This window comes from Staurois parvus, unplaced genomic scaffold, assembly GCF_062004578.1.
Source record: "Staurois parvus isolate SC_StPar_1 unplaced genomic scaffold, SC_StPar_1.0 ptg001135l, whole genome shotgun sequence".
Lineage (NCBI taxonomy): Eukaryota > Metazoa > Chordata > Amphibia > Anura > Ranidae > Staurois > Staurois parvus.
In genome coordinates this window covers 85,997-230,175 of record NW_028318931.1, presented here as the reverse complement: position 1 = coordinate 230,175, position 144,179 = coordinate 85,997, and the positions used below count along the sequence as shown (strand labels likewise).

Below are 144,179 nucleotides of genomic sequence, written 5' to 3'. Positions count from 1 at the left end.
GGCTTTATGGCGACTTAAACTTTTAATATTTTTAACAAGCGCATGGAAAACAGCCAAATCAAGCTCCAGTGTCCACTCCATTAAAGGATAAGTTCAGCTTTTAAGATATAATAAAATGCACATTTTTTTGCAGGTAAAAATGTGCATTTGCTATTTTTTTTTGTTTTTGTTTTTTAGGAGCCTGGAAAGCATTGCATCAGGAATCAGCAGATCACAGGTGTAATGCAGGGCTCCCGCAAACTGTCAGTGTAAGCTGTCTGGATGTACATTGTACAGGCAGTTTCCAGTGACAATTTTTATTAAAGTGGGGGATTTTATGTGCTTGGGTGTACCTTTAATATTTCACAATGAAAAAAAAAAAAATGTTTTCCAGCACATAGGGGACAAAATGTCCCCTTATGTGATTTTTCGGTGACATGTTCTCCTTAATGAGACATCCATGGTCAGCATGTCTCCTCTGTGCTCCACTGCATTACATTCTTTCCCGGCCTCTATGGCTGGGAACACTAACAAAGGGGACCCGCAAGTTATGTCATGCACGCCACTGTGGGGCCAGGAACACGACTCTCCTCCCTCCCCTCTGCCAGTGGCCACTATGCAGGTACCGAGTCTGCAGATGGGCAAGCAGAGCCCAGGATACATAGCGGGAAGGTGGAGTGGGCACTTTACCAGTGTGTGTGAAAGCAAATCGGGCGGCAGCAGAGCCGCCTGAATGCTTCCCCCCCCCGACAAGCTCTGCTGCTTGCCCGCAGCAGCGCTAATATGTAAGAAAAAACTACCTGCCCTGTAATGCATATCACAGGAATCGGGCAATACAAATTGAGCATTCCTGCACAAGATTTTGTGATATGATCGTAAGAATTCATACCGATTGTGACGTCACGTACTGATAATGAAAGAGAAGCCCTGGGTCACAATCAGTGCTCAAACACAAAGTGTCCAGATGGGCCGAGGTCAGCGCTCCACATCAAACTGGTCAAACGATGTGTTTGTTTAGCTGGCTTTGTGCACAGAGGCTCAGTTGTACTTATTTGTTTTCTTATTTAACCACATTCCCGCCGCCCTACAGCAGATAAGGGCGGCAGGGGGGCGCAAAATCACATATATATATATAAATACACACACACACACACACATTTTGATGATTTTGTATCTCCAGGTAGGGAAAGTGGGCAAGACGCGCGTCGCCATTCGCGGCCATGGTTGTCAATCACCAGGTCCCAGCCAGTGATTACCCACCGACGCCCCATGATTACCGAGGATCTCCAATGGGGAGGAGGGCTGCTTTGTTTACTAACAGTCATCCTCCCTGTTGACTTGGGTACACTGCTCTGGATGGCTGTGCACAGCCATCCAGAGCAGTGTGCTTACAGCGAAGAACCAACATACACCCCCCCCCCCAGTAAAACACTCCCAGCACACAATTAACTCTTTTAACGCCCCTCATGTTAACCCACTCTTGCCAGTGCCATTAGTACAGTGTCAGTGCTTTTTTCTTTTTTTTTAGCACTGATCACTGTATTGGTGTCACTGGAGATGTCAGTGACACCAAGTCAGTTCCCCCCAGTGTCAGAATGCCTGCCGCAGTCTCGCTATAAGTTGCTCATCCCCGCCATTATTAGTTTAAAAAAAAACAAAATTTCAGTATCTATACCTCCATTTGTAAATGCTATAACTTTCATGTAAACCAATTAATTTACATGAAAACATTTTGGCAGAAAACATTTTGGCCTAAATTTATGATGAAATTTGATTTAATTTTTTTTTACTGGACATATTTAATAGCAAAAAGGCAAAAATATTGTTTTTTTCTCAAAATTGTTGTTTTTTTTTTTTCTTTAAACACAAAAAAAAACGCACAGGCGATCAAATACCACCAAAAGAAAGCTTAATTTGTGGGGAAAAGAAAAGGAAGAAAATTTAATTTGTGTGCAGCGTTTAATGACCGCGCAATTGTCAGTAAAAGTAATGCAGCGCCGTAACGCAAAAAATGGCCTGGTCCGGAAGGGGGCGTAAATCCTCAGGAGGGCAAGTGGTTGATATAATTTATTTTTGATCAGTTATTATGGTCTTCATGTATTAGAAAGTTCAAACCAATAATTACCCAGATTTTGTAATGTTTCATCTTAATCATTGCAAGGTCAACACTATATGCATTTTCTGGTTTGGAAGATATCACCCTCCTCTGATGCTTTCCTTTTGATGAGCGCCTACAGAGCTCTCTCAGTTCTATTAACCGTTTCCATACCGTGCAATTTTCCCCCTTCCTGCCCAGGCCATTTTTCAGGTTTCAGCGCTCTCACACTTTGAATGACAATTGCGCGGTCATACAACACTGTACCCAAACTAAAATTTTATCATTTTCTTCACACAACTAGAGCTTTCTTTTGGTGGTATTTAATCAACGCTGGGGTTTTTATTTTTTGCTAAATTAACAAAAAAAGTCCAAAAATTTTGAAAAAAAAAAAAAACACATTTTTCTTTGTTTCTGTTATAAAAGTTTACAAATAAATAATTGTTCTTCATAAATTTAGGCCGAGATGTATTCTGCTCCATGTCTTTGGTGAAAATAACCCAAATTAGGATGTATTATTTAGTTTGTAGGAAAGTTATAGAGTTCACAAACTATGGTATAGATCTGAATATTGATCAGTCCTGAAGTACTGACGGCCAATCTAATTTCTAGAGGTCCAAGAATGTCAGAATAGTACAGATATCCCCCAAATGTCAGGACAGTACAGATATCCCCCAAATGACCCCTTTTTGCAGAGTAGACAGTCCGACGTACTTCATAAGAGGAATGGCGAGTTTTTTGAAGTTGTATTTTTTTGTCATAATTTTTCCGAAAATGAAAAAATGAAAACAATTATTTTCACTATTTTTTTTTTTACATATTGTCACCAGTGCAGTACAGCGTCATCATATAACTGGCATGGCGGTGAACAGGGACACTGACTGGTGACAGTATGAAAAAAAAAAAAAAAAATTTTTAATTTTTTTTTATTTTTTTATTATATTTAATTTATTACATTTTGTTTTATTTTTTTTAAGATTTTTTTTCATATTTTAATATGACCAAAATAGTACAATGTTACCATAGTAACATTGTACTACTTTGGGGAAATGATCAGTATTTTTTTTTTTTTTTTTACACAATTTGCTTATAGCAAAGAATTACTTTGCTATAAGCAAGCATTTACCTGAATGAAATCGATTCATTCAGCTTTTTTTTTTTTTTTTTTTTGTGCTTAGCTGTGATTTGGTCAAAGCTAATCACATGACATGTGCATGTGATTAGCTGTGACCATTCACAGCTAGGCACTAGTATACAATGGATGGCATCATGAATGAAGCCATCCATGTATACAACTGTCATGTGACCTGCTGTGATTGGTCACAGCAGGTCACATGGTACCAGCAACGGGAGCCGGTACTCGGATCTGTCATTGGCCGTGTCCGAGGTGCACGGCCGACGACAGATCGCACTGCTGCGCCGCTCTGCACTAGCGCAAACGGCGCATGTGCGGGAGCACGCCAAATGGCGTGCACCTGGAATGGAGGAGCACATCTGAAGCCGCCAAACGGCCATTGGCCGGGCGGCTAATGGTTAACCTCCGCCACACAAGAATATTATGACAGAAGGTGTTAACAGAACTGAGGGAACTATTACAGGTACTCATCAGGAGTGCCCGACTATGTCCGCCCTGTCCACCCAGCTACTTCATTCATTGAAGGTCATACTACATCTTCTATAAATGAAACAAGATCTATAAATATGGGCAGCACGGTGGCTAAATGGTTAGCACTTCTGCTTAGCAGTACTAGGGTAGTTGGTTCAAATCCCAACCGTGGCACCACCTGCCTGGAGTTTGCCTAGACGATCGGACCAGAAATGTGAGCGGGTATCTATCAAATTCGGGTGCCCGCTCCCTCCCCCGTCCCACAAAAGGTGCCAATCCTTAATGGGGAGCGGGGGGAGCAGTCCTTAAAGCGGAACTTCCCCTTTTGGGTGGAGCTCCGCTTTAATGAATAGAGACTAGAAAACACTACAATGTACAGACACAATTGTGGAGATTTAGTAAAACAGGGACACTCAGAACCTGGAGCAGCTGTGCATGGCAGCCAATCAGCTTGTCTTTTCAGCTTCTTCAATTAAGCTTTGACAATAAAAACTGTAAGTGGATTGGTTTCTATGCAGAGCTGCACCAAATTTTGCACACTCCAGTTTAAAGCTCCATGCACACTGGTTTAAAGAGAAACTCCAGGATAGGCAAAAGAATCACCCATTAGTACACCCCCTTACGCAAAACAGTTATTACATGACTATTGCACCAGAGATAGGCTCGTCCACTTCCCTATTACCACCATTACCGTTCCGCACCAACCCCCTTCCCCTTAACCAATTATACTAACAAAAGACATAACACCAATTTTGGAGTAAATGGCCAACATGGCCTTTTATTAACAACTCAAGTTACAATACACCAACCATTCCTTATAACAGAAACCCACATAATTGTTGTTGGTCTTCGAAGGCACCCCAAAACGATCCGAAATGCACCTGCGGACAACCATATACACTAGGCCTCCAGCCGCAACCAACCAGCTCGGAGACAACCATACCGTCCGCAGTGCAGCACCACCACCTTCCAGTTAAACCTTGGTTAACTGGGAATGTCCCCGGGCATCCCATACCACGGATGGGTCCCACACCATTGTTGTTTACCTTCCAAATAAGAACCGCCTCCAAAGACCAACAACCGCCACAGCACGCTGGGTAAGCCCTTACCCATGCGTGCCACGCCACAAACGAAAAGCCCGCTGCATGCCATCCTGCAGATCCAGGGACCATAAATCCGTCCCAACCGCATTCAAATGTACCCCATCGCACCTGAGATACCGCCAAGTATCCACCTCCAACTCCAAGCGCCAGACCACCAACCCCCCATGGTGACTAAAGAAACGCCCCACCTCTCTGTTAGCCTTAATCCGAGCCTTGTTGAGCCTCTCTACCGACCGCGCCCAACGCCAAGAGGCACGGGCGACAATGTCGGACCACACCACCACCATCCCCGGATAAGCCCGCCGCAACTGAAGAAAGTCCAGCTTGACATCTCACACCAGCTCCCGCTCAGCGTGCCTGAAAAAAAAACACCCATGCCCCACTGGACGACGGGACAAAAATTCCCGAACCGCCCGCACTGGGCACACCAGCGAAGCCGGAAGAACGAAAAAACGCACCCGACCACCACGTCCCAATTGGTCCGTCTTAGACCGACGTACCAGCACCTCCACCCATTCACCGAAGCACCTGACTTCATCCACCAATAACCCCCCCAAGAACCGATTTGGACGGGCTAACGAGCTCCCCAATACGCAACGCCCCAAAAAAGGCTACCGCAAAAGCCGCCCGAAATAAGCACACCTCAAAGTCCGAAGAACACACAGACCACCAATGCACAAACAAAGACCCCAACAACTCAAAAGACACCGGACGACGAGAATCCTTACATCGATGAGTGCTCCGGTAACCCCGGAGAGCCTGCCGAACCCAAAAAATCTTCAGTGAAATCCTGACACCCTTGCAACTTAAAGAAGAATGCCAAACCCGCCAGTCGGCGATCCACCGCAGCAGCCGACACCCCCCGCTCAAAATTCCGCGCCACAAAGTACAATACCGCCAAAAACACCTCCGGCCCCCAGGGATCAATCTCAACCCGCTGTAGCAGATCCAGCCACTCCCACCAGACCCTAGAGTATGCAGACCAAGTCGCCTCACTCACCGAATGCCGGATCCAGCCCGCAAGGACTCCAAGGCAATCTCCCACAGCCCGTCGGGACAAGGAACCCCGTGTTGCTCCGCCGCCGGCGCCACCTCTCGGAATTTGTCCCACTGAAAGCGAGACAAAGCGTCAGCCACGGTGTTATCAACCCCAGGGAGACGCACCGCATGGAGAAAAACATTCAGACGCAGACAACGCAACACTAAATGGCGAAGCAAGGCCACCACCGGTCGTGAAGAAGCTGAGACCCGATTGATGACCTGAACCACCCCCAAATTGTCACAGTGACAACGCACGTTTAGATTTCGAAAATCCTCTCCCCAAACCTCAACCGCCAACACCGGAAAAAGTTCCAACAACACCAAGTTGCGAAGAAAACCCGCCTCCCGCCAGGAAGCTGGCCACGAGGCCGTACTCCATCAACCCTGGAAAAAGCCCCATAGCCCGCCGACGCCGCCGCATCCCTGAACCATTCCAAGTCAAAATTGCTAACAGGGCCAGACATCCAGAGAGCCCGCCCATTAAACGAATCCAAAAAGGTGTGCCACAAATGCAAGTCCTCCCGATGATCCCGAGTCAACCGAATAAAATGTAAAGGGGAGGTAATCCCTGCCGTCGCCGCCGCCAACCGGCGGCAGAACACCCGACCCATGGGCAGAATCCGACAAGCGAAGTGAAGTTTTGCCCAACAACGACTGTAAGGCCCGCAGCTGAATTTTTCGCTTGCCCCAGCACCCCACGTAGTTCCCCTGGTAGAGCCACCAGCTTAACCTCAGGCAAGCGGCACTCCATCGTGCCGGAATCCAAAACAATGCCCAAGAAAGTCATCTCCATAGCCGGGCCCACAGTCTTATCCACCGCCAGAGGAACCCCGAAACGTTCAGCAAAGTGTTGCAAAGTGGCCAGCAAAACTGCACATACTCCGGAATCTGGCGGACCCACGCAAAGAAAATCATCCAAATATTGGATGACCGAATTCACCCCTGAGACATCCCGCACCACCCACTCCACGAATGAACTGAACCTCTCGAACAAAGCGCAAGATATAGAACACCCCATAGGAAGGCACTTATCAACGTAAAAATAGCCCTGCCAATGACAACCCAAAAAACGAAAACTGTCCGGATGGACTGGCAACAGCCGAAAAGCCGACTCAACGTCCGATTTCGCCATGAGCGCACCGCGCCCATACCGACGGACCCAGAAAAACAGCCACATCAAAAGACGTGTAAGACACCGAACATGACTCCGAATCAATAGCATCATTCACCGACCCCCCCTTAGGGAAGGACAGGTGGTGAATTAACCTAAACGCATTCGGCTCCTTCTTGGGCACAACCCCAAGGGAGAAACAACCAAATCCGAAAACGGAGCGCAAGCAAACGGACCCCCCCATGCGTCCCAACCCCACTTCCTTACGCAACTTAGCCGAAACCCCCTCCTCATGCCGCAAGGCCGACCGCAAATTCCGAGCCAAGGGAGGAATCAAAGTCAAAGTACACGGGATGCGAAAACCCTCCGAAAAACCCGCCGTCAGCAACACTGCAGCTGCGCGATCAGGATACCTCTTTAAGAAAAGCCCCATCCTTTCCACTCGCACCGGAGTCGTCCCTCTTACCAGCATGCTCTCCGGAAAGGCCTCGACCCCGCTGGAAACAGCGCGACAAGGGATGGGAGCCCCCGCACCCGGAACATTTGTGCCTAAAATGGCAAGACCCACCAAATCAACACGTCCCCTCTTGGAACTGCCAGAAGAACCCCTGACGCCTGGAGGCCGATTGTCCCGGGAAGAACGAACCGCCGGCCCCGCTCTGAAAAAACAAACCAGGGGCCCTCGCCGGTGTCATGAGTCGCATCCAGAGGCCAACGTCCTTATGATCCCAACGCAACGACTGGCGAACCGCCCTCCGCTGCCTAAACTGCTCAACGTACCGAAGCCACGCAGTACCCCCAGAAACCCCGTGAGCCTCACCAATGGCATCAAGGTAACAGAACAGTGCCGAGCAATGTTCAGGAGCCTCCTCCCTAATCACTAGCCATGATCGCGAACGCCTGCAACCAATTTGCAAAGGTACGCGGGATAAAACGAAAACGCCGCTGCTCCGCTTCCACCTGCCTACTCTCGTCAACCCGGGACCCTTCAAAAGGAAAACGCTCCAAAGGCAAGAGTGAGAATATATCAATGTACTCCCCACTCCAAAGCTACTCCCGTACCTCCGACTGTAAATGCGCACCCAAAGGGCCCTCAAAACACACGTACACTTCGCCCCTGGCCGAGTCCGCCAAGCCGACAGGCCCAGACACCCTCGAATCTGCACCCAACACCGCGGAGGGGGCCGCAGAACCCCGATCACCTGTCGTGGCCAGAACAACCCCTAGCCCAGACCCCGGAGGAGAAGAGACCCCCGGATGCCGCACGTCCCCGCTGTCCTGTACAAGAACCCCGAAACCTTCCCCACCATCCGGCGGGAGCCACGCAGAAGCAGGCCCAGGCGCCCCACTCAAGACGCCGCAACAGGTCCCGCAAACCGGAAATCACATCACCGAGACCCCCACCCATACCCGACGGGGGAACGCCGACAGTGCACGCCGCAGAGGCCGTGCCCACCGTAGCGGCCCTACCACCCCCCAGCAGGTCCCGTAACGCAGAAGAAAAAGAGATAGACCCCAGAACAGGTAACTCACCAGGCTGCCCAGGAGATGCCCCTTCAGCCGCGTGCTCACGATCCACCGTTGTAGAGCGGCCAGCCGTCGCCCCCGCATCGGGTTCCGACAGCTCGCCCTCCGACCTCTCGTCCTCTGCACGCTGTTCAGATGGCCTCCCGGTCCCAGGAGCCACGGGTCCTGCTGGTCTGTGCCGCTCACGACTCCGCCTCCCGGCACCAGACACGCTCACCGCCGTCCCTGGGCTCCGACCTGCAGCACTGCCAGCTGCCCTCCGCCCAGCTCCAGTCTTCCGCTGATGCTGCTGTGGAGCAAGAGCACCAGACTGTCCAGGGGGCCCGCCGGCCGCAGCAGTAGACAGCCCAGCAGCCGCAGAACTCCCTGCTGCACTCCGTCCAGTGCCGATCCCACGCTGCTGCCTCACTGGAGCCGGAGCCCCAGACTTCTCAGGGGGCCCGCCGGCCGCAACAGGAGACAGCCCGGCAGCCGCAGCTGTGCGCCTCCCACGCAGGGCTCCCTCCCTGACTGGCACCTTGTCAGTGGAGGAGCCGCAGATTCTGCTTCTGCCTCCATGCCGCGTGGGCGGGGGGGAGGGGCTTCCCCCGCACGAGGCCCCGCCCACTGAGCTCCGCCGATGGCGGGGATTCCTCCCGGCTTCCCCGCTAGCAGACGCAAGGGAGCGCCCTGCAAGCGGAGCCGGAGGGGCCCGAGCGGGGCTCCCATGGTGGTGCTGAGCTCTGGGAGGGGGGGGGGGGAGCCCGGGCTAAAGCGTTCCGGAGGCCTAGACCTCCGAGCACGTGGGCCCTCCCGCCCCCCTGCTGCAGGAGATGAGCCCGGATCCTGCAAGAGATCCGAGACACGGCTCTGCAGCCAGTCCATCCCCCTGTCCTCTGCTGCCTCCTGCAGCTGAGCCAAAAGGCTGTCCATGGCAGGGCTAAAGGTGGCCTGAAGCAAGGTGTGCTAAACAGACACCAAGCTCACACTCTTGCCGTCCAGCTAACTGACTCCCCCTCACAGAACCTCCCATCCTAAGGTGCAGCAAAACCCCACCTACACCAACCTCTACCAATCAGCTACCCCCCACTAACAATAACAAAATCCTCCTGGAGCTACCTTAACCCTTTCTGCTCTTCCTTCCCCCACTCTGGGCCTAGTCATGTATGCCCTGCGCTATTTCTTCTTTCTTTCGCTACGGGCATTTCTTTTTTGAAAATCCCTACAATTTAGTAGAAAAATCTAATTGAATTTTCACGACCTCACTCTGTAATTCAAAAGATAACAGCATTTGCTCTGCCGAAGAGGAGGTGTAACAGCCGGGATTACATCATATCCTCCCCTCTAAGCAGTAAAAGGAAACTGCAGCTCCCATCAAACACAGGGAATTGTAATGAATGTGGGTGGGTACACTAGGCCTGTAAAAGTTGAATATGTCTGAGAGTCTCAGTCTGTCCACCCCTGCAAATGGGGCTGAATTACATCACTGCTTCCTAGAGAAAGAACAACAAAAGGGATGTGCTATGACCAGTGGCTGGGGGAATAGGAAGCATAGCAGCCACTGGTCTTACAAGCAGGAAACCAAAGAGAACAGTTTAATTTGAAAATGAATAGGCTATTTCATAGCAACTGCTGAGTGAGGATGGAGGACATATTCAGTGAAGATAGGAAATCAGTAACAAGGACATGCAAAGAAGTTTTTGCCCAAAGTTCTTGTGACAAAATACAGAATACATTTTGTCCTAAATTTATGAAGACATTTTATTTTATTGGATATTTTTCAAAATTTTGTCTTTTTGCAGTTATACTGGAGAAAATAAAAAAACCAAGTAGTGATCAAATACCACCAAAAAAAAAGCTGTATTTGAAAAAATGATGCAAAATCTCATTGCATTATTGCATGAATGCGCAATTGCAAGTTAATTTAGCATAGTGAAGAATAGCAAAAAATGGCCTGGTCAAAGGGGATAAAACCTTGCTCAAGTGGTTATTACCACATTAACACTTTTCCCAAATCATAGTGCTGCTTCATCAAGATATTTAGGAAGTGTATTATTGTCAAAAGAACCATCCACCCAGTCATGCAGTGAACCAGGCCTGTGAACTGTGTAAACTAATATATGCAGTGAACGTACAAGGTATTCATACTTGGAATGTATGACGATCACGGCGTCAGACCCCAGCCCTTCTCACCAAACTCGTGACCGAAGGACTAGACAATCTAAACCCACGCTGTCACGTGCGTAACAATGCCACACCCAGCTGCACCCTGCACAAAGATTTTCCAGCTAATGGACCACAATCTGTGTACTTGTAAGCCTGGGAGCGATTGTTATTGGGTCAGGTTAATTACGCAATTAACCCTTCATACTGCCACCACCTCCTTTTTGTACAGAGAACGAGGAAACTCGTCAATATTAGCAATAACACTATGATGGTTGAATAATCGTCTGTATACCACTGTCACCGCAGGCAGGGTATACAGAAGGTTAAACACACACAGTAGTGCTCTTCAGAGACAGGGGTTCTTAGTTTGCATTAAAGAGCTCTAGAAACAGTTCAACACTTTCAGAAAGTAAGATTTATTACTAAAAGGTCAAAAGGGTGCAATAAAAATATTTACAGAAAAAGATTTAGCCTATATATATATATATATATAAAAATATACAGAGAGTAATAACACAGCAAAGAGATAACAGAAAGAAGTTTAGAGGGATAAAGTACTTGCCGTCAGCCTTGGTTTAAGCAGCTTTCAAGTGTCAGAGCAAAAGGGCCTTATCTCCCAAAGTTAGTTCCGATGTTAAAAGGGAGCGTCACATAATTATTACATAGCTGAGTGGTATAGCACTTATCTTCCATACATTATTACATAGCTGAGTGGTATAGCACCGATATCTCATACATTATTACATAGCCGAGTGGTATAGCACTTATCTTCCATACATTATTACATAGCTGAGTGGTGTAGCACCGATATCGCATACATTACTACATAGCTGAGTGGTGTAGCACCGATATCTCATACATTACTACATAGCTGAGTGGTGTAGCACCGATATCTCATACATTACTACATAGCTGAGTGGTATAGCACCGATATCTCATACATTACTACATAGCTGAGTGGTGTAGCACCGATATCTCATACATTACTACATAGCTGAGTGGTGTAGCACCGATATCTCATACATTACTACATAGCTGAGTGGTATAGCACCGATATCGCATACATTACTACATAGCTGAGTGGTATAGCACCGATATCGCATACATTACTACATAGCTGAGTGGTATAGCACCGATATCTCATACATTACTACATAGCCGAGTGGTGTAGCACCGATATCTCATACATTAGTACATAGCCGAGTGGTATAGCACCGATATCTCATACATTATTACATAGCCGAGTGGTGTAGCACCGATATCTCATACATTATTACATAGCCGAGTGGTGTAGCACCGATATCTCATACATTACATAGCCGAGTGGTGTAGCACCGATATCTCATACATTACATAGCCGAGTGGTGTAGCACCGATATCTCATACATTATTACATAGCTGAGTGGTATAGCACTTATCTTCCATACATTATTACATAGCTGAGTGGTGTAGCACCGATATCTCATACATTAGTACATGTGGTGTAGCACTGATATCCCATACATTAGTACATGGTGTAGCACTGATATCCCATACATTAGTACATGGTGTAGCACTGATATCCCATACATTAGTACATGTGGTGTAGCACTGATATCCCATACATTAGTACATGGTGTAGCACTGATATCCCATACATTAGTACATGGTGTAGCACGGATATCCCATACATTAGTACATGTGGTGTAGCACTGATATCCCATACATTAGTACATGTGGTGTAGCACTGATATCCCATACATTAGTACATGTGGTGTAGCACTGATATCCCATACATTAGTACATGTGGTGTAGCACTGATATCCCATACATTAGTACATGGTGTAGCACTGATATCCCATACATTAGTACATGGTGTAGCACGGATATCCCATACATTAGTACATGTGGTGTAGCACTGATATCCCATACATTAGTACATGTGGTGTAGCACTGATATCCCATACATTAGTACATGTGGTGTAGCACTGATATCCCATACATTAGTACATGTGGTGTAGCACTGATATCCCATACATTAGTACATGTGGTGTAGCACTGATATCCCATACATTAGTACATGGTGTAGCACTGATATCCCATACATTAGTACATGTGGTGTAGCACTGATATCCCATACATTAGTACATGTGGTGTAGCACTGATATCCCATACATTAGTACATGTGGTGTAGCACTGATATCCCATACATTAGTACATGTGGTGTAGCACTGATATCCCATACATTAGTACATGTGGTGTAGCACTGATATCCCATACATTAGTACATGTGGTGTAGCACTGATATCTCATACTCGTTGGTACATACCCAAGTGGTGTAGCCCTCCACAGTAGAACTCATCCTATGGCGTGTCCTGCTCATTCAGTAGAGTGTGTGCTGTGTGTCTAATCAGATGTCAGTGGACTGTCAGTGCACACCCAGTCTGCCTGCTGCTCTCAGCGGAGCTAGTTATAGTAGGTGAAGGGAGGGCAGCGCTCACCACCAAGACATGGAAACACATCACAGGAGACCTGGTGGAGCTAATCAGTGGTGTCATTCCCTGGGGGCACTCACTGCACACATTGCCATGTAGTCTGCTACTAATAGGGGCAGGAGGAGCTACCAGCACCACAATTCAAAGGGATCCCTTTGTGTCTCAGCTATATACAATAAACAAACACTATACACAAACTTTTTTTTTTAAAGCTGGCCATACATTACAGGGAAAAGGCACATTTTCAATCAGCATGTGGCCCTTCTTATTTGACGGAAGTTGCTCGTAAGATCGACTTATCGGACAAGATGAAAACGTTTGTTGATCAGCAGAACACATAATCCTGGTAGGGGGATTCCTCCATCCACTTTTTCTACTGTGAGCTATTGTGTTCTGCTAGCTGGTGTCTCCGGCAGGGGTGGATTTACCACAAGGCAAACAAGGCAGTTGCCTAGGGTGGCATTTTTCAGGGGGGCAGCAGCATTTTTCAGGGGGGGGGGGGGGTGCAGTGCCATCCCCTGAAAGAAGGAAAGGAAGAAGGGACACACTCAGCACGGGGACCAGGTGGAATCTGAGAGAGGCTGCTTGATGGTATATGCAGAGCCTGACTCTTGTTCCTGGGGAGCTGTGATGGTGGGTGTCTGATCTCTTTCTGGGGTGGGGGAGGTTGCCAGTGTATGGGGGGCGGTGGAAGGCTCTCTCAGGCGGGAACTGGGGTGTTGTTGGTCAAGGTCAGGCTCTCCTCCTGGGGAGGGGGGTGTTGGCTGGTGTCAGGGTCTCTCAATGGGGGGGGGAGCCAATTTTTGTGTTGCCTAGGGCAGCACAAAACTTAAATACACCACTGGTCACCGGCTGTCACAACACCACAAACGATGTCTTTATCGGATTGAATGCAGGCGCTGTTCTATCTACACTTTCCCCCCCCCTGGCAATAATGGTAAATAGGACAAATAAAGAGTGAATCTCCCCAGTGAGGTCACAGGTGGATAGAGAATAAAATACCAGATTTTCATTTCCAAAACCTTAAGAGCCAGTTCAAATGACATGCGTTGCAGTTGCTCTCTTTCTGCATCCAAAATGCACAGAAAGTAGGTAATATGGTTGTCAATGTCATAGTTCACATCAGTGCTTGCAGTTCTACTGCGTCTCGGCTGCAGAAAAAAAAAAAAAAAAAAAAAGGGTGGGGGGGGGGGGGGGAAGGAGAAGAACAGGCTGCATTTTTCATTCACAGTACTGCACTGCAACACAATAAAAACACATCAAAACACACTGGAACGCACATGTCCCTATTTAAATTGAAGGAAAAAAAAAATAACTGGAACACATCAAAAATGCACGTCCCTATTTAAATTGAAGTAAGGGGATGGAAAAAAAAAAAAAAACTGGAACACATCAAAAATGCATCCAGTATGCATCTGGACTGTTTCTATCACTGCCACTAATGTTAACTTTACAGGGGAAACCGTACTTCCTGGTATGAGTGCAATTGCCTCCTATCCCTTCCATGTAACAGCATTGGTGCTTGACAGGCATTTAGCATGGTCACATGGGGTCACCAGAGTCCTCATTCCTGTGCCTGTCTGGACATGATCTATGCCAGTGATGGCGAACCCGTGGCACGCGTGCCACAGCCGGCACGCCGAGCCTTATCTGTGGGCACGCCAGGAGAATCCAGCGGCGCGCTGTCTTCCCGGCTGTAGTGTGCATGACAGCCGGGTCCCAAGTGCGCATGCACAAGAAGCGGTGCTCTTTGTGAATGGTAAGGCGGTACCTGGGACACATGACAGATCCCAGAAGCCGCCGGACCAATCACAAAGCGCAGCGCTTCTCGCGCATGCGCACTGGGCATCCGGCTGTCCGACGAGCGCCCACACTACAGAAGCCGGGAAGACAGCGCGCGGCTGGATCGAGGAACAGGTAAGATAAAAAAAAAAAACTCTGCGGAAGTAAGAGCGGGTACCTGTCAAATTCAGGTACCCGCTCCCCCTCCCTCCCCAAAGGTCAGCAGTCATCTGTACTGTCCGCAGTCTCTGGTCATCCCTGTGCTGTCCGCAGTCTCTGGTCATCCCTGTGCTGTCCGCAGTCTCTGGTCATCCCTGTGCTGTCCGCAGTCTCTGGTCATCCCTGTGCTGTCCGCAGTCTCTGGTCATCCCTGTACTGTGTCCGCAGTCTCTGGTCATCCCTGTACTGTCCGCAGTCTCTGGTCATCCCTGTACTGTCCACAGTCTCTGGTCATCTGTACTGTGTCCCCAGTCTCTGGTCATCTCCTGTACTGTGTCCCCAGTCTCTGGTCATCCCTGTACTGTCCGCAGTCTCTGGTCATCCCTGTACTGTGTCCGCAGTCTCTGGTCATCCCTGTACTGTCCGCAGTCTCTGGTCATCCCTGTACTGTGTCCGCAGTCTCTGGTCATCTCCTGTACTGTGTCCGCAGTCTCTGGTCATCCCTGTACTGTGTCCGCAGTCTCTGGTCATCCCTGTACTGTCCGCAGTCTCTGGTCATCCCTGTACTGTGTCCGCAGTCTCTGGTCATCTCCTGTACTGTGTCCGCAGTCTCTGGTCATCCCTGTACTGTGTCCGCAGTCTCTGGTCATCCCTGTACTGTGTCCGCAGTCTCTGGTCATCTCCTGTACTGTGTCCGCAGTCTCTGGTCATCCCTGTACTGTGTCCGCAGTCTCTGGTCATCTCCTGTACTGTGTCCGCAGTCTCTGGTCATCCCTGTACTGTGTCCGCAGTCTCTGGTCATCCCTGTACTGTTAATTAGTTTGCACTACTGTACGAGTTGTTTTTTCTAAACCAAAAGCTCGATATTCAGGTTTCATTGCAGTGTTGGCACTTTGAAAGAAATAAGTTGGTTTTGGGTTGCAGTTTGGGCACTCGGGCTCAAAAAGGTTCGCCATCACTGGCCTATGCAGTAATCCAGTGTGAAACTTGCCTCTGTGCAGGAACTTCCTGTAATAAAGACCGTTCATTGCTGCTCTGTCACCTTGTGCAGGGTGACTGGTCTGGTCTCCGCCCCCTCCTGTAGTTTACCGCAGGCAGCCTGTAGTGGGTGGGGCCTGCTGGGCCCCTCCCACAACTCTGCTCAGGCTATGCAAGGTTCAGTGATATCACTGCTACTTTTAATATTAGGGTTTGCAGAGGCATTTGGTGCACACAACAGTAGATTTGTATCCTTTTGCGGCGGTTGAGGGATTTTATAAGAATTTTCATGACCGGAGTTTTTTTTGGAGTACTTTCTAACGACACTTGCCAAGCGATGGACTGTATGGATGAGAATGCTCATAGGAATGTGTCTACAAAAGGTTGGTTTGAAAATCTTCCCGTGTATGGCCAGCTTCAAGATAGGCAAAAATGTGTAACTAGTGGGACCAGTATCCTGGCATGCTAGACTACTTGCATCCCGACCCCCCCCCAAAAAAAAAAAAAAAGTTGAATATAATGAAACTACTAAATTTCTTTTAATTTGCAAAGATAAGTGCCGTAAGATGCCACCAGCACCAATATTAAAGACAAGAATGATTATCTGTGGCTGTCAGTGGCAGGGTGACAGTTGCAGTGAGTGGAGGATGATGGATCCACGCTGACAGATCCCAGGCTGGAATTCCCCAGGCAATGGTATTTGAGATAAAAAACTGACAGCAGGCTCTGAACTGAGCGATCCCACACAGTGGGACACAACACACCACCACCAACACTGACACAGATCAGCAGACCCAGCTGGCACTAGAAGAGCATGCTGTGGGATCGTGATGAGGTCATCACTTACTGATGTGATGTGACTACTCACATGTGATGAATGGCTGGCCAGCTAAGTCACACAGACATCAGAGTCAGACATTACCTTCCTCCGCAGGCACAGCTCCACCTCCGCTGATGAATGGGAAGAGTAGGGCTGGAACTCCACAGTGATCAGCAGCTGGTAGCAGGCTTGCAGTAAGGGACCGAGTCTGAGAGGAACACTGGAAGGAGCTGCAGCTCAGCTGCTACACTGAGCTAGGACACCCGGTATATTCCTCCCCTCTGCCACCCCCCATCTCAGCTGAAGGATCATTCATGATGTGGTGGCATACCGCACAGAGTACTGGCCTGTGCTGTGCCCAGGCGCCCCTAGGTGGCAGTGTGCCCTAGGCGGCCTCCTAGTTTGCCAAGTGGAAGCACTGGCCCTGCTTGCATGGCTAGATGCAATGACAGATTCATATTAGGACTAGGGCTGGAATAGACCTAAGAGGGCACCTGGCCGTGCCCAGGCCCAAGAGGATAACTGGCCATACCATAATCTGACCACACTCTACTGTACTGACGATGAAGGTACTGGCACCAGTATACAGGGTGTATAATTACTGGCAACTAGTTCAGTTCCATATATGTATATACTGGAGTAAACAAAGGCCGATACTAGTCCTGCAAGTTTATGGATATAAAGAAAAAACACCCACATACATCTAAAAAGAAGCTGTAAAACACTTGTAAAATTCCAGTACAGAACTTTTGCTCCGTTGCAAAAAATATGTATAATATGTGCGTAGGTCAGGCTCAATGCAACCCTTCAGTATGACAGACCACACCTATGTATTAAATTAAACCTGATGTAACCAGGCGCCGGCTATATCATGTCATTCAGGTACATTTACAGATAAGACTACGGTTAATCCTGTCCCCCCCTAGTGCCCAGTACTGGGACTGCTATATCTCTTCCTGTTTGCAGAGCCGATTCAGTTTTTCTGACAGCTGAGGATCTTGGGACCTGTAGTCTTATAGCCAATACATCCTGTATTCCTGAGTGCTGACTGAACTACAACTACCAGAGAGCTGGGGAATGAGGAGGATGCTGGGAGAGCAGATATATTCTACAGCAAGGAACTGGCACTCTCGGTGCTGGATTCAGAGCCGAACGCAGGGGAACTGCCATTCTCCTCCAGAGACAGATTGCTGGTCTGCTGCTGCGGGACTCTGGACATCAGTTCAGCACAGCGGTGATGCCAATCGCCACACAGATTACATCAGCTTCTCTGCATATGGACTGTCAGTGTCCGGAGTTCACACAGACATCTCTGCTTGCCGTGCTGACAGACGGCAACTCCGCACTTACCTGCAAATAGCCTGGTCAAGAACTCTGTTCCATGCTATCCATGGGGTTGGTGAGTGGGCATATACCCAACCTCTGTCATCACTCTAGAGACATCTTTACAGCACAATTACCAGGAGACCTTTGCGTTGAGCAGTATCATGACTTATCTGTTTAACGTCATTGAATTACCAGTATTCACTAATGCTTATGGGCCCCACCATTGCTAGCAGAAGACAGAAGATACCACCATATCAGGAACTTTAAACATCGCAGGACTTAAAGTTGCAATTTCTAAAAAGGACCTTTTCTCTTCTAAAAAGGTCATTGTTATGCAGTTTAGGGTATGTATATCTATTTATGCCAGGAGTATACATTTACATAATGCATTGCATGCCCCATTGTGGCGCCGGTGGCACAGAGGAAGCAGATAGGTCAACAAGCCTTTTCTTCCCCCCTTCTTGTTGCTAGTGTTGCAATTAAATAGTTGAAGATTACTACTTATAACTGTATAACCTGTTACATGTTGCGAATTGATTTTTCCCATTTTACCAGTGTTGTGCTTTTATGCGTTAACGGAGGTTGTATATCCTGAACCCGGTATTCACGTGGTCTACTCTTTAGGAACACCTCTATATTAAACGTGTTCAAAAGACTTGTGTCTCTTGCATTATTATCCTATACTGTTGAAATAATGTCTGAACCCGGAGCGTCAGAGGTGTTGGGAGGCTTGCGAGGTCAGGGCAACCACTGGGGACAAGCATTATCAAGCGGCCCCTGTGGAGGTAGCGCTACAACTACTTTGAGTCACTGACTCAGAACAAAGATCAGGTCAAGGAAAGTCAAAGTCCAGTTCAGGTCCTGTCCACCCTAATTCATGGTACGCAGTTCAAAAACAAGAGGGAAAAAAAAAAAAAAAACCCACACGAATAGGGTTTTCTTCCGTTCAAAAACACGGATGTTAACGAATGTGGACATTAAAAAAATGTAAACAGATGATCATGCATTTACAACTGCTAGTCCATAGAAATACATGGGTGTCTGTTTTTCATCCGTAAACGATCAGATGAAAAACGGACATACGTTCTGCCCGTGTGAAAGGGGCCTAAGGGAATCCTGAAGTATTGAAGCCATTGCATTTGTATTTACATAAGAGACGCAGCAATGGCAGCCGGCAGATTTCGGTCAGTGCCAGCTTCCTTTCAGCACTGAGGCTGCCTAGGGACTCTCAAATTCCTAAGTCTTGACTGCAAAGATCTATAAAATCTTGGTACATTTCTTTCACACAGTAAAGAAGGAATGCCACAGCTTGTCACACTGATTGCTAGGATTTACAGGAATCCGTTTCCCTCGGTTTCAATGTCTGGGTCTTTCATGATCTATGGAAAGAATATAGAAAAGGAAATTCCTTCCTAGCTGTAGTCATCGTGATAACAGCTACATCCCACTTTACACCACAAAGGATCCTGTACCATTCCTATATTAAGAAAAATGGGACAACCATTGGGTGGTAGGAGGTGAAGACCCAGCTTATACCAAATTGCCATGTCCCTAAAGTGTCTTGTTGACTCAGGATGTCCTCTCTAGGAAGCTTTGGAGATCCTCCTGTCCAGCAACCAGCCTGTAGGTAGGCTCTCTTCCCAGACTCCATACTCCAGCTTCTTCCTTCAGTCCATGTTCCACCCGACATCAGCAACAACTTTCCTGCTGCTCATGCTCTGCCATATTTAAGGGTTTTCCTTGGACACCATGCCTGGCCTCCTGCCTGAGGATTGGACAAGGTTCCTCAACAGATCTGGGCCTCCTTTTGGCCCCCCCCCCCCCCCTTCCTTTATCCAGAAAGTTTTCAGTTTCTGGAAGGGTGGGAAGAAGCCCTGACCTGTAGAACCACCCACCCTGTCCTGAGATTAACTCCTGCCTCACACCCAGGCTGATACTGAGCCTGATACCCAGGCTGATACTGAGCCTGATACCCAGGCTGATACTGAGCCTCTAACAAAACAAAGCCTATCACTAGACGACGCTACATCCATGATAGTTACCCATCAGTTTATAAATATGGATCTGTGCTGTACATGTTAACACAGCTCAGGTGAAGCAGCTGACCATAGATTGATTGAAATTCGGCCGAATCAGCAGTGACCAGTCAAATTTCAGTCAGTCAATCTACGGACATTCCCACTCAAGACTGTTAGAAAATGATTCTCCATCAGTGGTCTGCAGCCAATTGGATGCAGGGCTGATCAGTGTATTCTGACAGCAGAGTGGGAATTCACCCAAAACCCTAGTTCACACTAAGAAGTCACGCTACTTCAGTGCCACCGATCACTGCATCTTCGTGTGCGGCTTGCCGACATCTGGGCAACTTCATACACCGATGTCAAGTTGTACATGAAATGGCACTGACTTGAACAGTTCCAAAGCGGCAAAGAAGGTGTGACTTGTCATTCAACTTTGATCTGTCAAGTCGCATGACAAGTTGCGCCTGGCGTAAACACGTGTCAAGTGTCCCCCCCCAACTTCCATTACCAGACCAGGCTGTCCAGCAGGTTAGTGGTAAAACCAGGGGCTTGAGGTGCGGTTTAAGACTGTACAACTTGCATAGACATCTGAGCATGAATTTGCACACGACAGGCAAGCTGCACATTGAAATCACACTGCTTCAAGTGAAGTAGCACAATTTCAAAGCCAAATTCAGTGTGAACAAGGGCTACAAGTATTCCCCTTTAGCTCAACTTTGACAGTATGGTCATAATTGGTTTGTTGGTAAAGACTAGCCAAAAAAAAAAAAAAAAAAAAAGCAAAAACTGGTTAGAGACTCTGCGTTACGAACGTATCTGTTCTCTGGGACGTTCAAAGAACTGGAACAATTCTAGAAGGAAGAACCTGTATTGTAATGTAAACTCTACTCTAAAGAGCTTATGGTCGTAGAGGTGCCTCAACCTTGAGCTAAACTCTTCTTGAACCTGAGAAGCAGCTCAAGGCCATTATACAAGCCATCTTGAGGTTGCACCTTCTAACCATGGGAGTTGACAAGTGATGGGGTTTGGAGATATGTGGAACATGACTGAGGGAGAATATGGTTTGTACATTCTGCACATATGAAAGAGGCGTTTGAAACCTATACAAAGATCATGGAATAAAAAGCGCCAACAGCAAGTCACACCTTGAGGGCCGATACGGCGTGTTGCTACACCTATGAACTCCTTCCTGTTTTTGCCAAGCCAAACAAAAACAGTGGGATAGGCTTTGGTGGTGGAGACATGGAAATGCAATGCTAGTATTCTACTCCCAAGTAAAACACCAACCCCCTCTATGTAAAAGGTGATTAAATGGGCTGAAGTAGATTTAGCGGTACCCCCTGCAGGAGCTGCTGGTAATTTGGGCCTATTTCCCCCCCACTTTGGAGCACACAGTCAGGAACACAGCATTTTTAGCATTCTTCCTCTGGCTGAAAGATCAGTCTAAGAGTTTCTTTTTGGGTTTTTATTGGGACAGTAACTGATAGGGATGGGAAGCCTGGAATATCCCAGAATTTCAAACAGTACAACTTGAGGACTACTAAATTTCTGGCTGCTCTGCACAACTCTTGAAAGCCTTGAACTACTTTGGCTGTACTTGTACAACCCCTGACTGTATTCCACAACTGCTTGACTGTACTGCATAACTTCTGGCTGCACTTTCCCAGCAAATTTCCCATAGAATCTCCAGCTGCCTTTGACCTGTTCTTCATGCACAATCCCAAGTACCTCACTGTCACTCTTGCAGCATTGGGGTCTTGTACTCACTCAGCCACCAGCATAATCAGTATCCTCCTGCTGGTATCCCTCCAGGTTCTATCTAGTGATGGAGATAGAGACTCACACCACCTCTTGGTCAACTTGGGCTCTCTCCCACAGGTTCTCTCCTGGCCCTCTGGATTCTACGGCTGCTTTGCGAATAGGCCCCCCAGCTAAGCCTAGCTGGGACCTCTGTCTTCAAGCTGGCTTCCTTCTCTGCCTTCTGCCCAGAAGGGCAAGGCCCCTCAACAAGAGTCTCCTATACCAGGCTGGACTCAGGATGCTGCCCTATACCCACATACTGCAATCTGCCCATACTGCAAAGGTTTCAGACCATTTATGGACCCTTCCCCACCTTCTAGGCACACCACCCCAGGGATTGGCTGACATGGCATAAATATTCATGCTGAATTTTCTACCCACCCTCCCTCCCACTGTTCTAAAAGACAAGGGTAAGTAGAGCAGCAGCCTGTGAAACCCCGAGCAGCCCCAGTTAATCAACCCCTGCTCCACGGAATATTGGGGAGATGAAACTAAATTTGGCCCAGTAGCCTACTTTAACAAGGAGGGTGCTACGGCGAATAGTTCTTGTTGCCAACAGCAGCCAGCAAGTGACTGGCTCCCAACGACAGAATTTGCTTTTTCTACATTATGAAAGAGGTCCAATTATTGAGATCTGTAATAAGAGGAACTATTGCTTAATCAATATGCATTACGAATATCTGTTTTCTGGGACATTCACAGAACTGGAACAATTCCAGAAGGAAGAACCCGCATTGTAATGTGAACTCTAGTCTAAAGAGCTTATGGTCGTAGAGGTGCCTCAACCATGAGCTAAACTCTTCTTGAACCTGAGAAGCAGCTCAAGGCCATTATAAACCCATCTTGAGGTTGCACCTTCTAACCATGGGAGTTGGCAAGTCTATTGTATACACATACAAAATTACAATAAAACCACCTTGCTTAGTCACCTTGAAGGTACACGGATGTCATACAACTAATTGGTCAATTATTCACATGCATGGCTCTCCAATATGGCATGAGCACACAATCCAGATAATACATGCACCCACACACCTTCATACGTGAGGAATAAGGTAAATGCCATTACATACCAGCAGGTCATAGGATATTATTGAGGCCTATCACTCCCTGGAATTCAGAAAAAGTGTTGTAGATACTCTTTCTGGCAATCTGCCTCGCGGTAGTATAACAAATAGCGGACCTTGCAACAGATTAATGTATGTGTGGGTAAGTTTTACAGGCAGAGAAGCCATTTGGGGGCAATTGGCAGAGTAATGGAAACATATCAAAAACTTCAGTTCCTGAGGAACTTGAAGACAAATATTTGTTGCATAATTGCCCAAAGATGCAACACAATGATTACAAGTGCGACTTAATCAACAATTTGCTCCAACATGGAGGTCTTATTTACCACCACTTTCCTTAATCTCCAATATAGTGGTTTTATTGCTGACTCTCGCAACAATAGCGTCATAGTAAAAGTGTTGTAAATAACTGGAGTTTGTTGCACAGGTCAGCACAAACAATAAAATAAAGGTTGTAGGGTTTTCATGAATTTAGCGCAAGGCTTTCAACACCTTCCACAGCGCCTTATTGAATTGCCCACAAGGTGTTTTTTTTTTTATCATGGTTCGATCACAAACCTATTTTTAATGACCGATGTTAGCTAGGTAACCATTGATGCTACAAACGTCATCTGTAAGCCATGTACACTCATCGATACCATCTTCTAACCAGGGGCGGACTGACAACTCATGGGGCCCACAGGCAATAGGGGATCATGGGGCCCCTGTGTCCTTGCCCGAACTCAAAAAAGCCTATGAAAAAGGTACATTCTTGGACCTCAAGAAATTAGATTGGCTGTCAGTACTTCAGGATTGATCAATATTCAGATCTATCCCATAGTTTGTGAACTCTATAACTTTCCTACAAACTAAAAAATACATCCTAATTTGGGTTATTTTCACCAAAGACATGGAGCAGAATACATCTCGGCCTAAATTTATGAACAATTATTTATTTGCAAACTTTTATAACAGAAACAAAGAAAAATGTGGGGTTTTTTTTTTCAAAATTTTCGGTCTTTTTTTGTTAATTTAGCAGAAAATAAAAACCCCGGCGGTGATTAAATACCACCAAAAGAAAGCTCTAGTTGTGTGAAGAAAGTGATAAAATTTTAGTTTGGGTACAGTGTTGTATGACCGCGCAATTGTCATTCAAAGTGTGAGAGCGCTGAAACCTGAAAAATGGCCTGGGCAGGAAGGGGGTAAAAGTGCCCGGTATGGAAGAGGTTAAAGTGGTTGTATACATTTTTATTTATTTATAATTAAAAATATGGGGCCTCTGCTAAAAATTTTTATATTTACACACACAGGTATACCTCGGTTTACGAACGCCTCGGTTAACATAATTCTCGGTTTACGAATGAAAATCCATTGAAAATAATGCCTCAGTTTACAAATTTTTTTTTTTGCACTACGAAGTGTATGTTGGTGCCGATTTTTAAATGCATTTGCTGGCTTTAGTTTTTCCCTTCAACTATAGCTCACAGAATTAGCTGTCACTTTCCCAGGAGCTAAAGGATACTTTGTTTCTTTTATCTTGGGAAACAAACCAAAAGAAAACATTGTTTCTTTTAACTAAATAAACTAAAAAGGAAACTCTCTCTCTTTTAGCTGGGAAGGGGGGGGGGGGGGAAGTCACAGCTGATTCTGTGAGATATAGTGAAGAGAAAAAAAAAAAAATTTATATATATATACAGTCAGGTCCATAAATATTGGGACATGGACACAATTCTAACATTTTTGGCTCTATACACCACCACAATGGATATGAAATGAAACGAACAAGATGTGCTTTAACTGCAGACTGCCAGCTTTAATTTGAGGGTATTTACATCCAAATCAAAACATACACCTACCTCCTGGAGAGTGATCTTGATCTGGCCAACTGTTGTGAAGGGGGTTTTCTTCACCAGGGAAAGAATTCTTCGGTCATCCACCACAGTTGTTTTTTGTGGTCTTCCGGGTCTTTTGGTGTTGCTGAGCTCACCGGTGCGTTCCTTCTTTTTAATAATGTTCCAAACAGTTGTTTTGGCCACACCTAATGTTTTTGCTATCTCTCTGATGGGTTTGTTTTGTTTTTTCAGCCTAATGATGGCTTCACTGATAGTGACAGCTCTTTGGATCTCATCTTGAGAGTTGACAGCAACAGTTTCCAAATGCAAATAGCACACTTGAAATGAACTCTGGACCTTTTATCTGCTCATTGTAATTGGGATAATGAGGGAATAACACACACCTGGCCATGGAACAGCTGAGAAGCCAATTGTCCCATTACTTTTGGTCCCTTAACAAGTGGGAGGCACATATGCAAACTGTTGTAATTCCTACACCGTTCACCTGATTTGGATGTAAATACCCTCAAATTAAAGCTGACAGTCTGCAGTTAAAGCACATCTTGTTTGTTTCATTTCAAATCCATTGTGGTGGTGTATAGAGCCAAAAATGTTAGAATTGTGTCCATGTCCCAATATTTATGGACCTGACTGTATATATATAAAGCTGTAATTAAGTTTAAAAACTGTCACTGACTTATAGCGACAGCGACTTTTTTTTTCTTACTTTTTTCTGACTTCCAGAGCGGATTCATTGGTTTTCAATGCATTCCTATGGGAAATCGCGTTTCGGGTTACAATTTTTTTGCAATACGAAACGTCACGGAGAACGCATTACATGCATAAACAGGAGGTACACGTGTGTGTGCGCATATATATATAATTTTGGGTTCCAAGTAATTTTCTAGTAAAAAAATACAGGATTTTTACTTGTAAGCAAAGCGTCAGAAAAAGGCCTGGTCTTTAACCCCAGGTTCACACCTAAGCGTTTTCTGCAGCGTTTTCCAGAAACGTAGTACAGTCCATTTACCATGATTTCCTAAGGGACAGGTTCACATCTCTGCATTTTCACCCGGTGCGTTTGGAAAGGGACAGGGACTTTTTATGCAAAACATTGCGTTTTTGGTTCTATAGACGTCAATGGGAAGGCTGCAGAAAAGCATGTAGTGCATTTTTGCATTTAAAATCTTACTAGCAACAAGAAAAAAAAAAAAAAAAAAAAGAACCCTGCAAAACATATCAAAATCATGGCAAAAACGCAAGTGCAATGCAGAAACGCATTAAACGCAACCTGCATAGGTGTGAACCTAGGGTATGTGGGTATGTACAGCCCTTCTTAAGGTGCACAGTCTGAAGGCAGTAAAACTACGGCTCAGTCACCAGCTTTTACACACCTGTATGTATGAGCCCTGAATTTGTGAAGGAGGGAGAGTTCTGACAGAACCAGGAAGTGGTACGGATCAGTGCAGGTTACCATGACAACCAGGCAACTGGCATTTTCAGAGCACTCACTCCCAGCACACGTCTGTACATTGTGGGTTTGTGTGATGTCAGTCTCAGGTGTCCTGATGGCGCTCACTATACCGGGTCACAGGTGACACATTCGTGTTACCCAGGTTGCCAACTTCTGCAGCTGTGTCCCGTCTGATAGTGGCCCTCCGGGTTTGCCACTGAGCACCCCTGCCTGAGAATGAGGGACAGACAGCTAGGCCTCAGACAATTGCTGGCACCCGTCCTGCATGCAGGAGACAACTTTGCTGCGTATCTGCGTCCACCCCAAGCTGTGTGCAGGCAGCCTATGGAAGTGGACACCACCGCATGGACCCAAATACAGACGAGGTGCATTTATTTATTATTGTTTTGATTTGCAAAAAGGTGGATTAGGCCTTTAAGCTCAGGTTCACATATTTTTATTATTATACAGGATTTATCTAACGCCAAAAATTTGCGCAGCGCTTTACACATATGCAACTCGGCACATCGCATGTGATTCGCACAAGAACCGCACTCCTGTGCGAATCACATGCGAATTGTGTTCTGTGCTATACACTTTGTATGGCTCTAATCCCACCACACCAAAAAGGTGCAGGACTCTTTTTTTTTTTTTTTGTCCGCACTAGAATCGGATTGCATGGTTATTCACACCTATGCGATCCAATTCTGCACATCGTACCGCGTTTTGCGAACCGCTTTCGGGGTAATATACACCCCCCCCAGCGGTTCGCATGAATGGGGTGCGATTCTGATGCGGTGCGGAATTTGCACTGAAAATGCTGGAAATTCCACACTGCATCAGTGTGAACCCAGGCTAAACGACTGAGTGATAAATATAAATAAACAGCGCAAACATAGACCTCTATAACAAATCAATATACAAAGTGCAAACATATATAGAAAATTATATTAATAGTGAAGTCCATCATGATTAATAGACAACAAAAGTTCAGAAATCTCAAAAATATTTTGTGCAAAAAGAAATTTTCAAATTCTTCTTCTAATATAAAGAAAAAACTTCCACCTTCCACCCGTGAAAACCAACATCAAATGCACTCACCAGATTTAGGTGAGTGAAAACGCCTTTTAGGAATTTATATGGGATCCTAAACCCTCTTTCGTGTCCACTCTATAGGAATCCTCACCTTCAGTGTAGGCTCCACCATCCAACCGGGGAGAGAAAAATCTCAGATAGTGTAATATTGCAAAATACCATTTATAAGTAAAATCAAGGATTAAGGCCACTCACATTTAAATCACTTTAAAAAGGCATATTTATTAGGACAAGCTTCTTCCAGATGGACAATGAATGTAAGGCAACCTCCCACGGAATCTCACATCACAGCTCCAGGTTACAGCAGAAGCTCCACAGAGACCAAACATGCACAGATCCCAAAAGATGGCCGCTGGAACGCACCGCTCAGCGTGCGCTCCACTCACCGGAAGTGACGTCAGACGTACGGGGTAACAACCGGAAATGCGTCAACGCGTTTCGCCCCTCCCATCGGGCGTTCTCAAGACGTCCATTTCCTGTCTGAAGCTCCCTTACATACCCAACAGGGACCCACCCCTCCGTTACAATTGGTCAAAACACATCCCCAGGATTATCAAAAAAACACTCCTCCTGTTTATGTGACGTGAGAGTCCTTTACAAATGAGGCATATACCTACACAACTTAAAAACCTTTTTAAATTATTCCCAACAATATTTAATTTTCTCCCAGCAACAACATGTATATATGTCCTTAGTGGGAAAACCCAAATACAATTTAAAAATTGCCTACATATTACAAAAAACATTCTTTATTAAATGAGTAATGAATGACATCACTGCTGAATAGTGATAAAAATAAAAATTAAATATAAAAATGAAAATAATGATGGTAATAAAATTAAAATTAGAATAAAAAAATATAAAAAATAATAAATAAAAATAAAAATAAAAAATAAAAAATAATAAAAATAAAAATAAATATAAAAATAATAATAAATATAAATAAAAATAAAAATAAATAAAATGAAAATAAAATTATAATAATAAAAATAAAAATAAATAAAAATAAAAATAGAAATAAAAATAAAAATAAAATAAAAAAGAATATAAAAATGAAAATAATTTTTATTAATTACAAATAATCAAAAAAACTATATAAAAATACATATGAAATATATAAAAAAATCTATTTAGCAGTGATAAGACACACATAAAGAATTTTTATTAGAAAATAACTATGCTCTTACCAATTAGACAAAAAACAATTAATGTCTATGTCCGAGTTCAACCCCTTAGGGTACAAAGATCCTAATTGAAAGATCCATTTTGTTTCATTCTGCGAGATACTCTTCACCATATCTCCTCCCCTCCAAGGGGAAAAAATCCGATCAATCCCACAGAATTTCAAACACGATGGATCCCTATTATGACACATTCTAAAATGGTAGGAAAGACTGTGATATTTGTATCCTTTTTTAATATTTCTAATATGTTCACCTAATCTCACTGACAATTTCCTGGATGTTCTACCTACGTATTGGAGGTGACATGAGCATTCCAACAAATACGTAACAAAGGAACTGTCACAAGATATGAAATTATTTATTTTATAAGAGGAACCCGTAGAGCAAGAATGAAACGAATCATATCTCCTCTTAGTATCTCCTTTCATATTTCTACATGCCATACACCTATTACATTTATACAACCCCACAGTATCCAGAAAAGTTGCCTTTTTCTTAGGAATATCTGGAATATTTTTTGCTAACTTCATTCTCAATGTGGGCGGTTTTCTATAAATGAATGAAGGTTTCCCAGGTAATAAATCTTGGAGAACTTCATCCCTTTTCAGACTCGACCAGTGTTTCCTTATGATGCTTTCAATAACCTTATGTTGATTTGAGTAACCCGTAATAAAAGCCAGTTCACCTATTTTCTTTTTTTTCCTATTATTTGTTAGTAATTCATCTCTGTTAATCTTCCTCACTTGATCCATTGCACCTGTTAAAATATTTTCTTCATAGCCTTTTTCTCTAAACCTTTCTAACAACATATTTGCTTGCTCTTGAAATGTCTTATTATCATCACAATTCCGTTTAAGTCTTATCAATTGACTTTTAGGAATGGACCTCAACCAGTTCCTATGATGACAGCTGTGGATTGGGATGTAAGCATTCCTGTCCACTTCTTTAAAATATGTTTTTGTGTGAAGATAATCCCCCTGTCTATAGATGACTAAATCCAGAAAATCTATAGATTCCATACCGATATGGTTTGTGAAAGTGATATTATAAGGATTACACTCCATTTCACGGATGTACTCCTCTAGATCATTCCTAGTTCCCTTCCAGATTATCACGATGTCATCTATAAACCTTCTAAAGAGTAATAATTTCTCATTCATCTTTTCAAATATAGCCTTATCTTCCCACATGCTCATAAAAAGGTTGGCTACTGATGGGGCATACTTTGCTCCCATCGCAACTCCAGTACACTGCCTATAATAATTGTTAGAATGCCAAAAATAATTATTTGACATTGCTAGGTCAAGACAATCTAGCAAAAAATCAATTTGATCACCTTTTAAACCTGATTTTTTTTCTCCAATGCCCACCTCACTGCTATTAAAGCATCCTCATGTCTAATGTTGGTATATAATGCATTAACATCAACACTGGCCAAAACACAGTTCTCTTTAATCCTTATTTTTTTCAAAACTGAAATCAAATCCCCACTATCCTTCAAATAAGATGGAAAACCTGATACCAGGGGTTGTAGGAATTCATCCACATATTACCCTAGTCTCGAAAACAGTGAGTCAATCCCATTGACGATGGGTCTTCCAGGTGGTTTTAATAAACTTTTATGAATCTTGGGTAGTTGGTATATAACAGGTGTAACAGGTGCTTTTGGTACCAAATATCTCGCTTCTTTTTTATTTAAAAAACCTTCTTTTTCACCTCTTTTCACTAATTTCATTAATTTATTTTTATAGCTTTTTATAGGGTTACCCCTCAATTTCTCATAGGTATTTTCATCACCCACCAATCTATTCAGTTCTTCATAATAATCATTCCTATTCAACACCACCACCCCTCCCCCTTTATCCGCTGATCTTATTACAATATTATTATTTTTTTCTAATTGTTGGATTCCTCTGATTAAATCATGCTTCATCCTCTTATTTGGAACGGATAGTACCTCCAAATCATATTCTACCATCTTTTTGAATGTGTCTATACAGCAATTATTTCCCACTTTTGGGTTGAACACAGACTTGTTCCTCAAATTGGTGTGCTTATAAACCCCTTCATTCCCATCATTACTCATTATTCCACCCTTATGAGAATCAATAACATTTTGTTTGGAATTTTTACTCCAATAAAAGTAAAATTGGGTTTTCCCACTAAGGACATATATACATGTTGTTGCTGGGAGAAAATTAAATATTGTTGGGAATAATTTAAAAAGGTTTTTAAGTTGTGTAGGTATATGCCTCATTTGTAAAGGACTCTCACGTCACATAAACAGGAGGAGTGTTTTTTTGATAATCCTGGGGATGTGTTTTGACCAATTGTAACGGAGGGGTGGGTCCCTGTTGGGTATGTAAGGGAGCTTCAGACAGGAAATGGACGTCTTGAGAACGCCCGATGGGAGGGGCGAAACGCGTTGACGCATTTCCGGTTGTTACCCCGTACGTCTGACGTCACTTCCGGTGAGTGGAGCGCACGCTGAGCGGTGCGTTCCAGCGGCCATCTTTTGGGATCTGTGCATGTTTGGTCTCTGTGGAGCTTCTGCTGTAACCTGGAGCTGTGATGTGAGATTCCGTGGGAGGTTGTCTTACATTCATTGTCCATCTGGAAGAAGCTTGTCCTAATAAATATGCCTTTTTAAAGTGATTTAAATGTGAGTGGCCTTAATCCTTGATTTCACTTATAAATGGTATTTTGCAATATTACACTATCTGAGATTTTTCTCTCCCCGGTTGGATGGTGGAGCCTATGGTGGAGAGGAGGATTCCTATAGAGTGGACACGAAAGAGGGTTTAGGATCCCATAAAAATTCCTAAAAGGCGTTTTCACTCACCTAAATCTGGTGAGTGCATTTGATGTTGGTTTTCACGGGTGGAAGGTGGAAGTTTTTTCTTTATATTAGAAGAAGAATTTGAAAATTTCTTTTTGCACAAAGTATTTTTGAGATTTCTGAACTTTTGTTGTCTATTAATCATGATGGACTTCACTATTAATATAATTTTCTATATATGTTTGCACTTTGTATATTGATTTGATATAGAGGTCTATGTTTGCGCTGTTTATTTATATTTATCACATTTTGTGTTTGCCACATTGCACAGCAGCAGGATAGATCCTGTAGTAGGGTGTTTCACTTGGCGCAGGAAGAATTTTTAGTTTTAAACGACTGAGTGTCTGCAATTTCTTAAGGGGCTGTGTATTGCCCTCTAGCATAGCAGTAGTGGCTCAAAAATTTTGTATGGCTCTAATCGCACCGCACCCAAAAGGTAAATGACCCTTTTTTGGGTCGACACTAGAATCGGATCACATGGGTATTCACACCTATGCGATCTGATTCTGCACATGGCACTGCGTTTTGCAGACTGATTTCGGGGCCCCGCAGCAGCTCGCATGAACAGGGTGCGATTCCAATGCAGTGCGGAATTCACACAGAAACTGCTGCGAATTCCATGCCGCATCAGTGTGAACCCAGGCTAAGTCCCTGGTCACACCAGTGCAACTTGATAGTTTCAAATCGCATGACAGGTTGCATCCCGTCGTCCTCAATGGAAGCGGTCATATCAGTGCGATTTCAACTCCGTCAGAGTCGCACCGATTTTGAAATTAGTTCATGTACTACTTTTTGCAAGTTCAGGTGCGACCTGCAAAGACACCGGTGCATGAAGTCACACAGATGTCTTCCAGGTCGCTCTGACATCAAACGTTAAAATTGTGCGATTTCAAGTGAAGTCGCACGATTTCAAAGTCGGATTGGGTGTGACCAAATACCAAAGTCTGAACTCAAGGCAAATAAAAAGTAACAATTAACCACTTGCCTACCAGGCACTTATACCCCCTTATTTACCAGGCCAATTTTCAGCTTTCAGCGCTGCCGCACTTTGATTGACAATTGCGCGGTCATGCAACATTGTACCCATATGAAATTTTGATCATTTTTTTCTCACAAATAGAGCTTTCTTTTGGTGGTATTTAATCGCCACTGGGCGCTTTTTGCGCTATAAATTAAAAAAGTGCAAAAAATTTGAAAAAAAAAAAAAAGTTTCTTTGTTTCTATTATAAAATTTTTCAAACAGGTAATTTTTCTCATTCACTGATGTGCGTTGATGAGGCAGCACTGATGGGCACTGATAGGCGGCACTGATGGGCACTGATAGGCAGTACTAATGAGGTGGCACGGATAGGCGGCACTGATAGGCAGCACTAATGAGGTGTCACGGATAGGCGGCACTAATATGCAGCACTGATAGGCGGCACTGATAGGTGACACTGATGATGGGTACTGATAGACGGCACTGACTGGCATCACTGCTGGGCACTGACTGGCACAACCGCTGGGCACTGACTGGTGGCACTGACTGGCAGCACTGACTGGCAGCACTGGTGGGTGGCACAGGTGGGTGGCACTGCTGGGCACAGGTAGGTGGCACTTCTGGGCACAGGTGTGTGACACTGCAGAGTGGCACAGGTGGGTGCACTGCTGGGCACAGGTGGGTGGAGCTAGTGGGCGCACTGCTGGGCACAGGTGGGCGGAACTTGTGGGTGGCACTGCTGGGCACCGATCATCAGGGCACTGATCATCAGTGCCCTGATGATCGGTGCCGAGCCTCGCTCTGACAACTGCCGGTTCTCGGCAGTACTTTCCTCACGCGTTCTAGGGGGACGTCATATGACGTCCACCCAGAACTGGCCGGCCGCAGTGAAGCCGTCATTTGGCTATCTGCGGTCGGCAACTAGTTAAACAGCAGTTTTTTTGTACTCATCCTGAAAAAAAAAATCTCACACCATCAGCAGAAGTGACCGAATCACAATAGGAAAAACCAAGTCTGGCCATACATTATGCAATTTTCTTACTAGATTTACCTTCAGTTATGCAGTGCAAGGGCCTGCCTGATTACATACAAAAGGAAAGGGTTTAGGTGTGACCTCATATTATAGGATTTTGGTAAATCTAAAGGAAAATTGTATAGTGTATGGCCAACCTAACACTGCTGACAAGCTTTCAGCTAAAAGACACTTTCATTGTTCAATATCATGGAATCCTCACCTCTCAGGTACACAGCAAAGACTCTGGTGTCATGTATTCTGGGTCAGAACTCTGATTGCAGCACCTGTAGATGAAGGGTGGGGTCTGCTAGGCCATCATGGGATATTTATCCTATGTATGAACTAGTCAGCTCAGGTACTTTAAAGGGGCATTCATTTAAAGACATAACCTATAGGTGTCCCTAAGGTGGAGACAGCTCAGATCTTTACAAACACCTTCCTCCCCACACGTGTCCATTTACACCCACCACTCCATAGAGGAGAATGGAGGTTCCGATCGGGTCCGCCTGAAAAAACGAGTGGACCCAATCGGAAAGTCCATGTGAAAGGTCCCTTGATTGCATCAAAAATGGACTGCAGTTGTGATTTTGGTGCATTTTTTGAGCTGATGTGGGACAACTGCAATATCACATTGATGCTGCAGCACAAAAGGTAAGTTTGTGTGTCTTTTTTTTTTTTTTAACAACTGACTTTTATTATTTTCAGCAAATGCTGCAATGCTCTATCATGTGGTTTTAAAGGATAACTGCACCTTTCATAACGTGTTACACACATTATCCGGATGTAACATGTTATGAAAGGAACGCCCCCTGGAAATGAACGCCCCCTCCCCACTCCCCCACTTTGACAGCTAGCGGGGATCTTCTCCCTCTGCTAGCTGTCAAAATTATAAAAAACACGTAGCCGTGCAGGGCTCCGCCTACCTCAGCTTGTAGTTCTCAATGAACTACCACAGCGCTGTGGAGTGCCGTGGTAGTTCATTGAGTCTTCCTGTCAGTGGATCGGCTTGCTTGTATGGGTAAGAAGATATACTGACAGGTCTGCAGGAGACCTGCATGGCACCAAAGATCTGCTGATCGCTAGTGCAATGCAAAGAAAAAATAATAAATGCACATTTTTTTACCTGCAAAAAAAAGTGCATTTATTGTTATTTGTCAAAAGGTGAGCTTATCCCTTGAGTCTTGATCACATGGTCTCTGTTTATCAGTCACATTGTGGGTGTTTCCCATTATTAGGGACTGCAGAGACTCTGTCTGCCAGACTTGCAGTCAGCTGATGCTGCCCATACATGGTTAGAAAATTGTTATAAAAACACAGTTGGATTTCTAAAGTGCTATCGAACATGCATGCAATAATGCCATCGTTGTATTGATAGATGTTATAGAAGATAGATAGATAAATAGATAGATAATTATCCATTTATAACAACACAAATGGTACATTTTTCATTGATCGTATACACGATCTTTCTTTTCATTGCTTGCTGAATCGACTACCAGGGTTACATTCTAACACGCACATGCGCTGTAGATATTTCCGAACTCTTTTCAATCGATTCCAGTACTAATTATGCTGTTACACAGTTAATATTTATGTTAATGTACATGAGAATTCATATAGTTTATTCTTTGTACCATTTCCTATGTACATTTCTATAGTTAGTAATGCTGCCATCCAGTGGCCTTATTTGGTAATACACTTTGTTTTTCATGTTGCCTCCCTGAGATCTATGACACAGTTCCTTTGTATATGAAGCTCCTCCCTTCTTCTTGAGTACAGAACTTCCTGTGTCATGGAGGCAGCTAACAGACCACATGTAACAGGGACACATGTATTCTGCATAGTACGCTATGGAAAGTATCATCTTTTGACCGCATAATACTGGAAACCATTCATTCTGCTGTATCCTGTTGTCACATGTACAGAATAAAGCAACTTCTGGATGAACACAGTATTGGTGAGTTCAAGCTATCTGATAAGGATTGCCCACAGTGATTATATCTGCTTATACAGGCTAGGCAGAGAGGTCTCACATGGGATAAATCGCTATCACAACAATCTGAGTCAGAATAGTCAAAAGATGCATAGAATCCCTACAGCCTGCTGTGTATATGTGTGTGCCTAATCTGCAATCAAGCTCAGTGCCATCCGCCATCTTGCAAAGCACATGGTCGCACAAGCTTGCTGCACTTCATGTGAATGTTGAAAACTGTTTCTCTGCATTGAACTGTGTTACCCCACCTGTCTAAGCTGCTGTTCGTCTTCTTAAAGAGACAGTACCAATTTTTGCAGAACAGTAAAAAATGTCTAGACAAGGCTCTGAACACTCCTTTATGGCCGAACCAACGCAGATACATCATTCCTCTGAACCAGCAGACGTACAGGGAGCAGATTCTGCAGACATTCCCGAACAGAGCGTAAAACCCAAACGTACAATAAAACCGACACAGAAACTCAGGGAAAACTATGAAGCCACTAGAGATGAGTTCTCCAGTAATCTGTCAGACCTCTGGGACTGAACTTCACAATGCATGTCAGTTTTGTCACACTTTAATGATCAACCAGCTGAATTAAGAGACTCTATAAATCGCCTATCTGCTGCGTATGAACGTTACCAGCGGCTGTCTGTAAAATACTCCGCTTTCTTGCAGGACTCTAATATAGAGGATTCTTCAGCAGAACTGACCAGGACTGATGCACTAAACCAACAAAGGGATCTTGCAGTGCAAAATGCTAAGTTTAAAGCAGAACTCCGCATTACTCAACTGCAGGAGACCAGATCTCACAGATCCACCTCAACCAAGCGCACTGCACTTTCTTCTAGATCCTCTCGCTCCAGAAGTTCAGCGTTAAGCGATAAGCTAATAGAGGCCCGCGCTGATGCTGAATCAAAAAAGGCGCAAAGCTTTTTTACCAGAAAGGAAGCAGAGGTAGAAGCACGCAAGATAGCTCAGCAAGCAGGGATGGAAGCTAAAAGCAAAGCTCAACAAGCAGAGGCAGATTCCCAAATAAAGATTCTGCAGATGGAAGGGGAGGAAGCAGCTTCCCTAGCAAGGCTGAAAGTCCTTGAACAAGCAATGGGAAAAAGTACTAATTCAGATTGCCTTATCCCAGCAGAATTGGAAGATCCAGTTGAACGCACCAGGGAATACGTATTAAAGCATAACATTTACGAAGATACAGAGTCATCTCCTGTACCTCCTACTAACAACACTGTTCTGACTCTCAACACAGAGACCTCTCAGCTCCATATGCCTAAGCCTCTTCAAATCTACAACACAAGTACATCTATGCAGCAAACCACATCAACTCCTGCCAACAACAAAGTGACTTCCAGTGACAAGTCACAGCTCAAGCCACAGCCAGCACAAGCCTTAGAGACTACACCACAGTTAAACGCTCATGCAACATCATTTTACCCTGGTAAACCTCACCCTACATCACCAGAGAACTTTCACACCCAAGGGGTTCCACAAGTTACTTTGGCACCAAAGAGTGAGAGATCAGACTTGAATGACTTTGCCAGATGTATGATTCGCCGTGAGCTCATTAACACCAGCCTCTCAAGGTTTGACGACTGTCCAGAGAGCTACAGGGCCTGGAGATCAACTTTCAAGGCTGCTATTGCTGATCTCAACCTTACTAATAAGGAAGAACTTGATTTGCTCATAAAGTGTCTGGGACCAGAATCTGCAGATCGTGTTAAAAGACTGAGAACAGTACATGTTGACCACCCAGATGCAGGTCTTGTTGCTGCATGGGCAAGACTTGAGCAAGCCTATGGTAGCTCTGAAGCCATAGAGAGCGCTCTATTCAAGAGACTGCAAAACTTCCCAAAAATAGGAAACAGAGACTATCGCAAGCTCCAAGATCTAAGTGACCTCCTGATGGAGCTAGAGTTTGCAAAGACAGACCCACGTCTATCTGGACTAAGCTTCCTGGACACCGCTCATGGTGTCAACCCAGTGGTGTCTAAACTGCCATACGGCCTGCAAGAGAAATGGGCACAACAGGGCTCAAGGTACAAAAGAGACTATAACGTATCCTTTCCTCCATTCTCATACTTTTGCAGGTTCATTAGTGATCAAGCCTGGACGAGAAACGATCCCAGCTTCAGCTTCAGTGAACCAAACTTGCTTGCTTCATCCTCATCATCATCAAGGTATGATAACTCAGCAGCTAAACGTAGAGACTGTACTAGAGCAATATCTGTTAAAAGGACAGACATCTCACCCTCCACAACCTCGCCTACTGACCAAGGCATTGTGGATGTCAGAGATAAAGACCCTAATCGTCAGTGTCCTATTCACAAGAAGTCTCACCCTCTTAAGAAATGTCGTGGGCTTAGGGCAAAGACTTTACAAGAGCGCAGGGAGATTCTCCAGAAACTTGGAATATGCTACAAGTGCTGTGCTTCTTATAACCACTTTGCTAAAGACTGTAAAGTTGTCATCAAGTGCACAGAATGCGGTAGCGACAGACATGTTACAGCCATGCATCCTACTCCACTTCCAGACAACCCGCAGCAGCTACCTACCTCAACCCCTGTCTCAAATTATGGCGGGGAGCAACAAAGTCATGCTCTAGCCAAAAGTAATGTTTCTTCTTCATGCACAGAAGTCTGTGGAGAGGGACTGGATCACAAATGCTGTGCCAAGATATGCCTAGTCAAGATATACCCCAAGGATGATCCTGAGGAAGCTGCTAGGATGTATGCCATAATAGATGAACAGAGCAACAGATCCCTGGTTAAGCCTAAATTCTTTGAGATCTTTGGCTTAGAAGGTCACGCCACACCGTATACTCTCAGAACCTGTTCTGGTCGTGTAGAGACCTTTGGCAGAAGGGTCGATGGATTCATGGTCTCTCATATCAAGGATGGAGAAGGTATACCCCCCCCCCAACATTAGTTGAGTGTGATCAGATACCAGACGAAAGAGGAGAGATTCCTACTCCAGAAGCTGCATATCATCATCCTCACTTAAGGCACCTTGCTGGTGAGATTCCTGCGATGGACAAGAGTGCTGAAATCTTGGTCCTGCTAGGAAGAGACATTCTCAGAGTACATAAAGTACGCGACCAATGCGATGGACCTAACGATGCCCCTTATGCACAAAGACTTGACCTAGGCTGGGTAATAGTGGGCGATGTACAGTATGCCTGGACAGAACGTCATCTGAGATCCACTCCTTAAAAACTTACATGTTGGGAAATGGACGTGCATCCCACTTCAAACAGTGCCCTCACCATTATGAAGTAAAGGAGAAGCCTCTTGACATCATCCAAGTACCTGATGTTACTCCTGTTCTTTGTGATCACAACCTAGGTACCACAGTGTTTTGTACTACAAGTGATGACAACAAAATATCCTTGTCAGTGGAAGATAGAGAGTTCATCAAAATAATGGACAAAGAACTCTTCCAGGATGAGTCTAACAGCTGGATCGCACCATTACCTCTTCGTGCTGCAAGGGCCACACTCCCAACCAATTGTGAACAGGCTCTATCCAGATTCAACTCATTTCAACGAACACTAAAGAACAGGCCTGAAATGAAGGAACATTTCATTGCTTTTATGAAAAGGATCTTTGACAATGATCACGCCGTACCAGCGCCACCACTTCAAAGACACGATGAGTGCTGGTACCTGCCTTTCTTTGGAGTGTATCATCCACGTAAGCCAAAACAAATCAGGGTAGTTTTTGACTCCAGTGCCAAGCATCAAGGCATATCCCTGAACGATGTTCTTCTCACTGGCCCGAATCTAACCAACAACCTTGTAGGTATACTTATGAGATTTAGAAGAGAACCAGTTGCCATAACTGCTGATATTGAGCAAATGTTTCATTGTACGTGAAGACCATAGGAACCTCCTAAGGTTTCTGTGGCACCGTAACAACAACATGGACAATGAGATAATTGAATACCGCATGAAGGTACATGTTTTTGGAAATAGTCCCTCACCCGCTGTTGCAACATATGGTTTACGAAGGACTGCCCTTGATGGAGAAAAGGAGTATGGTGCGGATGCTCGACACTTCGTTGAGAGAGACTTTTATGTTGACGATGGACTTAAGTCTTTACCTACAGACGAAGAAGCCATAGACCTGCTCCAAAGGACACAAGGTATGCTTTCCGAGGCTAACCTCAGACTACACAAGATTGCCTCGAATAGTGTCGCTGTTATGAAAGCCTTTCAACCTGGCGATCATGCCACTGGGTTTAAAGATTTAAATCTTGGGATGGACATGCCACCTGTACAGAGAAGTCTGGGCCTACGGTGGGACTTATTAAAAGATACCTTCGGCTTTCAAGTCGGCTCTGCAGACAAACCATTTACCAAGCGTGGTGTTCTGTCAGTGGTGAACAGTTTATACGATCCATTGGGATTTGTGGCTCCCATCACCATACAAGGTAAAGCCTTACTTAGACAGTTCTCAGAGTCTATTAAAGGTTGGGATGCGCCGCTGCCTACAGACAAGCTTCCAAAGTGGGAGTCCTGGAAACAATCTCTACATGCCTTAGATGGAATCGGTATACCATGCCGTTACACCTCAGCTTCCCTTGCTGCAATTCCAGAGACCCCAACTATCCTTACCCCAGCTACTCTACTTACCCAGAAGCTTGGGTCCGTTCCTGTTCCACCTGGAAACTTTAAAGCAGGAAATCTGTTCTATGACCAGTGGAAACGAGTACAACACCTCTCCAACCGCTTCTGGAATCGTTGGAGAATGGAGTATATTTCTACTCTGCAAGGACGCAGAAAATGGCAACGCCTGAACCCTAACATTAAAGTTGGAGATCTCGTTCTGCTGAAGGACCAGCAAGCTGAAAGAATCGAGTGGCCTATGGGACTCATTGTAAAGAGCATTCCTAGCGATGACAGCAAGGTACGCAAGGTGGAGGTGAAAGTTGCAAGACAAGGGACTGTAAAGACTTTCAGCAGACCTATCACGGAACTTGTTCTGCTCTTACCCTTTGGAGAATGAACTTGCTTGCGTACGCTGCTGGATCCAACCTGTGACTTCAAGAAGGAAGTGTCTTGAACTTTAATTGATACAACTTGAAGCCTTACGTTATAATTGTTGCACTATATGCATGTTCCCTTTTTTATGTCTTTCAGGTCTTCAAGACATCAAGCAAATTGCACTGTTGTTTATTTGCAATTGTATAACTACCGTTATGGTTTAAATAGTGACATTTACAATGCCAGACGGGGAGTATGCTGTTACACAGTTAATATTTATGTTAATGTACATGAGAATTCATATAGTTTATTCTTTGTACCATTTCCTATGGATATTTCTACAGTTAGTTATATGCTGCCATCCAGTGGCCTTATTTGTTTTTATATTATCTCCCTGAGATCTATGACACAATTCCTTTGTATATGAAGCTCCTCCCTTCTTCTTGAGTACAGTACTTCCTGTGTCATGGAGGCAGCTAACAGACCACATGTAACAGGGACACATGTATTCTGCATAGTACGCTACGGAAAGTATCATCTTTTGACCGCATAATACTGTAAACCATTCATTCTGCTGTATCCTGTTTCACATGTACAGAATAAAGCAACTTCTGGATGAACACAGTATTGGTGAGTTCAAGCTATCTGATAAGGATTGTTCACAGTGATTATATCTGCTTATACAGGCTAGGCAGAGAGGTCTCACAAGGGATAAATCGCTATCACAACAATCTGAGTCAGAATACACACCAACCTCCAGAACAGGTCAGCATCAGCCAGGTATTCATCTCCCAATTCACCCATTGCTCCCTTGTCCAACCATTTGTCCCACCGCTGCTCCCCTGTTCTCCCCTCTGCCCCCCCCCGACCCCCCAGGTCTCCCCTGTTCTCCACTCTGTCCCCCTGTCCACTACTTTGTCCCCCTGTCCACTGCTCCCCTGTTCTCCCCTCTGTCCTCCTGTCCACTACTCTGTCCCCCCCGTCCACTACTCTGTCCCTCCTGTCCACTACTCTGTCCCCCCACTGTCCCCCTGTTCACCCCTCTGTCCTCCACTGCTCTTCTCTCTGCCCCCCTGTTCACTACTCTGTTCCCCCACTGCTCCCCTCTCTGCCCCCCTGTTCACTACTCTGTCCTCCACTGCTCCCCTCTCTGCCCCCTGTCCACTACTCTGTCCCCCTGTTCACTCCTCTGTCCTCCACTGCTCTTCTCTCTGCCCCCCTGTTCACTACTCTGTCCCCCCACTGCTCCCCTGTCCCCCCCATCCAGCTCTCTTTCCCCCTGTTCACTACTCCCCTCTGTTCCCCTGTCTAGTACTCTGTCCTCCCACTGTCCCCCTGTTCACTACTCAGGGGCGGACTGACCATTTGGAAACTCGGGCACTGCCCGAGGGCCCAGGGTCAGTAGAGGGCCCCATGAGATGCCCCTGGTACCTTTTTCATAGGCTTTTTTGAATTTGGGCAAGGACACAGGGGCCCCATGATCCCCTATTGCCCGGGGGCCCCATGAGTTGTCAGTCCGCCCCTGCCACTACTCTGACCCTCCACTGCTCCCCGTCCACCTCTCTGTCCCCCCACTGCTCCCCTGTCCACTTCTCTGTCCCCCCACTGCTCCCCTGTCCACTACTCTGTCCCTCCACTGCTCCCCTGTCCACTACTCTGTCCCTCCACTGCTCCCCTGTCCACTACTCTGTCCCTCCACTGCTCCCCTGTCCATTACTCTGTCCCTCCACTGCTCCCCTGTCCCCTACTCTGTCCCTCCACTGCTCCCCTGTCCACTTCTCTGTCCCCCCACTGCTCCCCTGTCCACTACTCTGTCCCTCCACTGCTCCCTTGTTTACCCCTCTGTACCATTACTACTCCCCAGTCCATCCCAATGTGCCCCCACTGCCTCCTCTGTCTGCCTCTCTGTCCCCCCCACCCCATACTGCTTCCCTGTTCTACCACTGAGCACCAGTGCCTCCTGTCTCTCTATTGAGCACCCGGCCACCCCCTGGTCCTCACTGAGCACCTACTGTATGTTCCCCCTTTTTCTACAAAGCACTAACACCTAACATTTCCCCCCAATGAACACCATTTTTTTAATCAACAGATAATAGCACCCCCCCCCCACTGACCACAGATAATGGGCAATTTTTCCCTCCTACTTACCACTCACTGCCCACTTGTCCCCCCCACTTCCCCATCTACTTCCCCCTCCCCAACTGCCTGCCTACCCCCCCCCCCCCATTTCCCCCATCTGTCCCCCTGTTGTGTGTCCGGTGTGGGGGTGGGCATGGGGAGTGGGTAGAGGGGGTAGAAGGATTCCAGCTCATAGGGTAGCGCGAGGAATCCCATCAGTGGGTGACAATTCCTAGACTGCTCCCCAACCGTTATGCTGGCCACACATTATACAATTTTCGTGTTCAATTTCCTTTAGATTTACCTTCACCTATGTAGTGCGAGGGGCCCGCCTGATTGCTGCAAACTGAAAGCGTTTGACCAAAACCGTATGACACCAGGTCAAGCTCAAAGTAAAAGAAAGTTGTACAAGAAAATTGTAAAATATGTGGCCAGCCTTAGAGTGCACCAGATTGGCAGATTTGTATCGGCCCGTGTGTGTGGCCAGCCAACTAGATATGGGCGGAGTCTCCCTCTAGTGGTGGCTAGAGGTATTGTAGACTGTACCAGGTGTATCACAGCTGGCTTTACTGCAGGGGTCTCCAAACGTTTAAAACAAAGGGCCAGTTTATTGTCCTTCAGACCTTAGAGGGGCTGCAATGTGGCCACCAGGAGTAGAAAATGTCCCGGCATCAGTTGGAGTAAACAGTGCCCCATCCTTGGTGTCAGTGGGAGGAATAGTGCCCCATCATTGGTATCAGTGGGAGGAATAGTGCCCCATCATTGGTGTCAGTGGGAGGAATAGTGCCCCATCATTGGTGTCATTGGGGGGAATTGTGCCCCATCATTGGTGTCAGTGGGAGGAATAGTGCCCCATCATTAATGTCAGTGGGGGGAATAGTGCCCCATCATTGGTATCAGTGGGAGGAATAGTGTCCCATCATTGGTGTCAGTGGGAGGAATAGTGCCCCATTATTGGTATCAGTGGGAGGAATAGTGCCCCATTATTGGTATCAGTGGCAGGAATAGTGCCCCATCATTGGTGTCAGTGGGAGGAATAGCGCCCCATCATTGGTGTCAGTGGGGGGAATAGTGCCCCATCATTGGTATCAGTGGGAGGAATAGTGCCCCATCATTGGTGTCAGTGGGAGGAATAGCGCCCCATCATTGGTGTCAGTGGGGGGAATAGTGCCCCATCATTGGTGTCATCTGTAGGAATAGTGACCCATCATTGGTAGGAATAGTGTCCCATCACTGGTGTGATTGGTAGGAATTGTGCCCCATTGTTGATGTCATGGGGAGGAATTGTGCCCCATTATAAGGGTCATTGGGCCTCATTGTTGGTGTCATGGGGAGGAATTGTGCCCCATTATAGGGGTCATCGGTAGGAATAGTAGCCCATCATTGATGGGAATAGCGTCCCATCACTGGTGTGATTGGCAGGAATTGTGCCCCATTGTTGATGTCATTGGCAGGAATTGTGCCCCATTATAGGGGAATCGAGCCTCATTGTTGGTGTCATGGGGAAGGAATTGTATCCCATTGTTATTATCATTAGGAGGAATTCTTCCCCATTATAAGGGTCATTGGGCCTCATTGTTGGTGTCATGGGGAAGAATTGTGCCCCATCGTTGGTGTCATCGGTAGGAATAGTGTCCCATCATTGGTAGCAATAGTGTCCCATCACCGGTGAGATTGGGAGGAATTGTGCCCCATTATAAGGGTCATTGGGCCTCATTGTTGGTGTCATGGGGAGGAATTGTGCCCCATTATAGGGGTCATCGGTAGGAATAGTAGCCCATCATTGATGGGAATAGCGTCCCATCACTGGTGTGATTGGCAGGAATTGTGCCCCATTGTTGATGTCATTGGCAGGAATTGTGCCCCATTATAGGGGAATCGAGCCTCATTGTTGGTGTCATGGGGAAGGAATTGTATCCCATTGTTATTATCATTAGGAGGAATTCTTCCCCATTATAAGGGTCATTGGGCCTCATTGTTGGTGTCATGGGGAAGAATTGTGCCCCATCGTTGGTGTCATCGGTAGGAATAGTGTCCCATCATTGGTAGCAATAGTGTCCCATCACCGGTGAGATTGGGAGGAATTGTGCCCAATTATAAGGGTCATTGGGCCTCATTGTTGGTGTCATGGGGAGGAATTGTGCCCCATTATAGGGGTCATCGGTAGGAATAGTGGCCCATCATTGATGGGAATAGCGTCCCATCACTGGTGTGATTGGCAGGAATTGTGCCCCATTGTTGATGTCATTGGCAGGAATTGTGCCCCATTATAGGGGAATCGAGCCTCATTGTTGGTCATGGGGAAGGAATTGTATCCCATTGTTATTATCATTAGGAGGAATTCTTCCCCATTATAAGGGTCATTGGGCCTCATTGTTGGTGTCATGGGGAAGAATTGTGCCCCATCGTTGGTGTCATCGGTAGGAATAGTGTCCCATCATTGGTAGGAATAGTGTCCCATCACCGGTGAGATTGGGAGGAATTGTGCCCAATTATAAGGGTCATTGGGCCTCATTGTTGGTGTCATGGGGAGGAATTGTACCCCATTGTTGATGTCATCGGGAGGAATTGTGCCCCATCATAAGGGTCATTGGGTCTCATTGTTGGTGTCATGGGGAGGAATTGTGCCCCATTATAAGGGCCATTGAGCCACATTGTTGGTGTCATGGGGAGGAATTGTGCCCCATTGTTGGTGTAATTGGCAGGAACTGTGCAACATCATAAGGGTCATTGAGCCTCATTGTTTGTGTCATGGGGAGGAATTGTGCCCCATCATAAGGGTCATTGGGCCTCATTGTTGGTGTCATGCTGAGAAATTGTGCCCCATTGTTGGTGTAATTGGCAGGATCTGTGCAACATAGTTGGTGCTGGTGAATGAAATAGTGCCCCAAGGTCAGGATAAAGGCAAGCAAAGGGCCGCATCTGGCCCCCGGGCCGCAGTTTGGAGACCACTGCTTTACTGGCTAACAAGAAGCTTCCTCTCGTTCCCTGTGACACCAAACAAGGTCCTCCCCTCGTTTAGTTACCCTGGGCCTGCATCCTTGACATGTTTGTGACAGTGGTGAGATAATGGAGGGTACTCCTCCCTCCCTTGGCTATGGCTGAACATTGTTTTCATCCTACTGACCACAGACTCAAAGCATTCGTTATTGTGTTGTACATTATATAGTGCTGACCTCCCAACTCTGTATATTGTGTTGTACATTATATAGTGCTGACCTCCCAACTCTATACATTGTGTTGTACATTACAATAGTGCAAATATAATCAAAGAAGTGATCGTGAGCTGTGACCTGGAAACAAAAAAAAATTAACGCCCTCATGCTAGCAACATGAGGTGAAAGTGAAGGCATGGTTGGTCGAATTCCAGAATCAATGGTGGCATCATTGGATTACAAAACACACAAAATGTCTAAAGAACATTTGTTCAGAATTTGACCCTAGAATGGCCAGCATTAGTCTGTATCTGACTGGCGATGTCATGCTTCGCCTTGGATTGTATCTTTCTTCTTTTTTGTGGATTGTACAAATAACAAATTTAAAATAATAAAAAGATGGTCAGCATAAGTGCAATTGTGTTCAGAAATGATAGCAAATGTTAGATGGGTTTCCGCATTTGTATCGGAGAGGTGGGAATAGCTGGCATCATGTGACTGCACTGCAGGTTCATGGCATCACCCAATCATGTTGCTTAAAGGAATTCAGCATTTTTAATGCCCTAATAAATCAACTCACCGCTGAATGGTATTATTTAACTTTTTTTTCTGTTTTGTTTTTTGCATTGATACATGTCCTACCTGACCAAGCCCAGCTCTCTGTGCTTTTTTGTTTGACAATCCCTTGCCTATTAAAAATTCAAAATACTAACATCTTACAAAGCCATCCACAACTCTGCCCCCAGCTACATCACCAACCTGGTCTCAAAATATCAACCACACCTTACCGATAAATCACCAACCTGGTCCCAAAATATCAATCACACCTTACCAACTGTTCAGTGTCTGCTACCCCTCTCTGCCAATCCCTCCACTGGCTTCCACTCACCCAACAAATAAAATTCAAAATACTAACAGCTTACACCAATGATGGGGTACTATTCCTCCCACTGACACCAATGATGGGGCACTATTCCTCCCACTGACACCAATGATGGGACACTATTCCTCCCACTGACACCAATGATGGGGCACTATTCCCACTGACACCAATGATGGGGCACTATTCCTCCCACTGACACCAATGATGGGACACTATTCCCCCCACTGACACCAATGATGGGGCACTATTCCCCCCACTGACACCAATGATGGGACACTATTCCTCCCACTGACACCAATGATGGGACACTATTCCTCCCACTGACACCAATGATGGGGCACTATTCCTCCCACTGATACCAATGATGGGGCACTATTCCTCCCACTGACACCAATGATGGGGCACTATTCCTCCCACTGACACCAATGATGGGGCACTATTCCTCCCACGGACACCAATGATGGGGCACTATTCCTCCCGCTGATACCAATGATGGGGCACTATTCCTCCCGCTGACACCAATGATGGGGCAATATTCCTCCCGCTGACACCAATGATGGGGCAATATTCCTCCCGCTGACACCAATGATGGGGCACTATTCCTCCTACTGACACCAATGATGGGGCACTATTCCTCCCACTGACACCAGTGATGGGGCACTATTCCTCCCACTGATACCAATGATGGGGCACTATTCCTCCCCCCACTGACACCAATGATGGGGCACTATTCCTCCCACTGATACCAATGATGGGGCACTATTCCTCCCACTGACACCAATGATGGGGACTATTCCTCCCACTGCTGACACCAATGATGGGGGACTATTCCTCTTGCTGATTCCAATGATGGGGCACTATTCCTCCCGCTGACACCAATGATGGGGCACTATTCCTCCCACTGATACCAATGATGGGGCGCTATTCCTCCCACTGATACCAATGATGGGGCGCTATTCCTCCCACTGACACCAATGATGGGGCACTATTCCTCCCACTGATACCAATGATGGGGCACTATTCCTCCCACTGACACCAATCCTCCCACTGACACATAACTTGCTGACCCCTGTTCCAGAATACCTGGTTGCAGCAGCACCATCAGCACGGCACACTTACCTGTCAGCTGTCCTTCACTCCGGCCTCTCCCTCACTTGGCTCCGCCTCCTCACAGGTGATTGGCCGCCTGTGTGCCTTTCCTGAGCTACAGTTCTGGCGCCCAATCACCGGTGAGGAGGTGGAGCCGAGCGGCAGGAGTGAAGGAGTGGCTGGAGTTAATGAAGGAGCAGCGCTTCCTGGACTGGATCGTCGTGGGACTGGGACCGGAGCCAGGTAAGGTACAGCAGCCCCCTGCCCACCCCTGTACTTAGTGTCCCTTCCTGTCCTGCCCCTGCAGGAGGGCCGGATAAATCGCCTCGGCGGGCCGCATGTGGCCCGCGGGCCGTAGTTTGAGGACCCCTGATCTCTCTCTCCGGAGATATGAGCCCGTGCTTAAGTACACAGAAGTCACTAATTAATTTTAAGATTTAATATCCCGAAAGTGGGCGGTGCATAAAATATGTACAAAGTATAAAAAGTTACAGAAATACAAAAAATACAAGAAGACACACATAGACTATTCACTATAAAATAAAAGGGAATAAAACAGAATCAAACTTTTACCAAGATTTACCCTCCTGACTGAGTAAACATAGGTGGCGCCAGACAACAATGTTATAAATGATAGTATAGATCCTAATTAATAGACCAGCTGCAAAGTCTACCCTCAGTGAAGGTGCAAATATATAGAAATAAGACTGCGCTAGTAACAAATACAAAACACAATATATACCGGGACATAAACAGACAAAGAATATAACAAACTCAAAAAAAATATATCATATTTTTAAAAGTCCCAAAATATATCATAAAAGTCCCTAAAAATACATGTGATAATGAAGAAAAAAAATGATGATGAAAAAATTATTATTTGAAATAAAATCCACCAAGTGAATCCACCACCAAATTAAGTGAATAAACTCACCAGAGCAGGGGCGGACTGACCATTTGGAAACTCGGGCAGTCAGTAGGGGGCCCCATGAGATGCCCCTGGTACATTTTTCATAGGCTTTTTTGAGTTTGGGCAAGGTCACAGGGGCCCCATGATCCCCTATTGCCCGGGGGCCCCATGATCCCCTATTGCCCGGGGGCCCCATGAGTTGTCAGTCCGCCCCTGCACCAGAGCAATATGCTGATTATATTATAAACCAGCGTAAACGCTTTTTTGCTCCGGGAGCAACGATCTGCAGACAGTTAAAACACAGCTTAGGCTTGGAAGAAACAATTTCCTGGAGCAATACTCTGCAGGAGACTCTGAAGATCCACTTTATTCACATCCCATCTTGTTTTAAGAGGTATTGGAAAGGCCGCTCGGAATATAAAAAAAGAAGCTCGTGGTGCAGTACTTCTTAAAAACACCGCTTTAATAATGACAAAAACACACTTACAAGAAACGGTGTCCAACCGACAGCAGCATAAAACAGATGCCAAGAAATAGACCCAGCCACAATACATATGTGCTCTTGCGATGCTAGGAGCGCGCTGACGCCACAACACTCAAACCACGCCTTACTCCGTGATGATGTCGAATGACGAAACACGTAGGGCGTGGTTTGAGTGTTGTGACGTCATCTGTTTGAATTTGTGTGTATGCGCATGGGGGGGATTTTTAACAATTTTTTTTCTTTTAACAATATTTATTAATTTTTTTAATGTATTTTTCGAACTTTTTTTTTTCCATCTAACTTTATTGTTATTACGAGGAGGTAAAAATGCTGAATTTGGATAAATTACAGGAAAATGCTTAACTTTTTACTAAGTATTCTCGTTACAAAAAATGCACAGAACTGAGATATTGCCATAAATACAAACGTTCTGGGACCAGGGATGTCTTAATTTATGGGCAATGCCCAGGGGCCCCATGATAATCTTGTATTACAACATACTTGCCAGCTGTCCCAGACAGTCACAATTTTTACTAAGCTGTCCTGGGGCTATCCCCTCCTGATCCCTGTATTGTGCCCTCCTGACTCCCCCCTCTATTGTGCCCTTCTGCCCCTGATTTACGGAATGTTTTCCTATTGTTTCCATTTTATTGAAAATTATTATTATTATTATTATTATTATTATACAGTATTTATAAAGCGCCAATAGTTCGCTCAGCGCTGTACATTACAAAGGGGGAAAGAACATGTGACAGAACAATACCAATACAATGCAAAACATGAGGGGATTGAGGGCCCTGCTCTTTCGAACTTACAATCTAGGAGGGAGGGGATAGTGGTACAGGAGGAGATAGCTGTGGGGGATGGAGTGGTAGGGAGACTGGAGGAGGTTGGCAAATTAGCAGGGGGCAGGGTAGGCTTCCCTGAAGAGATGGGTTTTCAGGGTGCGCCTAAAGGAGAGGAGAGTAGGTGATAATCTGATGGGTTGGGGCAGGGAGTTCCAGAGGATGGGTGACACCCTGGAGAAGTCCTGGAGGCGGGCATGGGAGGAGGAGACCAGGGAACTAGAGAGAAGGAGGTCTTGTGAGGAGCGGAGTGTGCGTGTTGGGTGGTACTTGGATATTAGGTCAGTGATGTAGTTCGGGGCAGTATGGTGGACGGCTTTGTATGTCAGCGTTAGGATTTTGAATTTGATCCGTTGCGCAATCAGAAGCCAGTGGAGGGATTGGCAGAGGGGGGTGGCAGAAACGGAGCGGTTGGAAAGGTGAATGAGTCTGGCAGCCGTATTCAGGATGGACTGAAGCGGGGATAGCCAGCGGCGAGGCAGGCCAGTGAGGAGGGAGTTGCAGAAAATACTAACAAATACAAATATAGGTTTAATTTTATCAACGAATTAAGCTTTAATTATTCAGAGTAGGTGTGTAAATTGGGACAGACTGGTGTGGGTCCCGATGTATTACTTTGCCCAGGAGCCCATTATGCTATTAAGATGGCCCTGTCTGGTATATAGAGAGGGAAAGGCCCGGGGATTAAAGTGGTTAATGACAGATTACAGCATTCATGTAATTATTGATTTTTCCCATAGTTACGCTTTATGGTGTATTGTTTCCAGGGTCAACAAAATGTTCTTTTTTTTTTGGTTAAACTTTAGAACTTTAAAAATGAGATCTGTCCACTCAGAGCCATAAAGGGAACCCCAATCAGAGGAATTTCAGTCCTGCAGAAGAAGTTGTAGGAATATGACTGCACACTTAGCAGTTTGTAAGTTCAGATCTCTTGCAGTTGTACTTTGTGATCAGTCTATGGAGAGGAGGAATAGATGAACAGAGAAGCAAGATAATGAGGACATCCAATCTTCACCTGATGAAATCCCTTAGACTTGTGGCAGAACCAAATGAAACAAGTGACCATCTGGGCTTAAGTGGTCCCATTGAACACATCCCATAAAACAGCTGCAACTCTCTGTTGGAAGGCCTACGCCGGCTTAGGAAGCTGCTTTCTCCGAGGCTTCTCCCTGGCCAGTGTCCCATCCTCAGACCTGCCTACAAACCTGCAAAATGGAAGTATCCTCCTGCGCTTAATATAGGTAAGGTCCCTAAAAATAACAGCTGCTATCACTCTGCCTTAAACCATTAAGTAACCAAATATATAACCTTGAATTAGTGAAGCGCTAAAATAATAAATCTATGCATATATTAAAGTGCCATCAGTGAATAATAGTGCTTAATAATAATAATTAGACTTTTCTACAGATCATTGTAACACTATAAGTGATATATACCAAATTAATAGCTCACAATGGTATATATAAATTAAACTGATCCATAATATATCAACGATAAATAATATAATCCGTGAAAAAAATTATATATATCTACAATTAATTCATACTTCAAATCTAAAAAGTGATCAATATTTTAAGTGAAAAGTATATATATCCAATTGATTCAAAAACAATCATTAGATATACTGCTCTTTGTGATTAATACACATAAACCTTTCAGTGTGCATATGCAAAAAAATAAAACAAAAAGGTCCGTGCAGGTGTAACTTGTGACAAGGCGAACAGTGATCTTCACTTCTAGTGCTCAAAAAGAATCCTCAAATGGCAGCAATGCCTGCTCACCTCCCCACACTGACCCACAAGGGGCCAAAGGGCTACTGATCTCCTCTATGGCCAATCTTTTTTTACAGGTAGCTCAGCAGGGGATCACAGGATTTCCACTCCACCTCCTCTCACATGTCATATAGGACACAAACAGAACTTCCCATAGTGTAATATTGTTTAATACAAACACTTCTAAAACATATTGGTTACACTCACATTTGTTTCCTGGTTACAGATAGCTTTCCACCTCATCCCATAGGTGTATCACATGAAACAAGGGAAACCAATATGGCCGCTGCGCCCGGACATGCGTCCCCACGTGACCGGCAGTGACGTAACTCCAATCCAGATATGGCGTACCGACGCGTTGCGTCACGTGCGTCGTGACTTCATCAGGGTTAACGCCCACCAGTGTCAGAATGCATTTAAATAGGATCCAGCCTAATCGCTATTCCCAATTAGAGGGCGGGCTCCCGGCGGCCATTTTCCCGAAGCCCGCTAACCTCACTATCTAAACGGAGGAGTATTATTACAATGTCCCCTTTGGGAATGTACCTCAACCTGTACCACTATTTAGTACCGCGATTCCAGTATCCTATTAATATACAGTAATCTTATGGAGTACAACAGTTTAATTTAAACCCATATTCATTTAATTAAAACCTATATTAAAAACCACTTTATTTGTTTAAAACCCATCTATTTAATGTACATATATAAACAAAATATATATGCAAAATGAAAATAAAATTAAAAAAGAGGAAAAATTAAGAAATAGAAAAATCGGAATGATCATATAGAAAAATTTATATAAATGAACCCCAAAAAAAATATATACATATAAAAAATAGAACAAAATATATATATTTCTTATTTTATAAAAACGACCATATCTTATTAATTAATATCCTTCAATAAAGATCAACTACTATCATTCTAACCTCCTTTTACATGAATCTTTTTCTATATAAATTATCCTAAATTTTAATTCATCGTATATTAAAATCATTTATCATACGAAGATTTTTTCCATATATATTAGGACTATAAAAACTATTGTTAATAAGCCCCTAATTAGTAGTTATATAATAATTAAAATATCTACTATATAAAGATTTTCATCCGTATATATTAAAACTATAAAAATCATATTAATGCGCCTATGGCTTGAGTTTACAATATTTTCCATATTATATATGTGAACCTTATATTCATCCCTAAAGTTATATCCATATATAATAAAAATTGTACGGCAGTAAAAACTATAAAAATCATGTTAATACACTCATAATTAATAAATATGTACTCAATACAGATATCCATTATATAAAGATTTTTTTGCCCATATATAATATGTTAATACACCCATACTTTGTATTCACAATAGTTTCCATACAAAAATACGTATATATGTCCATAGCCAGACTACCACCACTAGGGGCTTCCTTAAAAAATAAATACATTTTAATTTATCTCACTAATTAAAAGTCACTGATAAAACAGTTTAAATCGAATTCCACATTGAGTCCATAAGGTGCCTGCGTATGCATAATATAAATCCATCGAGATTCTGCCTGGCTCAAGGATTTAATCTTACTACTTCCTCTCCAGTGTTTAGTATATTTTTGGATCCCCCAGAATCTCAAACCCGAAGGATCTTTATTATGTTTTTTTAGGAAGTGTTTAGAAACACTGTGTTTCGGGAAACCATTTTTTATATTTTGAACATGTTCCCTAATACGCTTCCAGAGCGGTCTTTTTGTCCTTCCTATATATTGGTAGCCAATATATACAACTCTTGCAGTTGTACTTTGTGATCAGTCTATGGAGAGGAGGAGTAGATGAACAGAGAAGCAAGATAATGAGGACATCCAATCTTCACCTGATGAAATCCCTTAGACTTGTGGCAGAAGCAAATGAAACAAGTGACCATGTGGGCTTAAGTGGTCCCATTGAACACATCCCATAAAACAGCTGCAACTCTCTGTTGGAAGGTCTACGCCGGCTTAGGAAGTTGCTTTCTCCGAGGCTTCTCCATGGCCAGTGTCCCATCCTCAGACCTGCCTACAAACCTGTCATCCATAAGAGGAGGAGGAACATTGGAAATGAGGCATGGATCGTGGGAACCGAGGTGGAACATATATCGGGAGGTGGGCTTAGCTGGAGTCCTCAAACTTGGCTGCAATAACAACAGTCAGCAGAACCTGGAAAGGGCTCTCCTCTCTGAGGTTTCAGAGGCTCGGCAAGATGCTTCTTGATTGCAACCCAGTCTCTGGTACTGAGGCAGTGTTAATCAAGTATTAACTCAGGATCCGTCAATGAAGAAAACACTTGGGAACAGATCAGTTAGATGCTTTTGTGAATGTAGGTTTTTGAATTTTGTAATAAAAATACATATTTTTATTGATGAATAGACCGTTCCTTAGTACCAGTAAAGTCCGGCCTTTTTTTGTACTTTCTCTTTTTTTTCTCTCCTGTTGTCCGCAGAGGTTTGATCAATGTTGAAGAGGATCCAAAACATTTAGAACACCGATAGGTCTTCTGTCCTGTGTGAATCCCTCAGTGAACTGCTGTAAAGACTTTCAGCCACTTAAAACACCCATATGGTTCATTTGCTGTTTATGAAGACAAACGTGACGGAAAACCTGGTTCATCAATCCACCTGTATAGAAAAGAAAAAAATAATAAAAGCCAGAATTTTATATAAAATAACTAAAGTTGCTTTCTATTTTTAACGTTCATTATTAAATATAATAATGTACAGGATTTACCCATATGGAAGAGAATTATATTTTCAATATATTTAGAAAAAAATATTATAAATGTGACATATATTTACAATACATTGGCCTACGCAAATATTTTTTAACATGTTTTCCAAAAATGGCAATTAAAATATATTTTCCAAAAGGCATATATTTAAAAATATATTTTCCAGATATTTTTTGAACATCTAAAAAAATGCATTTAAACATAGATTTTTAAATATACTTGTAAATGCATTCCAAATGACACCTTGATATATATCGCAGCGTGCGTTCTGAATATATTTTTAATAATATATTCACAAATGTATTGAAATATATTGAATATGGCCAAAATTGTAGTATTTGAAATTATGTCGATATATTTGGGAAGAATATATTAAGAATGTATTTTTAAAATATATTTAAAATATATTTGTCTTCCATGTGGGTATATGGCTCCAACAGTTTGCTCATATAAAAAGGGAGACAATACAGCAACGGTACAAGTCAATACAAGAGGGGTTTGGAAGGCCTGGCTCCTGGGAGCTTACAATCTAATAGAGAGGAGCTGGTGGGACAAAAGGTAATAATTGTGAGGAATAAACTGATGGGAGAAATAGAAGATTTGGTTATTAGCTGAAGGCAGGAGATAAATGGGCCGTTATTTAGCTCCTGGAATCAGAAGTCCTAATCTGGTCCTTTCTGCACGGCAAAAAGATTTTTTTAATACATTAGATACATTCCTATCTCAGCTCTCACTACAAGGTGGGACAAGTAACCTTTTGTTCTAAATTTTTGTACAGAGGCAGGGTGGGGTTAAGGCCTCAGATTTTTTTTTTTTTTTTAAAGGTGGCTGCCAGCAGCGTCGGACTGACCATTTGGAAACTCGGGCACTGCCTGAGGGCCCAGGGTCAGTAGGGGGCCCCATGAGATGCTCCTGGTACCTTTTTCATAGGCTTTTTTGAGTTTGGGCAAGGACACAGGGGCCCCATGATCCCCTATTGCCGGGGCCCCATGAGTTGTCAGTCTGCCCCTGGCTGCCAGATTGCATGCCCATGTTTGCTTCTGAGGAGGGATGGCGTGACTATAAAAAGAAAGACAATTTTTAACCCCTCGCCTACAGGGCACTTCTACCCCCTTCCTGCCTACAGGGCACTTCTACCCCCTTCCTGCCTACAGGGCACTTATAACCCCTTCCTGTCCAGGCCAATTTCCAGCTTTCAGCGCTGTTGCACTTTGAATGACAATTGCGCTGTCATGCAACACTGTACCCATATCACATTTTTATCATTTTTTTGTGACAGATAAACCTTTATTTTGGTGGTATTTAATCACCTCGGGGTTTTTTATTTTTTCTTAAACAAACCAAAAACCACTGAAAAGTTTGTAAAGAAGTGATTTTTCTCCTTCACTGATCTTCGCTAATGAGGCGGCAGTGATGAGCACTGATAGGTGGCACTGATGAGGAGGCACTGGTAGGTGGCACTGATGGGCATTGACAGGCATCACTGATGGGCACTGAAAGGCAGAACTCATATATGGCACTGATAGCCAGCACTGACTGGCACTGATAGGCGGCACTGACAGACGGCACTGATAGGCAGCACTGACGGGCACTGATAGGCGGCACTGATCGGCAGCACTGATAGGTGGAACTGACTGGCATTGATAGGCGGCACTGACTGGCACTGATGGGTGACACTGAAAGGCAGCTCAGATGGCACTGATATGTGGCATTGATGTGGTACTGATGTGGCACTGGCAGGTGGCATGGATGAGCAATGTGAGCTGGCACTGATGGACACTGACAGGTGGCGCTGCTGGGGCTACACAGATCATCAGGGCACACTGATCATCAGTGCTCTGTGCACTCCGAGGAATGCCGATTACCGGCTCTCCTCTCCTCTGTCAGCGTGACGGCTCGTGGGGAGAGAAATGCCGATAACCGGCATTTCCCTGTTTACATGCGATCACCTGTGATTGGACACAGCTGATCACATGACCGAGCCGATATCTTCGGCTCTTTCTGTGGATCGGTGATCCGCTGTGTCCTAGGGAGACAGCGCACCGCCGATCGCCGCACTGCGCGCTCCAGGAGCCGCACATGCGTGGTTAGAATGGGAGGGTGTCATATGACATCCTCCCAGAGCAAGAGAACCACCTTGCGTCTGTCATTATTATTATACAGTATTTATATAGCGCCAAAAAGGTTTGCTCAGAGCTGTACATTATAGTGGGGGACAGAACATGAGACAATATAGTAACAAAACAATACACAAGGGGGTCGAGGGCCCTGCTCTTTCGAGCTTACAATCTAGGAGACATTACTATATGGCGGGCGGGAGGTGGTTAAACATATGTTGCACCCCTCTAGATAGGAAGGTGGAGCTAGTTTTTATTGCAGAAAGAAAGACTGAGTAGCAACCTGGGCATGAGTCAGCCAGGACAATTTAGGTCAGGGCTGATGGCTCTACAGATCTGTTCCCTGAGACCTCCCCCTGCTCTAGAGACTTGAGAGGTTTCTAGAAGGCAATGGGTGGGGATGAGGAGGGGCTGATGCTCATACTTAAGAGATCCTGACCCAGGCAGGAGACTTGGCATGGGGTCAGGTCAGCCCTTAAGTATGACTGAGCCTGCTCAGCAGCAGGAGAGTTTGGGTGGGAGATAAAGTGAGAGGCTGGGATGCAGGAGCCTGGGAGGGGGCCCAGTGAGAAGAGGGCCTACCTCCAGGCTGAAACTAAAAGGAGGATCTCTCAATCTCAGCAGTCCCCTGAGAGAAGACAACCTGTGCAGCAGGGAAGGAGCCAGCCCAGTGGAAGGCCTGAAGGCAGCTACCAATGCAACAAGCTCATGGGAGAGGAAGAGTGAGTAGTCCTACATCCTCTGGGCCAATTAAGGGGAAAAGGCATTCGGGTGGGAAACCTGAATAGTCCCCATCTGGGACTGTTGATTTGCAGAGACAAATTCTGGGTACCTATGCCCAGAGATTGATCCAGTACAGCTGGATGAGGAGAGGATTCATCTGGGGTGGTACATCAGGAGAGGCTGGAGAGCTCTCCAGGAAGAAACCCTGTTTGCTGTAGAGACTTGTACATAGTTGCCAAGGAGTTGTCCTCGGTTGCGGTTCCCTTGGGCATCCCATACACCCCCCCAACCCCATCCAAGTTCAATGCCCCTAATATAACTAAAGTATGTAGATCCAGCACAGGGTTCATTCTCTAGCTGCCAACATCCCAAAGGCAATGTACCCAAAGATATGTCCCCCGACAAGGCCTGTTGAGGCAACAGTCAGCCACCTGGGGGATAAAGCAGTGCTTCCTGCACCCCATCTGAAGGGCTCTGGAGCCAGCACCCCAGGGATTTTATATTCTACAGCCCCTGTGCCTGTCGGCCTCCCCATACAGTCTAAGGCCTATATTTGGGCCCTTGGCCTTCATTGAGACCATATACTACAAGTTTATAATTACTGGGGGGGAGTGACTTGATCCCGGAGAAGATGGCAGCTTAGTTCCCGGAGCCCTGACACACGGAGGTGGAAACACGTGACCACAGCAGAGAGAGACACCGCTGACATGGGGAAAGCAGATAGGAGACCCTCCGCCCCACGATCACGGTCTCCCCGCCAGACGACCTGACATGCCAGCCGCAGCATTCCGGATTTATTCCGGTCCCAGACCCCAGAACACATTGAAGCCCCCTCCTCTGTTGCCTCCTCCCATTTGCTTCACAGAGAGTCCCGCTCGCAGATCAGGAGCCCAGCCGCAGCACCCTCAGCCTGCCGCTCTGCAGCCTCCCCTCTCACTATAGGGGATCTGAAAGCAGTAGCATCAGATATTAAAGAGACCCTCACTGCAGCAATTGCAGAGTTACATATCGATATGCAGGCAGTGGCCCAGAGGCTTGAAGCAGGAGGATAAAGTTATCACACAAGACCTTGCCATCCAGGATACACGCAAGCTAGTAGATACGCACACTATGCACCTAAGAGAGCTTGATCGTCATATCGAGGACCTGGACAACAGGGGAAGACGACACATTTTAAGGGTACGTGGCGTCCCTGAAACAACTGAATCGGACCAACTCACCGCAACGATCGTAACCATTTTTAATGATCTTTTGAAAAGGCCACAGGAGTCTCCGATTGAGATCGAACACCTCCATAGAGCTCTATGTCCTAAAGGTAGGGACTCTGATCCCCGGAGAGATATAATTTGCTGCTTAGTCGACTTCTGACTCAAGGAATAAATATTACGCAGAGCGCGAGAACGAAACCGCGTGACATATAATGGAGCAGAAATGAAATTATTTCAAGATCTCTTCCATCTCACCCTACAACGCAGAAAGGATTTACTCCCTCTACTGGATCTATTACGTTCCAGGGGTATAGCATATCGCTGGAGATTCCCGTTTGGCCTCTCAGCAACACACATGGGGCGATCAGCTATCCTGAGATTCCCGGAAGATATCGCACCATTCTGCAAGGTCCTAGATCTCTCAATAGTGGACCTACCCAACAGGTCCGGTGAATCCCACCTCCCACCTCAGACAGATGAAAATCTAATGGAGGCCCAATCTGCTGGACACCCTGGAGGAGCAAGGCGACGCAGACCATCCCACCGCACCTCGTCCTCTCCGGTACGATGAAGGCTCATCATTGGGGACAGTCTACCAGCTTCACCAGCTCATTGCAAGGCACGTCACGAATGACACTTCTCCTTTCCCCCTCACCCACCCACCCAAGCGTCACCCTTCCCCCATCCTATGGCTACTTCCACACCTGACCCAATATATTATTATTATTATTATACAGTTTTTATATAGCACCAACGGTTTGCTCAGCGCTGTACATTACAATGGGAGACAGTACACGAGACAGTACAGTAACAATACAATTCGATACACGAGGGGCTCGAGGGCCCTGCTCCTCGGAGCTTACAATCTAAAAAGGGAGGGGATAGTGATACAGGAGGAAGTGGCTGTGGGGGATGGAGTGGTAGGAAGAGTGCAGGAGATTGGCAATTAGCTGAAGGCGGGGTAGGCTTCCCTGAAGAGATGGGTCTTCAGGGTGTGTCTAAAGGAGAGGAGGGTAGGTGACAGTCTGATGGATTGGGGTAGGGAGTTCCAGAGGATGGGGGAAGCCCTGGAGAAGTCTTGGAGACGGGCATGGAAGGAGGAGACCAGGGAACTAGAGAGAAGGAGATCTTGTGAGGAGCGGAGAGTACGTTTAGGGTGGTATTTGGATATCACGTCGGTGATGTAGTTTGGGGCAGTGTTATGAACAGCTTTGTACGTCAATGTTAGTAGCTTGAATTTTATCCATTGGGCAATCGGAAGCCAGTGGAGGGATTGGCAGAGGAGGGTGGAGGACACTGAATGGAGGCCAGTGGAGGGATTGGCAGAGGAGGGTGGAGGTTACGGAGCGGTTAGGAGTCTCTCCTAAACCCTGGTTCCATTTCACCCTCAATTGAAAACCTTCCGTCCGACATTGGCTAAGATACTAGGGTATGTGTATCGCATTCGATTGTTCTATCTCTCATGTATACTAACTGTTCATTCTCTGTTTATGTCGATTCGAAAGTATATACTCAGATTATATCAGCTCCTGCTCTCTGCGGGCTGCATGGTGGCGGTGCTAACAGAACCACGGTTCTTAATTTTACTGGTTCTGGATCTTGTTTGTCTGGACAGTTATGACCTGCTACATTGTACTGGTGGCCTCGGTGGAGACCGGAGTTTTTCTTTGTTCAGGATCCAGAGATGCAGACTGCTCAGTTGCCTTGACGTGGGCCTACATAACTGAATCTCACTGTATTCTGCAGGTAATTTTTTGTGATTTTGAGTCTGAACTGCTACAGTTTATTAAGCCGTTCTCGCATTGCTCTTTAGGAACATATTTTGCGGTCCATGAGCAATTCCAGAACGAGCCTTCTCACTCTTATTCAATGTTGATATTGTGGTTCTGTTACTATGTGACCATGACATACCTTCATACACATCCTACCCATAGTGTCTCGTCATGAGCTTCTTAACTACATATGAGCTCATAGGACCTCTATTATTATTATTATACAGTATTTATAAAGCGCCGATAGTTCGCTCAGCGCTGTACATTACGGAGGGGAACAGAACATGTGACAGAACAATACCAATACAATGCAAAACATGAGGGGGTCGAGGGCCCTGCTCCTTGGAGCTTACAATCTAGGAGGGAGGGGATGGTGGCACAGGAGGAGATAGCTGTGGGGGATGGAGTGGTAGGAAGAGTGGAGGAGGTCGGCAAGTTAGCAGAGGGTGGGGTAAGCTTCCCTGAAGAGATGGGTTTTCAGGGTGCGCCTAAAGGAGAGGAGAGTAGGTAATAATCTGATGGGTTGGGGCAGGGAGTTCCAGAGGATGGGTGACACCCTGGAGAAGTCCTGGAGGCGGGCATGGGAGGAGGAGACCAGGGAACTAGAGAGAAGGAGGTCTTGTGAGGAGCGGAGTGTGTGTGTTGGGTGGTACTTGGATATTAGGTCGGTGATGTAGTTCGGGGCAGTATGGTGGACAGCTTTGTACGTCAGTGTTAGGATTTTGAATTTGATCCGTTGCGCAATCGGAAGCCAGTGGAGGGATTGGCAGAGGGGGGTGGCGGAGATGGAGCGGTTGGTGAGGTGGATGAGTCTGGCAGCCGTATTCAGGATCGACTGAAGCGGGGATAGCCAGCGGCGAGGCAGGCCAGTGAGGAGGGAGTTGCAGTAGTCGAGTCGTGATACGATGAGGGAGTGGATGAGCTGTTTAGTGGTTTCTGGGGTTAGGAACGTGCGGATTTTGGCGATGTTGCGGAGGTGGAGTCTGCACAAGTTTGTTAAAGATTGGACTTGGGGCTGGAAGGATAGGTTGGAGTCCAGAATGAAACCAAGTACTCTGGCCTGCGGGGCGGGTTTGATGGTGGCATTGTTGGACATGATGGAGAAGTCAATGGGGGGTGGGGTCCGGGCTGGGGGGAAGACAAGAAACTCGGTTTTGGAGAGGTTCAGTTTAAGGAAGTGGAGTGACATCCAGTCTGATATGTCGCTCAGTAGGTGTGTAAGACTGAGGGGGTGAGGTGGGGGGTTGAGAGATATATTTGTGTGTCGTCGGCATAGAGGTGGTAGTTGAAGCCGTGAGAGTGTATGAGTTGGCCAAGGGAGGAGGTGTAGATGAAGAAGAGAAGGGGCCTGAGGACGGAGCCTTGAGGGACCCCAACAGAGAGGGGGAGTGAGGGGGAGGTGGTAGCATTATAGGTAACGCTGAAAGAGCGTTGTGATAGGTAGGATGAGAGCCAGGAGAGAGCAGAATCTCTGAGGCCGAGGGAGTGTAGTTTTTTGAGGAGGAGGGGGTGGTCGACTGTATCGAAGGCCGCAGAGAGGTCAAGGAGTAGGAACACTGAATAGTGGCCATTAGCTTTGGTGGTTAGCAGGTCGTTGGAGAGTTGAGTAAGGCAGTTTCGGTGGAGTGTAGGGGACGGAAGCCGGACTGTAGGGGATCAGGGAGGTGGTTGTCGTTGAGGTGAGAGCATAGGCGGGTGTAGACTAGGCGCTCGAGGAGTTTAGATGTAAATGGGAGCAGGGAGATGGGTCAGAGGTTGTTCGGGTCATTGGGGTCCAGGGAGGGCTTTTTAAGTATGAGGGTGATGTGTGCATGTTTCAGAGGGGAGGGGAAAGTGCCAGAGGAGAGGGAGAGATTGAAGATGTGGGTGAGGGAGCGTAGGATGGAGGGGGAGGGAGATCGTAGGAGTTGTGAGGGGACAGGGTCGAGGGGGCAGGTGGTGAGGCGGGCATCAGAGAGGATCTTGGAGACTTCCTCGATGGTAGTAAGGTCAAAGGTGCGGAGTGTTGGGGGGGCTTCAGTATGAGGAATGTAGGGTGGGGTGGAAGTGGAGGTCAGAGCAGTGGTGGGGCCGTGGGAGAATACCATACTTTCCTACACGTGATCATTCCCAGATTAATACACGAACACCTGAGATACTATATGCAATACACTCATACACTTTTCCTTTCCTCCCGCCTCCATACATTGTCTCCCCCCCCCCCATATTTTGGCGGCCTTTTCTTCCCAATTCTTCCCAATATATGGTGTGATTACCCTCGAAACCCAGGTTCCAAGTCATGGTACTCAAGATGGTGACCGGAGCAGCTGCATGACTCTCAGCTCCGCAGCCCTGGAGCTCCGGCCGCCTCCGCTCCCACCCGCCATCCACCGGGAGCCCAACCCAGCACCACCACCACCACTCACCTGCGGGAGCCGGAGAGACCCCCAGACCGGCCACACCATCCACGGTTGAACGATCCAGACGGCATCCCCGGCATCCATCCCCACGTGGCAGCATCCCTGGCATCCCTGCCCAGCACCACCATGGACTCCAAGACCGGCCCACACCATCCACGGCTGAATGATCCAGTCGGCATCCCCGGCATCCATCCCCACGTGGCGGCATCCCAGCCCAGCCCAGCACCACTGCTCACCTGCGGAAGCCGGAGAGACCCCTAGACCGGCCGCACCACCCACGGCTGAACGATCTGGACGACATCCCCGGCACCCGTCCCCACATGGCTGAATCCCCAGCATCCATTCCCCTCTGCAGCGCCCAGGTACATCAGGCACGCTGGGGAAGCGGCCAGCCGAAACTCCCCGCCGCTCCACCCCTGCCTCCACTACAGCGGCGCCCATCCCTGCAGGGCCCAGCCACAGCCACTGCCCAACCACTACACCACCAGGGATACCAATAACAGGGCGCACACACACCACTACCCACCAGGGACTCAAGAATACAGGGGCAACTACATAAGCCCCCAGCCCTCAACCCTGCTGTCTCCCACCGCCTGCTGCAGCCCGTACCCAGGTCGCACATCTCACCCAGGCTGCTCCACACCACAACTGGGCCCTAAGCCACACTGACCACCAGGCCAACCGCACCGCCCAGCCCCACCTCACAACTCTACCACCTGGGTAGTCTGAGGGCAGGGAGAGAGCACCGGCGGTCCCTCCGACCCTGCCGCGAAGCACCAAAGGACTCGCACCGTCTAGGCCGAGACCTACCTAAGCACCTGGCCTGGCAAGGCCTACCACAACATGCCCCCTCACCGGACAACCCAAAGTGAGCCTGTACCTGGCCTAAAAGAACTGCACCCGCACACCCCCATCCTCACCCATAGGAGTGACCTGAATCGAGCGTTTCCCACACCACTGAGCCCAGCAGATGATCTCTGCCTGGCGAGGCCCACCACGGCTTCCCACGACGCAACCCTGCCGAGACCGCTGAGCTCAATGGACAACCTCGCCCTGGTGAAGCCTACCATCGCCCACCTCAACACAACCCTGCCCGGACCCAAAACCCATCTGCTGACCCCCGAGAATACATTGCGGGAGAAGGCCCGACTGCTGGTCCTGCGATCCCCCAGCCCTACTACGCCCACCACCTACATCTGACGCCCACCTCTCACAACCCTCTCTTCACCCCATCTCCACTACCTGGAAAACACCTCTGCTGCTGATCACCACCCTTCATCTCCGCAAACCAAACCACACCCCTCAAACCGAGACTTTCATAAACTGATACTCGCAGCCTGATTACCCCCGACTACAACCTATCGACCTGAATTCTACCCATCCTGTTCCTAGGCAGGAGAATTCTAGCTACCAGAAGACACAGCGACAAGATACGCCACTGCACGCTAGACTATCTGCAACCAAGCCTCCCACCACACCTGCCCCCCCCCCCCCCACTCTGTGAACCTCCCTACAATGCCTCCTCCACTCCTCCTATTCCTCTCCTCCGTTCCCAAAATCCCTTCCCTATACCCCTCTGCTCCTCCCAAACAACTGTACATTGTGCCCTCACTGCTTCCTTCTCCCCTCTACGGCACCCACAAACTCCTCCTAATACTCCACTCTCCCACTGACCCGAACACCTCCACTGGTAGACTTACACACCCCTGCTCATCCCACTCCCATGCCACCTTTCTCACCCTTCTCCTCCTAACCGCGGGGGACATCTCCCCGAACCCTGGCCCTCCACCACCTCGCCCACTCGCAAGGCACCCTCCCACCTCCACCTCCTGCCGCAACCCCCCTCAACCTAGTACCTGTCCCCCTGCTCTCCAAAACCACCCCCCCTGTTTTCGTGTGCACTCCTGAACGCCCGACCGGTGTGCGACAAGCTCACCGCCATCCATGACCTCTTTGTTTCTCGCTCCCTCAACCTCCTAGCGATCACGGAAACTTGGTTCCAAACCACTGACTCTACCTCCCCTGCTGCACTCTCCTACGGAGGTCTCATCTGGACCCACTCACCCAGACCCAACAGTCGTAAAGGTGGTGGGGTTGGTCTGCTCCTGTCACCATTGAGCACCTTCCGAGTCCTCCCAAACCCCCCCTCTCTATCCTTCTCCTCCTTTGAGGCCCATTGCATCCGACTATTCTCCCCAACCCCCCTGAAGATTGCTGTGATAAACCGGCCTCCTGGATCCATACCCCGCTTCCTGGATGACTTTTCTGCCTGGCTTCCCTTCTTCCTCTCTTCTGAGCTACCCACCATCATCCTTGGAGAGTTCAACATCCCTGTCAACATCAACAACCCGGACACATCCCATCTCCTCCACTTAACCTCCTCTTTTGCACTTGCACAGTGCATACAATCCACCACCCACTCCAACGGGAACACCCTAGACCTTGTCTTCTCCCATCGCTGCGCTCCCCACAACCTCACAAACACCCCCTTCCCTCTCTCTGACAACAACCTGATTACCTTCTCTATCTCCTCGTCCTCCAACGCCTACCCCTCCAAATGTCACACTACCACCAGCTGAAACCTATGCAACCTGAACCCCACCCCCCTCGACTCTGCAGCCGATCAACTTTATGACAGTATCCTTCCCCTGTCCTGCCCCGACCTGGCCACGACTGCTTAAAACAACTCGCTGTCATCCGCTCTTGACTCACTATCGCCTTTAACCACACGAAACTTCAGACCCCGACTGCTCCAGCCCTGGCAGACTGATCACACCAAAACCCTCAAACGACACAGTCGTGCACTGGAGCGTTTATGGTGCAAAACCAAATCCCAACTAGCATTCACCCGCTACAAATCTGCCTTCCACACCTACACCTCCTCCCACTACGCTGCCAAACAAGCCACTTCCTGAGCCTCATCAATACCCTCTCCTCCAATCCTCGCCGACTCTTCTCCACCTTCAACTCTCTCCACCCCCACCTCCACCCAGAACCACACTCACCGCCCTCGAGATTGCCTATCACTTTAAAAACAAGATTGACACAATTCGCAGGGACATTGCTGCTGCCCAGACCTCCTCCCCACCCATCTCCTCTCACACAGCAACCCCTTCATCACCCCTCTCCCTCGGCCTCACCACTGTCCAGACCTCCACCCCACCTAACATCCCTCACACTGAAGCCCCCTCAACACTCCACTAATTTGACCTTACTACCATCAAGGAGGTCACTAAGGTCTTCTCTGAAGCCTGCCTCACCACCTGCCCCCTCGACCCTATCCCCTCACAACTCCTACGACCTCCCTCCCCCTCCATCCTACGCTCCCTCACCCATATCTTTAATCTCTCCCTCTCTTCTGGCGCATTCCCCTCCCCTCTGAAACATGCACACATCACCCCCATACTCAAAAAGCCCTCCCTGGACCCCACTGACCCGAACAACCTCAGACCCATCTCCCTGCTGCCATTTACATCCAAACTCCTCGAGCGCTTAGCCTACACCCGCCTAAGCTCTCACCTCAACGAAAACAACCTCCTCATCCCCCTACAGTCCGGCTTCTGTCCCCTACACTCCACCGAAACTGCCTTAAACTAACCAACAACCTGCTAACCGCCAAAGCTAATGGCCACTATTCAGTGCTCCTACTCCTTGACCTCTCTGCGGCCTTCAACACAGTCGACCACCCCCTCCTCCTCAAAAAACTACACTCCCTCGGCCTCAAAGACTCCGCTCTCTCCTGGCTCTCGTCCTACCTGTCACAATGCTCCTTCAGCGTTACCTACAATGCTACCACCTCCCCCTCTCTGTTGGGGTCCCTCAAGGCTCGGTCCTCGGGCCCCTTCTCTTCTCCATCTACACCTCCTCCCTTGGCCAACTCATACACTCCCATGGCTTCAACTACCACCTCTATGCCAACGACACGCAAATCTATCTCTCGACCCCCCACCTCACCCCCTCAGTCTCTGCCCGAATCACACACCTACTGAGCGACATATCTGACTGGATGTCACTCCACTTCCTTAAACTGAACCTCTCCAAAACCGAGCTCCTAGTCTTCCCCCCAGCCCGGACCCCACCCCCCACTGACTTCTCCATCACGTCCAACAATGCCACCATCAGGCTCGCCCCGCAGGCCAGAGTACTTGGTGTCATTTGACATAACACCATTTTTGTCTTGTGTCAAACCTCTGCTGACCCAAAATTCACTTTCACTTTCAGAAGCCGGGTCCTGTAATGTGCTTACAAGTTCATCTACCAGTAGGGACGGGGTAGACAACATTCCCATAGTTAACTCTGTCCGACTATGCAGTTGCCCTGCAGTTTTTGCAGCTGCATCTGCCATAGCAATTCCCTCTGTGACGGGGTCTTTAGCAGAGGTGTAGCTAGGGGGGGGGGGGGACAGGGAGGTACATATGTACCCGGGCGCCAAGGTACAGGGGTGCCAAAATGAGGCTTACAACCAGGTTGCGTATTTGGGCGTTTGCTTAGGGCAGTACTTTTTAGGGTGGCGGCGCGGTGCCACTGTCCCCCCCTTCCAATGGAAGGGACACTTAGTACAGGGGTGGGCAGTGGGCTGCTGTGTCTTACCTGGCTCCGTGTCTCAGTCCCACTCCAGGAGGTGTTGCTGGAGGAGGGGTAGAGAAGTCCACAGGTCTGGTGTCTTCTTTTCCCTGGACGCGATGTGTGGGCGGGATGACATGCTGTTCCTGTCATCTGACCACACCCTCGGGATCACTGGACAGCCTATGGCAGCTTGTACCTCCCTCTGCAAGCTCCGCCTCCTCACCAGTGATTGGGCGCCAGAACTGTACCTCAGGAAAGGCACACAGGTGGCCAATCACCTGCGAGGAGGCGGAGCTTGCAGAGGAGGAGCCGAGCGGCAGCGCGAAGATCGAGCGAGGGAGCGGCCAGAGCAAGTGAAGAAGAAAGCTGACCGGTAAGTGTGCCGTGCAGATGGCGCTGCTGCAACCAGGTATGCTGGCTGTGGATGGGAGAGGGAAGGAGCCTAGGCTGGAGCTGGGGTCAGCAAGGTGTCAGTGGGAGGAATAGCGCCCCATCATTGGTGTCAGTGGGAAGAATAGTGCCCCATCATTGGTGTCAGTGGGAGGAATAGCGCCCTATCATTGGTGTCAGTGGGAGGAATAGTGCCCCATCATTGGTGTCAGTGGGAGGAATAGTTCCCCATCATTGGTGTCAGTGGGAGGAATAGTTCCCCATCATTGGTGTCAGTGGGAGGAATAGTTCCCCATCATTGGTGTCAGTGGGAGGAATAGTGCCCCATCGTTGGTATCAGTGGGAGGAAAAGTGCCCCATCATTGGTGTCAGTGGGAGGAATAGTGCCCCATCGTTGGTATCAGTGGGAGGAATAGTGCCCCATCGTTGGTGTCAGTGGGAGGAATAGTGCCCCATCGTTGGTGTCAGTGGGAGGAATAGTGCCCCATCGTTGGTGTCAGTGGGAGGAATAGTGCCCCATCGTTGGTGTCAGTGGGAGGAATAGTGCCCCATCGTTGGTGTCAGTGGGAGGAATAGTGCCCCATCGTTGGTGTCAGTGGGAGGAATAGTGCCCCATCATTGGTATCAGTGGGAGGAATAGTGCCCCATCATTGGTATCAATGGGAGGAATAGTGTCCCATCATTGGTGTCAGTGGGGGGAGGAATAGTGCCCCATCATTGGTATCAGTGGGAGGAATAGTGCCCCATCGTTGGTATCAGTGGGAGGAATAGTGCCCCATCGTTGGTGTCAGTGGGAGGAATAGTGCCCCATCGTTGGTGTCAGTGGGAGGAATAGTGCCCCATCGTTGGTATCAGTGGGAGGAATAGTGCCCCATCATTGGTGTCACTGATGTGATTAAACGGGGAGAGGGACTGGGGTGCCAATTTTACAGTTTGTCCCCGGCTGCAAAATATCCTAGCTACGCCTCTGGTCTTTATCATTAGTATGGGCTCGTACCTTGATGACTGCTATCCTTCTCAGAAGTTGGAGTGCGGCCAACAAATCCTGGATCAGAGAATGTTGGGATATTGACTTGCCATCAGCGGTAGTAAAACCGCGGCGTCGCCAGATTCAGCCAAATCATGTACCACCCCGAAGGCATATTCAGAGTCAGTCTAGATGACATCTTGTCCTTGATATAAAGTGCATGGTCTTGTGAGAGCCTCAAGTTCAGTGGCTTGTGCTGCCCTAGGCAAGACTAAAATCAGGCACCGCCCCCCCCCCCACCTGCATCTAAATTTGTCCCACCCTTTCACCTGCAAACTCCACCCCTTCCTCTTTAGGCTCCACCTCTTCCTATTAGAGCTCTGCCCAATGACAATGATGGGCCGCTATTCCTCCCACTGACACCAATGATGGGGCACTATTCCTCCCCCCACTGACACCAATGATGGGGCACTATTCGTCCCCCCACTGACACCAATGATGGGGCACTATTCCTCCCCCCACTGACACCAATGATGGGGCACTATTCCTCCCCCCACTGACACCAATGATGGGGCACTATTCCTCCCACTGACACCAATGATGGGGCACTATTCCTCCCCCCACTGACACCAATGATGGGGCACTATTCCTCCCACTGACACCAATGATGGGGCACTATTCCTCCCAGTGACACCAGGAATAGTGCCCCATCGTTGGCGTCAGTGGGGGGAGGAATAGTGCCCCATCGTTGGTGTCAGTGGGGGGAGGAATAGTGCCCCATCGTTGGTGTCAGTGGGGGGAGGAATAGTGCCCCATCGTTGGTGTCAGTGGGGGGAGGAATAGTGCCCTATCGTTGGTGTCAGTGGGGGGAATAGTGCCCCATCGTTGGTGTCAGTGGGGGGAGGAATAGTGCCCCATCGTTGGTGTCAGTGGGGGGAGGAATAGTGCCCCATCGTTGGTGTCAGTGGGGGGAGGAATAGTGCCCCATCGTTGGTGTCAGTGGGGGGAGGAATAGTGCCCCATCGTTGGTGTCAGTGGGGGGAGGAATAGTGCCCCATCGTTGGTGTCAGCGGGGGGAGGAATAGTGCCCCATCGTTGGTGTCAGTGGGGGGAGGAATAGTGCCCCATCGTTGGTGTCAGTGGGGGGAGGAATAGTGCCCCATCGTTGGTGTCAGTGGGGGGAGGAATAGTGCCCCATCGTTGGTGTCAGTGGGGGTGGAATAGTGCCCCATCGTTGGTGTCAGTGGGGGGAGGAATAGTGCCCCATCGTTGGTGTCAGTGGGGAGAGGATTTTTGAGGAAAAAAAACAATATTTTGGACTTTTTGCTATAAAACACGTCCAGTAAAAAAAAAAAATTTTAAATCAAATTTAGTCATAAATTTCTGCCAAAATGCATTCTGCTCCGTATCTTTGCTAAAAAAAAACCCAATACGTGTAAATTAATTGGTTCACGTGAAAGTTATAGTGTTTACAAATGGCGGGAAAGATACTGGGGGGGGGGACTGACTTGGGGTCTCTGACATCCCCAGTGACAGCAATACAGTGATCAGTGCAAAACAAAAACCACTGACACTGTACTAATGGCACTGGGGAGGAAGGGGTTAACTTTATTATTTACTGAAAGGGTTAACTGTGTGAGGGGAGTGTTTTACTAGGGGGAGGGTCTGTGTGAGGGGAGTGTTTTACTAGGGGGCGGGTCTGTGTGAGGGGAGTGTTTTACTAGGGGGCGGGGCTGTGTGAGGGGAGTGTTTTACTAGGGGGGGGGGGTGTACTACACAGGGACAGCTTATTGGGAGAGAGAAACTCTTCTCTCCAGCTCAGCGTGTCAGGAGCTGTCACACTGACAGAGGAGAGGAGAGCTGATAATTGTGCGGACATGTACACTAATTCATCAGGGCACTAATGATCAGTGTGCCCTGATGATCAGTGCCACCTGTCAGTGTCCATCAGTGCCTTGTGTCAGTGCTCATCAGTGCCACATATCAGTGCCTATCAGTGCACATTAATGCCACATATCAGTGCTCATCTGAGCTGCCTTTCAGTGTCACCCATCAGTGCCAGTCAGTGCCACCTATCAATGCCAATTAGTGCTGCCAATCAGTGCCGCCTATCAGTGCCATGTATCAGTGCTGCCTTTCCGTGCCCATCAGTGACGCCTGTCAATGCCCATCAGTGCCACCTACCAGTGCCTCCTCATCAGTGCCTATCAGTGCCACCTATCAGTGTCCATCACTGCAGCCTCATTAGCGCACATCAGCGAAGGAGAAAAATCACTTATTTACAAAATTTTATAACAAAAACTAAGAAAAAACTTTTATTTTTCAACATTTTCAGTGGTTTTTGGTTTAGGAAAAAATAAAAAACCCAGAGTTGATTAAATATCACCAAAATAAAGCTCTGTGTTACAAAAAAATGATACAAATTTCATATGGCTACAATGTTGCATGACCGCGCAATTGTCAAATGAGTGCTGCCTTTCAGTGCCCATCAGTGATGCCTGTCAATGCCCATCAGTGCCACCTACCAGTGCCTCCTCATCAGTGCCACCTATTAGTGCCCATCAGTGCAGCCTATCAGTGCCCATCATTGCAGCCTCATTAGCGCACATCAGTAAAGGAAAAAAATCACTTATTTATAAAAATGTCATATGGGTACAGTATTGCATGACCGCGCAATTGTCATTCAAAATGTGACAGCTCTGAAAGCTGGAAATTGGCCTGGGCAGGAAGGGGGTAGAAGTGCCCGGTAGGCAGGAAGGGGGTAGAAGTGCCCGGTAGGCAGGAAGGGGGTATGAGCGCCCGGTGGGCAGGAAGGGAGTAGAAGTGCCCGGTAGGCAGGAAGGGGGTAGAAGTGCCCTGTAGGCAGGAAGGGGGTAGAAGTGCCCGGTAGGCAGGAAGGGGGTAGAAGTGCCCGGTAGGCAGGAAGGGGGTAGAAGTGCCTGGTAGGCAGGAAGGGGGTAGAAGTGTCCGGTGGGCAGGAAGGGGGTAGAAGTGCCTGGTATGCAGGAAGGGTCCCATTAAGTCCTCATCTCAGGGGTCCCTCTCTGTCCTCATGTCAGGGGTCCCTCTCTGTCCTCATCTCAGGAGTTCCTCTCTGTCCTAATCCCAGGAGTCCCTCTTTTTCCTCATCTCAGGGTCCCTCTCTGTTCTCATCCCAGGGGTCCCTCTCTGTCCCCATCTCAGGGGTCCCTCTCTGTCCTTATCCCAGAGGCCCCTTTCTGTCTTCTTCTCAAGAGTTCCTCTCTGTCTTCATCTCAGGGGTTCCTCTCTGTCCTCATCCCAGGAGTCCCTCTCTGTCCTCATCTCAGGAGTCCCTCTTTTTCCTCATCTCAGGGGTCCCACTCTGTCCTCATCTCAGGGGTGCCAGTAAGTCCTCATCTCAGGGGTCCCTCTCTGTCCTCATCCCAGAGGTCCCTGTCTTCTTCTCAGGAGACCCTCTCTGTCCTCATCCCATGAGTCCCTTTCTGTCCTCATCTCAGGAGTCAATCTTTTTCCTCATCTCAGAGGTCCCACTCTGTCCTCATCTCAGGGGTGCTACTAAGTCCTCATCTCAGGGGTCCCTCTCTGTCCTCATCCCATAGGTACCTCTCTGTCTTCTTCTCAGGAGACCCTCTGTGTCCTCATCCCATGAGTCCCTCTCTTTCCTCATCTCAGGGATCCCACTCTGTCCTCATCTCAGAGGTCCCTCTCTGTCTTCATCTAAGGGGTCCCTCTCTGTCCTCATCTCAGGGGTCCCTCTCTGTCCTCATCTCAGAGGTCCCTCTCTGTCCTCATCTCAGGGTCCCTCTCTGTCCTCATCTCAGGGGTCCCTCTCTGTCTTCATCTCAGGGGTCCCTCTCTGTCCTCATCTCAGGAGTCCCTCTTTTTCCTCATGTCATGGGTCCCTCTCTGTCCTCATCTCAGGGGTCCCATTAAGTCCTCATCTCAGGGGTCCCACTCTGTCCTCATCTCAGGGGTCCCTTTCTGTCTTCATCTCAGGAGTCCCTCTCTGTTCTCATCTAATGAGTCCCTCTCTGTCCTCATCCCAGGAGTCTCTCTCTATCCTCATCTCAGGAGTTCCTCTCTGTCCTCATCCAAGGAGTCTCTCTTTTTCCTCATCTCGGGGGTCCCACTCTGTCCTCATCTCAGGGTCCCTCTCTGTCCTCATCTCAGGGGTCCCTCTCTGTCCTCATCTCAGGATCCCTCTCTGTCCTCATCTCAGGGTTCCTCTCTGTCCTCATCTCAGGGTCCCTCTCTGTTCTCATCCCAGGGGTCCCTCTCTATCCCCATCTCAGGGGTCCCTCTCTGTCCTCATCCCAGGGAACCCTCTCTGTCCTCATCCCAGGGGTTCCTCTCTGTCCTGATCTCTGGGGTCCCTCTCTGTCCTGATCTCAGGAGTCCATCTCTGTCCCCTTCTAAGGAGTCCCTCTCTGTCTCATCTCAAGGGTCCCATTCTGTCCTCATGTCAGGGGTCCCTCTCTGTCCTCATCCCACTGGTCCCTCTCTGTCTTCTCTCAGGGGTCCCTCTCTGTCCTCATCCCAGGAGTCCCTCTTTTTCCTCATCTCGGGGGTCCCACTCTGTGCTCATCTCAGGAGTCCCTTTTTTTCCTCATCTCGGGGGTCCCACTCTGTCCTCATCTCAGGGGTCCCACTCTGTCCTCATCTCAGGAGTCCCTCTTTTTCCTCATCTCGGGGGTCCCACTCTGTCCTCATCTCAGGAGTCCCTCTTTTTCCTCATCTCAGGAGTCCCTCTCTGTCCTCCTCTCAGGGGTCCCTCTCTGTCCTCCTCTCAGGGGTCCCTCTCTGTTCTCTTCTCAGGGAGACAATATGTAGGTGGTCAGTCCCAGAGAGGCCAAGGCCTAAAGCTGTGTAAGGGAACCCAAAATGGCTGTCCTGCACAGGAGTCCATGTTGTCCTGCATAAGGTGGACTTAGGTTGCCCCATGGGACTCTAAACTGCCTGCTGCCCGATCGCTTCCACAGCCCCCGGTACTAAAATGTTGCGTTTCCTGGACCCCTGCGGTAATATCATGCGACATGAAAAATTGGGACTACCGTCATTTTATTCTCTGGAGTCTCTGCTTTCAGAAAATATATCATGTTGGGGGTTTGTGTCATCGTCAGGCCTGAAAGGATTTTTTAAACATTTCTTGGGGGGGTTTTTTCTGCTGTTTAGTTTTTCTTTTTTCTTTTCTTTTTTTTTCCTTTGCTGTTTTATACTTTTCGGATAGGCGGAGCAGCGCCATCTAGTGTCTTCTCTCCATACTGCAGTTGGGCTGTTTTATTGCTCCTCCATATGGGACAGATCCAGGAAGTGAGATTGAGCCAAATTGTTACTTCCTGTCTATCCAAACTTTTCCTCTTGTCGGCCATTTTACAGCTCATTGTAACGGGACCAACAGATTCTCAGTCCCCGTCCTGAACACACGGCCATCATAGGGACAGCATGGCATTTATTCCAGGTCACACCACACAGGTGAGTCAGCATTATATCCTATTCATGGTACGGGGCTCCTCCACACTCCTCTCCTACATACTGCCCACCGTCATCCCCCCCACACTCCTCTCCTACATACTGCCCACCGTCATCCCCTCCACACTCCTCTCCTACATACTGCCCACCGTCATCCCCTCCACACTCCTCTCCTACATACTGCCCGCCGTCATCTCCCCCACTCTCCTCTCCTACATACTGCCCGCCGTCATCCCCCCCCACACTCCTCTCCTACATATTGCCCACCGTCATCCCCTCCACACTCCTCTCCTACATACTGCCCACCATCATACCCTCCACACTCCTCTCCTACATACTACCCGCCGTCATCCCCCCCACACTCCTCTACTACATACTGCCCGCCGTCATCTCCCCCACACTCCTCTCCTACATACTGCCCGCCGTCATCCCCCCCACACTCCTCTCCTACATACTGCCCGCCGTCATCCCCCCCACACTCCTCTCCTACATACTGCCCGCCGTCATCCCCTCCACACTCCTCTCCTACATACTGCCCACCGTCATCCCCTCCACACTCCTCTCCTACATACTGCCCGCCGTCATCCCCCCCACACTCCTCTCCTACATACTGCCCGCCGTCATCCCCCCCCACACTCCTCTCCTACATACTGCCCGCCGTCATCCCCCCCCACACTCCTCTCCTACATACTGCCCACCGTCATCCCCCCCACACTCCTCTCCTACATAGTGCCCGCCGTCATCCCCTCCACACTCCTCTCCTACATACTGCCCACCGTCATACCCCCCACACTCCTCTCCTACATACTACCCGCCGTCATCCCCTCCACACTCCTCTCCTACATAGTACCTGCCGTCATCCCCTCCACACTCCTCTCCTGTACATACCGATCACTGTCATACCTCCACACTCCTCTCCTGTACATACCCATCACTGTCATACCTCCGTACTCCTCTCCTGTACATACCGATCACTGTCATACCTCCGTACTCCTCTCCTGTACATACCCATCACTGTCATACCTCCACACTCCTCTCCTGTACATACCGATCACTGTCATACCCCCCACACTCCTCTCCTACATAGTACCCGCCGTCATCCCCTCCACACTCCTCTCCTGTACACACCGATCACTGTCATACCTCCCCACACTCCTCTCCTGTACATACCCATCACTGTCATACCTCCACACTCCTCTCCTGTACATACCGATCACTGTCATACCCCCCACACTCCTCTCCTACATAGTACCCGCCGTCATCCCCTCCACACTCCTCTCCTGTACACACCGATCACTGTCATACCCTCCACACTCCTCTCCTGTACATACCGATCACTGTCATACCTCCACACTCCTCTCCTGTACATACCGATCACTGTCATACCTCCACACTCCTCTCCTGTACATACCGATCACTGTCATACCTCCACACGCCTCTCCTGTACATACCGATCACTGTCATACCTCCACACTCCTCTCCTGTACGCACTACATGTAGTATAGAATCCAAAATATATATTTATATATATATATTCACTGCAATATTATATATAAACTATTTGCGTTTTTTTTTTTTTCAGTAAATGAAATATACTTTTAATGTAGATTTCTTACTATTATAATCTGTGTAGTGCGGGTCGTGTTCGATGTGCGTAGTGCGGGTCGTGTTCGATGTGCGTAGTGCGGGTCGTGTTCGATGTGCGTAGTGCGGGTCGTGTTCGATGTGCGTAGTGCGGGTCGTGTTCGATGTGCGTAGTGCGGGTCGTGTTCGATGTGCGTAGTGCGGGTCGTGTTCGATGTGCCGTCTTGTATATGTAATTCAGTTCTCTATAGTCACTGCAATATTTTGGAGGCTTTTTGCTGTCAAATAAATACATTATAATGTTGATATTTGATTAAATATCCGGTAATGTCTGTCTTTTGAAAATGTGGCCGAGTGCAAGTGTTTAACCATTTCCAGTCCGGACGCTTTCCCCCCCTTCCAGTCCGGACACTTTCCCCCTTTCCAGTCCGGACACTTTCCCCCCCTTCCAGTCCAGGCACTTTCACCCCTTCCAGTCCGGACACTTTCCCCCCTTCCAGTCCGGACACTTTCCCCCTTTCCAGTCCGGACACTTTCACCCCTTCCAGTCCGGACACTTTCCCCCCCTTCCAGTCCAGGCACTTTCACCCCTTCCAGTCCGGACACTTTCCCCCCTTCCAGTCCGGACACTTTCACCCCTTCCAGTCCGGACACTTTCCCCCCTTCCAGTCCGGACACTTTCACCCCTTCCAGTCCGGACACTTTCCCCCCCTTCCAGTCCGGACACTTTCCCCCCTTCCAGTCCGGACACTTTCCCCCCTTCCAGTCCGGACACTTTCCCCCCCTTCCAGTCCGGACACTTTCCCCCCTTCCAGTCCGGACACTTTCCCCCCCTTCCAGTCCGGACACTTTCCCCCCCTTCCAGTCCGGACACTTTCCCCCCTTCCAGTCCGGACACTTTCACCCCTTCCAGTCCGGACACTTTCCCCCCCTTCCAGTCCGGACACTTTCACCCCTTCCAGTCCGGACGCTTTCCCCCCCTTCCAGTCCGGACGCTTTCCCCCCCTTCCAGTCCGGACGCTTTCCCCCCTTCCAGTCCGGACGCTTTCCCCCCCTTCCAGTCCGGACGCTTTCCCCCCCTTCCAGTCCGGACGCTTTCCCCCCCTTCCAGTCCGGACGCTTTCCCCCCCTTCCAGTCCGGACGCTTTCCCCCCCTTCCAGTCCGGACGCTTTCCCCCCCTTCCAGTCCGGACGCTTTCCCCCCCTTCCAGTCCGGACGCTTCCCCCCCCCCCCCCTTCCAGTCCGGTCGCTTCCCCCCCCCTTCCAGTCCGGACGCTTCCCCCCCCCCCTTCCAGTCCGGACGCTTCCCCCCCCCCCTTCCAGTCCGGACGCTTCCCCCCCCCCTTCCAGTCCGGACGCTTCCCCCCCCCCTTCCAGTCCGGACGCTTCCCCCCCCCCCCCCCCCTTCCAGTCCAGACGCTTCCCCCCCCCTCCCCCCCTTCCAGTCCAGGCCAGTTTCCAGCTTTCAGTGCTATCACACTTTGAATGACAATTGCGCCGTCATGCAACACTGTACCCAAATGAATTTTTTTGCATTTTTGTGAGACAGCTAAAACTTTATTTTGGTGGTATTTATTCATACTGGGATTTTTATTTTTTTTGCTATGTAAATGAAAAAGTCCAAAAATTTTGAAAAAAAGTTTTTTTTCTTATAAAATCTTGCAGATAAATAGCATTTCATCATAAATGTTGGCCAAAATGTATTCCCTTGTCTTTTTTAGTAGAAAAAAAAAATAACCCAAATTGGTTTATAATTTTTAAACATTTTTTGTACATTTTTTTATATATTTTTTTTTACATACTGCCACCCTAGCAGTGCAGTCACCATGGTGACACTGTACTACTTGTGGGGGGTGATGATTTTTTTTTTTTTACACTGATTGCTTTTACACCCATAAAGTCTGTAAAAGCAATTTCTCCTTCTCTCTGGCTGCATTTTTGCAGCCTTTGAGAACTACTGAGTGAGCTGTGATTGGTCACAGCTTGTCACATGGTGGAAGGCTGTTGTGAATAGCCCTGCACCATGTGACCTCGGTGATCATTCACAGATTTCACACACAGTAAGCAATGATGTCAGAAGTGACAGCTTCCTTACTGCTCTGCATGTGATCACTGATTGGTGTTTTCTGGAGCAAACACCACTTGCGCTCCAGAGGATTCCCCCCCCCCCTCTTCCTGACCAGGCCATTTTGTACGTTACGGTGCTGCGTTACTTTAACTGACAACTGCGCGGTCATGCAACGCTGCACCCAACTGAAATTTACATCTTTTTTTCTCCCATGAATAGAGCTTTCTTTCGGTGGTATTTGATCACCTGTGCGTTTATTTTTTACGCTATAATTTAAAAAAAAGCCCAACAATTTTGAGAAAAAAACAATATTTTTGGACATTTTGCTATTAAACATGTCCGGTAAAAAAAAAATTAAAATCAAATTTCGTCATAAATGTAGAACAAAATGTATTCTGCTTTATGTTTTGCCAAAAAAAAAAATCCCGATACGTGTAAATTTATTGGTTTACGTGAAAGTTCTAGCGTTTACAAATGGCGGTATAGATACTGGGCTTTTTTAATTTTTACTAGTAATGGCGGCGATCAGCGACTTATAGCGGGACTGCGGCGGACATTGTGATACTGGGGGAGGGAACTGACATCCCCAGTGACACCAATCCAGTGATCTGTGCTAATACAAAGCACTGACATTGTACTAATGGCACTAGGCAGGAAGGGGTTAACATGAGGGGCGATCAAAGGGTTAACTGTGTGCTCTGAGCCATTTTTACAATGTGTGCTTGTGCTTCACTGTAAGCACAGTGCTTGACAGCCACGAATGGCGGCGCGGGTAGTGCGCACACATGTATATCATATGTGTGTGTGTGGTTTTTCTCACAGCTTCCGCTCTGTAGCAGTATTTCTGTTATATTGCGGAGCTGAGGCGGTTAAAGTTGGGGTCTTTTAAGATGAAAAAGTAATACACTATATGGCCAAAAGTATTGGCCCCACCCTCCAAATCATGTGATTCAGGTGTTCCAATCCCCTCCAAATCATGTGATTCAGGTGTTCCAATCCCCTCCATGGACACAGGTGTATACAATCAAGCCCCTAGGCATGCAGACGGCTTCTACAAACATTGGTGAAAGAATGGGTCGCTCTCAGGAGCTCAGTGGCTCCAAGCGTGGTCCCGTGATAGGTGGTCACCTGTGCAATAAGTCCATCCGTGACATTTCCTGGCTACTAAATATTCCACGCTCAACTGTTAGTGGGATTATAACAAAGTGGAAGCAACTGGGAACAACAGCCACTCAGCCACCAAGTGGTAGGCCACGTCACATGACAGGGCGGGGTCAGCGCATGCTGAAGCGCACAGTGCGCAGAAGTCACCAACTGTCTGCAGAGTTAATAGCTAAAGACCTCCAAACTTGGTGTGGCCTTCAGATGAGCCCAACAACAGTGTGTAGAGAGCTTCATGGAATGGCCGAGCAGCTGCATCCAAGCCTTCCATCACCAAGTGCAATGCAAAACGGTGGATGCTGTGGTGTAAAGCACGCCGCCACTGGACTCTAGAGCAGTAGAGACGTGTTCTCTGGAGTGACTAATCACGCTTCTCTTTCTGGCAGTCCAATGGACGTGTCTGGGTTTGGCAGTTGCCAAGAGAACGGTAATTGCCTGACTGCATTGTGCCAAGTGTAAAGTTTGGTGGAGGGGGGATTATGGTGTAGGGTTGTTTTTTAGGGGTTGGGCTTGGCCCCCTAGTTCCAGTGAAGGGAACTCTTAAGGTGTCAGCATACCATGACATTTTGGATAATTTCATGCTCCCACCTTTGTGGGAAGAGTTTGGGGATGGCCCCTTCCTGTTCCAACATGACTGCACACCAGTGCAAAAAGCAAGGTCCATAAAGACATGGAGGAGCCAGTTTGGGGTGGAGGAACTTGACTGTCCTGCACAGAGTCCTGACCTCAACCCCATAGAACACCTTTGGGATGAATTAGAGGGGAGACTGCGAGCCAGGCCTCCTCCCCCGACATCAGTGCCTGACCTGACAAATGTGCTTCTGGAAGAATGGTCCAACCTTCCCATAGACACCCTCCTAAACCTTGTGGACGGCCTTCCCAGAAGAGTTGAAGCTGTTATAGCTGCAAAGGGCGGGGCCAACTCAATATTGAACCCTACGGACTAAGACTGGGAGGTCATGAAAGGTCATGTGTGTGGAAAGGGCGGGGCCAACTCAATATTGAACCCTACGGACTAAGACTGGGGGGCCATTAAAGGTCATGTGTGTGGAAAGGGCGGGGCCAACTCAATATTGAACCCTACGGACTAAGACTGGGGGGCCATTAAAGGTCATGTGTGTGGAAAGGGCGGGGCCAACTCAATATTGAACCCTACGGACTAAGACTGGGGGGCCATTAAAGGTCATGTGTGTGGAAAGGGCGGGGCCAACTCAATATTGAACCCTACGGACTAAGAGTGGGAGGCCATGAAAGGCCGTCCGCCCAATACTTTTGCCAATGTAGTGTATTTTGGGTGATTTTTCAGTGAACTTTTGCTGATTTCTTGGTTGAAACCCAACTGATGTGGGACCTATGAGGCTTCGCACAAATAGTGCAGCACACAACAGTTTGAGGACTAGGATTGCCACCTCATCCCTTTAAAATTGAACACATATTCATGACACGGGTTCTCTGGCTGGTTAAGGTGATAATTAAACTCACTCGGTGCCTCATCTGCATTCATTCAGCCCCAGAACCTCTGTAATTAATGTGTTCGGTTTTAAAGGCATGAAGTGGCAACCCTATGGAGGACTTTTTCACTGACCCCCCCCCCCACCTCCAGTTATTCCAAAAATATTCAAAATATAGATTTCAGGTATGGCAGACATTGGCTAGGATCAGGATCGTACCCGAGTACATGGATAGGCAGCAAGTTGAAAGCATTGCAATGTTGGTCTCTGCTGCCAACAGGACCACTGTGGTCTTCCACCTCTGCCTGTAGCATATCAGCTTTACTATCTCCTCCAAGGGCTGCTCCTCTCCCGGCAGCAGGAAATGTGCAGCTGAAATCTGGGTACCCAGCACCCCCTATGATCCGGCCATGTGTGTCTCTCCCTCCGGCAGCAGTAACATCCTGTTGGCCAACTCATGTAAAGCCCATGTATGTGATTGTATAGCGGTGGCATGATCACTTACATTAAACAGCACATTCCTTCAAAATGTTCACAACCGTAATTTAGTTTCGAGCAGTAAATAATCTATAGTCACTCGATTCTGTAGCACAGCTTTGCGGGTTCCTTGGAGGTTCAGCAACAAATCCTGCAAAGCCATAGAAGTAAGACTTTTTGCCGTACTACAAGCTAAATCATGAACAGTTCTCACATAGTTACATAGTTAGTCTGGCTGAAAAAAGTCCATCCAGTTCAACCATAAAAAAAAAAAGTTATAATCCTACACCCACAGTTGATCCAGAGGAAGTAAAAAACCCAGCAAAGCATGATCCAATTTGCTCCTGCAGGGGAAACATTCCTTCCTGATCCCCCGAGAGGCAATCGGATATTCCCGGGATCAACTTTCCCTATAAATGTTATATCCAGTTATATTCTGTGTATCCAAGAAAGAATCCAGGACTTTCCTACAGCAATCCACTGAGCTGGACACAACCAACTCTTGAGGGAGTCTATTCCACATTCTCACAGCTCTCACTGTGAAGAAACCTTTCCGTGTATGGAGATTACATTTCTTTTCCTACAGATATCATATGGAGATCATATCCCCCTTATGTACTATACATGGAGATCATATCCCTCCTTATGTATTATACATGGTGATCATATCCCATCTTATGTATTATACATGGAGATCATATCCCCCCTTATGTATTATACATGGAGATCATATCCCCCTTATGTATTATACATGGAGATCATATCCCCCCCCTTATGTATTATACATGGAGATCATATCCCCCCCCTTATGTATTATACATGGAGATCATATCCCCCCTCATGTATTATACATGGAGATCATATCCCCCCTTATGTATTATACATGGAGATCATATCCCCCCTTATGTATTATACATGGAGATCATATCCCCCCCTTATGTATTATACATGGAGATCATATCCCCCCCTTATGTATTATACATGGAGATCATATCCCCCCTTATGTATTATACATGGAGATCATATCCCCCCCCTTATTATACATGTATTATACATGGAGATCATATCCCCCCCTTATGTATTATACATGGAGATCATATCCCCCTCATGTATTATACATGGAGATCATATCCCCCCTCATGTATTATACATGGAGATCATATCCCCCCTTATGTATTATACATGGAGATCATATCCCCCCCTTATGTATTATACATGGAGATCATATCCCCCCCTTATGTATTATACATGGAGATCATATCCCCCCCTTATGTATTATACATGGAGATCATATCCCCCCCTTATGTATTATACATGGAGATCATATCCCCCCCTTATGTATTATACATGGAGATCATATCCCCCCCTTATGTATTATACATGGAGATCATATCCCCCTTATGTATTATACATTACATTACATTGAGTTTATATAGCGCCAAAGGGTTTGTTCAGCGCTGTACAATAGAGGGGGGGACAATACATGAAACATTACAGCAACTACGAACAGCACACGAGAGGTAAGAGGGCCCTACTCTTTCGAGCTTACATGGAGATCATATCCCCCCTTATGTATTATACATGGAGATCATATCCCCCCCCTTATTATACATGTATTATACATGGAGATCATATCCCCCCCTTATGTATTATACATGGAGATCATATCCCCCTTATGTATTATACATGGAGATCATATCCCCCCTCATGTATTATACATGGAGATCATATCCCCCCTTATGTATTATACATGGAGATCATATCCCCCCTTATGTATTATACACGGAGATCATATCCCCCCTTATGTATTATACACTGAGATCATATCCCCCCTTATGTATTATACATGGAGATCATATCCCCCCTTATGTATTATACATGGAGATCATATCCCCCTTATGTATTATACATGGAGATCATATCCCCCTTATGTATTATACATGGTGATCATATCCCCCCCTTATGTATTATACACGGAGATCATATCCCCCCTTATGTATTATACACGGAGATCATATCCCCCCTTATGTATTATACATGGAGATCATATCCCCCCTTATGTATTATACATGGTGATCATATCCCCCCCTTATGTATTATACATGGAGATCATATCCCCCCTTATGTATTATACATGGTGATCATATCCCCCCCTTATGTATTATACATGGAGATCATATCCCCCTTATGTATTATACACGGAGATCATATCCCCCCTTATGTATTATACACGGACATCATATCCCCCCTTATGTATTATACACGGAGATCATATCCCCCTTATGTATTATACAAGGTGATCATATCCCCCTTATGTATTATACATGGAGATCATATCCCCCTTATGTATTATACATGGAGATCATATCCCCCCTTATGTATTATACATGGTGATCATATCCCCCCTTATGTATTATGCACGGAGATCATATCCCCCCTTATGTATTATACATGGAGATCATATCCCCCCTTATGTATTATACATGCAGATCATATCCCCCCTTATGTATTATACATGGAGATCATATCCCCCCCCTTATGTATTATACATGGAGATCATATCCCCCCCTTATGTATTATACATGGAGATCATATCCCCCCCCCCTTATGTATTATACATGGAGATCATATCCCCCCCCTTATGTATTATACATGGTGATCATATCCCCCCCTTATGTATTATACATGGAGATCATATCCCCCCTTATGTATTATACATGGTGATCATATCCCCTCCTTATGTATTATACATGGTGATCATATCCCCCCCTTATGTATTATACACGGAGATCATATCCCCCCTTATGTATTATACATGGAGATCATATCCCCCTTATGTATTATACATGGTGATCATATCCCCCCTTATGTATTATACATGGAGATCATATCCCCCCTTTTGTATTATACATGGTGATCATATCCCCCCTTATGTATTATGCACGGAGATCATATCCCCCCTTATGTATTATACACGGAGATCATATCCCCCCTTATGTATTATACATGCAGATCATATCCCCCCTTATGTATTATACATGGAGATCATATCCCCCCCCTTATGTATTATACATGGAGATCATATCCCCCCCCTTATGTATTATACATGGAGATCATATCCCCCCCCTTATGTATTATACATGGAGATCATATCCCCCCCCTTATGTATTATACATGGTGATCATATCCCCCCCTTATGTATTATACATGGAGATCATATCCCCCCTTATGTATTATACATGGTGATCATATCCCCTCCTTATGTATTATACATGGTGATCATATCCCCCCCTTATGTATTATACACGGAGATCATATCCCCCTTATGTATTATACACGGAGATCATATTCCCCCTTATGTATTATACATGAAGATCATATCCCCCCTTATGTATTATACATGGAGATCATATCCCCCTTATGTATTATACATGGAGATCATATCCCCCTCATGTATTATACATGGAGATCATATCCCCCTTATGTATTATACATGGAGCTCATATCCCCCCTTATGTATTATACATGGAGATCATATCCCCCTTATGTATTATACATGGAGATCATATCCCCCCCTTATGTATTATACAAGGAGATCATATCCCCCCTTATGTATTATACATGGAGATCATATCCCCCTTATGTATTATACATGGAGATCATATCCCCCCTTATGTATTATACACGGAGATCATATCCCCCCTTATGTATTATACATGCAGATCATATCCCCCCTTATGTATTATACATGGAGATCATATCCCCCCCCCTTATGTATTATACATGGAGATCATATCCCCCCCTTATGTATTATACATGGAGATCATATCCCCCCTTATGTATTATACATTACATTACATTGAGTTTATATAGCGCCAAAGGGTTTGCTCAGCGCTGTACAATAGAGGGGGGGACAATACATGAAACATTACAGCAACTACGAACAGCACACGAGGGGTAAGAGGGCCCTACTCTTTCGAGCTTACATGGAGATCATATCCCCCCTTATGTATTATACATGGAGATCATATCCCCCCTTATGTATTATACACGGAGATCATATCCCCCTTATGTATTATACATGGAGATCATATCCCCCCTTATGTATTATACATGGAGATCATATCCCCCCTTATGTATTATACATGGAGATCATATCCCCCCTTATGTATTATACATGGAGATCATATCCCCCCTTATGTATTCTACATGGAGATCATATCCCCCTTATGTATTATACATGGAGATCATATCCCCCTTATGTATTATACATGGAGATCATATCCCCCTTATGTATTATACATGGAGATCATATCCCCCTTATGTATTATACATGGAGATCATATCCCCCCCCTTATGTATTATACACGGAGATCATATCCCCCTTATGTATTATACACAGACATCATATCCCCCCTTATGTATTATACATGGAGATCATATCCCCCCTTATGTATTATACATGGAGATCATATCCCCCTTATGTATTATACATGGTGATCATATCCCCCCCTTATGTATTATACATGGAGATCATATCCCCCCTTATGTATTATACATGGAGATCATATCCCCCTTATGTATTATACATGGTGATCATATCCCCCCCTTATGTATTATACACAGACATCATATCCCCCCTTATGTATTATACATGGAGATCATATCCCCCCTTATGTATTATACATGGAGATCATATCCCCCTTATGTATTATACATGGTGATCATATCCCCCCCTTATGTATTATACACGGAGATCATATCCCCCTTATGTATTATACACGGAGATCATATCCCCCCTTATGTATTATACACGGAGATCATATCCCCCTTATGTATTATACATGGAGATCATATCCCCCCTTATGTATTATACATGGAGATCATATCCCCCCTTTTGTATTATACATGGAGATCATATCCCCCCTTATGTATTATACATGGAGATCATATCCCCCTTATGTATTATACATGGTGATCATATCCCCCCCTTATGTATTATACATGGAGATCATATCCCCCCTTATGTATTATACACGGAGATCATATCCCCCCTTATGTATTATACAGAGAGATCATATCCCCCCTTATGTATTATACATGGAGATCATATCCCCCCTTATGTATTATACATGATGATCATATCCCCCCCTTATGTATTATACATGGAGATCATATCCCCCCTTATGTATTATACATGGAGATCATATCCCCCCTTATGTATTATACATGGTGATCATATCCCCCCCTTATGTATTATACATGGAGATCATATCCCCCCTTATGTATTATACATAGTGATCATATCCCCTCCTTATGTATTATACATGGTGATCATATCCCCCCCTTATGTATTATACATGGAGATCATATCCCCCTTATGTATTATACACGGAGATCATATCCCCCCTTATGTATTATACACGGACATCATATCCCCCCTTATGTATTATACATGGAGATCATATCCCCCCTTATGTATTATACATGGAGATCATATCCCCCTTATGTATTATACACGGAGATCATATCCCCCCTTATGTATTATACACGGACATCATATCCCCCCTTATGTATTATACACAGAGATCATATCCCCCTTATGTATTATACAAGGTGATCATATCCCCCTTATGTATTATACATGGAGATCATATCCCCCTTATGTATTATACATGGAGATCATATCCCCCCTTATGTATTATGCACGGAGATCATATCCCCCCTTATGTATTATACATGGAGATCATATCCCCCCTTATGTATTATACATGCAGATCATATCCCCCCTTATGTATTATACATGGAGATCATATCCCCCCCCTTATGTATTATACATGGAGATCATATCCCCCCCTTATGTATTATACATGGAGATCATATCCCCCCCCTTATGTATTATACATGGAGATCATATCCCCCCCCTTATGTATTATACATGGAGATCATATCCCCCCCTTATGTATTATACATGGAGATCATATCCCCCCTTATGTATTATACATGGTGATCATATCCCCTCCTTATGTATTATACATGGTGATCATATCCCCCCCTTATGTATTATACACGGAGATCATATCCCCCCTTATGTATTATACATGGAGATCATATCCCCCTTATGTATTATACATGGTGATCATATCCCCCCTTATGTATTATACATGGAGATCATATCCCCCCTTATGTATTATACATGGTGATCATATCCCCCCTTATGTATTATGCACGGAGATCATATCCCCCCTTATGTATTATGCATGGAGATCATATCCCCCCTTATGTATTATACATGCAGATCATATCCCCCCTTATGTATTATACATGGAGATCATATCCCCCCCCTTATGTATTATACATGGAGATCATATCCCCCCCCTTATGTATTATACATGGAGATCATATCCCCCCCCTTATGTATTATACATGGAGATCATATCCCCCCCCTTATGTATTATACATGGTGATCATATCCCCCCCTTATGTATTATACATGGAGATCATATCCCCCCTTATGTATTATACATGGTGATCATATCCCCTCCTTATGTATTATACATGGTGATCATATCCCCCCCTTATGTATTATACACGGAGATCATATCCCCCTTATGTATTATACACGGAGATCATATTCCCCCTTATGTATTATACATGAAGATCATATCCCCCCTTATGTATTATACATGGAGATCATATCCCCCTTATGTATTATACATGGAGATCATATCCCCCTCATGTATTATACATGGAGATCATATCCCCCTTATGTATTATACATGGAGCTCATATCCCCCCTTATGTATTATACATGGAGATCATATCCCCCTTATGTATTATACATGGAGATCATATCCCCCCCTTATGTATTATACAAGGAGATCATATCCCCCCTTATGTATTATACATGGAGATCATATCCCCACTTATGTATTATACGTGGTGATCATATCCCCCCTTATGTATTATACATGGAGATCATATCCCCCTTATGTATTATACATGGAGATCATATCCCCCCTTATGTATTATACACGGAGATCATATCCCCCCTTATGTATTATACATGCAGATCATATCCCCCCTTATGTATTATACATGGAGATCATATCCCCCCCCCTTATGTATTATACATGGAGATCATATCCCCCCCTTATGTATTATACATGGAGATCATATCCCCCCTTATGTATTATACATTACATTACATTGAGTTTATATAGCGCCAAAGGGTTTGCTCAGCGCTGTACAATAGAGGGGGGGACAATACATGAAACATTACAGCAACTACGAACAGCACACGAGGGGTAAGAGGGCCCTACTCTTTCGAGTTTACATGGAGATCATATCCCCCCTTATGTATTATACATGGAGATCATATCCCCCCTTATGTATTATACACGGAGATCATATCCCCCTTATGTATTATACATGGAGATCATATCCCCCCTTATGTATTATACATGGAGATCATATCCCCCCTTATGTATTATACATGGAGATCATATCCCCCCTTATGTATTATACATGGAGATCATATCCCCCCTTATGTATTATACATGGAGATCATATCCCCCTTATGTATTATACATGGAGATCATATCCCCCTTATGTATTATACATGGAGATCATATCCCCCTTATGTATTATACATGGAGATCATATCCCCCTTATGTATTATACATGGAGATCATATCCCCCCCCTTATGTATTATACACGGAGATCATATCCCCCTTATGTATTATACACAGACATCATATCCCCCCTTATGTATTATACATGGAGATCATATCCCCCCTTATGTATTATACATGGAGATCATATCCCCCCTTATGTATTATACATGGAGATCATATCCCCCTTATGTATTATACATGGTGATCATATCCCCCCCTTATGTATTATACATGGAGATCATATCCCCCCTTATGTATTATACATGGAGATCATATCCCCCTTATGTATTATACATGGTGATCATATCCCCCCCTTATGTATTATACACAGACATCATATCCCCCCTTATGTATTATACATGGAGATCATATCCCCCCTTATGTATTATACATGGAGATCATATCCCCCTTATGTATTATACATGGTGATCATATCCCCCCCTTATGTATTATACACGGAGATCATATCCCCCTTATGTATTATACACGGAGATCATATCCCCCCTTATGTATTATACACGGAGATCATATCCCCCTTATGTATTATACATGGAGATCATATCCCCCCTTATGTATTATACATGGAGATCATATCCCCCCTTTTGTATTATACATGGAGATCATATCCCCCCTTATGTATTATACATGGAGATCATATCCCCCTTATGTATTATACATGGTGATCATATCCCCCCCTTATGTATTATACATGGAGATCATATCCCCCCTTATGTATTATACACGGAGATCATATCCCCCCTTATGTATTATACAGAGAGATCATATCCCCCCTTATGTATTATACATGGAGATCATATCCCCCCTTATGTATTATACATGATGATCATATCCCCCCCTTATGTATTATACATGGAGATCATATCCCCCCTTATGTATTATACATGGAGATCATATCCCCCCTTATGTATTATACATGGTGATCATATCCCCCCCTTATGTATTATACATGGAGATCATATCCCCCCTTATGTATTATACATAGTGATCATATCCCCTCCTTATGTATTATACATGGTGATCATATCCCCCCCTTATGTATTATACATGGAGATCATATCCCCCTTATGTATTATACACGGAGATCATATCCCCCCTCATGTATTATACACGGACATCATATCCCCCCTTATGTATTATACATGGAGATCATATCCCCCCTTATGTATTATACATGGAGATCATATCCCCCTTATGTATTATACATGGAGATCATATCCCCCCTTATGTATTATACACGGACATCATATCCCCCCTTATGTATTATACACGGAGATCATATCCCCCTTATGTATTATACAAGGTGATCATATCCCCCTTATGTATTATACATGGAGATCATATCCCCCTTATGTATTATACATGGAGATCATATCCCCCCTTATGTATTATGCACGGAGATCATATCCCCCCTTATGTATTATACATGGAGATCATATCCCCCCTTATGTATTATACATGCAGATCATATCCCCCCTTATGTATTATACATGGAGATCATATCCCCCCCCTTATGTATTATACATGGAGATCATATCCCCCCCTTATGTATTATACATGGAGATCATATCCCCCCCCTTATGTATTATACATGGAGATCATATCCCCCCCCTTATGTATTATACATGGTGATCATATCCCCCCCTTATGTATTATACATGGAGATCATATCCCCCCTTATGTATTATACATGGTGATCATATCCCCTCCTTATGTATTATACATGGTGATCATATCCCCCCCTTATGTATTATACACGGAGATCATATCCCCCCTTATGTATTATACATGGAGATCATATCCCCCTTATGTATTATACATAGTGATCATATCCCCCCTTATGTATTATACATGGAGATCATATCCCCCCTTATGTATTATACATGGTGATCATATCCCCCCTTATGTATTATGCACGGAGATCATATCCCCCCTTATGTATTATACATGGAGATCATATCCCCCCTTATGTATTATACATGCAGATCATATCCCCCCTTATGTATTATACATGGAGATCATATCCCCCCCCTTATGTATTATACATGGAGATCATATCCCCCCCTTATGTATTATACATGGAGATCATATCCCCCCCCTTATGTATTATACATGGAGATCATATCCCCCCCCTTATGTATTATACATGGTGATCATATCCCCCCCTTATGTATTATACATGGAGATCATATCCCCCCTTATGTATTATACATGGTGATCATATCCCCTCCTTATGTATTATACATGGTGATCATATCCCCCCCTTATGTATTATACACGGAGATCATATCCCCCTTATGTATTATACACGGAGATCATATTCCCCCTTATGTATTATACATGAAGATCATATCCCCCCTTATGTATTATACATGGAGATCATATCCCCCTTATGTATTATACATGGAGATCATATCCCCCTCATGTATTATACATGGAGATCATATCCCCCTTATGTATTATACATGGAGATCATATCCCCCCTTATGTATTATACATGGAGATCATATCCCCCTTATGTATTATACATGGAGATCATATCCCCCCCCTTATGTATTATACAAGGAGATCATATCCCCCCTTATGTATTATACATGGAGATCATATCCCCACTTATGTATTATACGTGGTGATCATATCCCCCCTTATGTATTATACGTGGAGATCATATCCCCCTTATGTATTATACATGGAGATCATATCCCCCCTTATGTATTATACACGGAGATCATATCCCCCCTTATGTATTATACATGGAGATCATATCCCCCTTATGTATTATACATGGAGATCATATCCCCCCCCCTTATGTATTATACATGGAGATCATATCCCCCCTTATGTATTATACATGCAGATCATATCCCCCCTTATGTATTATACATGGAGATCATATCCCCCCCCCTTATGTATTATACATGGAGATCATATCCCCCCCTTATGTATTATACATGGAGATCATATCCCCCCTTATGTATTATACATTACATTACATTGAGTTTATATAGCGCCAAAGGGTTTGCTCAGCGCTGTACAATAGAGGGGGGGACAATACATGAAACATTACAGCAACTACGAACAGCACACGAGGGGTAAGAGGGCCCTACTCTTTCGAGCTTACATGGAGATCATATCCCCCCTTATGTATTATACATGGAGATCATATCCCCCCTTATGTATTATACACGGAGATCATATCCCCCTTATGTATTATACATGGAGATCATATCCCCCCTTATGTATTATACATGGAGATCATATCCCCCCTTATGTATTATACATGGAGATCATATCCCCCCTTATGTATTATACATGGAGATCATATCCCCCCTTATGTATTATACATGGAGATCATATCCCCCTTATGTATTATACATGGAGATCATATCCCCCTTATGTATTATACATGGAGATCATATCCCCCTTATGTATTATACATGGAGATTATATCCCCCTTATGTATTATACATGGAGATCATATCCCCCCCCTTATGTATTATACACGGAGATCATATCCCCCTTATGTATTATACACAGACATCATATCCCCCCTTATGTATTATACATGGAGATCATATCCCCCCTTATGTATTATACATGGAGATCATATCCCCCTTATGTATTATACATGGTGATCATATCCCCCCCTTATGTATTATACATGGAGATCATATCCCCCCTTATGTATTATACATGGAGATCATATCCCCCTTATGTATTATACATGGTGATCATATCCCCCCCTTATGTATTATACACAGACATCATATCCCCCCTTATGTATTATACATGGAGATCATATCCCCCCTTATGTATTATACATGGAGATCATATCCCCCTTATGTATTATACATGGTGATCATATCCCCCCCTTATGTATTATACACGGAGATCATATCCCCCTTATGTATTATACACGGAGATCATATCCCCCCTTATGTATTATACACGGAGATCATATCCCCCTTATGTATTATACATGGAGATCATATCCCCCCTTATGTATTATACATGGAGATCATATCCCCCCTTTTGTATTATACATGGAGATCATATCCCCCCTTATGTATTATACATGGAGATCATATCCCCCTTATGTATTATACATGGTGATCATATCCCCCCCTTATGTATTATACATGGAGATCATATCCCCCCTTATGTATTATACACGGAGATCATATCCCCCCTTATGTATTATACAGAGAGATCATATCCCCCCTTATGTATTATACATGGAGATCATATCCCCCCTTATGTATTATACATGATGATCATATCCCCCCCTTATGTATTATACATGGAGATCATATCCCCCCTTATGTATTATACATGGAGATCATATCCCCCCTTATGTATTATACATGGTGATCATATCCCCCCCTTATGTATTATACATGGAGATCATATCCCCCTTATGTATTATACACGGACATCATATCCCCCCTTATGTATTATACATGGAGATCATATCCCCCCTTATGTATTATACATGGAGATCATATCCCCCTTATGTATTATACATGGAGATCATATCCCCCCTAGATCCTTCTCCACCATTGATACCCCCCGTTGTATCCCCCCCCCCCCACTAGTATGTATGATGCAGGAGTATTCTTAGCCCCCAGGTGCAGAACCTTACATTTATCACCATTAGCCCTCATTGGCCCCATAGTCCCCCAATTACACAGAGCATTGAGGTCGGCTTGTAAGTTGGAGACATCCTGTAAGGACGTTATTCCCGGCACAGCTTGGTGTCATCTGCAAAGACTGGAATGGGATTTATAATCTCAGACCCAATATTGTTTATAAATGTATTGAAAAGTAAGGGTCCCAACACTGAACCTTGGGGTACCCCACTAATAACACTGAACCTTGGGGTACCCCACTAATAACACTGAACCTTGGGGTACGCCACTAATAACACTGAACCTTGGGGTACCCCACTAATAACACTGAACCTTGGGGTACCCCACTAATAACACTGAACCTTGGGGTACGCCACTAATAACACTGAACCTTGGGGTACCCCACTAATAACACTGAACCGTGGGGTATCCCACTAATAACACTGAACCGTGGGGTATCCCACTAATAACACTGAACCTTGGGGTACCCCACTAATAACACTGAACCTTGGGGTACCCCACTAATAACACTGAACCTTGGGGTATCCCACTAATAACACTGAACCTTGGGGTACCGCACTAGCAACACTGAACCTTGGGGTACCCCACTAATAACACTGAACCTTGGGGTACCCCACTAATAACAATGAACCTTGGGGTATCCCACTGACACTGAACCTTGGGGTACCCCACTGACACCCCTAGACCATTCAGAGTATGAATCATTAACCACTACTCTCTGAATACCATCTTTCAGCCAGTTTTCTATCCATTTACATTCAGATATTTCCAGCCTGTAGACTTTACCTTACACATTAGCCGTGTGTGGGGAACTGTGTCCAAGTATACCACGTCCACCGCCACCCCTCTGTCCAAGTATACCACGTCCACCGCCACCCCTCTGTCCAAGTATACCACGTCCACCACCACGTCCACAGCCACCCCTCTGTCCAAGTATACCACGTCCACAGCCACCCCTCTGTCCAAGTATACCACGTCCACCGCCACCCCTCTGTCCAAATATACCACGTCCACCGCCACCTCTCTGTCCAAGTATACCACGTCCACCGCCACCCCTCTGTCCAAGTATACCACGTCCACCGCCACCCCTCTGTCCAAGTATACCACGTCCACAGCCACCCCTCTGTCCAAGTATACCACGTCCACAGCCACCCCTCTGTCCAAGTATACCACGTCCACAGCCACCCCTCTGTCCAAGTATACCACGTCCACCGCCACCCCTCTGTCCAAGTATACCACAGCCACCCCTCTGTCCAAGTATACCACATCCACCCCTCTGTCCAAGTATACCACATCCACAGCCACCCCTCTGTCCAAGTATACCACATCCACAGCCACCCCTCTGTCCAAGTATACCACATCCACAGCCACCCCTCTGTCCAAGTATACCACGTCCACAGCCACCCCTCTGTCCAAGTATACCACGTCCACAGCCACCCCTCTGTCCAAGTATACCACGTCCACAGCCACCCCTCTGTCCAAGTATACCACGTCCACAGCCACCCCTCTGTCCAAGTATACCACTTCCACAGCCACCCCTCTGTCCAAGTATACCACGTCCACAGCCACCCCTCTGTCCAAGTATACCACGTCCACAGCCACCCCTCTGTCCAAGTATACCACGTTCACAGCCACCCCTCTGTCCAAGTATACCACATCCACCCCTCTGTCCAAGTATACCATGTCCACAGCCACCCATCTGTCCAAGTATACCACGTCCACCCCTCTGTCCAAGTATACCATGTCCACGTCCACCCCTCTGTCCAAGTATACCATGTCCACCCCTCTGTCCAAGTATACCACGTCCACCGCCACCCCTTTGTCCAAGTATACCACGTCCACCGCCACCCCTCTGTCCAAGTATACCACGTCCACCGCCACCCCTCTGTCCAAATATACCACGTCCACCGCCACCCCTCTGTCCAAGTATACCACGTCCACAGCCACCCCTCTGTCCAAGTATACCACGTCCACAGCCACCCCTCTGTCCAAGTATACCACGTCCACAGCCACCCCTCTGTCCAAGTATACCACGTCCACCGCCACTCCTCTGTCCAAGTATACCACATCCACCGCCACCCCTCTGTCCAAGTATACCACAGCCACCCCTCTGTCCAAGTATACTACATCCACAGCCACCCCTCTGTCCAAGTATACCACATCCACAGCCACCCCTCTGTCCAAGTATACCACGTCCACAGCCACCCCTCTGTCCAAGTATACCACGTCCACAGCCACCCCTCTGTCCAAGTATACCACGTCCACAGCCACCCCTCTGTCCAAGTATACCACGTCCACAGCCACCCCTCTGTCCAAGTATACCACGTCCACAGCCACCCCTCTGTCCAAGTATACCACGTCCACAGCCACCCCTCTGTCCAAGTATACCACGTCCACAGCCACCCCTCTGTCCAAGTATACCACGTCCACAGCCACCCCTCTGTCCAAGTATACCACTTCCACAGCCACCCCTCTGTCCAAGTATACCACGTCCACAGCCACCCCTCTGCCAAGTATACCACGTCCACAGCCACCCCTCTGTCCAAGTATACCACGTCCACAGCCACCCCTCTGTCCAAGTATACCACATCCACCCCTCTGTCCAAGTATACCACGTCCACAGCCACCCATCTGTCCAAGTATACCACGTCCACCCCTCTGTCCAAGTATACCATGTCCACGTCCACCCCTCTGTCCAAGTATACCACGTCCACCCCTCTGTCCAAGTATACCACGTCCACCCCTCTGTCCAAGTATACCACGTCCACCCCTCTGTCCAAGTATACCACGTCCACCCCTCTGTCCAAGTATACCACGTCCACCCCTCTGTCCAAGTATACCACGTCCACCCCTCTTTCCAAGTATACCACGTCCACCCCTCTGTCCAAGTATACCACGTCCACCCCTCTGTCCAAGTATACCACGTCCACCCCTCTGTCCAAGTATACCACGTCCACCGCCACCCCTCTGTCCAAGTATACCACGTCCACCGCCACCCCTCTGTCCAAGTATACCACGTCCACCACCTCCATGGTTTTGCTCACCCCCTCATAAAAAGAAATCAGATGGGTTTGACAACTTCTGTCTTTCATGAATCCATGCTGTCTGTTGCTTAAAATATTTTTCCCAGCAAGAACTCCTCTCTGTGTTCTTTTATTGAACTGTCCAATATCTTCCCAGCTATAGAAGTTACACTAACAGGTCTATAATTACTTGGGAAAGATTTTGACCCCGTTGTAAATATTGGCCCCACATTGGCTTTACGCCAATCCAGTGGTACTATGCCAGTCATTAAAGAGTCCCTAAAAATGAGAAACAATGGCTGTGTAATGACAGAGCTCAATTCTTTTGTAGAATGTTTTTTTTTCCAAAAACAATTTTTATTAGGACAGTGAAGGCAGATGAATGTACATGCAAATCTAGATGACATTCCGGACATAGACACAACATGTAGCATCCCGTATCACAGACGGGCCGTGGGTTTATACTGTATTACAAATCGAGGTGAGGTATATCTGTATATCAAAGGTATATAGCAAACCAGCAGATACATAGAGTATAATATATACATCATTATAGGTATATTAATTACTAACCTATCTACTTGTAAGCCCTTATGTTGAGGAAGTATGAAGTGTTGGGAAAGAATAGCACATGATGATGTGTTCGTTTGATTTGTGTGCCCATTTCGGGAGCGTGTGATCCACGAGAAATTAGTCACACCTGTATGAGAGATGAGATGCTATATTTTGTTGGGGATATAGGAATGATGAAAGCATACAAGAGGTGTGAGATAAGGAGAAGTCAAAGAGGTGAATAGATAGAAGAGGAGATGTAGAGTGAGTGTCACGTACCTGATGGGAGACTGAATTGACGAGGTCGGCCTCACTTGTGTCACTAGCCCTGACCCCGCTGAAGTTGGAACAGAGGGAGTCTAGGGACCAGGGGGACAAGAGCGCCAGTGGTTGTTGTTTGCAGCTCTTGCAGATGATGACCTTGGAAGGCTGATGATCCTCTGATGTTGGCACAGGAGTAGCAGGCAGAGCAGGTTTTGTAGATTGCCAGACGTGCAGCAGAGCAAGGCAGGTAGTGAGGACAAGAGACAGAAGCAGGGTCATAGGAATAGCCAGGGTCATCAACAGTCGGGCAGCACGGTACAGAATCAGAAGGAAAAGCCAAGGTCAGGAGCAGAGCCGAAGTCAGGAACCAGTGTCAGGTCAGGAACAAGCCGGGTCGGTAACGGAGGAATCGCACAGGAAACAAGCAGGACACGGGGGGAACTGAAGACCAGTCAGCACTGAACATGAGCAGAGGCGCTCCTTAAATAGGCCATCTTGCGCCAATCTTTGCCGTGCATGTGCGAGATCGCGCATGCGCACAACCGGCAATTCTTCTGCGGGAATTCCTATGCGCATGTGCATTTCCGAACGCAGTACGTCTTGCCGGAAATCCCTTACAGTGAGGGAGTATGGGGAGAGAAAAAGGAAAAAAAGGGGGGGGGGATGGGGGAAGGGGAGAATGGGTAAGAAGTGGAGTGGATGTTAGAATGGGTAGCTGCAGATAAAATAAATCACATAGTTTTGTACGAGCCAGAAAGATAGCCATATAGCTTAGGATTCAATACGTACAATACCATTCAATGGGGTAACACGTGGGTCAGAAACCCAAAAGACAGGCCACCATGCCAATTCTCAATCTAATTAAATGTGCCTCAAATGCTTCACCGGCGGACAGAGCGTCCTCAGAGGCAACATTGTGTCCAATCATTCAATGAGGAGGTGTAGGCTGTTCATGCAATAATAGGTGATAGGCAGTGGTGGCTTTGAAATGACTCCAACAAGCCCATGTCTTCCTGAATCTCTCGGGATGGTCTTTTGCTACAGAAATCATTTCCTAAATTTTGTTGATCCTTGCAAACCATTCTTGAATAGTGGGAACATGTGTTGAACGCCAGTGGACTGGGATGCATTGTTTTGCCGCGTTTACCATGTTCATGGCAAATGATTTACGGTACATCCTACACGGAAGTGTGGAGTGGTGGAGCAAAAATTGTGCGGGGGAGAGGTCTAGGGAGTACGTGGTTACTTGCGTGATTATGGGTTGGATTTTCTCCCAGAAGGGCTGCAGCAATGGGCAATCCCACCAGGTATGTAGGAGTGTATCTGATAACACGATAGAGTAGGGCCTATAAGAAGGTGTTCCCTGAACTCAGACGGGATGTGGAAATTTTTCAGCCAAGGAGAAGTGGCGAGCGGGGTCCCGGAAAATGCAGCTTCCAAATTAACGACAGGCTCTGTAGTAACAGGTGATATCAGGCAGTCCAATACCTCCGCCCGTCTTAGGCATGGTAAGTTGTTCAAAACCAATTCTGGGGAGTTTATTACACCATAAAAAAGAGGTACATAATGTTTTATAGGACCTAAAGAAGGAATTGGGCAGTTTGATTGGAATCGTTTGCATCAGGTATAGTAGTCTAGGAAGCACGTTCATCTTAATAATAGCTGCTCTGCCAAACCAAGAAAAGAATGGTTTGTCCCATGTCTGTAGGTCTTTGGTGATGCTACGTAAAATGGGTAAAAAGGTTTTGGCATAGAGTTCTGTCAGGCGAGTCGGTAATTGGATTCCTAAGTATGTGATGGCCTCAGACTGCCATGTGAAAGGAAAGTTCATTTTTGCCTGTCTGACCATATCTTGGGTTATGGAGACATTAAGGGCCTGGGATTTATTGAAGTTAATTTTAAAATTAGCCAAGTACTGGAATAATTTGAAATCGTGTAGTAAGTTAGGTAGCTTAATATGCGGGTCTGTCAGGAAAAGATGTCCTCGGCAAAGGCAGCTATTTTGTGGACTTTACCATTGATTGAAATTCCTTTGATGTTGTCATTCTGTTTAAAGGTTCCAAAGTGAGAATGAATAGGAGGGGGGATAATGGACAACCCTGTCTGGTCCCATTGCTTATTGAGAAGGCGTCTGAAAGGAGGCCATTGACTCTAACTTTAGTCTTTAGAGCCTTGATCGTATTGTCTCTTGCCTCTCTACTGGGTACAAACCCTACCTGGTCAGTGGAAATAATGGGGTCTATGATGTGTAGTAAACGATTGGCTAATATTTTGGTGAAAATCTTTAGATCAAAGTTCAGGAGGGAGATTGGCCGATAGTTAGCTGGAGATGTCTGGTCCTTGTCTTTTGGTAAAAGCGTTATGTGGGCTTCAGAAAGATGGCACATGGATTGTCCTGGGGTATCTAGTGAATTGAAGGCCTTTAGGAATGGGTGTGTGAGGGTGTCTGTGAAGGATTTGTAATATGTGGTTATAAGTCCGTCTGGGCCCGGGCTTTTACCTGGTTTTAATTGTGCGATAGCCTGTTGTAGTGCTGTCAGTGCCAAAGCTCCATCTAGTTCTCTTGCTTGTGATTGCGAGATAGGTATTAGGAAAAAAGGTTCCAAAGTGAGAATGAATAGGAGGGGGGATAGTGGACAACCCTGTCTGGTCCCATTGCTTTATCGAGAAGGCGTCTGAAAGGAAGCCATTGACTCTAACTTTAGCCGTTGGTGTTGTATATAAATATGATAAAGTTCAAGAGACGAGGAGGGAGCCCAAGGCCAGTCAGAACGGCCTCCATGTAGTCCCATGCCAATCTGTCGAAGGCCTTCTCAGTGTCTAGAGAGAGGAAGAAGCCAGATTGTTTCTTCTGTGTCAACCAATGAAGTACATTTATTGCCCTGATCGTATTGTCTCTTGCCTGTCTACCTGGTCAGTGGAAATAATGGGGTCTATGATGTGTAGTAAACGATTGGCTAATATTTTGGTGATAATCTTTAGATCAACGTTCAGGAGGGAGATTGGCCGATAGTTAGCTGGAGATGTCTGGTCCTTGTTGTCTTTCCGTATAAGTGTTATGTGGGCTTCAGAAAGATGGCGCATGGACTGTCCTGGGGTATCTAGTGAATTGAAGGCCTTTAGGAATGGGTGTGCGAGGATGTCTATAAAGGATTTGTAATATGTGGTTATAAGTCTGTCTGGTTCCAGGCTTTTACCTGGTTTTAATTGTGCGATAACCTGTTGTAGTTCTGTCCGTGTCAAAGCTCCATCTAGTTCTCTTGCTTGTGATTGGGAGATAGGTTTAGGAAGGTATTAGGAGAGAAAAGTCTGGATAATGGCCTTACGTGGTCTAATATCCCCTGTCGGTTTTGGGGCTAAGGGTAGGTTGTAAAGGGTAGTATAATATTTCTCAAATTTGGCTGCATTTGTGTGCTTCCCATTGAATGAGAGGTGTCGTTTCCGGGGACGTATTTTCCTTAAAATAATTGGTCAGAGATTCACGAATTTGGAGGGTAATGGATGAGTCCGTAAGGAGAAAGGGATCTAATCTCCATATTTTGGACGTAGGTGGGGCATCGGGAAGATGTAGGGTCATCATGATCGGGTGATGGTCAGAAAGAATCATTGGTTCAATAGAGGCTGATTTTAATGTGTGTAAGTCTTTTTGTGAAAGAAAGAGATAGTCGATTCTGGAATAACGCTTGTGGGGTGCGGAGAAGAAAGTGTAGTCTTTGTCAGAGGGGTGTAGAGTACGCCATGTATCATGGAGAAGAAGGTCGTTCAGTTCAATTTTAATCTGTTTAAGTGCTCGGAAGGATTTTGATGAAGAGCCTGTCGAAGTGTCTTCCAACGGATTCAGTGCTACATTAAAATCGCCCCCAAGAATCAGGATAACCGATTTAAATGTTGCAAATGCTTTAGAAACTTTAAGGAAAAAGCTCACTTGTGCCGTATTGGGGCTGTAAATGTTGGCGGTTTGTTGTAGAGGGTGCCTTTAAGGAAGAGGAACCTTCCCTCCGGGTCCTCGAGAGACTCAGTAATTGTGAGCGGAGTGATTTGGAGATCAAAATGGACACATCTTTTGCTTTCACCTCTGTATTAACTGAATGGTAGACTGTTGGCTAATTAGCATTGGAAAATTTAGGGATATGATCAGCACAAAAGTGGGTTTCTTGGATGAAGAGCACATCTGCTTGTAAGCTTTTCATGTAAGTCAAGAGTTGTGAACATTTCTCAGGTATATTTAGACCTCTTGCATTAAGAGATGCCACAGAAAGTGTATGGTGGGCTCGTACGGATGTGGGTTTAGTAGACATTGTCTGGATCAGGGGCGGACTGACAACTCATGGGGCAATAGGGGATCATGGGACCCCTATGTCCTTGCCCAAACTCAAAAAGGCTTATGAAAAAGGTACCGGGGCATCTCATGGAATCCCCTACTGACCCCACGCCCTTGGGCAGTGCCCGAGTTTCCAAATGGTCAGTCCGTCCCTGGTCTGGATTACTCAAGGTCTATAATGTGCAGCAAAAGAGTGAGAGACAAAGGAGGTAGCAAACGAGAGGAATGGGGAGGGAGAGAGGGAAAAAAATACCAAACAGCCCCTCCAGAGGGCAGAGAAAATGAAAAGTAGAAATAGGAGTGAAAAAAAATGCAGAGAGAGTCAAGAAATCAGAAAATAATAGAGGTGAAAAGTGTTAGGCGTCCACAATAAAAACCCACACATGTGGTGTTATGTGGTCCTAAAACTTCTCTCACGAAACAAAATCCAGAGACAGTGTAGTCCAGCTACGCCGTCCTGTATTGAGAATCGTATGGTTGGTATGGTACTTAATGTATTGTGGGTGGATGTAAAATTAAAATCGGAGATGTGTGGGACCCAGAGGCAGCCGCTTTGGGGGGTGGTCACGGGAGAGTCCCAGGAAGACCGTCTAGGACCTGCTAGGTATATCGGAGACGGAAAGTGTGTATAAAATAGGGTCCAATAGAAGGTAGCAGTGACACACGGAGATAGGTGGATGTCAGCAAATTTTTTTAGGGAGAGGTATTCAATTTGTAATAAGGGGGGCATGGGTAGGAGATGTTATATATAGAGGTGTGTTGGTTATAATAGTGTGAGTAATCGTGTGTAAATCTAGGGATGCTCACTAATAAGTATGGAGGTATGGAATCCTGAAGGACGGTTCCTAGATGTCTAGTTGTACGTAAAACTGTCTTGGGAAGGCATCAATGGGAATCTATGTAGCAGGATGTGGCATATTCATACATTTACATCACTATAGTAGCACAAGATAAACAGTATACACTAATAGTAAGTTTCCTTCTGTAGTTGTCCATGAGCCGTAAAGTGCGAACACAAAAGACAATGCGAAAAGGTCTCCTTATGCTGTGTCAGTTCAGACTTAAGATATCAGCCTTATATGAAACCTTACAAGGAAACAGGAATTGGATGACGCAGTAAGATTAAGATTCAGGGATGCAGGCGGGGGGCAAACCATCTGGATAAACTGCATCCCTGAAACCCTGACAGAAGAGGAATGTTGGCCCCAACCGAGGCGTGCAGCAGGCCGCTACCACGGGTGCAGGTCAACCCCAGAATTAGCGAGGTTGTAATAAACCGCTTGAGTGGCATCGTGATTCTGTGGCCTGTTGAGAGCGTGGTCTATGATAATCTAAAATGAAGCCCCATGTCCAATCGCTGACAAACTCATGTAGACTTCACCTCCGCAACATCTCCAAGATACGACCGTTCCGAACCTCGGAAACCACTAAGCAACTTATTCACTCCCTTGTTATATCACGCCTTGACTATTGTAACTCCCTCCTCACTGGCCAACCTCATCGCAGGCTATCCCCCCTCCAGTCCATCATGAATGCTGCTGCCAGACTCATTAGCGGCCAAACGGGAATCTCCAGCGATATGCTATACCCCTGGAACGTAATAGATCCAGTAGAGGGAGTAAATCCTTTCTGCGTTGTAAGGTGAGATGGAAGAGATCTTGAAATAATTTGATTTCTGCTCCATTATATATCACGCGGTTTCGATCTCGCGCTCTGAGTAATATTTCTTCCTTGAGTCGGAAGTCGACTAAGCAGCAAATTATATCTCACGGGGGATCAGTGTCCCTACCTTTAGGACATAGAGCTCTATGGAGGCATTCGATCTCAATCGGAGACTCCTGTGGCCTTTTCAAAAGATCATTAAAAATGGTTAAGATCGTTTGGGTGAGTTGGTCCGATTCAGTTGTTTCAGGGACACCACGTACCCTTAAATTGTGTCGTCTTCCCCTGTTGTCCAGGTCCTCGATATGACGATCAAGCTCTCTTAGGTGCATAGTGTGCGTATCTACTAGCTTGCGTGTATCATGGATGGCAAGGTCTTGTGTGATAACTTTATCCTCCTGCTTCAAGCCTTTGGGCCACTGCCTGCATATCGATATGTAATTCTGCAATTGCTGCAGAGAGGATCTCTTTAATATCTGATGCTACTGCTTTCAGATCCCCTATAGTGAGGGGAGGCTGCAGAGCGGCAGGCTGAGGGTGCTGCGGCTGGGCTCCTGATCTGCGAGCGGGACTCTCTGTGAAGCGAGTGGGAGGAGGCAGCAGGGGAGGGGGCTACAATGTGTTCTGGGGTCTGGGACCGGAATAAATCCGGAATGCTGTGGCTGGCAGGTCCGGTCGTCTGGTTGGGAGACCGTGATCATGGGGCGGAGGGTCTCCTATCTGCTTTCCCCATGTCAACGTTGTCCCTCCCTGCTGTGGTCACGTGTTTCCACCTCCGTGTGTCAGGGCTCCGGGAACTAAGCTGCCATCTTCTCCGGGATCAAGTCACGCCCCCCCAGTAATTATAAACTTGTAGTATATGGTCTCAATGAAGGCCAAGGGCCCAAATATAGGCCTTAGACTGTATGGGGAGGCCGACAGGCACAGGGGCTGTAGAATTCTAAAATCCCTGGGGTGCTGGCTCCAGAGCCCTTCAGATGGGGTGCAGGAAGCACTGCTTTATCCCCAGGTGGCTGACTGTTGCCTCAACAGGCCTTCAGGCCTAGCAGGGGCCATTTAATAGCTTCCTTTAAGTGAGGATCCTCAAGGCCTTAACTGCAGGCCGCAGTCCCCTGGGTCCGGGTGAGGGGGCCTGATGGTCTGGGTGGGGAGGCCTAACAGTTGTACAGACTCTCCCACCACGGACCGCACTCACGTGTCCCTTGGCTGGGCGCGAGCCTGGCGTCCACTGAGGCCTCAATAGGCCGCAACAGGCCGCGATGGTCCGCTGCCGCGGAGAGGATTCAAAGCACTCTGTTCCCCTCCGCCGAGTACCATCAGGGACGGCGGGACCTCCGGGGAGCTCTGTCAGTCCGCTGCCGCCAGGATGGCAGCGGATTCGGTGGAGATGTGGCAGAGCTCTGGATTATGTGGCCGCTCCGGTTGTCATCTTGGACACGCCCCCCTTTTGTAGAATGTTTCGTGGCCATCCTTCCCCTTCAGCACACTCCTGAAGAAAGACTTTTGTTCTGAAATGCGTCTTTTCAGCGGAAGTTTAGTTGCCCTTCAGTTTCTTCTGGCTTACAGGAGAGGGTGAACACCAGCTTTCAGCCTACGGCAAGTTTACAGGCATTTTCTCCATTTCCTTCCATGTATGATTTTAACATTTGTGTAACGTGCCGAATTATGATGTTTCACAACAATTTTGTAATAAAACGATTTGCATGTTTATATCATTTGTCTTGAGTTGCCTTAAAAGTCCCAGTACAAATTGGACATATCTTTGGGTACATAGCCTTTGGGATCTTGGCAGCTAGAGAATGAACCCTGTGCTGGATCCACATACTGTAGTTATATTAGGGGCATTGAACTTGGATGGGGTTGGGGGGTGTATGGGATGCCCATGGGAATCGCAACTGAGGACAACTCCTTGGCAACTATGTACAAGTCTCTACAGCAAACAGGGTTTCTTCCAGGAGAGCTCTCCAGCCTCTCCTGATGTACCACCCCAGATGAATCCTCTCCTCATCCAGCTGTACTGGGTCAATCCCTGGGCAAGGGTACCCAGAATCTGTCTCTGCAAATCAACAGTCCCAGATGAGGACTGTTCAGGTTTCCCAAACAAATGCCTTTTCCCCTTAACTGGTCCAGGGGATGTAGGACTACTCACTCTTCCTCTCCCATGAGCTTGTTGCATTGGTAGCTGCCTTCAGGCCTTCCACTGGTCTGGCTCCTTCCCTGCTGCACAGGTTGTCTTCTCTCAGGGGACTACTTAGATTGAGAGATCCTCCTTTCAGTTTCAGCCTGGAGGTAGGACCCCTTATCACTGGGCCCCCTCCCAGGCTTCTGCATCCCAGCCTCTCACTTTATCTCCCACCCAAACTCTCCTGCTGCTGAGCAGGCTCAGTCATACTTAAGGGCTGACCTGACCCCATGCCAAGTCTCCTGCCTGGGTCAGGATCTCTTAAGTATGAGGACCAGCCCCTCCTCATCCCCACCCATTGCCTTCTAGAAACCTCTCAAGTCTCTAGAGCAGAGGGAGGTCTCGGGAACTGATCTGCAGAGCCATCAGCCCTGACCTAAATTGTCCTGGCTGACTCATGCCCAGGTTGCTACTCAGCCTTTCTTTTTGCAATTAAAACTAGCTCCACCTGCCTATCTAGAGGGGTGCTACGTATGTTTTACCGCCTCCCACCTGCCATATAGTAATATGACGGGCGCAAGGTTATTCTCTCGTTCTGGGAGGACGTCATATGACGTCCCCCCATTCTAACCACGCATGCGTGGCTCCCGGAGCGCACAGTGCAGCGATCGGCGGCAAATCTCCAATCCACGGAAAGAGCCAAAGATGTCGGTTTGGTCATGTGATCAGCTGTGTCCAATCACAGTTGATCACATGTAAACAGGGTAATGCCGGTTATCGGCATTTCTCTCCCCACGAGCTGTCACACTGACAGAGGGGAGGAGAGCCGGTAATCGGCATTCCTCGGAGGGGACATGTACACTGATCATCAGAGCACTTATGATCAGTGTGCCCTGATGATCTGTGTAGCCCCAGCAGGGCCACCTGTCAGTGTCCATCAGTGCCAGCTGTCAGTGCTCATCCATGCCACCTGCCAGTGCCACATCAGTGCCATCTGAGCTGCCTTTCAGTGTCACCCATCAGTGCCACCTATCAATGTTAGTCAGTTCCACCTATCAGTGCTGCCAATCAGTGCCACCTATCAGTGCCAGTCAGTGGCGCGTATCAGTGTGCATCAGTGCCGCCTATCAGTGCCCGTCAGTGCTGCCTAACAGTGCTGCCTTTCAGTGCCCATCAGTGATGCCTGTCAATGCCCATCAGTGCCACCTACCAGTGCCTCCTCATCAGTGCCACCTGTCAGTGTTCATCAGCACAGCCTATCAGTGCCCATCACTGCAGCCTCATTAGCGCACATCAGTGAAGGAGAAAAATCACTTATTTACAAAATTTTATTACAAAAACTAAAACTTTTTTGTTTCAAAATTTTCAGTGGTTTTTGGTTTGTTTAAGAAAAAATAAAAAACCCCGAGGTGATTAAATACCACCAAAAGAAAGCTCTATCTGTTACAAAAAAATGATAAAAATGTCATATGGGTACAGTGTTGCATGACCGCGCAATTGTCATTGAAAGTGCAACAGCGCTGAAAGCTGGAAATCGGCCTGGGCAGGAAGGGGGTATAAGTGTCCTGTAGGCAGGAAGGGGGTAGAAGTGCCCTGTAGGCGGGAAGGGGGTAGAAGTGCCCTGTAGGCAGGAAGGGGGTAGAAGTGTCCTGTAGGCAGGAAGGGGGTAGAAGTGCCCTGTAGGCAGGAAGGGGGTAGAAGTGTCCTGTAGGCGGGAAGGGGGTAGAAGTGTCCTGTAGGCGGGAAGGGGGTAGAAGTGCCCGGTAGGCGGGAAGGGGGTAGAAGTGCCCGGTAGGCGGGAAGGGGGTAGAAGTGCCCTGTTGGCGGGAAGGGGGTAGGAGTGCCCGGTAGGCAGGAAGGGGGTAGGAGTGCCCGGTAGGCAGGAAGGGGGTAGGAGTGCCCGGTAGGCAGGAAGGGGGTAGGAGTGCCCGGTGGGCAGGAAGGGGGTAGAAGTGTCCTGTAGGCAGGAAGGGGGTAGAAGTGCCCGGTAGGCAGGGAGTAGAAGTGCCCGGTGGGCAGGAAGGGGGTAGAAGTGCCCGGTGGGCAGGAAGGGGGTAGAAGTGCCCTGTAGGCGAGGGGTTAAAAATGTTCTTTCTTTTTATAGTCACGCCATCCCTCCTCAGAAGCAAACATGGGCATGCAATCTGGCAGCAAGGGGTGGACTAACAACTCATGGGGCCCCCGGGCAATAGGGGATCATGGGGCCCCTGTGTCCTTGCCCAAACTCAAAAAAGCCTATGAAAAAGGTACCAGGGGCATCTCATAGGGCCCCCTACTGACCCTGGGCCCTCAGGCAGTGCCCAAGTTTCCAAATGGTCAGCCCACCCTGCTGGCAGCCACCTTAAAAAAAAAGAAATCTGAGGCCTTAACCCCACCATGCCTCTGTACAAAAATTTAGAAAAAAAGGTTACTTGTCCCACCTTGTAGTGAGAGCTGAGATAGGAATGTATCTAATGTATTAAATGTTTTTGCCGTGCAGAAAGGACCAGATTAGGACTTCTGATTCCAGGAGCTAAATAACGGCCCATTTATCTCCTGCCTTCAGCTAATAACCAAATCTTCTATTTCTCCCATCAGTTTATTCCTCACAATTATTACCTTTTGTCCCACCAGCTCCTCTCTATTAGATTGTAAGCTCCCAGGAGCCAGGCCTTCCAAACCCCTCTTGTATTGACTTGTACCGTTGCTGTATTGTCTCCCTTTATATGAGCAAACTGTTGGAGCCATATACCCACATGGAAGACAAATATATTTTAAATATATTTTAAGAATACATTCTTAATATATTCTTCCCAAATATATCGACATATATTTCAAATACTACAATTTTGGCCATATTCAATATATTTCAATACATTTGTGAATATATTATTAAAAATATATTCAGAACGCACGCTGCGACATATATCAAGGTGTCATTTGGAATGCATTTACAAGTATATTTAAAAATCTATGTTTAAATGCATTTTTTTGATGTTCAAAAAATATCTGGAAAGTATATTTTGAACAATATATTTTTAAATATATGCCTTTTGGAAAATATATTTTAATTGACATTTTTGGAATACATGTTAAAATATATTTGCGTAAGCCAATGTATTGTAAATAGATGTCGCATTTATAATTTTTTTTTCTAAATATATTGAAAATATAATTCTCTTCCATATGGGTAAATCCTGTATATTATTATATTTAATAATGAACGTTAAAAATAGAAAGCAACTTTAGTCCTTTTATATAAAATTCTGGCTTTTATTTATTTTTTCTGTGCAGGTGGATTGATGATCCAGGTTTGTCTTCGTAATTACCAAATGAACCATATGGGTGTCTTAAGTGGCTAAAAGTCTTTACAGCAGATCACTGAAGGATTCACACAGGACAGAAGACCTATCGGTGTTCTAAATGTTTTGGATCCTCTTCAACATTGATCAAACCTCTGAGGACAACAGGAGAGAAAAAAAAGAGAAAGTACAAAAAAAATCCGGACTTCACTGGTACTAAGGAACGGTCTATTCATCAATAAAAAATATGTATTTTTATTACAAAATTTAAAACCAATATTCACAAAAATAAAAACCCAACAAAACCGCACTCCATAGTCATAATACATGGTTTGTTCGATTCAGTTTGGCTTCTTCGTGTCAGATCATCCGAAGAGGTCAACGCGTTTCACTTATCAGGACTCTCAGTTGGATTTTTATAGGAAATTGACCCAACTACTGAAAACATATATTTAGACATTTTATTTATATCTAGTACTATATACTTTTAAAATTTAAATCACTTGTGGGTGGCAACAATATACATGCTTTAAAAAAAAAAAAAAAAAGACGACAGGCAAGAAGTCATTTCAGTGTTCTACAAGTGACAATCAAGTCCAACCCTTGTATACGTAAGAGGAGCCATTTCAGAAGCGATTTCTTGTTTGGAATGTGACAAAGGTTTTCTCCATTTTATTTTTACAATGGAGGCCAAACGTATCGCACACCACAAGGCACACGATGGAGAGAAGCCGTATCGATGCTCTAAATGTGACAAAGGTTTCGCAGCGAGGAGACGCCTTATCACACACATGAGAACTCACACTGGAGGGAAGCCATATCAGTGTTCAGAATGTGTCAAGGCTTTTACAAGCAAATCACATCTTATCACACACATGAGAACTCACACTGGAGAGAAGCCATATCAGTGTTCAGAATGTGTCAAAGCTTTTACAAGCAAATCAAATCTTATCACACACATGAGAATTCACACTGGAGAGAAGCCATATCAGTGTTTGGAATGTGACAAAGCTTTTGCACGATTATCAAATCTGATCACACACAAGATGATTCACACCGCAGAGAAACCATATCAGTGTTCGGCTTGCAGCAAAGCTTTTACAATGAAGTCAAATCTTATCACACACCAGAGGATTCACACCGGAGAGAAGCCATATGAGTGTTCTGAATGTGACAAAGCTTTTAATACCAAGAAAGAGCTCACCACGCACCAGAGGGTTCACACCGGAGAGAAGCCATATCAGTGTTCTGAATGTGACAAAGCTTATAAAATATTGGCACATCTTAACACACACAACATGGTTCACACCAGGCAGAGGCCATATCCGTGTTCCGAGTGTGACAAATCTTTTAAAGAGAAGAGAGCGCTCATCTTGCACCAGATGTTTCACACTGGAGAGAAGCCATATCAATGTTCTGAATGTGACAAAGCTTTTACAGACAACAGAGGGCTTAAAAGACACCAGAGGGGTCACACCGAAAACAAACCACATAAATGTTCTGAATGTGGCACTGGTTTTGCACAAAAGGCAGCACTTACTCAACACCAGAAGATTCACACCGGAGAGAAGCCACATCAGTGTTCTGAATGTGGCAAAGCTTTTGGAGAGAAGTTCCAACTGACCGTACATGAGAGGGTCCACACAGGAGAGAAACCGTACATTTGCTCTGAATGTGGCAAAGGTTTTTCAGTGAAGTCAACTCTTAACGAACACCAGAGGGTTCACACCGAAGAGAAACCACATAAATGTTCTGAATGTGGCACTGGTTTTGCACAAAAGTCAGTACTTACTCAACACCAGAAGATTCACACCGGAGAGAAGCCACATCAGTGTTCTGAATGTGGCAAAGCATTTAGAAAGAAGTTCCAACTGTCCATACATGAGAGGGTCCACACAGGAGAGAAACCGTACCTTTGCTCTGAATGTGGAAAATTTTTTTCATTGAAGGCAACGCTTAACGAACACCAGAGGGTTCACACCGAAGAGAAACCACATAAATGTTCTGAATGTGGCAAAGCTTATAAACAGAAGTCCCAACTTCTCGTACATGAGAGGGTCCACACAGGAGAGAAACCGTACCTTTGCCCTGAATGTGGCAAAGGTTTTTCAGCAAAGTTATCTCTTAACAGACACCAGAGGGTCCACACCGGAGAAAAACCACATCCGTGCTCTGAATACGATTAAGCTTTCACACAGATGCAGTATCTTATCATACACCAAGTGGTTCACACCGGAGAGAAGCCCTATCAGTGTTCTGAGGTAATCAAACACCAGAGAGGAACCTCCGGAAGAAGGGAAGGGGGGGGTTGTGAAAGAAGTAGCAGCTAAGCCGTAATGAAAGATTTGCTGGTGTCTCGTTAGTTTCACACCTCGTGTCATCTCACAAGCTCGTAAAAAAAAAGCAAACAAGGTATAATGTTACTTTGAAGGACAAAATAAAATCTGTAAGCAAAAAGGAATGTAATGAATGGAGCATGGAGTTTAGTGCTTATCTCCATCAAGCACACACCTAGAAAGTCCTCGACTATTTTACTTTTTTTTTTTAACAGAATGGAAAAAGCCCCTCTGAGTGTAATACCATCCATGTATTTATTAAAAACAATGTAGGCTCACAAATGGCAACTTACGTGTTCTGGAATAGTAAAGGGCACAATATAAAGTCTGTGCAAAGTGCTGAATGGTGAAGTAGTCTGGCCGGGGATCACTTCGGAATGGCAGGAGATGGATCTCATGCAGCCGCTCAGTGGAAAAGACAAGGCCGGTAGCGCTGGAGGCTTGTGGAGCCAAGCATGGACCGCAATGCTGAACCAGAGGTGAAGTGACGCAACACGTCTCGGAGCATGCATGGGACCAGCGGCATATTTACCATGAGGCAAACAAGGCGTTTGCCTAGGGCAGCAATTTTTTTGGGGGGAAGGGGGGGGGACACACATCTGAGGACCTGGTGAGTCTCTGCCATGGAATCCAAGAAGGCTGTACGCTGCTGGAAGGTGTAAGCTTCTGGCACAAAGAAGGAAGACACTGGGCTTGGCTCCAGAGAAGTTAAGGTTAGTGCTTGACTAACTCTATCTCTCTGCAAGCGGCGGCAAGGGCTTGTTTGGAAGAGAGTGGCGGCAGCTGGCCCCAGGGGGGTTTATGGGGGTGCAGGTGCCCAATTTTAGTGGCTGCAGGGGTCGCAGTGCTGGATGCCCAATTTTTGTGGCAGCAGGGGCTAGGGTGCTTAATTTTAGTGGCAGTGGGGGCGCCCAGTTTGAGAGGTTGGCAGGGACTGGGGGGGGAGGGGTGTGCTGGTTCTCAATTTAATGTTTCCTAGGGCAGCACAGGAGCTAAATATAGCACATCGGGGGACACCACCAGGGTGCGCAGAATCGCTCCTTTCTCAAGCTTCACCATCCAGGACCCCGCACGGGCTTTATTTTGCACCCTTTACTCTTTTAGAGCACTTGAGTTGCCATTTGTTAACCTACATTGTTTGTTTTTAATAAATACATTTGTGGCATTACACTTAGAGGCACTTTTTCCATTTCTGTTTACCATTGTGTGCATCTAGAGAGCCGTCTTCTACTCTGGAAACCAGCTGCCCAAGTGGACCATCTTATCTCTAACTCCCCTCCCCCCTTTTTATCATGGATTTATAATGGACTTTTAATTCCATATGCCTGCACCAGTCCTACCAATCATTCTCCTATTGCCGCATACGGTTTTGTATTTTACCTTTTTTCCTTTTTTTTCGGAGAAGGATCGATGAATGAACTGTGTTTCCTTATGATCCTCATCTGTATCTTTTTTATGGAGCTTTGACTGAACATGTAATGCGTTTGCATCCGTTCTAACTGATCTGTTCCCAAGTGTTTTCTTCATTGACAGATCCTGAGCTAATACTCGATTAACACTGCCTCAGTACCAGAGACTGGGTTGCAATCAAGAAGCATCTTGCCGAGCCTCTGAAACCTCAGAGAGGAGAGTCCTTTCCAGGTTCTGCTGACTGTTGTTATTGCAGCCAAGTTTGAGGACTCCAGCTAAGCCCACCTCCCGATGTATGTTCCACCTCGGTTCCCACGATCCATGCCTCATTTCCAATGTTCCTCCTCCTCTTATGGATGACAGGTTTGTAGGCAGGTCTGAGGATGGGACACTGGCCAAGGAGAAGCCTCGGAGAAAGCAACTTCCTAAGCCGGCGTAGACCTTCCAACAGAGAGTTGCAGCTGTTTTATGGGATGTGTTCAATGGGACCACTTAAGCCCAGATGGTCACTTGTTTCATTTGGTTCTGCCACAAGTCTAAGGGATTTCATCAGGTGAAGATTGGATGTCCTCATTATCTTGCTTCTCTGTTCACCTATTGCTCCTCTCCATAGACTGATCACAAAGTACAACTGCAAGAGATCTGAACTTACAAACTGCTAAGTGTGCAGTCACATTCCTACAACTTCTTCTGCAGGACTGACATTCCTCTGATTGGGGTTCTCTTTAATGTCTCTGAGTGGACAGATCTCTTTTTTAAAGTTCTAAAGTTTACCCAAAAAAAAAAAAGAACATTTTGTTGACCCTGGAAACAATACACCATAAAGCGTAACTATGGGAAAAATCAATAATTACATGAATGCTGTAATCTGTCATTAACCACTTTAATCCCCGGGCCTTTCCCTCTCTATATCCCAGACAGGGCCATCTTAATAGCATCATGGGCTCCTGGGCAAAGTAATACATCGGGACCCACACCAGTCTGTCCCAATTTACGCACCTACTCTGAATAATTAAAGTTTAATTTGTTGATAAAATTAAACCTATATTTGTATTTGTTAGTATTTTCAATAAAATGGAAACAATAGGAAAACATTCCGTAAATCAAAGATGGGGGGGCAGAAGGGCACAGTAGAGGGGGGAGTCAGGAGGGCACAATACAGGGATCAGGAGGGGATAGTACAGGTTCTTGGACACTGCCCAGGCCACCCCGGGACAGCTTAGTAAAAAGTGTGACTGTCCGGGACAGCTGGCAAGTATGTTGTAATACAAGATTATCATGGGGCCCCTGGGCAGTGCCCATAAATTAAGACATCCCTGGTCCCAGAACGTTTGTATTTATGGCAATATCTCAGTTCTGTGCATTTTTTGTAACGAGAATACTTAGTAAAAAGTTAAGCATTTTCCTGCAATTTATCCAAATTCAGCATTTTTTACCTCCTCGTAATAACAATAAAGTTAGATGGAAAAAAAAAAGTTCGAAAAATACATTAAAAAAATTAATAAAAATCGTTAAAAGAAAAAATTGTTAAAAATCCCCCCCATGCGCATACACACAAATTCAAACAGATGACGTCACAACACTCAAACCACGCCCTACGTGTTTCGTCATTCGACGTCATCACGGAGTAAGGCGTGGTTTGAGTGTTGTGGCGTCAGCGCGCTCCTAGCATCGCAAGAGCACATATGTATTGTGGCTGGGTCTATTTCTTGGCATCTGTTTTATGCTGCTGTCGGTTGGACACCGTTTCTTGTAAGTGTGTTTTTGTCATTATTAAAGCGGTGTTTTTAAGAAGTACTGCACCACGAGCTTCTTTTTTTATATTCCGAGCGGCCTTTCCAATACCTCTTAAAACAAGATGGGATGTGAATAAAGTGGATCTTCAGAGTCTCCTGCAGAGTATTGCTCCAGGAAATCGTTTCTTCCAAGCCTAAGCTGTGTTTTAACTGTCTGCAGATCGTTGCTCCCGGAGCAAAAAAGCGTTTACGCTGGTTTATAATATAATCAGCATATTGCTCTGGTGCAGGGGCGGACTGACAACTCATGGGGCCCCCGGGCAATAGGGGATCATGGGGCCCCTGTGTCCTTGCCCAAACTCAAAAAAGCCTATGAAAAATGTACCAGGGGCATCTCATGGGGCCCCCTACTGACCCTGGGCCCTCGGGCAGTGCCCGGGTTTCCAAATGGTCAGTCCGCCCCTGCTCTGGTGAGTTTATTCACTTAATTTGGTGGTGGATTCACTTGGTGGATTTTATTTCAAATAATTTTTTCATCTTCATTTTTTATCTTCATTATCACATATTTTTTGGGACTTTTATGATATATATTTTTTGAGTTTGTTATATTATTGGTCTGTTTATGTCCCGGTATATATTGTGTTTTGTATTTGTTACTAGCGCAGTCTTATTTCTATATATTTGCATGCACCTTCACTGAGGGTAGACTTTGCAGCTGGTCTATTAATTAGGATCTATACTATCATTTATAACATTGTTGTCTGGCGCCACCTATATTTCCTCAGTCAGGAGGGTAAATCTTGGTAAAAGTTTTATTCTGTTTTATTCCCTTTTATTTTATAGTGAATAGTCTATGTGTGTCTTCTTGTATTTTTTGTATTTCTGTAACTTTTTATACTTTGTACGTATTTTATGCTCCGCCCACTTTCGGGATATTAAATCTTAAAATGAATTAGTGACTTCTGTGTACTTAAGCACGGGCTCATATCTCCAGAGAGATTAGATCAGGGGTCCTCAAACTACGGCCCGCGGGCCACATGCGGCCCGCCGAGGCCATTTGTCCGGCCCGCCTGCAAGGGCGGGACAGGAAGGGACACTAAGTACAGGGGTGGGCAGGGGGCTGCTGTACCTTACCTGGCTCCGGTCCCAGTCCCACGACAATCCAGTCCAGGAAGCGCTGCTCCTTCATTCACTCCGGCCATTCCCTCACTCCTGCCGCTCGGCTCCACCTCCTCACCGGTGATTGGGCGCCAGAACTGTAGTTCGGGAAAGGCACACAGGCGGCCAATCACCTGTGAGGAGGCGGAGTCGAGTGGCCCCGCGAACACCGAGTGAGGGAGAGGCCGGAGTGAAGAAGGACAGCTGACAGGTAAGTGTGCTGTGCTGATGGTGCTGCTGCAACCAGGTATACTGGACCAGGGGTCAGCAAGTTATGTGTCAGTGGGAGGAATAGTGCCCCATCATTGGTATCAGTGGGAGGAATAGTGCCCCATCATTGGTGTCAGTGGGAGGAATAGTGCCCCATCATTGGTGTCAGTGGGAGGAATAGTGCCCCATAATTGGTGTCAGTGGGAGGAATAGTGCCCCATCATTGGTGTCAGTGGGAGGAATAGTGCCCCATCATTGGTGTCAGTGGGAGGAATAGTGCCCCATCATTGGTATCAGTGGGAGGAATAGTGCCCCATCATTGGTATCAGTGGGAGGAATAGTGCACCATCATTGGTGTCAGTGGGGGGAATAGTGCACCATCATTGGTATCAGTGGGAGGAATAGTGTCCCATCATTGGTGTCAGTGGGAGGAATAGTGCCCCATCATTGGTGTCAGTGGGAGGAATAGTGCCCCATCATTGGTGTCAGTGGGAGGAATAGTGCCCCATCATTGGTGTCAGTGGGAGGAATAGTGCCCCATCATTGGTGTCAGTGGGAGGAATAGTGCCCCATCATTGGTGTCAGTGGGAGGAATAGTGCCCCATCATTGGTGTCAGTGGGAGGAATAGTGCCCCATCATTGGTGTCAGTGGGAGGAATAGTGCCCCATCATTGGTGTCAGTGGGAAGAATAGTGCCCCATCATTGGTGTCAGTGGGAAGAATAGTGCCCCATCATTGGTGTCAGTGGGAGGAATAGTGCCCCATCATTGGTGTCAGTGGGAGTATAATCAGCATATCGTTATAGAAATTTTTACTAACGATGGCTGATAATTATGTATATTAGTTTTATTGTATAGTTATTATAGTGACCTTAAATTAATGTGGAATAATATAGGAGTAACATTTCTGGGGGTTGTTGTGTATGGAATTATATAGAGAGTTAGTTGTGATAAGTGTTTGCTCAAATCCGGAACGATGTGGGCATTGCCCCTCCTCAAGATGGAGGTTTATGTCGGCACTATTGGAATATGTCATTTGCCGGTATATAGTGTGCATGTGGGACTCTGTCGGAGGTGGAGCAGTGCCCCTCTTAAAGATGGAGATTGCGGTATTACCATCACTGGAGGAGGAGTATAAATAAAGCGTCCCAGTCTGACGATCGTACCCTTTATGATTACGTCCAATGACGAAACGCGTCAGAGGGAAGTGACGTCAGACGCAAACGAGGAAACGGAAGTGAAGCGGCGGCCATCTTGGAGAGGGGAATAGTGACTGTGAGAAGCGGTTTGGACTCTCCTGGATTGACGGCAAAAAGGTTTTTTCCACATATGTCATGCGATAAGAAAGATTTTAACACTGTAAGCAGTACCATTAAAGCTTTTAAATTTGAGTGTGTGGCGGTATTACACTATCATTTGTTTCATACATGGATATCTGGATGGCGGTTATGGTGGAGACTGGTCTGAGATACTAGTGTGGATGGATCCACATTGTACTATGAGGTGGAAGTGAAATGTGAGGATATTGGCCGAAAATAACTCATCCCATCATACAGTCTTCTTGGGGATTGTTACTAAGGCATAAAGTGATTTAAATATTGGTAAGGGTACTCACTCCTTACTTTAGTAGAAGTGGATTTTGTGGCGTGTGTTTATAAGCACAAAAAAAGAGTGATTCACTTGCACGGTTTTTCACTATACATAGTGTATTGGCACATGTTTTTGCTGTTTACACTTTTTTCCACTTGGGTGAATTATCACTGGATGATTTTTATATAAATTGTATTTATTAAGGATAATGCACTATGTGGCTTTTATCTTTTTGTTTTGTTTGAGGTAAAACAAGTTGCTGCAAGAGGCTGAGGAGATTATCACATATTTTTGGACACTTTTGATTTTTCTATTTTTGAAGGGATATTTGATTTTTAAATAATTTTTGGTATTTGATTATGGATTTTTGATTTATCTCTGGGACTTTATTATACTTTATTATACGCACAGATTATTATTATCACTGAGCATATTATTTGTATATTTTGTACACCTCTAAGGGTAGGGGTGAAGTGTGCTTATACGGGTATTTGGGATTTAGGGTGATTTATTATTATTATTATCATCTCCTGTACTGTGTCCGCAGTCTCTGGTCATCTCCTGTACTGTGTCTGCAGTCTCTGGTCATCTCCTGTACTGTGTCCGCAGTCTCTGGTCATCCCCTGTACTGTGTCCGCAGTCTCTGGTCATCTCCTGTACTGTGTCCGCAGTCTCTGGTCATCTCTTGTACTGTGTCCGCAGTCTCTGGTCATCTCCTGTACTGTCTGCAGTCTCTGGTCATCTCCTGTACTGTGTCCGCAGTCTCTGGTCATCTCCTGTACTGTCTGCAGTCTCTGGTCATCTCCTGTACTGTGTCCGCAGTCTCTGGTCATCTCCTGTACTGTGTCTGCAGTCTCTGGTCATCTCCTGTACTGTGTCCGCAGTCTCTGGTCATCTCCTGTACTGTGTCCGTAGTCTCTGGTCATCTCCTGTACTGTGTCCGCAGTCTCCGGTCATCTCCTGTACTGTGTCCTCAGTCTCTGGTCATCTCCTGTACTATGTCCGCAGTCTCTGGTCATCTCCTGTACTGTGTCCGCAGTCTCTGGTCATCTCCTGTACTGTGTCCGCAGTCTCTGACCATCTCCTGTACTGTGTCCGCAGTCTCTGGTCATCTCCTGTACTGTGTCCGCAGTCTCCGGTCATCTCCTGTACTGTGTCCGCAGTCTCTGGTCATCTCCTGTACTATGTCCGCAGTCTCTGGTCATCTCCTGTACTGTGTCCGCAGTCTCTGGTCATCCCCTGTACTGTGTCCGCAGTCTCTGGTCATCTCCTGTACTGTCTGCAGTCTCTGGTCATCTCCTGTACTGTGTCTGCAGTCTCTGGTCATCTCCTGTACTGTGTCCGCAGTCTCTGACCATCTCCTGTACTGTGTCCGCAGTCTCTGGTCATCTCCTGTACTGTGTCCGCAGTCTCCGGTCATCTCCTGTACTGTGTCCGCAGTCTCTGGTCATCCCCTGTACTATGTCCGCAGTCTCTGGTCATCTCCTGTACTATGTCCGCAGTCTCTGGTCATCTCCTGTACTGTGTCCGCAGTCTCTGGTCATCCCCTGTACTGTGTCCGCAGTCTCTGGTCATCTCCTGTACTGTCTGCAGTCTCTGGTCATCTCCTGTACTGTGTCTGCAGTCTCTGGTCATCTCCTGTACTGTGTCCGTAGTCTCTGGTCATCTCCTGTACTGTGTCCGCAGTCTCCGGTCATCTCCTGTACTGTGTCCGCAGTCTCTGGTCATCTCCTGTACTGTGTCCGCAGTCTCTGACCATCTCCTGTACTGTGTCCGCAGTCTCTGGTCATCTCCTGTACTGTGTCTGCAGTCTCTGGTCATCTCCTGTACTGTGTCCGCAGTCTCTGGTCATCTCCTGTACTGTGTCTGCAGTCTCTGGTCATCTCCTGTACTATGTCCGCAGTCTCTGGTCATCTCCTGTACTGTGTCCGCAGTCTCTGGTCATCTCCTGTACTGTGTCCGCAGTCTCTGACCATCTCCTGTACTGTGTCTGCAGTCTCTGGTCATTCTCTGTACTGTATCCGCATTTGTTCATATTGTTTTTTTTTTAAACCATAGTCCGGCCCTCCAACGGTCTGAGGGACAGTGAAGTGGCCACCTGTTTAAAAGGTTTGAGGACCCCTCCTCTACATCACTGCGCCTCAGGATTGTAGGACCGTGAAATATATATATATAATGTACTATAGTATAGGAGCTGCTATGATGCAACGATTGCCCAAAATATATACCCAATATGTGAGAATAAAATATAATAATAAATATAATATAACTACAAATAATAGCGCTCACAAAATATATATAAATATATAAATCATAACCGTAATAATAATAATAATAATAATAGTTATGATTTATATATTTATATATATTTTGTGAGCGCTATTATTTGTAGTTATATTATATTTATTTATTATATTTTATTCTCACATATTGGTCACTAATATTTATATTATTTATTTTAGACTTCGCATAATAGTGCCAATAATAGAGGTCATCCCGTTAAAGCAATATGGACAGTTGGATAAATGGCTCTATATTTAGGACGGATTCGGCCTATAAACCAGAGGCTCTGGGTGTACAGTTGGATAAATGGCTCTATATTTAGGACGTATCCGGTCTATAAACCTGAGGTTCTGGATGGACAGTTGGATAAATGGCTCTATATTTAGGATGTATCCGGTCTATAAACCAGAGGCTCTGGGTGTACAGTTGGATAAATGGCTCAATATTTAGGAGGGATCCGGTCTATAAACCAGAGGCTCTGGGTGTACAGTTGGATAAAAGGCTCAATATTTAGGAGGGATCCGGTCTATAAACCAGAGGCTCTGGGTGTACAGTTGGATAAATGGCTCTATATTTAGGACGTATCCGGTCTATAATCCAGAGGCTCTGGGTGTACAGTTGGATAAATGGCTCTATATTTCGGATGTATCCGGTCTATAAACCAGAGGCTCTGGGTGTACAGTTGGGTAAATGGCTCTATATTTTGGATGTATCCGGTCTATAAACCAGAGGCTCTAGGTGTACAGTTGGATAAATGGCTCTATATTTAGGAAGTATCCGGTCTATAAACCTGAGGCTCTGGGTGTACAGTTGGATAAATGGCTCTATATTTAGGATGTATCCGGTCTATAAACCAGAGGCTCTGGGTGTACAGTTGGATAAATGGTTCTATATTTAGGATGTATCCGGTCTATAAACCAAAGGCTCTGGATGTACAGTTGGATAAATGGCTCTATATTTAGGATTTATGCATTCTATAAACCAGAGGCTCTGGGTGTACAGTTGGATAAATGGCTCTATATTTAGGACGTATCCGGTCTATAAACCAGAGGCTCTGGGTGTACAGATGGATAAATGGCTCTATATTTAGGGTGTATCCTGTCTATAAACCAGAGGCTCTGGGTGTACAGTTGGATAAATGGTTCTATATTTTGGACGTATCCGGTCTATAAACCAGAGGCTCTGGATGTACAGTTGGATAAATGGCTCTATATTTAGGAGGGATCCGGTCTATAAACCAGAGGCTCTGGGTGTACAGTTGAATAAATGGCTCTATATTTAGGAGGGATCCGGTCTATAAACCTGAGGCTCTGGGTGTACAGTTGGATAAATGGCTCTATATTTAGGATGTATCCGGTCTATAAACCAGAGGCTCTGGGTGTACAGTTGGATAAATGGCTCTATATTTAGGACGTATCCGGTCTATAAACCAGAGGCTCTGGGTGTACAGTTGGATAAATGGTTCTATATTTAGGAGGGATCCGGTCTATAAACCAGAGGCTCTGGGTGTACAGTTGGATAAATGGTTCTATATTTAGGAGGGATCCGGTCTATAAACCAGAGGCTCTGGGTGTACAGTTGGATAAATGGCTCTATATTTAGGAGGGATCCGGTCTATAAACCAGAGGCTCTGGGTGTACAGTTGGATAAATGGCTCTATATTTAGGAGGGATCCGGTCTATAAACCAGAGGCTCTGGGTGTACAGTTGGATAAATGGCTCAATATTTAGGAGGGATCCGGTCTATAAACCAGAGGCTCTGGGTGTACAGTTGGATAAATGGCTCTATATTTAGGGTGTATCAGGTCTATAAACCAGAGGCTCTGGGTGTACAGTTGGATAAATGGCTCTATATTTAGGAGGGATCCGGTCTATAAACCAGAGGCTCTGGGTGTACAGTTGGATAAATGGCTCTATATTTAGGAGGGATCCGGTCTATAAACCAGAGGCTCTGGGTGTACAGTTGGATAAATGGCTCAATATTTAGGAGGGATCCGGTCTATAAACCAGAGGCTCTGGGTGTACAGTTGGATAAATGGCTCTATATTTAGGGTGTATCAGGTCTATAAACCAGAGGCTCTGGGTGTACAGTTGGATAAATGGCTCTATATTTCGGATGTATCCGGTCTATAAACCAGAGGCTCTGGGTGTACAGTTGGATAAATGTCTCTATATTTAGGAGGGATCCGGTCTATAAACCAGAGGCTCTGGGTGTACAGTTGGATAAATGTCTCTATATTTAGGACGGATCCGGTCTATAAACCAGAGGCTCTGGGTGTACAGTTGGATATATGGCTCTATATTTAGGATGTATCCGGTCTATAAACCAGAGGCTCTGGGTGTACAGTTGGATAAATGGCTCTATATTTAGGACGTATCCGGTCTATAAACCAGAGGCTCTGGATGTACAGTTGGATAAATGTCTCTATATTTAGGACGTATCCGGTCTATAAACCAGAGGCTCTGGGTGTACAGTTGGATAAATGGCTCAATATTTAGGAGGGATCCGGTCTATAAACCAGAGGCTCTGGGTGTACAGTTTGATAAATGGCTCTATATTTAGGACGTATCCGGTCTATAAACCAGAGGCTCTGGGTGTACAGTTGGATAAATGGCTCAATATTTAGGAGGGATCCGGTCTATAAACCAGAGGCTCTGGGTGTACAGTTGGATAAATGGCTCTATATTTAGGACGTATCCGGTCTATAAACCAGAGGCTCTGGGTGTACAGTTGGATAAATGGCTCTATATTTAGGACGTATCCGGTCTATAATCCAGAGGCTCTGGGTGTACAGTTGGATAAATGGCTCTATATTTCGGATGTATCCGGTCTATAAACCAGAGGCTCTGGGTGTACAGTTGGGTAAATGGCTCTATATTTTGGATGTATCCGGTCTATAAACCAGAGGCTCTAGGTGTACAGTTGGATAAATGGCTCTATATTTAGGAAGTATCCGGTCTATAAACCTGAGGCTCTGGGTGTACAGTTGGATAAATGGCTCTATATTTAGGATGTATCCGGTCTATAAACCAAAGGCTCTGGATGTACAGTTGGATAAATGGCTCTATATTTTGGACGTATCCGGTCTATAAACCAGAGGCTCTGGATGTACAGTTGGATAAATGGTTCTATATTTAGGATATATCCGGTCTATAAACCAGAGGCTCTGGGTGTACAGTTGGATAAATGGCTCTATATTTAGGAGGGATCCGGTCTATAAACCAGAGGCTCTGGGTGTACAGTTGGATAAATGGCTCTATATTTAGGAGGGATCCGGTCTATAAACCAGAGGCTCTGGGTGTACAGTTGGATAAATGGCTCTATATTTAGGAGGGATCCGGTCTATAAACCAGAGGCTCTGGGTGTACAGTTGGATAAATGGCTCAATATTTAGGAGGGATCCGGTCTATAAACCAGAGGCTCTGGGTGTACAGTTGGATAAATGGCTCTATATTTAGGGTGTATCAGGTCTATAAACCAGAGGCTCTGGGTGTACAGTTGGATAAATGGCTCTATATTTAGGATGTATCCGGTCTATAAACCAGAAGCTCTGGGTGTACAGTTGGATAAATGGCTCTATATTTCGGATGTATCCGGTCTATAAACCAGAGGCTCTGGGTGTACAGTTGGATAAATGTCTCTATATTTAGGAGGGATCCGGTCTATAAACCAGAGGCTCTGGGTGTACAGTTGGATAAATGTCTCTATATTTAGGACGGATCCGGTCTATAAACCAGAGGCTCTGGGTGTACAGTTGGATATATGGCTCTATATTTAGGATGTATCCGGTCTATAAACCAGAGGCTCTGGGTGTACAGTTGGATAAATGGCTCTATATTTAGGACGTATCCGGTCTATAAACCAGAGGCTCTGGATGTACAGTTGGATAAATGTCTCTATATTTAGGACGTATCCGGTCTATAAACCAGAGGCTCTGGGTGTACAGTTGGATAAATGGCTCAATATTTAGGAGGGATCCGGTCTATAAACCAGAGGCTCTGGGTGTACAGTTTGATAAATGGCTCTATATTTAGGACGTATCCGGTCTATAAACCAGAGGCTCTGGGTGTACAGTTGGATAAATGGCTCAATATTTAGGAGGGATCCGGTCTATAAACCAGAGGCTCTGGGTGTACAGTTGGATAAATGGCTCTATATTTAGGACGTATCCGGTCTATAAACCAGAGGCTCTGGGTGTACAGTTGGATAAATGGCTCTATATTTAGGAAGTATCCGGTCTATAAACCTGAGGCTCTGGGTGTACAGTTGGATAAATGGCTCTATATTTAGGATGTATCCGGTCTATAAACCAAAGGCTCTGGATGTACAGTTGGATAAATGGCTCTATATTTTGGACGTATCCGGTCTATAAACCAGAGGCTCTGGATGTACAGTTGGATAAATGGTTCTATATTTAGGATATATCCGGTCTATAAACCAGAGGCTCTGGGTGTACAGTTGGATAAATGGCTCTATATTTAGGATTTATGCATTCTATAAACCAGAGGCTCTGGGTGTACAGTTGGATAAATGGCTCTATATTTAGGAGGGATCCGGTCTATAAACCAGAGGCTCTGGGTGTACAGTTGGATAAATGGTTCTATATTTAGGAGGGATCCGGTCTATAAACCTGAGGCTCTGGGTGTACAGTTGGATAAATGGTTCTATATTTAGGAGGGATCCGGTCTATAAACCTGAGGCTCTGGCTACACTGGTCTGTTGTTGATCGTGGGACTTGTGTGGTGGCAATTACAAACACTATTCTGGCTTTCACTGGTCTGGTGTCACTGACATTGTGGTGACACTTTACTGATGTAGCAGTGATCGGGGACACTGTTATTTTCTGCACTGGTGCAGCTAACCATGAGGTAAATTGTTGCTGACTTACATTGTGCTGCTGACACCAGGGGCGGACTGACCATTTGGAAACTCGGGCACTGCCCAACTGGTCAATTCAATGGGGGGCCCCATGAGATTCCCCTGATACCTGTTTTCATAGGCTTTTTTGAGTTTGGGCAAGGACACAGGGATCCCAAGATCCACTATTGCCTGGGGGCCCCATGAGTTGTCAGTCCACCCCTGGCTGACTCTGTTCCAGAAGTGACAGCAATCAGGAACCTTGTTGTTGGCTGGGCTGGTCTTGCAACACTAGAAAAGCAACAATCAGGAACATTTTGCCAGCTTTCGTTGGTCTGGTTGCACTGGGACTGGTGTAGAAGTGTCTAGGAACACTGTTGCTGGCTGCACTGGTCTGGTGTCACTGGGACTGGTGTGGTGGTGATCCGGAACACTGTTGCTAGCTGCACTGGTCTGGTGTCACTGGGACTGGTGTGGTGGTGATTCGGAACACTGTTGCTGGTTTACAGTGGTCTGGCAATGCTGGGACTGGTGTGGTGGTGATCCGGAACACTGGTACTGGCTGAAATGGTCTGGTGTCACTGGGACTGGTGTGGTGGTGATCCAGAACACTGTTGCTGGTTTACAGTGGTCTGGCAATGCTGGGACTGGTGTGGTGGTGATCCGGAACACTGGTACTGGCTGCGCTGGTCTGGTGTCACTGGGACTGGTGTGGTGGTGATCCGGAACTCTGCTACTGGCTGCACTGGTCTGGTGTCACTGGGACTGGTGTGGTGGTGATCTGGAACACTGGTACTGGCTGCATTTGCTCTGGTGACACTTTACTGATGTCACTGCAATCATTGGCACTGTTGTTGGTTGCACTGGTCTAGCAACACTGGGAGAGGTTTCACAAAAATCAGGAACACTTTTGCCATCTTTCATTGGTCCGTTGGCATTGGGACTGGTGTGGGGTTGATCAGGAACACTGTTGCTATCTGCACTGGTCTGGTGTCACTGTGACAAGTGTTGTGGTGATCAAGAACACTGTTGCTGGTTTATACTGGTCTGGCGACCCTGGGACTGGTGTGGCTGTGATCAGGAACACTGTTACTGGCTGGAGTAGCTCTGATGACACTTTACTGATGTAGCAGTGATCTGGGACACTGTTGTTGGTTGCACTGGCGATCCAGAACACTGTTGCTGGCTAAAAGGAATTGGTGTCATTGGCATTGGTCTGGGGGTGATGAGGAACACTGTTAATGGTTGCTCTCACTCTGATGGCACTTTACTGTTTTTTTTTTTTTAGTTTTTTTTTTTTACCATAAATCTTTTATTTTGAAAAGTTATAAAAGATACAAATCATATCTTGAAACATTGCATCTATAATAATATGGGCAGCATAGTAATCCAGCCATGTTTCAGGTTGGCAAATACCCCAAGAATGACCAAAAGACATTTTACTGTTATGGCAGCAATCGGGGACACTGTTGCTGACTGCACTGGCTCTGCTGATATTTGCACCAGTGCAGCTGGTGATCAGGAGCACTCTTGCTGACTTACACTGGTCTGGCTACCCTGGGACTCCTGTTGGGTGATCAGGAATACTCTTGCTGACTTACACTGGTCTAGCTACCCTGGGACTCCTGTAGGGTGATCAGGAACATTCTTGCTGACTTACACTGGTCTGGTGACACTGGCCTTGGTGTGGCTGTGATCAGGAACACTCTTGGTGGCTTTCACTGGTCTGGTGACACTGCGACTGGTGTGGCGGCAATCTGGGGTACTTGCTGGCTCTGCTGTTATGGTGATACTGTTGTAAGCTGGCTAACCATCAGGGACACTGGCTGGCTGCACTGGTATGTTGACACCACTGTGTGCAAAAAAACTACTTCCGATGGCTGGGGTAAACCCTCTCACAGCCAATCATGCAACCTTTGTTTACATGTGAAACCACTGTGATTGGTAACAGCGATCACAAGGTACAGGGCCCTGTACCCCACTCTGTGATCTGCTCTGTCCAAGAGGCCAAAGGGTGTGCAAGAGTGGTGCAAAGGGAAGTCCATTCTAAATTGCTCTCAGCTCCATTTATGTATTCTCCCAGAACCCTCAGGGCCAGGACACCTAGGGATTGGCTGGGGCTACATAAATATTAAGCTGATGATTGACACCCTCCCTCTCTCTATTACCAAGAGCTCCTCCGGGTGAACAGGGGGAAGAAAACAATCATGCAGCCAGTGAAACACAGACCAGACCAAAACATGTAAATGTGCTGCACTGATTACAATGAGCCAGAACCAAATTCACCTACATTGACACTTGTACTACGACCCAAATTCCAGCCCCACTGGATACAGCGGGCCGGACTAGATCTGCCAACACAACAAATGGGCTCCATTCACTACAATGGGTCCAACTAAATGTACCTATCCTAACACCCCACAAGGAGGGCGCTACAGGTAGGTGAACTGTGAGATCTGCATGTCCAGCGGAGGTAGGTGACCTGTGGGATCTGTTCATGTGGAGTAGGTAGGTGACCTGTGTACAGGTTGCCTTGTCATCCCTTTAAACCTGAACACATATTAATGACACGGGTTCTGTGGCTGATTAAGGTGGTAATTGAACTCACTTGGTGCCTCATCTGCATTAAATTAGCCTCAGAAGCTGTGTGTGTTCGGTTTTAAGGGGATGAGGTGGGAACCCTACCTGTGTGGAGCAATTGCTGAGATCTGCGTGGGCTGGGTAGGTAGGTGATCTGTGAGATCTGTGTGGGCTGGGTAGGTAGGTGATCCTTGAGATCTGTGTGGGCTGGGTAGGTAGGTGATCTCTGAGATCTGTGTGGACTGGGTAGGTAGGTGATCCCTAAAATCTGTGTGGACTGGGTAGGTAGGTGATCCCTAAAATCTGTGTGGACTGGGTAGGTAGGTGATCCCTAAAATCTGTGTGGACTGGGTAGGTAGGTGATCCCTAAAATCTGTGTGGACTGGGTAGATAGGTGATCCCTAAGATCTGTGTGGACTGGGTAGGTAGGTGATCCCTAAGATCTGTGTGGACTGGGTAGGTAGGTGATCCCTGAGATCTGTGTGGACTAGGTAGGTAGGTGATCTGTGTGGACTGGGTAGGTAGGTGATCCCTGACATCTGTGTGGGCTGGGTAGGTGGGTGATCCCTGAGATCTGCGTGGACTGGGTAGGTAGGTGATCTGTGAGATCTGTGTGGGCTGGGTAGGTAGGTGATCCTTGAGATCTGCGTGGGCTGGGTAGGTAGGTGATCTCTGAGATCTGTGTGGGCTGGGTAGGTGGGTGATCCCTGAGATCTGCGTGGACTGGGTAGGTAGGTGATCTGTGAGATCTGCGTGGGCTGGGTAGGTAGGTGATCCCTAAAATCTGTGTGGACTGGGTAGATAGGTGATCCCTAAGATCTGTGTGGACTGGGTAGGTAGGTGATCCCTGAGATCTGTGTGGACTAGGTAGGTAGGTGATCTGTGTGGACTGGGTAGGTAGGTGATCCCTGACATCTGTGTGGGCTGGGTAGGTGGGTGATCCCTGAGATCTGCGTGGACTGGGTAGGTAGGTGATCTGTGTGGGCTGGGTAGGTAGGTGATCCTTGAGATCTGCGTGGGCTGGGTAGGTAGGTGATCTCTGAGATCTGTGTGGACTGGGTAGGTAGGTGATCCCTAAAATCTGTGTGGACTGGGTAGGTAGGTGATCCCTAAAATCTGTGTGGACTGGGTAGGTAGGTGATCCCTAAAATCTGTGTGGACTGGGTAGGTAGGTGATCCCTAAAATCTGTGTGGACTGGGGAGGTAGGTGATCCCTGAGATCTGTGTGGACTAGGTAGGTAGGTGATCTGTGTGGACTGGGTAGGTAGGTGATCTGTGTGGACTGGGTAGGTAGGTGATCCCTGACATCTGTGTGGGCTGGGTAGGTAGGTGATCCCTGACATCTGTGTGGGCTGGGTAGGTGGGTGATCCCTGACATCTGCGTGGGCTGGGTAGGTATGTGATCCCTGAGATCTGCGTGGGCAGGGTAGGTATGTGATCCCTGAGATCTGCGTGGGCTGGGTAGGTATGTGATCCCTGAGATCTGCGTGGGCTGGGTAGGTAGGTGATCCCTGAGATCTGCGTGGGCTGGGTAGGTAGGTGATCCCTGAGATCTGCGTGGGCTGGGTAGGTAGGTGATCCCTGAGATCTGCGTGGGCTGGGTAGGTAGGTGATCCCTGAGCTCTGTGGGTGAGGAATGTGCACAAGCATGCTGGGAAATCCTTTGTTTGCCATGTGCATTGCTCTTCCAAGAGCACCTTACTGCTAAGGCCGGGCTGTAGGTTGGGACGGCCGCCATTTTTTTGTGCAGTTGGCTCATTGGGACGCACTGGATGCCTTTTTGAATGTTTTTGCAGGCTGGCTGGTAAGTGCTCCTGGGAAATCCTTTGTATTTGGTGTGCATTGCCCTTCCATGTGCACTTCACTGCCAAGGCTGGTTATAGGTTGGGACGGCCGCCATTTTTGTGTGTAATGTGTATGGACACCCTCTACGCTGGCCATGCAGTAATCCTTTTTTTTTCTGTTCAATCATTCGGTAGAAAGGAAAAAAAAAAAAAGAGCGATCCAATTCTGCAATCCTCACATTGGAGATGGATGGGGGAATCCCTCCCGCTGTGCTATTCTGCTCTGACAATGGGGAGCCCTCCCCCGCCTTCAGAATACAATGATCTGTATTGCCAGCTACATCCCCTGTCATTGATCTTCAGGAAAAACCTGACAAACGTGTTGGACACAAATCGATCAACAGACTGACCTGCGTACAGCCAACCAGCCAATACATGGATCGACATTCACCGGGTCCGTGCCGATCCAGCAAAATTCTGATCCATGCCCAGCTGCCCTTTGGCTTTACACCCGGGTCCATATCTGCGGATAGATTGCTGCATACAGACCAGGCGACATTATGCTATGGTCGGGTACAAAACTGACCGATTATCTGTGGGAACCGGGAAAGGAGCCGAAATCATGAATGGGTCCCATTTGGTGGGCGGTAGTTCCCACTGAACACAATCAGAGGTATAATTCCTGCCACGGCCATAAAGCAAAGCATTTTGGTAATGAAATGAGGCTCAACCATGTGTTTTTACTACCCCTCCAGGTGTAAGTGTAAATGAGCCCTTATTGTACCTAGGTGTCCCCACCCCCACACCACCATTTTGAAAATGTATGTAGAAGATGGTGCGTGTGATGTCATGAACCTCGTCTATGACGTGCCGTGTAACGTTGCTTTCATCTCCTGAAGATCTCCAGGAGAATGGTGGGATTTTTTTTTTTTTTTTTTTCCCCCAAGCAACAAGTGTCATGGCGTCCGGCACATGTAGAAGATGATGTTCTTCCCCCGGTGTGCGCAGTATGAGAGTCCTGAGAGATGTCCGCTCGATCTCTCTGAAGACACCAATGTGTTTTGGGGAGGAAGGAAGAGGACACAAGAATGGGAAAGCTCCTCATACACTAGGAGATGGTTGAAGGAGAATTGGGAGAAACCTTCTCAGGACATTCCATGGATTGATGGATGGAGCTCCGGAGTTCAACATTTCATTTCCTTCTAATGTCCAATTGTGGAAGGAATGGAATTTCTGGAATGAAAACCACATTCCCTGCTAGAAATTCATTCCTTGGAGGAAAATTCCCCATCCGGCTCCTTCCAATCTCTAATCAAGGTTGATTTTGCCTCCACCAACCAGAAGAAGCTCCAACAAACCTTCTGAAAATGACCAATCTAGGATGAGACTCTACTAGTGTCCTCCCAGCTTTAGTGATGTTTGAAAATGGAGGGGGAGTGGTCCTCTTTGTGAATCCCCTGCACTGTTTGTAGTCAGCATGGCCCCAGGGCATCCGTGGGGGAGGGGCCCCCTGTGGGGAAGCTGGCTTCCAATGTCTTTGGAGTCTTCCCAGATCCATATTGCAGACACAGAACGGCCCTCACACAGCTCAGCCAGGACAAGAAGCCTCCATCTTCCATCAGAGAGGCCAGGAAGAGCCTCACACAGGTCATCCGCTTCATGTCTACAGTCCGCACATTGCAGGCCTAGGACCCCCACAAGACAAGGGGAAGGACACTTTAAGGGGAACTTTCTCCTGATTGGGGACACTTGTGAGGAAGAGAAGGCAAGAACTGGGAGAGATTTCCCCTTCATGTCCGCTCTCCATGCTGGGAAGAGTCAGAAGTCAGAACAGAAGAGGAGCCCAACCATAGAAGACTTCTTAGGGGAGATCCACACCAACCTCCAGAACAGGTCAGCATCAGCCAGGTATTCATCTCCCAATTCACCCATTGCTCCCTTGTCCAACCATTTGTCCCCCCGCTGCTCCCCTGTTCTCCCCTCTGCCCCCCCCCCCCCCCCAGTGCTCCCCTGTTCTCCCCTCTGTCCCCCTGTCCACTACTCTGTCCCCCCCAGTGCTCCCCTGTTCTCCCCTCTGTACCCCTGTCCACTACTCTGTCCCCCCCAGTGCTCCCCTGTTCTCCCCTCTGTCCTCCTGTCCACTACTCTGTCCCCCCCCGCTGCTCCCCTGTTCTCCCCTTTGTCCCTCTGCCCCCCCCCCCAGTGCTCCCCTGTTCTCCCCTCTGTACCCCTGTCCACTACTCTGTCCCCCCCAGTGCTCCCCTGTTCTCCCCTCTGTCCTCCTGTCCACTACTCTGTCCCCCCCCGCTGCTCCCCTGTTCTCCCCTTTGTCCCTCTGCCCCCCCCCCCAGTGCTCCCCTGTTCTCCCCTCTGTCCCCCTGTCCACTACTTTGTCCCCCTGTCCACTGCTCCCCTGTTCTCCCCTCTGTCCTCCTGTCCACTACTCTGTGCCCCCCTGTTCACACCTCTATCCTCCACTGCTCCCCTCTCTGCCCCCCCCCACTGCTCCCCTGTTCTCCCCTCTGTACCCCTGTACACTATTCTGTCCCCCCCAGTTCTCCCCTCTGTCCCCCTGTCCACTACTCTGTCCCCCCACTGCCCCCCTGTTCACCCCTCTATCCTCCACTGCTCCCCTCTCTGCCCCCCTGTTCACTACTCTGCCCCCCCCCCACTGCCCCCCTGTTCACCCCTCTATCCTCCACTGCTCCCCTCTCTGCCCCCCTGTCCACAACTCTGCCCCCCCCCCACTGCTCCCCTGTTCTCCCCTCTGTCCTCCTGTCCACTACTCTGTCCCCCCCCCCCCCGTCCACTACTCTGTCCCTCCACTGCCCCCCTATTTACCCCTCTGTCCTCCACTGCTCCCCTCTCTGCCCCCCTGTCCACTACTCTGCCCCCCCCCACTGCTCTCCTGTTCTTCCCTCTGTCCTCCTGTCCACTACTCTGCCCCCCCCCCCTCCACTACTCTGTCCCCCCACTGCTCCCCTCTCTGCCCCCCTGTCCACTACTTTGCTCCCCTGTTCTCCCCTCTGTCCTGTCCACTACTCTAACCCCCCACTGTCCTCCACTGCTCCCCTCTCTGCCCCCCTGTCCGCTCCTCTGTCCCCCCACTGTCCCCCTGTTCACTCCTCTGTCCTCCACTGCTCTTCTCTCTGCCCCCCTGTTCACTACTCTGTCCCCCCACTGCTCCCCCCCCCCCGTCCAGCCCTCTTTCCCCCTGTTCACTACTTTGTCCTCCCCTCTGTTCCCCTGTCCAGTACTCTGTCCCCCTACTGCCACCCTGTTCACCTCTCTGGCCTCCACTGCTCCCCCCTCTGTCCTCCTGTCCACTACTCTCCCCTCCCACTGCTCCCCTGTTCACTACTCGGGGGCGGACTGACCATTTGGAAACTCGGGCACTGCCCGAGGGCCCGGGGTCAGTAGGGGGCCCCATGAGATGCCCCTGGTACCTTTTTCATAGGCTTTTTTGAATTTGGGCAAGGACACAGGGGCCCCATGATCCCCTATTACCCAGGGGCCCCATGAGTTGTCAGTCCACCCCACTGCTCCCCTGTCCACTTCTCTGTCCCCCCACTGCTCACTTGTCCACCCCTCTGTATCATTACTACTCCCCAGTCCATCCCAATGTGCCCCCACTGCCTCCTCTGTCCACCTCTCTGCCCCCCCCCCACACTGCTTCCCTGTTCTACCACTGAGCACCAGTGCCTCCTGTCTCTCTATTGAGCACCCGGCCACCCCCTGGTCCTCACTGAGCACCTACTGTATGTTCCCCCTTTTTCTACAAAGCACTAACACCCAACATTTCCCCCCAATGAACACCATTTTTTTAATTAACAGATAATAGCACCCCCCCCCTACTGACCACAGATAATGGGCAATTTTTCCCTCCTACTTACTACTCACTGCCCACTTGTCCCCCCCCCCCACTTCCCCATCTACTTCCCCCTCCCCCAGCTGCCTGCCTACCCCCCCCCATTTCCCCCATCTGTCCCCCTGTTGTATGTCAGGTGTGGGGGTGGGCATGGGGAGTGGCTAGAGGGGGTAGAAGGATTCCAGCTCATAGGGTAGCGCGAGGAATCCCATCAGTGAGTGACAATTCCTAGACTGCTCCCCAACCGTTATGCTGGCCACACATTATACAATTTTCATGTTCAATTTCCTTTAGATTTACCTTCACCTATGTAGTGCGAGGGGCCCGCCTGATTGCTGCAAACTGAAAGCGTTTGACCAAAACCGTATGACACCAGGTCAAGCTCAAAGTAAAAGAAAGTTGTACAAGAAAATTGTAAAATGTGTGGCCAGCCTTAGAGTGCACCAGATTGGCAGATTTGTATCGGCCCGTGTGTGTGGCCAGCCAACTAGATATGGGTGGAGTCTCCCTCTAGTGGTGGCTAGAGGTATTGTAGACTGTACCAGGTGTATCACAGCTGGCTTTACTGCAGGGGTCTCCAAACTTTTAAAACAAAGGGCCAGTTTATTGTCCTTCAGACTTTAGAGGGGCTGCAATGTGGCCACCAGGAGTAGAAAATGTCCTGGCATCAGTTGGAGTAAACAATGCCCCATCCTTGGTGTCAGTGGGAGGAATTGTGCCCCATCATTGGTGTCATTGGGGGGAATTGTGCCCCATCATTGGTGTCATTGGGGGGAATTGTGCCCCATCATTGGTGTCATTGGGGGGAATTGTGCCCCATCATTGGTGTCATCTGTAGGAATAGTGACCCATCATTGGTAGGAATAGTGTCCCATCACTGGTGTGATTGGTAGGAATTGTGCCCCATTGCTGATGTCATGGGGAGGAATTGTGCCCCATTATAGGGGTCATTGGGCCTCATTGTTAGTGTCATGGGGAGGAATTGTGTCCCATTATAGGGGTCATCGGTAGGAATAGTGGCCCATCATTGATGGGAATAGCATCCCATCACTGGTGTGATCGGCAGGAATTGTGCCCCATTGTTGATGTCATTGGCAGGAATTGTGCCCCATTATAAGGGTAATCGAGTCTCATTGTTGGTGTCATGAGGAGGAATTGTATCCCATTGTTATTATCATTGGGAGTAATTCTGCCCCATCATTGGGAGTAATTCTTCCCCATTATAAGGGTCATTGGGCCTCATTGTTGGTGTCATGGGGAGGAATTGTGCCCCATCATTGGTGTCATTGGTTGGAATAGTGTCCCATTATAAGGGTCATTGGGCCTCATTGTTGGTGTCATGGGGAAGAATTGTGCCCCATTGTTGGTGTAATTGGCAGGACCTGTGCCCCATTATAGGGATCATTGGGCCTCGTTGGTGCAATGGGGAGGAATTGTACCCCATTGTTGATATCATTGGGAGTAATTGTGCCCCCTCATTGGCGTCATTGGGAGTAATTGTGCCCCATTATAGGGGTCATTGGGCCTCATTGTTTGTGTCATGGGGAGGAATTGTGCCCCATCATTGGTGTCATTGGTAGGAATAGTGTCCCATCATTGGTAGGAATAGTATTCCATCACTGGTGTGATTGGCAGGAGTTCTGCGTATTGTTGATGACATTGGGAGGAATTGTGCCCCATTATAAGGGTCATTGGGCTTCATTGTTGGTGTCATGCTGAGAAATTGTGCCCCATTGTTGGTGTAATTGGCAGGATCTGTGCAACATGGTTGGTGCTGGTGAATGAAATAGTGCCCCAAGGTCAGGATAAAGGCAAGCAAAGGGCCGCATCTGGCCCCCGGGCCGCAGTTTGGAGTCCCCTGCTTTACTGATTAACAAGAAGCTTCCTCTCGTTCCCTGCGACACCAAACAAGGTCCTCCCCTCGTTTAGTTACCCTGGGCCTGCATCCTTGACATGTTTGTGACAGTGGTGAGATAATGGAGGGTACTCCTCCCTCCCTTGGCTATGGCTGAACATTGTTTTCATCCTACTGACCACAGACTCAAAGCATTCGTTATTGTGTTGTACATTACATAGTGCTGACCTCCCAACTCTGGATATTGTGTTGTACATTATATAGTGCTGACCTCCCAACTCTGTATATTGTGTTGTACATTATAATGGTACTGACCACCCTGCTCTGTATATTGTGTTGTACATTATAATGGTACTGACCGCCCTACTCTATATATTGTGTTGTACATTATAATGGTACTGACCACCCTGCTCTGTATATTGTGTTGTACATTATAATGGTACTGACCACCCTGCTCTGTATATTGTGTTGTACATTACAATAGTGCTGACCTCCCAACTCTGTATATTGTGTTGTACATTATAATACTACTGACCGCCCTACTCTATATATTGTGTTGTACATTATTATAGTACTGACCACCCTGCTCTGTATATTGTGTTGTACATTACATAGTACTGACCACTCTGCTCTGTATATTGTGTTGTACATTACATAGTACTGACCACCCTGCTCTGTATATTGTGTTGTACATTATTATAGTACTGACCTCCCTACTGTATACATTATGTATTACAATAGTGCTGGCCGCTCTGCTCTATACATTGTGTCGTACGTGACATGGGTGCTGACTGTTATACATGACATAGCCATGACCAAAGTGTTTATTGCCCCCACAGTTGTGGTCGTTTCTATGTCAATGAAGGCCTTCTATAAGGGGGGCTCACACAATGTTTCAGCTCCCGGCCCGTATTCTGTGATCTCCTCACAATGGATCTTTACGTTTAGCCGTGTCGGTGAGACTCTCCATTGTAGAACATTCATTGAGGAGGATTCTGTGGGTACAAGGATGGCAGTTTTCTTCATTTCTAATCCGATGATGGGAGAATCGTGCGAGAAATATAATCGAAGAAGTGATCGTGAGCTGTGACCTGGAAACAAAAAAAAAATGAACGCCCTCATGTTAGCAACATGAGGTGAAAGTGAAGGCATGGTTGGTCGAATTCCAGAATCAATGGTGGCATCATTGGATTACAAAACACACAAAATGTCTAAAGAAAATTTGTTCAGAATTTGACCCTAGAATGGCCTGCATTAGTCTGTATCTGACTGGCGATGTCATGCTTCGACTTGGATTGTATCTTTCTTCCTTTTTGTGGATTGTACAAATAACAAATTTAAAATAATAAAAAGATGGTCAGCATAAGTGCAATTGTGTTCAGAAATGATAGCAAATGTTAGATGGGTTTCTGCATTTGCACTGGAGAGGTGGGATTAGCTGGCATCATGTGACTGCACTGCAGGTTCATGGCATCACCCAATCATGTTGCTTAAAGGAATTCAGCATTTTTAATGCCCTAATAAATCAACTCACCGCTGAATGGTATTATTTAACTTTTTTTTTTTTTTTTTGCATTGATACATGTCCTACCTGACCAAGCCCAGCTCTCTGTGCTTTTTTGTTTGACAATCCCTTGCCTATTAAAAATTCAAAATACTAACAACATCTTACAAAGCCATCCACAACTCTGCCCCCAGCTACATCACCAACCTGGTCCCGAAATATCAATCACACCTTACTAGCTAAATCGCCAACCTGGTCTCAAAATATCAACCACACCTTACTAGCTAAATCGCCAACCTGGTCTCAAAATATCAACCACGCCTTACCAATAAATCACCAACCTGGTCTCAAAATATCAACCACACCTTACCAACTGTTCAGTGTCTGCTACCCCTCTCTGCCAATCCCTCCACTGGCTTTCACTCGCCCAACAAATAAAATTCAAAATACTAACAGGTTAAAAAGCCATCCACAACTCTACCCCCAGCTACATCACCAACCTGGTCCCAAAATATCAACCACACCTTACCAACTAAATCGCCAACCTGGTCCCAAAATATCAACCACGCCTTACCAACTAAATCGCCAATCTGGTCTCAAAATATCAACCACGCCTTACCAACTAAATCGCCAACCTGGTCTCAAAATATCAACCACGCCTTACCAACTAAATCGCCAACCTGGTCTCAAAATATCAACCACGCCTTACCAACTGTTCAGTGTCTGCTACCCCTCTCTGCCAATCCCTCCACTGGCTTCCACTTGCCCAACGAATAAAATTCAAACTACTAACAACAGCTTACAAAGCCATCCACAACTCTGCCCCCAGCTACATCACCAACCTGGTCTCAAAATATCATCCAAACAATTGCCTTCGCTCTTCACAAGACATTTTGCTCTCTAGCTCCCTCATCACCTCCTCATGCTCACCTCCAAGACTTCTCTCGAGCCTCTCCCATCCTCTGGAACACTCTACCTCAATCTGTCCAACTATCTTTTACTTTGTCTACCTTTTTAGGTGATCCCTGAAAACCCTTATCTCTAAAGAACGCAATCGTGCCTCCACCTAACAATGAAACTTTTATTTTTTCCATTGGCTCATCCCTCAGTTATTACCTTTTTGAATCACTTGACGCTTCATTCTAGATTGTAAGCTCTAGGGTGCAGGGCCCTCCTATTTCCTCTTATATTAGACCTGTACTGTGTGCTCTCATGTTGTAAAGCACTGCACCAACATTTGGCAATATATAAATCCTGTATTATAATAATAATTAGCCTTAAATTGATTTTTCAAGATTTGCATTTTATTAACTTTTAGTGGGGTTTACATTTTAAGTTTTTGTAATTTTTGGATTTTTAGACGCACCAAAAGAACGTACCTGCAAGTCAAACCCACGCACATTCACCCATCGCTATGCAGCACAATGCTCTGATTGGGAACAAAGAATGAGATTCTCCTGCATGAAAAATTGTTACAAACTGTCAATTTTACCAGCCAATGGTAATAGACAGTTGTGTCCCCATTAAAATTAAATACAAATATTTTAAGCATGTATAATATTGTACTTATTCCTTTTTTTTATATATTGGATATAGTTAATAATAATTGTTAAAAATGGAAAGCAACTTTTATTTAGCTTTTTTTTTTTTTTATATAGAATTCTGATATTTATTTGTTTGTTTTTTCCTGTGTAGGTGGATTGAAGAACCACGTTTTCGGTCCTGTTGGTCTTCATAAGTACAACTCAGTCACATGGGAAATAAGCCATACGGGTGTCTTAAGTGACGGACAGTCTTTATTGCAGTTCACTGGAGGACTCGCACAGGACACAAGACCTATCGGCATTCTAAATGCTCTTCAACATTGATCCAGCCTCAGAGGACAAGTGAGAAGTCATTTCAGTGATCTGGCAGTGGTAATGGCTTTGCAATAAAGTTCAACCCATGTATACATGAAAGGATCCATTTCAGAAGCTATTTCTTGTTTGGAAAGGTTTGACAATGGAGGCAAAACGTATCGCACATCAAAAAGTTCACACCGGAGAGAAACCATTTCAGTGTCCCGAATGTGTCAAAACTTTCACAGTGAAGGGAAAGCTCATCAAACACCAGAGGGTTCACACTGGAGTGAGGCCATATCCGTGTTCTGAATGTGGTAAAACGTTTAAAACCAAGACAGAGCTTACCATACACCAGAGGGTCCACACCGGAGAGAAGCCATATGAGTGTTCCGAATGTGGCAAAGCTTTTACATCCAAAAGACAGCTTGTCGTACACCAGAGGGTCCACACTGGAGAAAAGCCATATCAATGTTCTGAATGTGAGAAAGCTTTTGCAGTGCAGTCGAGTCTTATCAGACACCGGAGGATTCACACTGGAGAGAAACCGTATCCGTGTTCTGAATGTTGCAAAGTTTTTAGAACCAATAGTGAGCTGAGTCTTCACAAGAGGGTTCACACTGGAGAGACGCCATATCCGTGTTCTGAATGTGACAAAACTTTTACACACAAGTCCCATGTTATTATACACAAAATTAGTCACACTGGACAGAAGCCGTATCCGTGTTTGGAATGTGGCAAAGCTTTTACACAGAAGGTATCCCTTATCACCCACCAGAGGATTCACACTGGAGAGAAGCCGTATCCGTGTTCGGAATGTGGCAAATCTTTTAGACAGATGACAGATTTTATTGGACACCAGAGAAGTCACACTGGAGAAAAACCATATCGGTGTTCTGAATGTGGGAAAGCTTTTACGATGGCGTCAAACCTTACCAAACACGCGAAGGTTCACACTGGAGAGAAGCCATATCCGTGTTCAGAGTGTGACAAATCGTTTTCACGGAAGTCGAATCTTATCAGTCACCAGAGTATTCACACTGGAGAGAAGCCGTACCAATGTTCAGAATGTGACAAAACCTTTAGACTTCGGAAGGTACTTACCAAACACCAGAAGGTTCATACTGAGAAGAAGCTATTTTGATGTTCTAAACGTGACAACGCTTTAACAGTTGATGGTGGGATAATCTATCACCGGGGGGGGATTTTCAAGCTTCGGTTGCAGAGAGGAAATTCTGGAAGGGGAGGGATTAAAGGTGTTGTGGGTGTCCCCTTAGGTTCACAGTTCCAGTGTTATCCCCTAAGCTAGGAAAGATGTGAGAAGATAAATGCTACTTTTAAAAAAACAAATTAAAATTGTTGCGCAAACTGGAATGCAATGGATTGATACACAGAGTTTTAGTGCTTATGTCCATCAGAAGCACACCTAGAAGGCCTGTGAATATTTCACCTCTTGACAATTTTTTCAGATAAGCACCAGCGACTGAACTGTTTTCCTCATTATCCTCATGTTTTTATCTTTTTTTTTTTTTTTTTTTTTTTTTTTTTTTAAGGAGCTTTGATTAAACATTCAATGCATTTTCATCATTCACCAACTGAGATGTGTTCTCAAGAGTTTTCTTTATTGCCAGATAGTAAGCCAGGAGATGACCAATACTGGCTCAGTACCAGTGACTAGGATGTGGTCAAGTAGCATCTTGCCAAGCATCTGAAGCCTCAATAGAAACGTCCATTCCAGGTTCTCCTGACTGTTGATACATCACAGCCAGGCTTGAGGGCTCCAGCTAAGCATTTGTCCACACCTCCTAGTACATGTTCCACTTCCCCTCCCATGATCAATACCTCCTTTCCATATTTTATCTCCTCTCATGGATGACAGCTTTGCAGGCAGGTGTGAAGCTGGGAGACCAACCAAGGAGATGTCTCTGTTCGGTAAAAGCGCCTTTTTCTAAGCTGGCCTAGGCTCTCCAACACCCAGTGGCTGCTGCTTTAGGGGATGTGTCCAACAATACCACAGAAGATATCTGGCCACTTGTGTTCCATCTGGTTCTGCCAAAAGAGATTCCATCAGTTGCAGATTGGAAATACTTGTTTTTTTTTCTCTGTCCAGCTATTACTCATCTCCATAGATTATTCACACATCACAACTGCAAGAGATCGGAACTTACCAAGTGCTAAGTGTGTGGTCATATTGCTGCTACTACTGTGAATGTGTCCCATAGGAAATCGTGTTAAGTGGACTGTAGTGTGTTTTCTGCAAATCCTGGCAGAAAATGCTTAGCTGTGAACCGAGGGTTGAGACCTCAAGAGGTCTACTAGACCTCCAACGTCACTTCTGGACCCCAAAAATATGCTCAAGCACAGATCATACTTGGTCAGCTCCTTCCCCAGCCACAGCAACTGGGAAATGACAGCGCTGAACCCAGAAGTGACGTAGTCGCAGCTTCCATGTTCATTCGCTGAAGGGGAGATAAGAGATCAGATGTTTTCTGATGTTCTGCTCTCACCGCTGACGTCCACCATGCCTCCTGATCTGCTCTGACCGCTGAAACACACCGTGCCTCCTGATCTGCTCTGACCGCTGACGCCCACCGTGCCTCCTGGTCTGCTCTGACCGCTGACGCCCACCGTGCCTCCTGGTCTGCTCTGACCGCTGACGCCCACCGTGCCTCCTGGTCTGCTCTGACCGCTGACGCCCACCGTGCCTCCTGGTCTGCTCTGACCGCTGACGCCCACCGTGCCTCCTGGTCTGCTCTGACCGCTGACGCCCACCGTGCCTCCTGGTCTGCTCTGACCGCTGACGCCCACCGTGCCTCCTGGTCTGCTCTGACCGCTGACGCCCACCGTGCCTCCTGGTCTGCTCTGACCGCTGACGCCCACCGTGCCTCCTGGTCTGCTCTGACCGCTGACACCCACCATGCCTCCTGGTCTGCTCTCACCGCTGACACCCACCATGCCTCCTGGTCTGCTCTCACCGCTGACACCCACCATGCCTCCCTGGTGCTATAGTTACAAGCCCGTGCTGCTGCTGATGTAAACCCTTACGTTGCCTGGAGTGAAAGGGTTACACTAATGTAGATCTACCAAATCTGTATCTGAGTAGACCAGGGGTGTCAAACTGAATTTCATGGTGGGCCGCATCAGCACTATGGTTGCCCTCAATGGCCAGCTGTACCTGTAAGTCTAGATGTCCCGAACACCCCACCCTCCCCTACATCACAGTACACCCCCCTTACCTGCTGCTGCTGGGAAGAAGTTGGAGGAGGAGCTGGGAAGCAGAAGGTACAGGGTCTGGAGGAAGACCAGAAGGCTGGAGTCTGCTGAATGCCTAGAACTGGGGAGTTAGAGACAAGGGGGTTTTGCGGCTGCACAGAGAAGCGCAGGATCTGTAGGAGGAGTTCTGTCCTCCGCTCTGTTGCCAACTTCTGGGACCGGGGGGGAGGGTTGCAGAGACGAGCCTCTCATAGGTACATAGAGAAGTGCAGGATTTAACAGAGGAGTTCTGTCCTCCCTTCTGCCAACTGCTGAGACAAGATGGAGATGAGAGGGATGCTACAGCTGCAGGGGAGGTCTAAGGGCCACATGAAATGGCTTGGAGGGCCACATTCGGGCCTTGTGTTTGACACCTGTGGAGTAGATCATAGAAGCAGCATTAGAAAGAAAAGTGAGCATGGCTTCAGTCAGGCAATGGTCATGGTAGCCATGGTCTTGTTCTCCTTCTGGTCCTCTAACCTTGTAGATGGTGACACGGACTTGTTGTGCGGGAATGAGCAGGAGAGGCTCGGGGTTCTCTTGTACCCAATGAACTTGTTATGGATAAGAGATGAAAGTGTCTTCTGGGAATTTACAGGACTTTTTATATTTAGAGGATTACATAAGTGGGTTTGGCTGGTATTCATGAGGGGTGTTTCTTATGTTAATCAGTTTTAGATGATCTAAACCAGGGGTGTCCAAACTATGGCCCTCCAGTTGAAGTACTACAAGTCCCATCATGCCTCTGCCTCTGGGTTTCTTGCCTGTGGATGTCAGAGTCTTGCAAGTCCTCATGGGACTTGAAGCTCCTCAACACCTGGAGGGCCATAGTTTGGACACCCCTGATCTAGACGATATAAATATCTTGTATCTACTGTTGTGTGCCACATATATATGATTAATAAAGTTGGATTAATTTATCACCGCACAATGCCGTCGTGGTCTCGGTTCTTCTACAGCACATCCACCCAGAAATGGAATCCTTCAGTTCTAGGAGTCTGGTGGAATGGGTCACAAGCTGATGGCATTTCTTAGGCCCCTTGTGCATGGGGTGTCCAGCCCTTGTGTGGTAGGAGCATCCAGCCCATCAAGGTCTACACTACCACTGGACTGGGCTAAATCCTGCACCACGTTTAGGGTGCTCTGTGGTCAGGGGGGAAATGGTCGCTATCCTGATCAGACAAAGCATAAAGAGGGAGCGAATGCTCGAGGATTTACAAGATCCTTATGATTAAAGAAGGAACTGATCCTCTGGGGTTCTTGAGAAAATGGGAAATGGAGCTTGGATCAGAATGGAATGCACAGCCAAGGAATAAAGTTTTTATATGAACACACGAGGTGACAAAGATGAGCACAATGGAAATGAACTACAAATGTCTGACTAGATGGTATATACAGTGAAGGAAATGCGTAATTGCTCCCCTGCTGATGTTGAATGTTTGCCCCTCCCACAGAAATGATCGGTCTAAAAATCGAATGTTTGGTGTATTGTAACACTGAGAGACAGAATACAACAACAAATTCAGCAGAAATGCGTCTAACAAATGATGACTGATCTGCATGTTCATGAGGGAAATAAGGATTTGATCCCCTTCACAAAACATGACTTAGTACTTGGTGGCAAATCCCTTGTTGGCAATCACAGGGGTCAGATGTTTCCTGGAGTTGGCCCCCAGGTTCGCACACATTTCAGCAGGGATTTTGGTCCACTCCTCTTGGCAGATCCTCTCCAAGTCATTAAGGTTTGGTGGCTGACGTTTGGCAACTCGAACTTTCAGCTCCCTTCACAGATTTTCAATCAGACGAAGGTCTGGAGACTGGCTAGGCCACTCCAGGACCTTAATGTGCTTCTTTTTGAGCCACTCCTTTGTTGCTTTGGCCACGTGTTTTGGGTCATTGTCATGCTGGAACACCCATCCACGACCCATTTTCAATGCCCTGGCTGAGGGAAGAAGGTTCTCAGCCAAGATTTGAGGGTACATTGCCCCATCCATCGTCCCTTTGATGCGGTGCAGTTGTCCTGTCCCCTTAGCAGAAAAACACCCCCAAAGCAGAATGTTTCCACCACCATGTTTCACAGTTGGGATGGTGTTCTTGGGGTCATAGGCAGCATTCCTCTTCCTCCAAACACGGCGAGTTGAGTTGATGCCAAAGAGCTGGATTTTGGTCTCATCTGACCACAACACTTCCCACCAGTCCTCCTCTGCATCATTCAGATGTTCAGTGGCAGACTTCAGACGGGCCTGGACATGGGCTTTCTTGAGCAGAGGGACCTTGCGGGCACTGCAGGATTTCAGTCCTTGTCGGCGTAGTGTGTTACCAATTGTTTTCTTGGTGACTGTGGTCCCAGCTGCCTGGAGATCATTGACAAGATCCTCACGTGTAGTTCTGGGATGATTCCTCCCTGTTCTCATGATCATTGACACTCCACGAGGTGAGATCTTGCATGGTGCACCAGACCTAGGGAGACTGACACTTGTTTTGTGTTTCTTCCATTTGTGAATGATTGCACCAACTGTTGTCACCTTCTCACCAAGCTGCTTGGCCATAGTTTGGTAGCCCAGTCCAGCCTTGTGTAGGTCTACAATCTTGTCCCTGACATCCTTGGACAGCTCTTTGCCATGGTGGAGAGTTTGGAATCTGATGGTTTGATTGCTCCTGTGGACAGGTGTCTTTTTTATACAGGTAACACAATGAGATTAGCAGCACTCCCTTTCAGAGACTGCTTCTAATCTCAGCTTGTTACCTGTATGAAAGACACCTGGTAGCCAGAAATCCTGCTGAATGATAGGGGATCAAATCCTTCTTTCCCTCATGAACATGCAGATCAGTCATCATTTGTTAGACGCATTTCTGCTGAATTTGTTGTTGTATTCTGTCTCTCAGTGTTACACCGAACATTCGATTTTTAGACCGATCGTTTCTCTGTGAGGGGCAAACATTCAACATCAGCAGGGGAGCAAATACGCATTTCCTTCACTGTAAGGCCTGCAGTATCAGGATTTTTGTTTGTTTTTCACCGAAGACATGTAGCAAAATAGATTTTGTTCTAAATTTTTAAAGAAACTTGATGTAATTTGACATGTTGCATAACAGAAAGCAGAAAATATCATTTGTTTTCAACATTTTTGGTCTTTTTTTTAATAATAATAATAATAATAATAAAAAAATAATTTTAATATAATAATATAAAAAAAGGAACATTCTATTTGTGTGAAAGAAAATGATATACATTTTATTTTGGGTACAGGGTTGCATGACTGAACTATTGTCAATTAACCCCTCGCCCACCGGGCACTTCTACCCCCTTCCTGCCCACCGGGCACTTCTACCCCCTTCCTGCCCACCGGGCACTTCTACCCCCTTCCTGCCCACCGGGCACTTCTACCCCCTTCCTGCCCAGGCCAGTTTTCAGCTTTCAGCGCTGTCACACTTTGAATGACAATTGCGCGGTCATGCAACACTGTACCCATATGAAATTTTTATCATTTTTTTGTGACAGATAGAGCTTTCTTTTGATGATATTTAATCACCTCGGGGTTTTTATATTTTGCTAAACAAACCAAAACCAACAAAATTTTGAAAAAAAAGTTTTTTCTTAGTTTTTTTGTCATAAAATT

The 144,179-nt window shown here is 46.4% G+C and overlaps 1 protein-coding gene across 1 annotated transcript; it reads left to right on the top strand.

Annotated features, from left to right (window-relative positions):
- Nucleotides 1-73,866: 73,866 nt before the first annotated feature.
- Nucleotides 73,867-139,330, top strand: LOC149439290 (uncharacterized). Its single transcript, XM_089659215.1, is given in 3 exon segments — nt 73,867-73,991; nt 108,292-110,626; nt 137,429-139,330. Coding segments are annotated over 2 exon segments (2,667 nt in total). The 5' UTR covers nt 73,867-73,991; nt 108,292-108,982; the 3' UTR covers nt 138,452-139,330.
- The last annotated feature ends 4,849 nt before the right edge of the window (nt 139,331-144,179 follow it).